Source organism: Lissotriton helveticus, chromosome 4_1 (genome assembly GCF_964261635.1).
Source record: "Lissotriton helveticus chromosome 4_1, aLisHel1.1, whole genome shotgun sequence".
NCBI classification, from domain to species: Eukaryota; Metazoa; Chordata; class Amphibia; order Caudata; family Salamandridae; genus Lissotriton; species Lissotriton helveticus.
This window is the reverse complement of record NC_136063.1, coordinates 599783241-599927419: the sequence shown is the minus strand read 5'-3', so window position 1 is coordinate 599927419 and position 144179 is coordinate 599783241.

Genomic DNA, 144179 nt, shown 5'->3' with positions numbered 1-144179 from the left:
CTGATAGACAGAGAACTACAGTTTCGAAAAGAGATCAAGACATGGCTGTTCAAACAATAGCTCTAAGTCATGGGCAACCTACTCGGTTTTTGATCTTTGATTTTTGATCTTGCAGCTCTTGGAAGCCTCAGGGCAGCCATGAGCTTTACAAACCCCCCTAATAATAATAACTTCCAAGTGGCTCTCAATAAATATCACATATGCCTGAAAAATGCCAAAAAAGAAGCCCTAGCCACCCAACTGGAAGCTAGCTCCAACCATACTAAGGAACTCTTCAGCATCATCAAACAGTAGCAACCGAGAACACCGTAACCCACTCTCAGGAGCTCTGAAGCACCCTCTCAGACTTCCTCAACAAAATCACCAAGATCTAAGAACACCTTAATCCGCAACCAATCTGCCACAACTTCAATGATCTCCTCAACAGCAGCAGCTCCACCTCAAACACTATAATCACTATGTAGTATCAATTAACCATACAAACCACCACTACCATCACAAGCTCCATCCACTTAGGAGCAACCAGAGACCCCTGCCCCCACCACATGTTCAACCTGGGAGCAACTCCATCAGTAAGGAACTTACCGCCATCCTCAACTCATCAATCACCTCTGCCTTCTTCCCAGAAGGATGGAAACATGCAAATGTAAAACCTCTGCCAAAAAAAACTACAGCTGACCCAGAAGAACTCAAGAACTACCTGCCCATCTACCTACTCCAGTGCCAGGCTAAAGAACGGGAGAAAGCAATAAACAGCCCACTCTCCAAACACCTAGAGATCAAAAGCCTCCGTGATCATCCCAATCGGGAATCCTTACTAATCACAGGACAGAAACCACCCTAATCACAGCAACAGATGACATCTGATCTCTCCTAGACCAGGGAGAGACCGAAACCCTGATCAATTGTCGAACTCTCCGTAGCTTTCAACACAGTGCTCTACCATATGCGTATCCAAGAAATGCCCTTAAATGGATCGTTTCCTTCCTCACCTGAAGAACCCAGAGCATCAGCTTCCTGCCTTTCACCTAAGGCCCAAAGAATATCATCTGTGGTATTCCCCAAGGGTCCTCACTGAGTCCAACCCTGTTCAACACATACATGGTCCCCCTGGCCAAGCTGTTCAAATCCTATGGTATGAACATCATATCATACACTGACTCGTCTCCCTATCCTCAAACCCCACTAACACCAAAAGCAATTTCCACAGGTGCATGACCTGCTTACCCAGCTGGAAGCAAAACAATTACCTCAAACTGAACACCAACAAAACGGACATACTCATCTTTGGCAGCAACGCCTACCTATGGGAAGACTCCTGGTGGCCAGCTGAACTGGGCCCCTGGCCCACTCTCACAGACCACATCAGATACCTCTGCAATATACTCGACAACAAGTTCACCATGAGGAAGCAGATAAACATGGTCTCCTCGGCCTGCTTCCTCACCCTCCGCATTCTACAGAAAATATTAAAATGGCTCCCCATCAGCACCAGAAGAACCGTCACCCAAGACCTCATCACCAGCAGCCTGGACTATGAAAGCTCCCTCTATACAGGCATTACCTAAAAAATACGGAGCAAACTGCAAACCATTCAAAATGCTGGAGCCAGGCTCATCCTCAACCTCCCAAGAGGAGCCACATTACCCCCACCTCAGAGCACTCCTCTGATTCCCCATCCAAAAAAGGTGCCAGTTCAAACTGCTGAACTATGCCTACAAGGCAGTGCACAACAAAGGACCAGTCTACCTCAACCACAGACCACTCTGCTCCAGACTGCACTTCACCTACAGAAGTTCAAAGATGGCCTAAAAACCTGTATGTTCAACTTACAACTTCCAGCAGCAGCTCCCGCCCAGTGCTTGGATACCCTCACGGGTGATAAGCAGTGCTCTACAAATCACTAATTGATCGAATCATTGATTGATTAAGCTGCACAGCAGTCCTTCTGACAGAGGTTCAGTTCACGACCCAGAAGTGTCTGATCTTAGAGGGTCAGAGATCCAGGACATTATATCCAAAAGTGCCTTTGATGTAGAGGATGACTTAATCACTAAATCAGTGCTGTGTGTGGGGACAGGACACTATCTATTGAAGTGTCAGTTGCTCCTATTCCTCCCTGCCCAAGAAGATCCATCAGAATGCAGATGAATGCAGATGAGCCTCACCTTCCTGTGTTTGTGGCTGTCTGGAGGGGATGCACAAAGTGTAGATGTCACCCAACCCAGACATGTATTAGAGACAGGCTGCAAAGCACAGAGTTATAAGCACAGAGAAACGTCCACTTTCTAAATGTGTCTTTTCTAAAACAGCAATGTTAAATCCAATTTCACCATTAAGGAGGATTTGTCATTACTATTCCAAATATATGAAACATGAAAACACAACTCCTCTCTGATCAGGAATTACAGCTTAAAAGTGTATTCAGGAATTCCCAATGCTAACCTCTTAGAGGAGTAGGCCTCATAGGAGCAAAAAGCAAAATAGAGTGTTTGTAACACGACATGCAAAACATAAAAGTACATGTCCTAACTTTCATGTACACAGTCCCCTGCCCCTAGGGCTACATATGCCCCACCTTAGAGGTGACTTAGGTGTAATAAAAGGAGAGTTTCAAGCTTGGCAAGTCATTTTAAATGCCAAGTCAAAGTGGCAATAAACTGCACACAGAGGCTCTGCAGTGGCAGGCCTGAGACGGGAAACATTGTTAACATCGCAGTCAGTACACCGCGATGCTGTTACATCGAGGTCATTACAACGACTGCGATGTTACCACGCTATGCCATTACAACGCAAATCTTTACACCGACTTGCGCTAGATGTCATGCTAACATTACAAATAGTGTAGTTTACTATCCCAACACCTTCCCTACTGTTAAGTGGACTGGAGTTGGAATAGTAAAATTACACTTTTCTAATGTTAGCAAGCCATCTAGCGCAAGTCGAGCTTAGGGGGAAACGCAGGGCTGCATCTTATTGTTGTAATATGGTGCAGTCCTGCATTTCTGAAGTGGCGGAGCGCTGCGTTAAGCGAAGGAGGCTAATGCCGCGCTCTATCACTTTGTTGTAAATATGCCCCCCAAGTCTAGAACCAAGGTATTTTATTTGCCCGTGAAGCATGAAGCCCAATCTTTTAGCTCTTGCAGATAAACATATTTAACATCCTTATCAACCAAGGCTATCAATCTTTAATTTGCTGGATCACTCCTACTCCTTTTTTTATGAATGGGGACAGTGTACGACCTCTGTCACGATGGAGGATCCAGACTTTAATGATAATCTTTTCTAAGTCTCAGGACTTGATCCTGGTGGGACTGTGGCATGACAGTGGCTCCAAAGGCTGGATCAAAAGCAGCATTATTGAAGTGTTCTTAAATGGAGCAGGTGAACCTTCTGAACCCCAGTCTGATTCTATACAAACCGGCAATTTAAGTTTCTCATGTGAGACTATCCAGTTGGTTTTGTCTCTGAGGGTTTGTTGAAACAGTGAGCAAATCCACCCACTTCCAATGTTTGAATATTAGCAGATGTGGCAGCTAATTTGTTCATTCACAGCTTGCTAAGTTTCCCAAACTTGCTTTATTATGCTTCCACAGATGGAAAAATTCAGCCTTATGTCAGTTTGGATACCTTCCTCTTTTCTTTGTCCAAACTCTTTGTATACCATGATGTCACACCTTTTAATGGAGCCACTAAATGGTTACAGAGTTCTCACAGTATTAATATTTTAACCTGTACTATGTTTTCTACTTAGGACAGCTAGGCCTGACACAGTGAAAATAGCTTTTTGGGCCTTGTCACTGTAGGGTCGTGGTAATAATAATTTTCTACTTGTCACACTTTTAAATACCATGCACCCTGCCTTGTGGGCTACAAGGCCTACACAGTGGTGACTTAATGATATTTACTTTACCTGTAAAAATGGTTATTTTGACAGGTATCACTGCAACTTTTACACTGCAGCAATCACGCTACACAGGGTAAGCCTATAGCCATATTTGCTCTGCCACTGTAGCAGGTGACACAAGAGGTGGCCCTTTGGTGGAATTTATATACAATATGCTAGGAACTTACAGGCAAATTAAAGATGCCAATCAGGAATAAGCAAGATTAGCCATGTTTACATGGTGAGCACATCCACTTTACTCCTGATTAGCAGGCGTAAAATGAACAGAGTTCTAAAGACAGCAAAGAAGATAGGGGAAAAATCTGGGGAGATGTAAGGCAAAGATGGTAATTTCCTACAATACGCACACGCAGGCAAGTTTTCATTGAACATTATCAATTCTACATCATCTTAACTTCAGGATACATTATTGTTGGAGAAATATTGGTCCTATTCCTTGGAGCACTTGGAGTGCTGTATATATCCACAGTGCACAGTGCTTTGAACAGGAGAAAGTAAAGTGGTCCCAGGACAACAGGTTTTGCAGTAGCCTGGCTGGTGAGTTTTGCATCACTTGTAATTTCTTTACGAAAATGTGTTGGTCCCTTAGGAATAGACTGTTGGCATAACCCAGACAAGATAGCACAACTACAGCTGTGGCTTAAGTCAAAGTGTGGTTAGGTGAATCCTTATTTTAGGATTCTGAGTATATAGGGGAATAATCATTTTAGTATTCCCAGTATATTGGTATTTCAGAGATTGGGCAAGATCTGTGGTACTGATTGAGAAAGATGTTTGTCCTAAGTCTCGTTTTCAGAATGGGTTCTTGAGTGCTGGTGTTCAATGTCGAAATATGAGTTTTTTGGTTTTGGAAGGGTTGAGTTTAAGACAGTTGGCAGTAATTTAGTTGTTCAGGTTGAGCTAGCATGATGCCAACTCTATTCCACACAGCGATTGAGGCTCTTGAATATGAGAATGGTATTGGTGCCATGTACATAGTTGAAGCTTAACAGACTGAAGGCTTGAATCATTCTTGGCAGAATACATATTGAATATATGATTTTAGTGTTCTTCATGCCTATTGATCGACAATGGATTGACTTTACTGTTGTGGTCTCAACCAACATATGCAAAAAACTTCACAAAGGGAAACCATTTTTTCCTCAATTGTTATGATACAGTATTATCAATGTGCATACAGATTGATATCTGGACCTTTCCAGACAATCACATAGGTGGGTGTGCACACCATATGTGCATCAGTAATGCAAAAGTGGCATGTGTGCAAGTTGTGAGAACCGTCTGCCCAGTCTTTGAGAAATCAATGGTTTATGAGTAGTGTTTGTAGTGTGCCTTGCTATTTGCAATTGATGTCATAAAGCTTCAAATACAACTTTACATTGATTGATAACCATCTATGTCTATTTCATTCTTTCCTTTCCTCGGGTAGGTAGGTCAAATGGTCAGGGCTTATTTCAGAAGGGGATAGAAAGTTTATAACTTCAATACAGTTGTCATTGATAATTTCAGAAATTCCAATCAGAACCATCTGCATAGCTAGGTAAAGTAGGGTACGGAAAATATAGAGCCAAAATATGTAGGACTTAAAGTCCCTAATGAACCAGATATACTACAAATTAGAAAATATTGAAAAAATGGTTTTATGTAACACCGTCATCACAGTTCTAAAGTTCAATATTCTCAGAATCAGAAATCTTTATTTCGGCTGCTTTAGCCATAAAAGATACATACATAAAAACACAGAGCCATGTCGTTTTACACATACAAGTCTAAAAACAGTTAAACACGTATCCATTAGTTACAGAAGTCATAATAATCGTCCTCAATAAGAAATACGTACATAAGTGCATTAAAAACACAGAGCTTCATGGCAGTTAACATCTAAGGTCTGGATATATACCATAATTGGAGGGAGAATCATACACCATCATCATATAAAAGCAACTATAACGTTATAAACCAACAAAAGTTTAACGGCTCAAAGTAATTGACCAATCTTCCTGCGAGCAATATACACAGAATAAAGGAATCTACTAATGCTGAATACAATAGATTGGGATGTGTTTGTTTTAATAATTCTATATGCCATGATACAAGATCTTATTCCTAGAAGGTTGCACAAGGGTTTGATCCACCTTTTTCTTGCTTTGGTATATGCTTGGCAAAAGAACAGTATGTGGACCTCATCCTCCTTGTGAAAACCTGAGCACATGATACACTTCCCCTGTGTAGCGTTGGGCCCTTCCGATTTTCTCTTGGACCAACGTTCCAGGTTAGAGTTTATCATGAGATTCCCATACCTGAACTTCAAAAATAAGGACTTCGCAAGGGGAGGCTCTATCTGATCTAGAAATACCTCAAAAAAGGGTTTGTCTTTGAAGCCTAGAAAATTATAAGTTAGAGACCCAGTTCTATTTCCATTTACTAACTGATTAGTTATGAAGGACCAGAAGGCTCGTTTCACCATAGATTTTGCATAGTGCGGTTGCCTTTCCGGACTCTCCCATAACTGTGGCAGGCCCAAGATTGAGAACCATTTTTTAATGTGTTTGAGCCAGAAAATAGAATTAAGAGAATCTAAACCCAATATTTCCTGAAGACCTTTCCTGTAATCAATCAGTTCTGGAGTAGACCATATTCTCATCCAGAACATTAATGGTCTAATGATTGTATGATTGTCAGTTCTTTTGAGATTCTATCATGTGGTACCAAAAGGACTATGCTAACCTGAATCGGTTACTACTCGGTTAACTGGCTGTGACCAGTTAAACATTTGCCATGATACATCAGAAAAGATGTCTCTGCCACAGCTGCATTTTAAGTTGTGGTGAGTTCGTTCAGTGGACCGAAGAACAAATGCTGCAAGGCTGAAGACCTAAAATTAAAAGTGAAAGAGTTGCCAACCTACAATTATAAGGATACTATTGTTTGCCACAAAGTAAACACAGCAGATCTAGGTCTTTGAAAGCTGTTCATAAGTCAGGGTGGATGGAGACAGAGCAATTCACTGGCAGACAAGTCTTAGTTCAAACCAGGTCAAGCATCAGTGTTCCAGGGGGCTGCTGGTACTGGAAGATGGATTAGTCCCCTCAGAGGGCTCTCAAGGATTATTACAAATTTATGGACTACATCTCATTAGCTGTCTATCATTAATAGTTTACAGAGATGGGACATCCCACTCCACTTGAGGGCCATACTAGAACGGCTGGCTCCCACCTGGAATCAGACAAATAGTGCCAGTTTCACAAGAGTAAAGGTTTGACAGGAAGTTTACTCTGGATATCTCTAAAAGTAAACTTTTTGGGACAATGGTTATAGCAGTTCCAGAATCAAAGTGATCACCTCTGTCCAAGGGAAGCCACCTAAAATCCCAAGGCTGGAAGTGTCAAACTCTTGTGTTCCTCTAAGGGGTAGAAATAAAAAGATATGGGTCCCCACCCAAAAAATGAGATATGTGAATGGGCAGTGCAGGTTTACGAAAGGATGAGTTCTTAGATGGTCCTAGCATGTACTAGGTACTCAGGTGGAGCAAGTTATTGTCAATTTGTGAGTACACTACTGGTATGCAGATCCTTGGAGCTCCAGGACAGGCTGTCTTCTTCCAGTCATCCACCACAGAAGTCTTGATGTGCTGCCAAGCAGCTCCTCTGTTCATAGGCATTAAACTAGATCAATTTCCAGACACCAGGCAGGGCACTGCAACAGGTTTTTTCTATTTGCCTCCAATAGGTCCTAGTATTCAGTGGGACTACAATATGATGTGTTCCTTGAACATAAGATGCCTTGAAAAGAACAAGAGACAAGGGTCATTTGGCAAAACAGGTCAGTCCATCTGATTCAACAGTGAGGCTGGGAGAACAGTTACAGGCATAGGGTCTGAGGACTATCTTAATTTACAATTGGTCTAACATAGACTTTTATATATATCTATACTAATATAATAAAGAGAGAGCCCAAACATTTGAGGCGGGTAATCTCAGGAACCACAGCACCAATCACAACACCCAATACAGCGTTGGAAAGGGCAGTTGCAGCAGAAGGACATAGGCTATGCAGACGCCCACCATATACATTTAAAAGGTAAAAGAACCGGGCCAGGAAAGTAGTCCCTTGTGGGTGTGTCTGCGTTGTGCTGTGGGCGTGTGCTGGGGGCGTGACAAACACTGGGGGTGTGTGGTACGTTCCGCCCTTCATGCCATGTCTCATATCGTGGGCTAATCCCACCCTCCTCCTTTTAAATACCCCTGCCCCCCATAATCATAACCCACCCTTACTCCTTAAAATACCCCAACACCCTAAAACACTAACCCATCCTAACCCTATAAATATACCCAGTACCCCAAAACCCAAACCTATCCCTAAACCCTAAAAATACCCCTGTACCCCAAAACCCAAATCTAGACCTGAACCCTATAAATACCCCTGTACCTCAAAACCCAAACCTACCCCATAACCATAAAAATACCCCTGTACCCCAAAACCCGAACCTAGCCCTGAACCCTAAAAATACCACTGTACCCCAAAACCCAAACCTAGCCCTGAACCCTAAAAATAACACTGTACCCCATAACCCAAACCTAGCACTGAACCCTTAAAATACCCCTGTACCCCAAAACCCAAACCTACCCCATAACCCTAAAAATACCCCTGTACCCCAAAACCCAAACCTAGCCCTGAACCCTAAAAGTAACACTGTACCCCATAACCCAACCCTACCCCTGAACCCTAAAATACCCCTGTACTCCAAAACCCAAACCTAGCCCAAAACCCTAAAAATACCCCTGTACCTCAAAACCCAAACCTAGCACTGAACCCTTAAAATACCCCTGTACCATAAAACCCAAACCTACCCCTGAACCCTAAAAATACCCCTATACGCCAAAACCCAAACCTGTCCCTGAACCCTAAAAATACCCCTGTACCCCCAAACCCATACCTATCCGTAAACCCTAAAACTACCCCTGTACCCCATAACCCAAAACTATATCTGAACCCTAAAAATACCCAAACACCCCAAAACATATACCTCAGTACCCCAAAACATATACCCCTATACCCATACTTACCTTATCCAAACATTAAAAAAAACATGCTTTTACCATTCATGCATTTACAACGAATTTCGTTGTAAATGTATGCGTGGTAAAAGCACATAAAATGTAATGCCATGCGTTATAATGGCATTGCAGAGTCATGGTACTTTCGTAATGAAAGTATGCGGAGTGATGCTACGCGGAAAGAAAGTTGCGGAATAATGGGCGTTTACCCTCCCCCGGTAAGTACATTGGTGGCACGGCGGTCCACATCTCCAGCAACATACTCATATTTTTTCACCACCCATTTGAAAAATGCACAGGTCTCTCTCATTGATGGCCAGCACCGATATACACTTTTAGACACACCTCCGGCAACAAGTTCTAGAATTGCGAACTTTAGAGTTGGGGAGATACGTTTGAATCTCGGCATCAGCTCAACATCCTGTGATTCCAGGCAAATCGCTTTGTCTCCCCGTGCCTACCACAAATGAATGTGTTCTTCTGTAATGTAAATTGTGCTCATGCCATGTTGTCGAGTTTGTGCTATATAATATTGCAAGGAAAAATAAAGTAGGGAAACTCGAGTTCACACACTACTGAACGCGCACTCTTAAGTGCATCAGCAGTGCACTGTGAATCGGAATGTTTCACAGGCCTGTCACAGATAAGAAATGCTATCACAACGAAATCCTACAAAACAATATACTACTGGCCGGCAGCAGTTCATACCCGTACAACGACGGGACGGGCTGCTAGTTTGTCAATAAAGATGCAATTATGTTTATGTACATAAATTTATCATTATTCACATTGACATCGACTTTTTCAATATTAACAGAATCCCTGGTCCTGAGAGGTTGCCTTTCCAAGCTGAAACTTTGGCGTTGCCTCAGAAGTTCAGACTAATAAAATGGGAATTGCTCTGGAGATCAGTAGCTATCCAGTTCTGGTAGTCCAAGTTGGCCAGCCAATCAATACAAGGCACATCTTCTTAGGTACTTCCATATAGAAGAAGAAAAGGAAGCATAACATTGTAAAATGTATACACGTTTTAGGGGCTTCTGTTGGACATTCTGTGCAGGGTGTCTCCTGTTAGACACCACCCATCACAAAGGGGTGGGGGGGGGGCACGCTGACAATCACAGGAATGTGCACTGGAGCTAGCCAGAGCACATAGAGAGCAGGTATGAACTATCGATGAGTACACCTGGGGAGAGGACAGCCCAGGCAGTGAGAAGTCTTTTGTTCCGAGCATATCACCATGCCTGGAGGAATTGTCATTTGGAATTCTCTTGGGAATTCTCTGAGCTCTCCTACATGGCTACAGGGTGACATAATGGAATCGCATGCGGATTGTCTCTAGGGAAACGAATACCTAAGGGAGACCCAAAGATCAATCTTAAAGTTTTTTGATGGGAAAGAAAAATCAAAATGTGATGCACACTGAGTGGATTCAAATATCATGTTCTCTGGGTTAAAATGTCCAGAGCAGCCAAAAATGGAAAACGGACAGAGGGCGCACCTTTATAGGGCACATGGCTTGTTGTGTGTGCCATTTGCCTGCTTGCTGTTCCTAGGGAGATCCTGGACCTCGTACCGTTCTTTTATTCCCCCCACTAGACGTGCAGCAGTGCACACATTCAGCTTCCGTGTCTGGGTGTTTGTGTCTGTGTACTCTAGCTTCTCCATGTTTGGTCAGTGTGTGTGTGTCGTTGCTTCTGCGCATGGCTGACGCTGTGACGATGGTACATAGGTGTCCTGATAATACTCTATACATAGGAGCGCTTTGCTTGTCGTGTTATTGTTGGGGTGAACTCTGTTGGCCAAGATTTTCTTGGGGTTGAGTTTAACTGCATGCCTATAAGCCACGTCCATTCTTGTTCTGCTCCACTGTCTCACCCCAATACTTACTTTTCAGCATCAAATATTCTATATTTTTATCAATTTTCCAACTTTTGATTAATGTTCATGTATGCGAATATGACGTCATGTTACAGACTCTTTACCATTTTGCTCGATTGCATAATATTTATGTATTGAACAAATACCATATACAAATCTTTGATTAACGCAGTGTTTGTGGTTGCAATCGTTTCCTTTCCTGGATTTTCATATTTATAAAGAGCATAATAAGGCTTGTTAATGTGCCTAGAGTTTTTCAGGCTTTGTGCTCTCAGTGACTAATATTCATATCCTTTGGAGCATCCCGAGCAGCCACGTTTCATAGAAAAGTTCTGTACACCCTCTAATGCACAGTCTAAGTGACGGCTGAAACCTCGGCAAGGTAAACTTCACACATTACTAAAGGTCGGCCCGCCTTAATGTAGAGAAATTAAAAGATAATAAGAATATAAAAGATGTCACAGCTCACATGTGTGTTATATGAAAAAATGCTGATAAATTGGAGTCTGACTAAAGTAAATTGTGGCTAATAAACCGCACAGTCGTAGTTTCTGAAGCGTTTAGCTCTTTTCTACTCTTCACCACGACCAACTTTTTTGAGCTCAAATAAGCAGCTTAGTGCAAAATGATCATCCGACGATTAAGAGAACCCTCATAATTGTCTGGCTGGCAGGCTAAATATGTTTCACAATTTTGCAAATCAATGCCATTTATTGCACAGAGTTCATATTGATGTGCGGATTTACGTTGACTGGGAGGTTTTCTTCAGTGAGATGGATTCACTCTAATTGTGTTGCCTGTTTCCCTCTCTGTTTTGAAAGGAGGAGTGCCAAGACAGATGGTCGAACTGACCTATAGGGCAATCAGGCTGTAGTGGCCTGTCCTTAATGGCGGAAGGGCACCGCACCCCCACCTTTTGCAGACATGAATATTATCTGTCAGGCAGTGCAAAGGTCAGACCAACAGACACTTTTCAGGTTCAGTTCAGGCAGCCAGGCGCTATACATGCGTTAAATGCCCAGGCGCCTGGTTGTGCCAGGCTGAAAATGTCACCACCTTGTGGGCGTGACCTTCTCTTCACCGTAAAGCACTTGTGGGTTCCTCTCCCTAATGACAAGGGCGAGCACCACTCGTAGACTCGGACCTAGGTGCTTCAGTTTTAAACCCTGAAGTGCAGAGGGCGGATTGTCTATCAGTGATGCTTATAACAGAGTGGGGTGGGGTCAGCAGTCTCACTGACCTCATCTCATTGGCTGACATATAACAAGGTCAGCCAGTGAGAGGAGGCGGCAGCCCAATGCTCCAGGAACCAGAGAGACTTTCCTCCACAACCCCAGATCGTCGGAATGGGTTTGTGTAAGCATTAATGCACGTGTATTTCTGCATATGTGTGCTGTGAATGGCCTTGTGAATGGTGGGTGTATGTGTGCATTCTTGTGAAGGCATTGGTGTGAGTGAGTTTGCATGTAGATGGGCGAGTGTGGTGCGAGTGTGACCCCCCTGCCCCCTGCTAGAATTACCAGCAGCCACTGCAATCAGTATGTTTGTGGGCCTGTTTTATGGTCTGCTGGGTCCGTTTTTACTGTTAATTTTCCTGATAATGAAAAAAACATAGTCTAAAGCAAGCTCAGTTTCATGTAGTCTTCTATTGCTCCAAAATACTTTTACAGCGTGTCTTTAGTTCAAAATTTCCCTGATTTGCAAATACCGGTCACTTTTCTAGCTACCTAATTCACTAACACCTATATTTTGGTTCCCAGCTTTATTATCTGTCCCAGTCCAACCCTATATGATTAATATGGCATTGACCTAAGTTCGGATGTTGCTTTGGCTATCATGAGCAGTACACCCTGGCAGCTCAATCACTCACTTACAAGTGTCAACTAACCTTTGCTGCACTTCACTGTCCACACCAGCACTACTGATCATACTCCTACTTTGTTGGCACTGCTATTATAATGAAATGTTGCAGGTTTCAGCACAACAACTAAAAAATGTTGCCTTTGAGACTTTGGGGCCAATTCACAAAGGTGTTCATGAGTATGTAAATTAGTACCCTTCAAGTACTAACAAAGTAGTACTTGTGTAGTACTACCTCACATACTCATAAATGTCTTTATGAATTGGCACTGTAAATTGGAATATAGACACATAAGAAAAATGTTTTTTTATGAGTGCCTAGAGAGGGATTGTTGGACCCGGGACTTTGTGGCTGGTTCACCCCTGAACTTTTTGCTTTTGATGGCGACCTGGCGTTCATGATTTCTGGCTTGGCGCACTTTTTCCCTGGGTCCCAGGGTAAAGTGCGTGCGTGGAGTAAGGTTGGCCGGCTCTCCCATAGGAATGCATGGGGAATGTGTGTGTCCATGTTAATTCCTGATGTGTGGGGAGTGCAGGCTCGAGTTTGATATGTGCGAACTCGTGAGATTGAATGCTGTGCAATGATATATGCGGCGTGTATGTGTCTAGTGTGGAAGTGCCACTTCTAGACATTGGTGTGTGTGTGCAGTGAGGGTGCTGGCGTGTGATTGGCTGGAGCTGGCTGGCAAGCCTGGCTCCAGGAAGTCTGGATGGGTCTTCCCAGTGGTGAGTGGAGAGATTAGCATGAGTGATGTTAGGGAGGGCTGCACCTGGTTCCTGAATAGGGCTGGACTTTCCCCACACAATGCTGGCTCCTCCCCCTGTGGTGCGTCTAACGACCCTAGCCTCCCTAGTGAATGAAAAGGGTGGTTGAGCACATCAAGGGTGCTCCAAAACCAGCTGCGACTGGTTTCTCCCCCACCCTGCACCTACAGACAAAGGGTTTTACAGTATAAGAAGGGGCTGTGTCCCCATGAATGTGGTTCTCTTCCAGGGTCCTGTCTGAGGGGGGGCTGTTGCTGCTGCTGGGCCAGGAGGACCGCCACTTGGACTGCCTACCTGCCTGGAGGTCCAGTGAGTTGCCTCTGGGCCCAGCCTTGCCCCCCCCTGCCTGCTGTAATTCTTGGAGGACTTTTGCTGTACTTGAGGGCCTCTAAGCGCCTGGGAGCACTTTATTTGCTATTCTAGCGCCTGGGAGCGCTTTTCTTTGCACCTATAGTGCCTGGAAGCGCTGCCTCATCTCTAAGCGCCTGGGAGTGCTTTCCCCTCGCAGCCGGTGCCCACCCGGCATTTTTTTCCCCGCAAGTTGTTGGTCTGTGTTAAGCGGCGCGGGTGCCACCCCGCTCATTGCTGCACTTTTCACAGCCGGTGCCCACCCGGCATTGCCCCAGAGATTGCCACGCCCTGAACGGGTGCTCAGCCCGCTTTATTTTGCCCATTTATTGAGGGTGCCGACCCCTCATTTGCCCGAGGATTTCACCGCGGCCGGCCAGGACACCCCGGTGACGTCACTCCCCGGGCCGTGCTGTGATTGGCTGCCGGCCCGAGGAGATCCGGAAGCCCCACAGCCGCGGGACGAAGAGAAAGCCCAGAGGAAGCAGGAAGTGTCTGGTGAGAGACAGCACGGGAGGCTACCCCGCCTCCCTGGATGTCCCGGCAGCAAGAAGAGTATCCACGGTGAGGCTCTCACGAGGGAGAGCCCCACAGCCCAGGAGAAGCGCCGCCCCCGGAAGCAGCTGGAGAGGAGGAGCAGCCCCTGTCCCAGCAGCCGGTGAGTGTTGCCGGGGGTCCGTTCCCTGAGAGGAGGGCATTGGGGCACATTGCCAGTACCCGCCCCTCCCCTCTAACGCGTGGGGCGCTGGTGGTCACAGAGGTCCCGGGAGGGCCCGGGCAGAGTCCTTGAGCGGCCCCGAGAGACAGCGGGCCGCTCCCCCAGCGAGGCTGCATTCTTGTTTGGCCCACGAGGGCACTGGGGGCACTTTTGTTGGTTTCCGAGCCCTGAGGGGCTCAGTGGCATTTCTTTAAGCCCACGAGGCTTCCGGGCCCATTTCTTGAGAGCCCACGAGGCTCAGGGGCATTTCAGGCACAGAGGAGGCGCGAGCGGCCCCAGTTAGCATCGGGCCGCTCCCCCCTCACACAGGAGCACTTCTTTCTTTCGAGCCCTGCGAGGCTCCCAGCCCACAGTTGTTGTTGAGCCCCAGAGAGACTCTGGAGTGCCATTCTATTTGTTTAGAGCCACAAGGCGAAGCTCCAGCATTGGCCCATCATTGTCTACACAGCTGCCCAGCACTTCGTGGGCAGCTGCCACGTTTAGGCCCCCCTGACATTGGGACACAGGGCATCCTAGCCCCAACAAGGCCAGAGGGCCTAGGGACTGCCACAGGTTGTGGCTCATGTGAGTTTTGCGCAATTGCTGGTTCTTAAACCTCTGAATGTGTTTTGATGCATCATGTGTGTTCCTTCCCTACACCTCTGAATGATAATGCATCATGTGTAATGTTCCTATGCTTATACCCCTAAAAGTTGGTGATACTTAGGTGGTTGTTTTTCTCCTAGTACAGGTGTTGCTAGTGAGGTCTTGGTTACCTGTGCAATATTTTCCTACGGTGGTTAGGGTTGCGTAGGAGGTACTTACCCTTTACCAGTAATCACTGGTTGTGTGCTACATTTTCTATTTTGTTCTACAAGTGTTCTAAGTGCTAATTCTACAAGTACTATTTCTAAAAGTGCATATTCCTGACAGTGGTCCAGGTGGCCCTGTCTTATACATATCCCCTGTAAATTCTGCCCGTGCCTGTTGGCACATTGTAAAATGTGTGTTTTTATCTAATGTGTTTTGGTATAATACAAAGGCTATTTTTATATAACCTTGTGTGGAGTTTCCTTTGTGGTGGGCCTTGGGTGTTGTTGATGGATGCGCGCGCAAACACTTAACCTACATAGCCTCCAAGTTTAGCCTGGCTGCACGCGTCACGTTACCTAGAGGGTGAGCAGGGGTTATCTTGGTGTGTGACTCCCTTGCCCTGACGTGGAAGTGGTGGTCTCTGACTGACTTTGGCGCAAGCCTTGGCCAGCCAGAGATCCCGTTTCTAACATTGGTGGCAGGCGGTGAGAATCCGGATTTGTGTTTGCGTTGTACCCCAGTGGCAACAGGCCACACTATAAAACTCTGCATTACATGTTGGGGATTATTGTTCTTTAAAGTTCTAGTATTTCTTTTCCAAAGAGTGTCCAGTACATTTGTCCCCCGCCCTGCTCTTAAAGTTTGGTACCTGTGTCACATGTGGTCAGGTTGAGAAATCAGGGGTGGTAAAAACTGCCTTGCCGGTCCGAGGGGGGGGGTGTGTGTGGATGAATGTTGTGTTGCCTGGACAAATGAGTGTGAGTTCTCTGGGGTAGGGAGCTTGCTGAAATACTTTGAACTGTGTACTCTTGCTTCAGCTCAGCCTGTTAGGTCCCCTGTGTTGCACGTGTCTGTGAGCATCCTGCCAAGATGGAATCTCCTTTTAACCTCTGTGGTCTGTTTAGGTACAGTATGCATGAGCTGGTACAGTTTTGTGAGGAGAGAGACATCACAGTGAATGAGTCAGACACCCAGTCCAAGCTTAGGGATAACCTGATCATATGGCAGAAGGATGACTGTGAGAAAGATAGGGCTCGGGCCGCACTCCATGAGGGTGGTGGGTCTGAGGGGAGCCCTGAAGAGTCTGAAGAGGAGGATGAAGATGACAGTGAATGAGCACCAGCAGATAGTTCGGACCCCATAGATAGGGAGTCCCTTGCTGGGTCCAGTGTCAGATGCAGCACCCCATTCTTTTCCCTGTCCCCAGATGAGTGGTTGGATAGGAGGGAAGAGAGGGAGCACCAGCTGGCTATGGAGAAGCTCAGGTTAGAGCATGCCAGAGAGATAGCGCAGCTGGGTGTGCAGGAGAGGATTGCAGAGGCTGAGAGGGCCTTGGCCAGGGAGAATTTAGCCCTAGAGGGTAGGTTATCCCCTGACCGCAGTCATAGTTTTCTGGATTCCCCAGGGAGGGTTGGATCCAGTGGTGGCAGCAATAGAGAGTTCAGTGCAGGAGGTCCCAGTCCCCTTCTCCAAAGCATAGTACCTTGTTCCCGAGAGGACACGTACAGGTTGAAATTCAGGGGCAGTAGGAGACTGCCTCACCAGGATTGGGAGGATTATGTGGATGATTGCCATGATGCACTGATTGATTGGATAGAGGTTCATGGGGAACCTGATTTTGATGGACTGCTCAACCTGGTTATCAGAGAGCAGCTGCTCAATTGTTTTGTGCCAAGGTTGCGCCAACACCTGTCAAGGGATGACTACGTTAGTCCTTGGGACATTGCGAGGGAAGCAGACCGCTGGGAAGGTGCCGGAGGTTCTGACACGTCATGGGTGAGTGAACCCGAGAGTAGTGGGTCAGGTATCTTCCAGCCCAGTGTGGTGGAAGAGGCTCAGAGTAGCCCAGCTAGGTCCCAGTGTAGGGAGAGGGGTGTAGGGGCTCACGTCTTGTCTCAGTGGAGTAAGAGTGAGAGGGGGACTGAGTGTTCCCAGGTGCCCGAAACCCAGTCTCAGAACCTGGATGGTTTCTTGAGGGAACACCAGGTTGGGGACCTAGGCTGTCCTGTTAGACCCCTTGAGGGGGATCTCCTAGTGTCTAGAGAACCTTGAGTGTCCTTAAATAGTGTTCCAGTGGTTCTAGTGTCCGGCCGTCCCACTCCAGTTGGGAGGGCACAGAAGTCCGAAGTGAGGAGTGAATGGGGGATGTGTTCCCCAGTGGGAGAACCAGTGGGCCAGGGACTAGCCAGTTGGGCTACGTTCCCTTGGACTGACCATGGTGACACCACTTCTGTTCTGGGGGATCCTCCCGCACTGTCAGGTGGACAGGGGATGGAAGATCTGCGCCAGACAGACAGTCACACAGCACATGAGTCATGTGTTAGCCTATGGGGGACGGTGTGTGAGTCCCCAGAAGTCCTGGAGTGCCAGGCAATTATCCCACCTAGGGTTTTAGACTGAAGGTTGAGAGGCCAGGTTCAGGATCGGCCTGACCTGAAGGGTGTGACGTCTGTAACCAGAGTTCTGGCCAGTGCTTCTTCCAGGGGTACCTCTCCAGTTGGGAGGGTGCAGAACTCTGGAAGGGGTTGCAGAGGGTGGGAGAGCCCACCTGTGACCCCAGTGCAGCCTGAGGGGTTAAACCCTAGGTTGGGGGAATGGCATTCTAAGGGTATCCCTCGCAGGAGTTGGAGGAACCCTAGAAGAAGAGGTAGGGGGAAGAGAGCCTTCCCTGAGACTCCTGGTCCGCCTGAGGGTGTAGACCCTAGGCTGGAGAACCAGTGGCAATCTAGCCCTGTCTTACAGACAGGAAGAGTGGAGAATGGCTACTATGTGCCAAGGGTTACTACCCCCCACCCTGTGGATAGGCAAGGACCGGTGGCACCTGGGTGGCCCAGGGCCTGGTCCTGGCCGCGGACAGCTTGGGAGTACCAGTGGAGTAGCCCAGTTGTTCCAGATGGTGGTTTTAGAAGGAATCCCAGGGGTTCACAGTGGCGTAGAACAGGAGGGTGTCCCGGCAGTGGCGGGCCCATGTCCGTGTTCTATCGCCCAAAGCAGGAAAGCCCATCACAGTTGTGATCGATTTACCCTGCGTTTTGGCTGGAAGGGGGTTGTGTTGGACGCAGGCCTTTGTGGCTGATTCACCCATGAACTTTTTGCTTTTGATGGCAACCTGGCGTTCATGATTTCTGGCTTGGCGCACTTTTTCCCTGGGTCCCAGGGTAAAGTGCATGCGTGGAGTAAGGTTGGCCTGCCCTCCCATAGGAATGCATGGGGAATGTGTGTGTCCATGTTAATTCCTGATGTGTGGGGAGTGCAGGCTCGAGTTTGGTATGTGCGTACTCGTGGGATTGAATGCTGTGCAATGATATATGCGGCGTGTATGTGTCTAGTGTGGAAGTGCCACTTCTAGACATTGATGTGTGTGTGCAGTGAGGGTGCTGGCGTGTGATTGGCCGGAGCTGGCTGGCAAGCCTGGCTCCAGGAAGTCTGGATGGGTCTGCCCAGTGGTGAGTGGAGAGATTAGCATGAGTTATGTGAGGGAGGGCTGCACCTGGTTCCTGAATAAGGCTGGACTTTCACCACACAATGCTGGCTCCGCCCCCTGTGGTGCGTCTAACGACCCTAGCCTCCCTAGTGAATGAAAAGGGTGGTTGAGCACATCAAGGGTGCTCCAAAACCAGCTGCGACTGGTTTCTCCCCCACCCTGCACCTACAGACAAAGGGTTTTACTGTATAAGAAGGGGCTGTGTCCCCATGAATGTTGTTCTCTTCCAGGGTCCTGTCTGAGGGGGGGCTGTTGCTGCTGCTGGGCCAGGAGGACCGCCACTTGGACTGCCTCCCTGCCTGGAGGTCCAGTGAGCTGGCTCTGGGCCCAGCCTTGCCCCCCCCTGCCTGCTGTAATTCTTGGAGGACTTTTGCTGTACTTGTGGGCCTCTAAGGGCCTGGGAGTGCTTTATTTGCTATTCTAGCGACTGGGAGGGCTTTTCTTTGCTCCTATAGTGCCTGGAAGCGCTGCCTCGTCCCTAAGCGCCTGGGAGCACTTTCCCCTCGCAGCCGGTGCCCACCCGGCATGTTTTTTCCCCGCAAATTGGTCTGTGCCAAGCGGCGTGTGTGCCACCTGCTCATTGCCGCACTTTTCACAGCCGGTGCCCACCCAGCATTGCCCCAGAGATTGCCGCGCCCTGAACGGGTGCTCAGCCTGCTTTATTTTGCCCATTTAAGAGGGTGCCGACCCCTCATTTGCCCGAGGATTTCACCGCCGCCGGCCGGGACACCCCGGTGACGCCACTCCCCGGGCTGCGCTGTGATTGGCTGCCGGCCCGAGGAGATCCGGAAGCCCCACAGCCGCGGGACAAAGAGAAAGCCCGGAGGAAGCAGGAAGTGTCCGGTGAGAGGGAGCACGGGAGGCTACCCCGCCTCCCTGGACGTCCCGGCAGCAAGAAGAGTATCCGCAGCGAGGCACTCACGAGGGAGAGCCCCGCAGCCCAGGAGAAGCGCCGCACCGGGAAGCAGCTGGAGAGGAGGAGCAGCCCCGTCCCAGCAGCCGGTGAGTGTTGCCGGGAGTCTGTTCCCCGAGAGGAGGGCATCGGGGCACATTGCCGGTGCCCGCCCCTCCCCTCTAACGCGTGGGGCGCTGGTGGTCGCAGAGGTCCCGGAAGGACCCGGGCAGAGTCCTTGAGCGGCCCCGAGAGACAGCGGGCCGCTCCCACGGTGTCTCCGCTCCCCCAGCGAGGCCGCATTCTTGTTTAGCCCACGAGGGCCCCGGGGGCACTTTTGTTGGTTTCCGAGCCCTGAGGGGCTCAGTGGCATTTCTTTAAGCCCACGAGGCTTCCGGGCACATTTCTTGAGAGCCCACGAGGCTCAGGGCATTTAAGGCACAGAGGAGGCGCGAGCGGCCCCAGTTGGCATCGGGCCACTCCCCCCTCACACGGGAGCACTTCTTTATTTTGAGCCCTGCGAGGCTCCCAGCCCACGGTTGTTGTAGAGCCCCAGAGAGGCTCTGGAGTGCCATTCTATTTGTTTAGAGCCACAAGGCTCTTGGGGGACAGTGCTTTTGGCCAGAGCCTGCGAGGCTCCAGCATTGGCCCATCATTGTCTTCACAGCTGCCCAGCACTTCGTGGACAGATGCCACGTTTAGGCCCCCCTGACATTGGGACACAGGGCATCCTAGCCCCAACAAGGCCAGAGGGCCTAGGGACTGCCACAGGATGTGGCTCATGTGAGTTTTGCGCAATTGCTGGTTCTTACACCTCTGAATGTGTTTTGATGCATCATGTGTGTTCCTTCCCTACACCTCTGAATGTTAATGTATCATGTGTAATGTTCCTATGCTTATACCCCTAAACCCTAAAAGTTGGTGATACTTAGGTGGTTGTTTTTCTCCTAGTAAAGGTGTTGCTAGTGAGGTATTGGTTCCCTGCGCGATATTTTCCTAAGGTGGCTAGGGTTGCGTAGGAGGTACTTACCCTTTACCAGTAATCACTGGTTGTGTGCTACATTTTCTATTTTGTTCTACAAGTGTTCTAAGTGCTAATTCTACAAGTACTATTTCTAAAAGTGCATATTCCTGACAGTAGTCCAGGTGGCCCTGTCTTGTACATATCCCCTGTAAATTCTGCCCGTGCCTGTTGGCACATTGTAAAATGTGTGTTCTTATCTAATGTGTTTTGGTATAATACAAAGGCTATTTTTATATAACCTTGTGTGGAGTTTCCTATGTGGTGGGCCTTGGGTGTAATTGCTGGGTGCGCGCGCAAACACTTAACCTACATAGCCTCCAAGTTTAGCCTGGCTGCTCGCGTCACGTTACCTAGAGGGTGAGCAGCGGTTATCTTGGTGTGTGACTCCCTTGCCCTGACATGGAAGTGGTGGTCTCTGACTGACTTTGGCGCAAGCCTTGGCCAGCCAGAGATCCCGTTTCTAACAGGGATCATTAAAAAGGAAGCCACCAAAAACGGAGCATGAATTTAGGGTTAGCTTTAAGTTTATTCTACCCAGATAGGACATCATAAATGTCTTTTGGAATTACCTTTGTCTTAATGATTTAGGGCTCAATTTTAATGTTGGATGTAAGCATGCTCTGTCGCAATGGCAATGATGTATGCTTACTGCCAACACAATTGCCCATCCACCAAAGTTAGAGGCGGGTGGATCTTTGGTTTAATCATGGTGAATACTACCCCATGTCTGCCATCATTGAATCGCTCCTAAGGCCCTGTGCAGTAAGGGCCATCAGAAGCAGAACTCTAATTCTGTCCACTTAATTTAGATGGGCAGATTTCGAGGTCCGTTTTCACTGTCTGTCAATGACAGAGAAACCATGGCAGTAAGGGGCAGTGGAAACTGCTTAATGCTCACCTCTCCATGGAAAAGTACTCTCATGGCAAGGAGAGGATTTCCGTTTTATTTTTCAGAAATAAAATCCGGCTTTGGGATTTTCTTTTTGAAAATAAAAAAGTAAAAAGTTTAATATAGGGCTGCTTATAGTTGATGGAGCACTGCACAAAACTGCAAAGACCATTGACAAGAGCTACTGTAATGATTTCCAGGCAGGTTCCGCAGGAGCGTCAGGAATCCGAAGATAATTCCTCAGCCTTCCCCTACGGCCTTCCGACTCTATCAAACACTAGAGTAACGAGAGGCTCGCCAGGGGAAAACAGGGAGACAAAACAAGGAAAGGTTGGGGAAGAAAATAGCTTGACTGTAATCTTCTGTGTGAAGTAGCTTCAACACTGTAAGGACTTCTGGTGGACGTGGGGCTGAAAGAAATATACAAGCTTTCTAATCACAGTTTTAATTCACATGGAAATGTAACTTATTCTCTGTACACAATCTCTACATACCATGAATGATTTAGGCTAATCCGCAGAACTGACGTGTAGTAGTTGTAGGTTTCGGCTCGAGCTAATGCTGGAGAACAACACAACAATAGTAACTATCCTGATATATCTATGAGCATGTGTAATAATGTCCTAAAATGCAAATCTCTCACTTCGAATCCTGTAGAAGGCTCCTAGACGCTTGTCTAAATCAAATGGACTGGACCATAATCCGACGCTAACTCCACTGTCTTGCCTGGAAGCCTATGATACAAAACATATATCTTTAGGACTCAATGTATATATATCACAATCAAAACCATGTGTGTAGCGCACAGCGAAGTTACTGTGATTCTTGGTTGGGAAGTAAAAGGTCTGCGCCCCACTCGAGTCCACGCAAGTATCCCCAAACACACCTTTGAGGCTGGCCAGGAACAAAAAACGTGAGGGGCCAGCTGATTACAGCCAAGTGAGAAAATGCGGGAAAATGTAATAGGGACACCACCGGATGGCGGAGACAAAGCCCGGCCGCCGGGTGGTCTGCTCAGGAAACAAAAACCTAAATACCTAAAAGGGTCACCCTGTGCCAGGCCGGACGGCGGAGACCAAGCCCGGCCGTCGGGCGGAGCAAGTGAGCAAAGGGATAGAGGCTGGGAACGGTAACTCGGCCGGACGGCGGAGAACAAGCCCGGCCGTCGAGCGGAGCCAGTAAGTGAAGGAATAGAGGTTGGGAAAGGTAGCCCGGCCGGACGGCGGAGAACAAGCCCGGCCGGACGGCGGAGCCAGTACTTTGATAAATGTGCAGTACAGAGCACAAGTAACAGGGCAAAAATTGGGAGCAGAGAAGAATGCCGAAGAAACGAAGGACGGAGGACTTCCGACTTCAATCGAAAACCGGAAAGACCAACAGGAAGTCAGGCACACTGGAACAAGACGGAACAGTGACACTACGGAGCTAGACGCAAGAACGTAAAGCATCACTCCAAGGGCTCTGGGGAATTTTATAGTGTTTTCTCTAAAAGGGACAGTACGTCTGGAATCTCGTGGCATGACAGTACACTCCCCCCACAATTCCCCTCTCCTGGTTTGGGTTTGTCAGGATGTTTTTGATGAAACATACGTTTCAGACGAGGGCATGTATATTTGACACTGGTTCCCATGTACACTCTTCTATTCCATAACCCTTCCAGTGGATCATATACTGAAGGTTCTTTCCAACTCTACGGGAATCAAGTATTGCCTCCACCTCATACTCTTCGGAATCTTGAAGGGTTACAGGAGCAGGTCTTTGGGGCAATCTAGTACCCGGTTCAACCGGTTTCAACAGCGAAACATGGAACACAGGATGTATTTTGAATGAGGGGGGAAGTTCCAGTTTCATGGCCACCGGATTTATCATCTTCACCACTTTATATGGGCCAATGTTTTTGGGGTTGAACTTGCGTGGACCCCCTAGCGCTATATATCTCGTGGAGAGCCAAACTTCATCCCCTGGTGTGTAAATGGGTTCTAAACTTCTGTGTAAGTTTGCCCCTTCTGTGTATCTCACTTTTGCCATCTCAAGACAGTCTAGTGCATTCTTATGTACCTGTTGTAGTTTCTCTACTCTGTCCGTGGCAGCTGGAGTGGAACCATCGGTAGGGATTCCTGAAGGCAACAACTTGGGGTGATACCCATAGGAACAAAAGAATGGGGTAGTATTGATAGAGGAGTGTGGACTGTTATTGTAGGAGATCTCGGCTAGCCATACAAGCTCATCCCAATCCCTCAGAGAATGTAATACTTGATTTCGTATGTATTGTTCAAAGCACTGATTAACCCTTTCCGTCTGTCCGTCCGTCTGTGGATGGTGACTTGAGGACAATCGGACCTCGATCTGGAGCAAAGAACATAAACACTTCCAGAAACGTGATACGAATTGGGCACCTCTGTCAGAAACCAGGACGGAAGGGACCCCATGGAGTCTGGTTATCTGTTGCATGAATACGGAAGCCAATTCTCCTGCTGTTGGTAACCCCTGTAAAGGTAGGAAATGGGCCATCTTCGTGAATAAATCTACCACTACTAACAATGTGTTGTTTTTTTCTTAGTAAGTGATAACTCCACTATGAAATCAAGAGACACTGTATGCCAAGGGCCAGGAGGGGAAGCTAACGGCATGAGTAGGCCCACTGGATTAAGATGAGATACCTTGGTTTGAGCACAAACATGGCATGTTTTAACAAAGGATTCTATATCTTTGATCATTCCAGGCCACCAAAACCGATCACTTAAGGCCTTGGTAGTCTTCTTGATTCTTGGGTGGCCTGCTACGGGATGAGAATGGTACCATTTCATCGCATGTTCCTGTAACTCTGTAGTGGGTAGAACAACTCCCCCCTGGACACATGCCAATCCCCCTCTTGAGGAAACATATCGGGAACCCACCAAGGTTGTCACGTCCATTGCAGCCTGACTGCTCTGAACTTGTGCTACAAAATCATCTTCAGTCGACATCCCTCCTATTATACTTGTCCTGGGGATGATGTATGGTTGTTCTACTACATCTGTAGGAGATGCAAACCCTAACCTTGACAGGGCATCAGCATTGCCGTTTCGTCTCCCGGGTCTATATTGGACGGTGAAGTCGTATTCACTGAAGAATTGGGACCATCGCAGTTGTCTCATGGAAAGGGCCTTGGCGGATTTAATGTATTGTAGGTTGCGGTGATCCGTATACACCACCGCGGGATACCTGGCACCCAGTAGATACTGCCTCCATTCTTCCAATGCCTTTTTAATGCCCAGAAGTTCTTTATCTCCCACTGCGTAGTTGTATTCAGCAGGGGTGAACTTATGTGAGAAGTAGGCTACTGGATGACACTCACCAGAATCTGTATCTATTTGGGACAATACTCCTCCCACTGCCACTTGAGAAGCATCCACCTCCACCACAAAAGGGAAGGCTGGATCCGGATGACGTAAAACAGGGGCGCTGGTGAAGGCCGTCTTCAGGAGATGGAAAGAGTTGGCAGCATCTGGGGACCACACAAAAGGAACACCTTTCCTCAACAGAGCGGTAATGGGCGCCACAAGAGTAGAGAAATTTTGAATGAACCTTCTGTAGAAATTGGCCAAACCCAAAAAACTTTGAATTTCCTTCACAGTACGAGGTGCTGGCCATGCCAATACCGCGTCCACCTTGGTGGAATCCATGCGAAGACCCAAGGAGAGACGATATACCCCAAAAAGGGGACTTCCTGTGTGTGAAAGGTGCACTTCTCCAACTTGCAATATAGGCGATTATCCATTAATCGTTCTAACACATTGCGTACATGCTGTACATGTTCCACCATAGAAGGAGAGAAAATCAGAAGGTTGTCTATATATGCAATAGCATATAGGTCAAGTATGTCTTTTAAGACTTCGTTTATGAAAAACTGAAATGCTGCAAGAGCATTGCATAGCCCAAAGGGCATCACGAGATACTCGAAAAGACCAAATTTGGTACAGAAAGCGGTCTTCCATTCATCCCCCTCCTTGACTCTCACAAGATGGTATGCGCCACGCAAGTCTAGCTTAGTGAAAATTTGGGCGTTGCGGATTCGGTCAAGGAGAGAGGTGATCAGGGGTAGTGGATATCGGTTCTTGATAGTGACGTCATTTAGCTTTATGTAGTCAATACAACAACGAAGACCCCCTTCCCTCTTAGGGATAAAAAATAGAGATGATGAGGCCGGGGAACGGGAAGGTCTAATAAAGCCCTTTTCAAGCATGGTGTCCAAATATTCACGTAAATACGCATTCTCCTTTTCTGCGAGAGCGTATACTCTGCTGCATGGAATCTTTGCCCCTGTCTCTAGGTCAATGCGGCAGTCATAGACCCTATGTGGAGGGAGGATCTCGGCTTCTTTTGCATCAAAGACTGATCGTAGATCTTGATAGCAGGATGGTAGTTCTGAATTACCCTCATTACTAATGGGTACCTTGTCAACGGAGGCTCCTACTGCTTGTGCCCCAGATGCTGGCGGAAAAGTTATCGTAGAGGTTTCCCAATTTATATCGGGGTTTTGGGCTCTGAGCCAGGGAATACCCAGGAGCACCGGGAATTGTGGAGAACATATGAGATCAAACCTTATATCTTCATGATGCTCAGGTTCTATGGTCATGTGTAGTAATGTAGTATGATGTGTTACTGGGCCCGAAACAAGTGAGCTGCCGTCTATGGTGGTAACATGACTGGCTATCTCTTTTTTCGTGCAGGGTATCATGTTTTCTCTGGCCCACTCTACATCCATGTAATTCCCTGATGCACCAGAATCAACCATTACCAAAACATGTAAGCTATGCACTCCATGGGACAGAAATGCCAACACATAAAGATGATTTGTAGGGGTGCTGTTATATTCAGAGGAAGAGACTGTTTACCCAGACCTACCTGGAATCCTTGTCTCACAGGATTCCAGGCTTCCTAGTTTCCCGAATACTTGGATTGGGCGGGTTTCACAGGGCAATCTCTCAAGAAGTGACCCGCCTTCCCGCAATACATACAAAGTCTAAGTGTTCGTCTTTTCTGTCTTTCTTCTTGTGTGAGGGGGCCCCCTTACTATGCCTATCTGCATGGGCTCACTCTCATCACTGGTCTTATCTACCGTACCCTTCTTCTCTCTCAGAGGCATATATCTTGCTTCATGTTTACCCCTCTCCTTCTTTCTTTCTTGGATACGATGATCTATCTTTACCACCAAGTCAATAAGATCAGTACAGGCTGTCGGTAGATCTACAATCTGTGAGAGAGCATCCTTTAGATCGTCTCTTAATCCCCTGTAAAACATGGTACTACGTTTCTCCTCTGGCCAATTGGATTCAACTACTAGTCTGCGAAAGGAAGTGATGTAAGCAACAAGATCTTGATTACCCTGCTTCAGACTCAATAATTCTGTATCCGAGGAATGGGTATAGACATGTCTGTCGAAAAGTTTACGAAACTCCCTCCTGAATGCGGTGTAACTATGCAACAGTGGGTCATCTCGGTCGACTAACGGTATGGCCCAATCTGCAGCCGCCCCACTGAGGTATGATATCACAAAGGCCACCTTTGCCTGCTCAGATGGGAAACAATTAGCCTTACAGGAAAAATGCAGTTGACATTGGCTAAGGAAAGCGGCACATCGTACTGCGTCTCCTGCATACCTTTCAGGGGGTGCTAAAGGTAGGGAAGGAGGTGTGGTGACCTGAACCACTGATGTGCCTCCCCCAGTAGCTCCTGCTGCATGTTGTCTCTGTAATGTGTCCACCCTAGAAATCAATGCTTGGGTCTCGACCTGCAGGTTCCCCAACATGCTAGCTACATCCGATAGGGAGACAGCTTCAAGATCCATGACGCTCGGGCAGAACAAACCACGTGGGCTTTACGTTCTGTAATGATTTCCAGGCAGGTTCCGCAGGAGCGTCAGGAATCCGAAGATAATTCCTCAGCCTTCCCCTACGGCCTTCCGACTCTATCAAACACTAGAGTAACGAGAGGCTCGCCAGGGGAAAACAGGGAGACAAAACAAGGAAAGGTTGGGGAAGAAAATAGCTTGACTGTAATCTTCTGTGTGAAGTAGCTTCAACACTGTAAGGACTTCTGGTGGATGTGGGGCTGAAAGAAATATACAAGCTTTCTAATCACAGTTTTCATACACATGGAAATGTAACTTATTCTCTGTACACAATCTCTACATACCATGAATGATTTAGGCTAATCCGCAGAACTGACGTGTAGTAGTTGTAGGTTTCGGCTCGAGCTAATGCTGGAGAACAACACAACAATAGTAACTATCCTATTATATCTATGAGCATGTGTAATAATGTCCTAAAATGCAAAGCTCTCACTTAGAATCCTGTAGAAGGCTCCTAGACGCTTGTCTAAATCAAATGGACTGGACCATAATCCGACGCTAACTCCACTGTCTTGCCTGGAAGCCTATGATACAAAACATATATCTTTAGGACTCAATGTATATATATCACAATCAAAAACATGTGTGTAGCGCACAGCGCTGTTACCGTGATTCTTGGTTGGGAAGTAGAAGGTCTGCGCCCCACTCGAGTCCACGCAAGTGTCCCCAAACACACCTTTGAGGCTGGCCAGGAACAAAAAACGTGAGGGGCCAGCTGATTACAGCCAAGTGAGAAAAGGCGGGAAAATGTAATAGGGACACCACCGGATGGCGGAGACAAAGCCCGGCCGCCGGGTGGTCTGCTCAGGAAACAAAAACCTAAATACCTAAAAAGGGTCACCCTGTGCCCGGCCGGACGGCGGAGACCAAGCCCGGCCGTCGGGCGGAGCAAGTGAGCAAAGGGATAGAGGCTGGGAACGGTAACTCGGCCGGACGGCGGAGAACAAGCCCGGCCGTCGGGCGGAGCCAGTAAGTGAAGGAATAGAGGTTGGGAAAGGTAGCCCGGCCGGACGGCGGAGAACAAGCCCGGCCGTCGGGCGGAGCCAGTACTTTGATAAATGTGCAGTACAGAGCACAAGTAACGGGGCAAAAATTGGGAGCAGAGAAGAATGCCGAAGAAACGAAGGACGGAGGACTTCCGACTTCAATCGAAAACCGGAAAGACCAACAGGAAGTCAGGCACACTGGAACAAGACGGAACAGTGACACTACGGAGCTAGACGCAAGAACGTAAAGCGTCGCTCCAAGGGCTCTGGGGAATTTTATAGTGTTTTCTCTAAAAGGGACAGTACGTCTGGAATCTCGGGGCATGACAGCTACCATGACAGAGGTTTCTGGAAATCTTTTGAAAAATGACCACCTGCTTGGTGGTCACTTCTTAATTTGGTGGACATGGTTTCCATCAAGGCCATGGAGCAATTTGCTCCACCTACCTGGCTAAGAAACAGGCCATTCACCAGATTATAATTCACATGTTCTGTTAAGTAGATTTGTAAAGCATGCTAACCACCTGTGAGGGTATCCAGGTGTATTGCAGGTGGTTAGGCAGCTGTCCCCTTGGAGGAATTATTTGGATGTATGACGGTACAACGCGTACCATTACCACGCAGGTTTTACAACGCAAGTCGTTACAACGACTTGCGTTGGGGTGCGCAGGATAGTGAATAGTTTAATTTACTATTCAAACTCCAGTCCCCATGGATAGTAGGGAAGGAGTTAGATAGTAAATTAAACTATTCCCTATCCTACAGCGCCCTCCAGCGCAAATCGTTGTAACGACTTGCGTTGTAAAACCTGCGTGGTAATGGTACCACGTTGTAAAAGTTTCGTGGTAAAGGATGTTTCCCAATTATTTGAAGAGACAGGTCTTCAGCTTCTTGCAAAATTAGAGAAACGTTGAGGAAGATATGATGTGATGCGGGAGGCAATTCCACTCTGTGGGAAATGTACGAGAAGGCATAGCCTCCTGTTTTGTTTTGTGAATGCTGATTACCTGTGCTAGTGAGAGTCTAGCTGAGTGGAGATACATGGGAGAGAAGGGAAGGTGAACCTGTCTGTTGAAGAAGGCAGGGTCAGTACTGTGAAGCGCCTTGTATGTGTGTGTGAGGAGTTTGAATTGTGTTCATGGGGAGCCAGTGAAGTTTCCCGAGGTATGGAGGGATTTGTGTGTGGCAAAGTAGGTTGAGGATGAATCTTGCTGAGGCATTTTCTATGATTTGGAACCTGTTCAGAGCTTCTTGGTAATTCATTGCCTCAGTCAAGTCTGTTGATGAACAGGTTCTGTGTGACAGTTTTCCTACTGTTCTCTGGTAGCCACTTAAAGTTCTTTCATAGCATCTTCAGAATGTAGAGACATGAGGAGGTCACTGCATTTACTTGGGCTGTCATGCCGAGTTTGCCGTCCAAGATGATCCCTACATTTCTGGCATTGCGGGAAAGGGGTCTGCTGGTTACCAGGTGGAATCCCAAGCGGAGGTTCTCCTTCCAAAGATCACCACTTCTCGTTTGTCTGTGTTGAGTTTCAGGCAGTTGGATTTCTTCCAGGGTGCTACTGGGGTCAAGCAGGTGGCAAAGTTGTTCTATGTTATTGGGGACTTGTCCGAGGGGTGTGGCTAGCAGGGTCAAGATGGTGGACACATCCTAGGGAAGCTCCTCTTTGCTGACCCTTTACCCGACAATAATCATGGATACCACTATCCATCCGCACCAATTAAGCCTGCTACTTTGTCACCAGGATCGCCCTCCATATGCTGCTGTCTCCACTGAGCCATTTAGTGGTGGCGAGTGGAGTATCATTGAGGGTATGGCCTAGGCCTATCGCCATGAGGTAGTTGTTCTGGAGCAGCCACTGGGATGGAGCCGACTAGAGACATATGAGCACCGGCTGGCACCGTGTTTGGCTGTGGAGACATCTGCTTACTGGAGCTGAGGAGCGGTGAGTGGAAGGTACAATGGTGGGGTGCTCCACCGCAACTCCAGTGCTGGGTAGGCCCCCACCCACTGATATACACAAAATGGGTGGGCAGTGGAATGACTGTAGGGAATTCCAGCTGCACATATTGTCTCTTCAGTGAAAACACTTCGAATGGGAAGGGGAAGCCGCGGAGCCGCAATATCATTGCCCCTCGTCCCTCCCCTTTTAAATATAATAACCTCGGGGGATTTGGAGATCTTTACGGAGCTGTAGTGCTAGAATCAGTGGCCTAGAAATGAGCGGAACTATGAGATATGTGAGGCAGTCATGGGTACTTGCAACGGTCCTGGAACCCTGATGGGGGTTTGTGCAGGAGCAAGAAGCTGCTGTGCAGCATGACTGAACATTTTACTATAACATGTGTTCCGGCTCTGTTGAGGATTTACACAAGGAACTGGAATGACGGGTGGGGCCTGGTGATCTGATCGGACCTAGGCCCCATTTCTGTGCTGCCATGGGCCTTGACATGCCCCCCGGGAGGACGGCTGCCTGGAGACATGAGAATAGATCTGCAGTAGATGGGCACGGTGTGTGGTAGTGGCTAGGCCTGCGACCTCTGTGGGCTGATACCTACTTTTAGTGAGTGCTCCATTAGCCTTCCTGGCCAGCCTGCTAAGTCTGGTGCTGTGCCTTGTGGTCGTGCTTCCCCAACATTTTTCTCCTAAGCCTGCATCCTCCTGGGTACTCCGAGAGGCATAACAGCCTGCGTCCCTTCTTCTTTGCCATGATGTGTGGACCCCTCACAGTGACTGGCCAGTGCAGTGTTTGCATCCCGGCTGAGACACCAGATGCTCTAGTGGAAAATGGCACTAGCCACATGATCTCTGCTGTGTTGGGCCTGACACACCAGAGGGCATGTACTTTTATTTCTCCTCCTGCCAACCTGGGGGCCATTGTCCAGCCTCTGAGACCTTGCTAGTCTGTAAAGTGGTGGCAACAGCTACTCAGCCACCTGTCTACTTGCCATCCAGGCAACAGCACAGTGGAACATAGTGGCAGTGGACCTTAAACATTGCTGGGCTGCTCCTGCTGTAACACGCCAATATATTTTTAGGTGTTAACAAGCAGGCCCAAGTAGGAGACACTGTAGAGACTATGTTGAGGTATCAACAGACACACATATTTGTTCCTGAGTCCTTGCCCTCTAGACACAGTTGACCACGTGGCAATGCTGCTCGTGCTGGGATGCCATTACCCTCCAACTGGAGCACCCAAGCAGGCTCCATATTTTGCAGCTCCTTCTGAGGTCTTCAGTGCATATGCGTCCCTGGTACCTCCCTGGGCTGTTCCTGCTGTGGCACCCTAAGGCGCATGCAAGCTGGCCCTATCTGGTGGTGCTGCCACTGATACTCCAAAGCCCCCCATTGGTCTCTGAAGTACAGCACATCATACCACTGGCACCCCTCCTGGTATCTGTGTCATGAGTGGGGGAAAGGGGAATGCCAGGTGTACATCAGCGACCTGGGCACTTTGATGCTGAACGTGTGTCAGTTGGCCATGGGTCACCTACTCTCAGGTACCCAGCCTGCGACACCACGACAGATGTCAGCTATGGAGACCTAGTGACAACTGGACCACCTGACTCAACTGTGTCCCTTAGCACTAAACTGGACACTGTGCTACAGGCCGTGGAATAGATTAGAGCAAATCTTGAGCAGACATGAACGTCACTTGAAAGCAGAATTGATGCAGTGATGCCGGACTTCACTCTATTACATGCAGACCACCGCAAGTTGGAGGAGAAGGTACATAGTGTTGAGCACATGCTGGCTGGACTCCAACCAATAGCAGGCGAATCAACATCCGAGGTGCAGGCCTTGATAGACCATGTACACACACTTGAATGCAGGGCGAAGGATGCAGAGCGCAGCTCTCGGAGGAATAACATATGTGTAGTTGGACTTCCAGAAGGGATGGAGGGACTAGACACTGACATATTCTGAGACCTGGATCTGTACCCTGCTCCCTGTCATGACACTCTCCCCATTCCTCTCTGTTGAATAAGCTCACCATGCACTAGCCCACTGCCCCCAACACCACCCAGAGCCAACCCTATGCCTTTTCTGTTCTGTCTGCTTACTTCCAGGGATTGTCACTCCATCCTATTTGAAGCATGTAAGTTGCAAGAGATAAAAGTGGATAATACCTCTGTCATGTCTTTCCTGACTATATTATGGTGGATCAGCATCAGAGGAGCTCCATTCTAGCCACCAAGCGGCGTCTTTGAGGACTGAACATACAATACTCGCTCCTGTTCCCTGTCTGGCTCTGCATGATGGCAGACAGGACTGTACACTTCTTTGATTCCACTGGGGAGACATGGGACTGGCTGGAGTCCACTGGACTTGCAGCTGTGTACTCTCTGCTCACTGAAGCGATGCGATTTCGGAGCATGGCAGGAGGCTTCAGCCACAGATGCTGTAGGCGGCAATGATGCCCTTCACCACCTGGCTCTGCTCCAAACCTAGAGCAAGTAATCTTAGAGAGGCACAGGCCTTACAGATGGCATCCTTGGTGAGAGACCACACTCAGAGCCGAGACCCAGACACAAGCTCTATGAAGTCCTTCAGTAAAGATGGCCCCTCTTAACACATGGCCTTCCAGAGCAGACCTGCTGGTCCCATCTGACGTGACTCCTCAGACTGATGAGAATATATGATTCACAGAAAACTGTCACTCCTGTAGGCCTGACTGCAACCTTGTTAGCTGTTTTATTCTTGCATTGTATTATACATGTGCTAACCTCTCTTATATTGCAGCAGATGGTGGCCCAGTCCTCATGGGCGTCCTGTCAATTTGGCATGGAAGTAGTCTATACTGTATAGTATAATGCACTTGCATGTAAACTCATCACTATGGTTGGTATCTATGAATCCTGCACATGCAGGGTGATGCATCTTTGGCTTTTTGCACAGTCCCCCATGCTTCATTTAACTAGCCTGTAAGGCCGGTACTTGCCACCAGTAGTTTGGCAGTTTGGGCGTATACCTGTTGTTTCTCCACTCTGATGATGTTACATGTTCTGCTTTTCCTTCCTTCCCCAGTTATGACTGATTGCCTGGAAAAAATCAGTCCCCTGATTTCCCATATCCATTAGTACCACTGAATACTGCAGGGACCCCTTCCCCAGGTGAGGTTGCCCCATTTGGGGCATTAACACATTTCCTGCATGACCCACACTAACATCATCACCTGGAATGTGAGGTGCATTCATACGCCCTTGCGCATTTACACTGTATATTCCTACCTCAAATGCAGATCCACTCTCATAGCGCTATTGCAGGAGACACACTTGACACTAGCTGAATTGCGCAGACTTCAGCTGTGGTGGCGAGGCCCAGTATTTGCTTCTGACTACTACATCAGAGGAGTACTGGCATGGGATAAGCCAGGGATTCCTTTTGTAGGAGATGAGGTTATGGTAGACACTGACGGTCAGTATGAGTTAATACAAGGTCGCTAAGATGGCCATCAACTCTTGTTGGGGGCAAAGTATGCCCCTAACACTGACCAGACCTCATTCCTGCACACACTATCTGACAAAATGTCCTGTTGAAGTGGCATCCCGTGGTTCCTAGGGGGTGACTTCAACTCTGTCATTGATAAAGCTCTGGACCACTTTTCCCCCTTACAACACACGTTAGCCACATCTAATGCTCAAGCGCTAGGCTACTGGCTCCTGCACTGGTAGACATATAACGTATCTGCAACCCTAACATACATGTGTACACTTTTACTCCTAGCCACATAACTTACATGTTAGACTCGACTGAATTGTAGTGTCGGCCAGCCTCCTTCCAACGATCCTGAAAATGGGCTACTTAGGGCGCACAGACTCGGACCATCCTCGATTCCTACAAGTCACATGAGAAGATAGCATACCTGCTATACCCACATGTCACCTTTAACCTGCAGCACTAGAAGACCCATCCTTTCGCACATCTCTCGGCATTGCCACAGCAGACTACTCTGAGTTTACATGGCCAGTTATAGATTGATTGACTGGGATGCCTTTAAGGTGACCATGAGAGGGCACTGCTTGGGGTTGAACTGGAACATTTGCAAACAACTAGATGGCAACAATATGCACATTGACTTAATGCTCCTGCGACTTAAGACACGTTCTGTAACTGATCCAGCATACACCCAATGGCTAGCAGAGGCGCAACACGAATATACATCTCTGTTGGAATGGCTGCGATGTCTGAACTATACTGCACACTCATCTCACACCCAAGCAATGTCAGCTCGTGCAGGCAGACTTCTGGCATGGCTGATACACCAGGATCAGCCTAGGCAACCTATTTTCTTGCTGAATCCCTCCGTGGGGCACCTTCTGCACATCAAACACGAAATACATGCAGAACTGATGTGTCACTACACCTCTCTCTACACATGAACCACAGAAACTGGTCCACATCACTTTGAGGCATTCTTCTCCACACTCTGCCTGTCCACCATCACGCCTGAACAGCTTGCAGAATTATACGAGCCCATTGCACTCTCTGAAATGCGAGAGGCCATTAGGGCTCAAGCGACAGACAAGCCCCTGGGGCCAGATCTCCTAGCGACTGAATACTACAAAACCTATGTCCCTGTACTGGCCTCTCAACTACTTGCCCTATACAAAGCTGCCCTCCTAGTTTCCTGCCTCCCTGAGTCATTGCGTGAGACCAGGCTCATCTCCTTACCTAAACCTGACAGAGATCCCACTTCCCTAGGTTTTTACTGACCCCTGGCTTTACTCAATACTGACTAAACGATTTTGGCCAAAGTCCTAGCAGACTGCCTGACACCCTTAGCTCCATCTCTGGTGCACACTGATAAATTTCAATTTATCATACAGTTAATTAAAACCGTGACGTACAAACTTCATATTAATACTTAATAACATTTAAAAGATTAAAAATTGTATACACATTTATAAAATCTAGCAGTACAAAAAATGTCAATTCCAAAAGCAGCATTTCAGGTTGATGTCAATATATCCCAATTAGCCGATTAGTCCATAAGGGGGAGTATATAGTGTGAGAGACAATAACAAAATGTCACAATGCTTATTACTGGTAGTTAATTTTCATTAACATTCGTTTGTGCTTGTCTTCTCTTAGTACTGGGCATTATGTAGAGCAGTTAAAATAATGTTAACAAACTTCCCAGCCCTTGATAGAACTTGGGCTGAATTATTACTGAAGCACAAATCAGATGATTCCCTGCTATGTCTCACTGATCAAAATGGGTTTGTTTCAGCCCACAACACCTATATATGTAAATCTGCAACACTTTTTCCGGGTCCCAAAGTATTCCATGCATCACTGGCCACACTCTGGGTGTCTGGCACTAGACCTCGAGAAGGCCTTTTATTCATTGGAATGGGGTTTTCTGTTTGACACCTTGCCTCGCGACGGAGTTGGGAGTCGCTTACTTCGCCTGATCAAACTACTTTACACCTCACAGTTGACCAGAGTCAAGATGGGCTCCTCTATATCAGGCCAAATCAGATCGGGAGAGGTACCCGCCAAGGATGCCCGCTGTCCCCGCTACTTTTCTCTTTAGCTCTGGAACCTTTTGCCATGACTATTTGGACCCCAAGTGCAGATTGGGGTATTCAACTGGGAGATGAAACCCATGCAATCTCTCTATATGCTGACGGCCTTCTCCTGAACATTCTGGAAGTGCTATTGGAGCCTGATACACTAGCCCAGACACTCAATTAATTTGCAGTTTTTTCTGGTCTGAGGGCTAACTGGGCAAAGTCATGTTTGTTTCTGTTTCCCGCTTTGTACCCCGATCATACCTTTGTCTTTAGTGGTGTTCCAGTGTTGTGGTGTACCTTCAGCCAACTGATTTGTTAGAAGGTAGCCTTGTGAAAGTGATAACTACCATCAGATCCCAGATGCCATTCTGACACACACTTACCCTGACTGTCATGGGTTGCATAGCTCTACTCAAAAAGGTGGTCCTACCTTGGCTACTCTATTTTTCACTAACCTGCCCTTGTATGTCACACCTTCCTTCTTCCACTCTCTTAAGGGAACCATGAGAGTTCATCTAGAACAAGTCCCACTGTACAGTCACACTATCGAACTTGTATTTATCTACAGATCAAGGCAGGCTTGCAGTACCTAAAGTGGAACAGTACTATCTTGCCTCGCTGCTCTAATGGGTGGTTAAGTCGGTCGCAGGGTTGCAGCTTCCAGACACTACCACATTATCAACAGCTTGGACCTTCTTTGCACAACACCAACTTTTTGACCTCTGTACTTGCGGAAAACCACTGGAGTCACTGCTTCTCGAGGTCGTGTATTAGTGTTACCATTGATGCCTGTACCTCACACGATCCACTATCCCATATGCACCAGCGCTAACCCAGCCAGGCAAACAATGGGGTTGTAACACCACCTCACCCGCCGGATTCTCCACTTGGCTAGGGACTGGCCTGTACACCCTATGGGACCTCTACTGAGATGGTGCATTAGTACCCTGTGCCACATTAGTGGAAGAGGAGGGACTACCTCCATGCCATTTTCTTCTGCACACTTCATACCTTGCGGCACTGGGTGTCAAATGGGGACACATGTCGAGGAAACATCAAACAGACCTTACTGTCCAATATCTTCACATTGTGGGGACAGGCAGGCATCTCATGAGGTGGTTTAAAGCTTCACTGCAGAAACACAATGCAGCACCACTCATATCTCTGAAGCGACACTGGGAGAAAGATCTGGCCCATCCATGTACAGATAAAGAGTGGGCTGCCATATTGGAGAGCCCAGTCCGTGTCCCTTGGAATACTTAATTCTGCCTCATCCAATACGACATTATCCAAAGTGCTTTCATTACTACTGCTAAGGTAAACCAATACTGTCACCGTGCTGATGTCCCTTGCCCCAGATGTCACATACTAGTTACCGACTCCCTTCATACGTTATGAGCTTGTCAACTTCTCACTACTTACTGGCGAAATGTTATGACCCAATTGACCGCCTGCACAGGACACACAGTACTGCACACGTGAGAGACGTGCATCTTAGGTCTCCTTCGCAGAAGCAAGAGGCAGAATGTCAATTCCCACTTTTTTGATCGGGGATTGCTGGTGGCTAAGCGCTGGAAGATACCTGAGTCTCCTCCTTTGGTGGGCTGGAGACAATTTCTTCTGGTGTGGGCCCAGGCTGAGAGTACTGCGTTGCACAAAGAGGACACTTTAGGGTAACGTAAGATCACTATAGCTGTCAACTGGGGCACTATGTTACCTGACTTCCAAAGCAAGCTGCATTGAGATACACACCACCCAAATGCTATAGAAAGAGATGGAGAAGCAGATGTAGAGTCCTAGCCTAACAAATTGCATAAGACACATGAGACTATCCGCTATATGTATCAACAAACCATTTTGCATTTCCTAAATAGCGAATTTTAAGGAATCGCTATTTAGGAAATGCAACACGGTATGTATGTACAAAATCGCTTTCCAATAGCGATTCCTTAGCATTCCTAATTTGAGATTAGCAAATTGTCATTCGCAAATTACCCCTTCATTTCCATGGGCCAAGAGGCCCATAGGAATGAAAGTGCAATTTGCGATTAGCAATTTGCTGATCGCAAATTAGGGATTTTTCAAAGGGTGCAGGGGTGTCTCAAGAACACCCTGCTGCACCCCTGAAAAAGACATTTGGGGGCATATGGCGCACATACATGCCCTAAGGGCATGTATGGGCGTCATGTGGCACCTTTGGTTTTTTTCAAAAAAGCTTTTTGATAAGAATTCGCAAATTACCACCAACTAGAAGTTGGTGGTAATTTGCTAATCCTTAATGGCATTTTTTCCATAATATTTGTTTGATACATTGCATTTAAGGAATTGCAAAATTTGCAATTCCTTAAGTGCAATCGCAAAATAAGGATTAGCAAATTTTGCTAATCCTTATTTTGCATCAAACTTGTTTGATACATTCCATTTGTCTATTTAGCATTCGCAAAGGCCGAAATTCGCAGAATTTCGGCCTTTGCGAATGCTAAATAGCTTGATACATATAGCGGTACATCACCATGCTTGCCCTTCATCCAAATTAGGGTTTGAGGTAACCCTGGGCGAAGCACTACGCTACACTCGCGTAGTTTGCGAAGATTGCGCAACTTCGCACTACGCGAGCTGCACGTAGCACAGTGCGAACACGCGTAGCGCAGCGTAGCGTAGTGCAACGGTTATTTTTTGCTTGTTCACGGTCCTCAACGTCATGTTCGTAACCGCGAGCAAGCAAAATGACATCCCGGCGAGACTTTCAACGTTGGGAGATCAGGCTTCTCATTGTTTACGATGAGAAACTACCAGTTCGCGCTGAGAAAGCTGCCGCTCGAGTAAAAATCTACTTGAGCGGCAGAAAACTACAGCTCGCACTGTGCAAGATGCCGTTTTCAATGATTGCACAGTGCCGGATGCTTTTTCGCACTCTGCAATCATTGAAAATGCATCTTGCACAGTGCGAAAATGCAAGTACGCAGCTCGCGTAGTGCTACGTGAAGTTCGCGTAGTGCGAAGTGCACTTCGCGTAGCTTCACGTAGCGCTACTTCACGAACTATGCCCACCCCTAGTTTGATGGTTTCGCTGCTTAGAAATGTGTGCATTATTGATTCATTTGTGAGATTAGGAGGGATAGGAGAGGGCTGGAGAGACCTAAGTTGGTGCCGATTTGTCCTTTTGTTTTTTTCCCCTTATCCAATTCTCCTTGATGTTTTCTTTTGTTGATAATTTTGTAAATGATTGTGCCTAGGTCAACATTGCATGTTGTAAACCCTGCATTATGAAACCCATGACCGCTCAGTAATGACCCCTGTGCATCAAGAAATTCTTCAGCCCTTTACATGCAGACCTATGCCTGTTCATTGCTGCATGTGACATTTGTATTTGCAATGAACTCTGTGCTCTTATGTTGCCACCATATGATGCTGATATGCATAGCAAAGTAACTGGTCTTGATACGTTGACCCCTTAACCATCTTTATGCTTTTAAAAAATAATAAAACAGATAAAAAAAAATGTGGGATGTGTCTGACAGGGATAGTATTAGTTGGGGATAATCGGCTTAGGAAAGTATGTTGATGCCGTGTGTTCTGATGATGTCTTGCAATGTTCAACACTCCGTCCATTGGTTTCGCTGTGTTCGCCCTAAGTTGGCAGGGTATGCCCAGACGTGGGACCCTTGCTCACTTTGCCTGGTTGATGACGGATGATTAGCCAGAAACTGGTCCCATGATGCTGGTTTCCGGTTCAGGGAAGACATGGCTTGGCAGTTCGGGCTGGACTGTTCCCGTGAGGCACAGGGTCAGACTGATTTGCATATGGCCATGTCTGAACTGGGGTGCGGAGTGAGCTAAAGAATGATGATGGATTAAACCCAGATCAGTTGACTGGGGGTGAGTGCTTGCAATGTTCAACACTCCATCCATCATTCCTTTTGGTTTTGCTTTGTTCGCCCTAAGTTGGCATGGTATGCCCAGACGTGGGTCCCTTGCTCACTCTGCCACTGGATTCAAGCTAGCCTGGCTGATTATGGCTGATTAGCCAGAAACCGGTGCCAGGATGCTTGTTTCCGGTCCAGGGAAGACATGGCTTGGCGGTTCGGGCTGGACTGTTCACATGAGGCACAGGGTCAGACTGATTTGCATATGGCAATGTCTGAACTGGGATGGCAGAGTGAGCTAAAGAATGATGATGGGTTAAACCCGTCGGTTGACTTGGGATGAGTGCTTGCAATGTTCAACACTCCGTCCATCATCCCCTTTGGTTTTGATCTGATGACGTCTGCCAGTGGTGTCATGTAGATGTTAAATAGGGTTGGGCTGAGGGAGGAGTCTTGGGGGGGCTCTGCAGATGATAATCTTGTCTTCCAACGCGTCAGGTGGTAGGCTGATATTTTTGGATTCCTGTTTCATGTAATCTTTTGATCAGGGTGGAGAAGGAGACAGTATTGAGGCAGCAGAGGGGTTAAGCAATATGATGGCTGGTGTTTCTCCCCAATCGAGGACCAACCATATGCTATCTGCAGCTGCAATAAGGGTGGTCTCTGTGTGATAGTCAGGCTAGAAACCCAATTGAAACGTGTCTGAGGGATTCTTTATCAGTGCGTTGACCATTACTTGTTTCCAGGCATTCAGGAATATTGCAGTTGTGATGGAGGTGTTCAGAATGTGGCTGAGAACTCCGTTGATGGGGAGGCACCCAGATTGTATATGTGGTGGGAGCCGGGGTCCGTTGATACCCTTGAGTGGATGGTGTTCCTGATGTTCACTGTTTCTTCCATGGTGATTGTTCGCCTGTTAGTCAGGGAGTTTTCATGGTTGTTTTGGGGTAGGCTGGAGAGGAGTGTGCATTTGTTTAGTTGACGGTTGAAGTCGTAGTTGGTTTTGATTGTGTTGCTGAAGAATTGAGATAGGTTATTGCAAAGTTCTTGTACAAGGGTGATTCTGTTAGTGGTGGAATCTGGTGTGGTGAAGTCGTTAATGATTGTGAAGAGTTCTGTGCAGCTGTTGAAGCTGTTGTCTATGTGGTCTGCTAGGGTCTTCCTTTTGGTATCTCTGACATGGGCGGCTCCTCCACTAAGGCTAAGCGCCCAGATGATCTCTGTGCAGGAAAAATAAAATGAGAATAATGTTGTTATTATCATTTTATTTTCATAGATCTGGGGCTTGGTTAGAGCAGAGCAGGGCTGGTGTCCCAGGGGGAGTAGTGGTTTGCACACTCCAAGTGCGCATGGCGGTTTTGCCAGCCCTATTGGGCTGGCCAAACAGTCATGCACACTTTACATGTTCCCACCAGGATGTAATGCACAGCCTGGTGGGGAACATGCACCGGCTCCCTGTCACCGCATGAGTACTGAACCACAGTGCTCAGATCAATCATTGCTTGCAGCTTTGTGATTGGCTTAGGGGAACTAATTACAATGCTGCATTGCAGCGTTGTGATGGGCTTAGGGGAGCCTGTGCTCTTCCTGGACTTGCCGGAGAAGTGTAAGGAGAGGCGTGGCCGGTGGAAGAGGTTAGTGGTATTTTTTTTATTTTGTCCTCCTTCATCCCCTTGACCCTCCACCCCTATTCATAGCCAGTCGCTACTGATCTCTGATAATCTGCTCATAGTGTCTCAGGTCTGCTTTGTAGGTATCCTTGACATTTTCACAGTGGTTTCTTCTTTCCAATTATTTGCAATTTTGTTTTGTTGCATGGAGTTTCTCAGTGTACCAGCAAGCCTGCTTCCAGATTTCTGTCAGTGAATTGTGTTTACAGGGTGCCAGGGAATCAGCAGATTTTATGGTCCCCTTGTTGAGTTGTTTGACTTCGCTGTTTAATTTGTTATATGTGGGTATGGGCTGGTTTTGGCGCAGGGTGTCGGGACAGTTTGATTCTGAGATGCCTCTCCAACTGAGATTGGAAAGGTTTGAGGTGGCAGGTTTTGTTTGTCAAGGAATACAGATTTGGAATTGGATGATGGCATGATCAGTACAGGTGAGAGGCATGGGTGCGGACATTTTGATATCATTGAATGTTAGAGAAGATTGGGTTGAGGGTGTGTCCGGCTGAGTGTGTGGTGTCAGTCTTAGGTTTTCTAGGCTTTCAAGGAGTCTGATAGAGCCGATGTTGGCCTTGTCTTCCAGGTGGAAGTTAAACTCTCCTAGTAGGATGTTGCTCTTGCAGTCATTGATGAGGTGAGAGATGAAGTCTGTGATGCTGGCGGTGAAAGTAGCTGTGGTCCCTGTGGTCCGAAGACAAGGGCTTTGGTCAGGGGGTACATTGCTGAAATTAGAAGTTTGAAATGTAGGTGCTCCATGTAGGGTGTTGAGTTCTCTTGGCTGTTGTGCAGTTTGCGCATTCCTTAAATATCATAGCGATTCCTCTTCCTGGTTTATGCTGGTGGGGAGGCTTTGTAAGTTTCTATCCTGCCAGATTGGCTGTGGAGAAGTATGGTGATGATTCAGAGGTCAGCCATGTTGCTGTAAGAAAGAGGAGGTCTGGGTTGTTGCCATCAAAGATGTCCCAGATTTCTGTGGCAAGCTTTATGAGTGAAAAGGATTTGAGAAGCATGCATGATAGTTTGTCTTGGAGTGCAGGTTTATAGGTAGGAGCGGCAGTGTGCTGTGTGTAGTTTGGGATGAGGGTGTTGTCATGGTGGGTGGCATGCTGCACGTGAAGTAACAGTGGGGGAAGGTGAAAGATATTTCTCTGTTGTGCTCTGCAGCAGCATCAATAGGCCGGGCATCCCAGGTTACGAGATCAGAGGAATGCTGCAGCATAGCATGGTGGGTGGAAAGACCAGAATGTGTGGCACTGGGCACGGTCCAAAAGTGGACAGATGTAGATGGGTTTGCCTTTGGCCCTTAGTCTTTTTGAATTATTCAGAAAGGTTTACGTTTTCAACTGCAGACTTTAACACCAAGATGGTTACACAAGATGAAAATAATGACAATACATAGTATATTCCTGCATTACTTCCCTAAACAGCTCCCTTGGCCCAAGAGGCAATATGTAGCAATATGCGACCTCACTTGTATTGCAAATATGTGCCTAATCACACTTCGAACGCAAAAACAACAATTGATGGACAGACTGCAGTACAATGTCATGCATTCACCCCAGTACAGAGATCTGGGCCTAAATCCATTGCTTGCTGCTCCCCATGTCATTCCGGTTTAAACCCAGCCATATGCTAATCAGTCTTGACCCTTCGCCCAATGGGGACAGTCCAGCCCGTACTGCCAGGCCAGGTTCTCCCTGGACTGGAAACAAGCATCCTAGGACCGGTTTCAGGGTTTCCCCCCTTCATTAGCCAGGATAGCTTGACTCCAGTGACATGGAGAGCACGGGACCCACGTCTTGGCATTCCCATCCCACTCGGGGTGACAAATGCAAAAACAACAATTGATGGACAGAATGCAGAACAATGTCATACATTCACCCCAGTACAGAGATTTGAGCCTAAATACATCGCTGTTTTGCTCCCCATGCCATTCCAGTTTGAACCCAGCCATATGGAACTCAGTCTTGACCCTTTGCCCAATGGGAACAGCCCAGCCCGAACTGCCAGGCCTCACCATATCTTTCAGCCAGATACATTAGAATTGGTGGCTTATTTCTTTGATATTAGACTCTTACACTTTGTTTGACTGTTTCAATATTTGCTAGTTTTTATAGATATTTAGGTGGTCTCTATGTGATTGGTTTCCATAGAAATTACCCCGGAATTTGAAAGTATGCCAATTCTGTCTGCAAACATTGCTTTAGACCTTTCCATTGTGGAAGGCCAAATAAAATGCCTGCTAATAGAAAATGAACTGTGGAGTCTCTAATCAGTTGCTTCAGTACACATTCCTAAAGAAGGCACAATAGTAATGACTCCCTCCAACATCAGACAGTGCACTATTTAATCTGCAATTGTAGGCCGAATTGACCAAAGATTTCTTGATTTGAAAAAAAGAAAGTAGATTTAGACAAGCAATGCTTAAAAAGAGGAGGAGGGTATATGGGAATCTCTGTTAGTTTTCTTATATAAACACAAACATGTATGTGGCTATCCTGGTGATAGTCATGTAAATTATGAAAAAGTTGAGAAACAGAAAAATAGACAGAATATTGAGAACCTGTGCACTAATAGTAAAAACTATGGAAACACTTTGGAATCATAACTGGTTCCTTCCTGCTTTGCTTGTCCACAAACACTGTCTCAGGAAGAAGGAATACAGCATGCAAAAAATCTACAGACGCTTTCTGCTTTCAACAAAATGAATACCCCACTATATATAGTGGGCTCTAAATCAGGAGTCATTACATCGCAGGCCCTACATCATGAGTAGACGTGTGTAAAATTCATGTAACGAGCTTTTATGTAATTTCATGGCATTTCAGTGAAATTAGGAATAATTATGCAAAATGCAAATCTATCACGTTGTGCTATACTTTACAGCAAATCATGTCCTTGCATCAATTTTTGATGTGAGGACACGCTTTGTACTAAAAAGTAGTGCAAAAAAAAATATATAGCGAACAAAAGCCACTTACTTTGTGCCTGTATATTCACTATAAATTTTTACTGTGAATGGCAAGTAAGTAAGCGATGTGATGTAATTTCAGGAATTTTGCGCAATTAGTGTAATGCAAAATCTATGTAAATACGCAAATTACAACAGTGTAATTTAAATTTCACATAGGCCTAATCGGGAGACAATGCATCATGGGTATGTTTTTCTAGAGTTACATCGAGAGCCACTATATCGCAAATTACCTCATAGGTAGGTTAAAGTAAGTGATATGATTTTAAACAAATTCATGTTATTAACTTTTTACCATGAAAAACTTATACATGTACGTACATGTAAAAAACAAACGTTAGTGTGAAGTTATGGTTACCTCTGTTCACAACACCTCAACAAGTGTTTTAAAAAACCTCAGAATTAACTTAAAATAATACAGTTAAAGTGTAATTATGGTTATGAATTGATATAACAAACCACTGAAATTCACCAGTTCTGGTTAGGATTCCAATTCACAATTCACACTGCAATCAGGTAAGGATTGCAATGATTTGTGCAACAAATTCAGAAACTATTTGAATGTGGAGAAATACATTTGTAGGAACCAATCAAACCTCTGCAATGATTGATAAGGACTGATGGGATTGAATCCTGGGACCAGGCGCCCAACAGGCTAAACATGTAGAAATATTGAATTGCAGCACTACTGGTATGAGTATAAAATTGTCTTAGGTGAGACCTTCAGTCAAATATATAAACCCCAAAATGTTTTCTTAACAAACACAACTTTAAAAATATTCAGTGTTCACAGAACACATTTTGGGGTTTGTGGTACTCAGAAAAGAAGTACTATGACCGCAATGGCTTGAGAGCAGAGGATCCAGAAAAGTACTCACTGCCCCAAAGCCAAAGAGTCCATCCTTCGTAGGACTCTACTTTTCCTTTCTCCCCGGAGACTGAGCGAGACAGGCTTCTGATGTGACCAAAATATCTGCACAGTAAACTACACAGACCCAGCAAAAAACAGGATCAAGGCAAGGGCGGTCATATGCTATGGTACAGCAAGACGATGAGGTTTGGGAAGCTACAACAAAGGAACAAAGAGCAGATCATTGTGGACAAGAAGCCCAAGAGTGCAAATTGTTAACACGTCCCAGAGCAGAGTAGAAAATAAACACATAGAAAGTGTCATAATTTGAGCAGCCTGGTACTGCACTGCAGACATCCCTGGATATATTCCATTGACACAAGTGGAAAGACAAAACACTACAAGTCATGCACCCTAACGAGTACACCCACACTGACATGAAAAGGCAGTCACAGGATGAAAGGAAGGAGAAAACAGTTCCACTGGAAGTACTTCAAGGTTCCAACGACTGCCTCAAAAGAAAAATGTGTGTTAGACCTGACAGCCTTAGGGTGGTCTTCCCGTCAACTTTTTGCTTTCCTCCTCCACTCTTCTGACCTAATTTTTTCTGGTACTAGGACTCTGCGCACTTTACAACTGCTAACAAGTGCTAAAGTGCTTGTACTCTCACTCCTTAACATAATAATATTGATTCAGTTCCAATCGGCAGGTTTAATTGCTCTATAAGTCCCTAGTACAGTGGTGATACATGTACCCAGGGCCTGTAAATTGAATGCTGCTGGTGGGCCTACATGTATTATGCAAAAATGCCACCCCACCTTACTTTTGAACTCTTACTGATAAGCAACACATAAATCTTAGTTAGACATGTGCGGTATATTTATTTACCTCTTTTTTAAATGTTTTTGGAAGACAATCTTTAGTCATATGTCAGAGTAAAAAACACAACATATATAATATATATACACGACAATTCGACAATTAAACAAAAGAAAAAATCACTAGTACATAAACAGTGCAAATTACTATATGCAATCACTATACACAACAACACATATAATTCTGTTACCACTCGTTCAAAAAGGCAAGTGACAATCCATTGCCTAAATAGCCATAAATGAATAGAATTGAATGGAACAATAGTGGAAAAACACAGTTAGAAGGAGATATCAAGCCTTATTATTTCTGGGATTCACTAATTATTAGTAAAGGATTTTTAGACTCCTTCTTTGCCGACGCGTTTCGAACTCCATACAGCTGTTATGGGTTCTCTTCAGGGCCTTGTCACTTCTATCTGTATGTGTGTAAGACAAAAGAACACTCTTTTAGTGTCTATTTCTATAGCCTCATGTTAGCATTCCGCTTTAGCCTTCTTAAAGGTCCATATTACCTTCACTGTAGCCAGTTTGGATGTTCCTATCTCTGGGGTTTAATTTTGCGCGCTGCAATCTAGGGGACATGTAAAGATCACATTTAGTCTCAAGCCCCACTAGTCAGCCCACAGTTACTTTCAACAATAGCACTGCAAGACATACCTTCAATATCGTTTATGGGTCCGGACCCGGACGTCTCCCTATGGTGCGGGGTTGTTTAGACCTGCGGAGGACGCAAGATCCAGTTAACACTAGGGGCATGGGTAGGGTGGTCACTCATAATCGTTATCCCTTATTCCTTTCTCAAGTTAGTACCTTAAGGCGCACCCCGCTTGCTTCGGGGACGGTTTCAATCTCCGCCTTGCTGGAGATGTCTGTCACCGTGCGTTCAACGCACTTAAGTCTGTGTGGTGACTCCGAAAGTAATTCTGCCCCCCTCGCTCGTGGTCTTAATCACGCGCTCTGATTCCAGGTGCTGTCCGGGGAAGAATTAAACAAAAGCGAATTTTAGTTATCTTGCATATAAGTCCGGCGGTGAAAGCGTCTCAGCGCCCCCATCCCAGCTTACCCTCTTTGGCAGCAACCTTCGCTCGTCAGTCTGTCTAGTGTCTCTAGTAGCAGTTCTGTCCCCGCTCGTGGTCCTAATCTCGCGCTCTGACTCCGGGCGCTGTTCGGGGAAGAGTTAGACAAAAGCCGGTTTTAGTCGTTCTGCATGCAAGTCCGGCAGTAAACGCGCCTCTGCGCCCCCGCCCCAACTTACCCTGTTTGGCAGCAACCTCCGCTCGTCAGTCCTCCCGTAACTGTGGAGGATGACGGCTGGTATGTCAGATGGTTTTAAACGGTCACATGATACTTTGTCTTCTGGGATTTGTAGTTTTTGAGTACAGGACATGAAGAAATGCTTTGATAGAGCCTCTTCTTCTTACAGTGCCAAGCTGGTGGGCCTACAGCACTGGTTTTACCACACACTTAAGCAGCCCATATCTCAGGCCTGCCACTGTAGAGCCTGTGTCTGCAGTAAACCCGCCATGTCGACCTGGCGAAAAAAACTTTTGCCAGGCCCAAATCTTCAATTTTGTTTTACACATAACTCACCCCTAAGAACCAATAACTACAGCTTAACTGTCATTCCTTCCATCTCTAAATATAGATAACATTGGAACTATCTTAACATCCATAAAATCTGGCTTTCCATTAGATCGAGCTCCTCCTGATGTCCTACTTAAAGCTGGCAACATTATTCTACCAACTCTTATGAAGATGTTTAACAATTCTCTGGTATTTAGCACTGTTCCTCCTGCATGGATGCATGTCATAATCAAACCTCTGCTGAGGAAGACATATGTAGACCCCTTGATGGTTGGTAATTACAGACCAAACTCTTTGCTTCCATTTACCAGTATGATTTTAGAGACGTTTGTTAATACACATCTCTCTAATTTTCTGGAAAACTACTCTATCCTTCATAGTACTCAAACAGGGTTTAGACAAGGAAACAGCACTGAGACCATACTGAGACTATATTATTAGTGGCTACTGAAGAGATCTGGGCCATCCTGGATCGAGGTGACTCAGCGGCCATGGGCATACTGGATCTCCGCATTGCTTTTGATACTGTCTCCCACTGTATTCTGGTCCAAAGAATGGAAAACGATGGCATCATAGGTTCCGATCTTAAGTGGTTCAAGGCTTTCCTAAACAACAGAAGCTTTCAGGTTTGCAATGAACCATTTCTCTCAGCTACCTATCCCATTGAATAGGGAGTCCCACAGGGCTCCCTTTTAAGCCCAAGTCTTTCCAATGACTATGTTCTTACACTGGCAAGAATTGTGCAGGCACACGGCTTAGACCTCATCACACAGCAAGAAATATCCTTCAGAAAATTTCTAAAGACCCATCTTTTCTAAATTCAGCATGACTTGCCTAGGTCTTGCAGCTGTCTTAGCGCCTGGAGGCCTTTTAGGGCAACTGTGCACTATATATAAAACCTTAAATAGAGTAAAGTAGAATAGAATAGGGTAGTCTCTGGACAACCCAGAGGGCAGAGTACCATGTATTTAAAAGGCAGGATAAGTACTTTTAAGTTTTACATGTCCTGGTAGCAAAAAATGTGTACATTCATTTTTCACTACAGCAAGGCTTATTTCTCCTATCGGATAATATTGAGATTACCTTACTACATTTTATAAGAGTAATTTCCAAATAGGAAGACATCACTGAATTAATGTTGATGTCTCTGCAATCCCAATTTAAAATCCTAATCTATGGTGAAGTCAGATTTTAAATTGCAATTCTGCAAATGGCACTTTTAGAAAGTTTGCATTTTCTTGCTTTAGCCCTTTGGTGCCTGTAGCCTGTTTCCGGTCACATGACTGGATATAGTTATCAGTTGGGCTTGGTGTATTTTACCTGGACAACCACAAACAATGGGAGCTTAGATGTGTCTCAATGGGCCTTCTCTGGCAAGATGAGTGGGAGGATCCTGATGCAGCCTCACTTACAGCTGAATATGCGGTGTCCTGTCCACATGCAAAGGGCTTAAAATCTCTCTGTAGTGAGTCTGGAGCCAGGGCATGAAGGGAGGACATCTGTGCATGTTAAACGCACCACTGGATATAAGTACTGCTCCTCAGACAACACCACTCCAGTGCACTTCCGGACCTGTGGATACTCTGCCAGGAAGAAGGAATTCTCTGCTGCTGAAAGACTGCCACTCTGCTGAGCTGCTCTCTGCAGGACTCCTGCTTTGCTGTGCTGATATGCAGGCTTCTGTCCTCTTGCCTGGGTGAGAAGGACTGGAACTGCATCACTTGACCCCCAAACCCAGAGTGACTCCAAGGGCTAGTTAGCTGGCCTCCTGACCTGAAGCCTCAAGAACATAACAGAGTTCCAATGCAAGCAACAAGCATCTGGCATCTGTGAGTCTATCCTGCTAGGTGGTGCCACCCCAGTCCTGGAACCTGGGAAGTGGGCCTTAGGTGCTTGTCAGCATAATTGATGCATCTTCTCTGTTTAGTGACACATCCCAAGCAGAACTGATGCTTCATCATCAGCTGAGATGCGCACCCTGAGTAGAACTAACGCACCTCCCCTGCTGCGTGGATTAGACGTTCTGCAAAAGATTCGAATTGGGACCAACAAATTACCTTTAGAACTGCCATTGAATGCGGTTTTCCTGGCGCATCTCCAGAGCCTCAACAACGATGCCAAATTTCCACATCGCAGCCTCCCCGCTCATCAGAATCTAGTCATTACTTCTGCTGCACCATGCATCCTCGACACCGGACTTTATATTGCAAGACCCCTCAACAGGATCCTCGACGTCAACACAACAGGACCTTGCACCACAACCTCTTTGTATCTTGGAAATTATACATTTCTTCTGCTGTGCGATGCAGTTTTGGCGCAGATCCATGCAATACTCCCCAACCAGGATATAAGGTACTTTGTTCAGTGGGCCTAACTGGGGCCCTGTTCCCGGCCTGTGCTCCATGCCGGTTGGCTTGAGCTTGTGACGTTATCCCAGTCCATTGTAACCAGATTAGTGCCAGGTGACCTCTGTTTGAGGTAGCTGTTGCACTTTATAAAATGTATTATTATTATTATTATTACTATTATTATTATCATTATTATTATTATTAGTATATCCCTAATAGCCCTTTTATGCTTTTTGGCGCTCTTTTTCACTATACACTTTAAAAATCAGTTTCTTCATTTCTGCTAATTGGATTTTTTGTTTTTTTGGGCTTGCTTTATTTGTTATAGTCAGATCTATTTTTATTACCTTGTGTAGGATCTTTTTGTATGGTGTTTTCACTGTTTTACTCTTTGAAGTGTTGCACAAATACTTTACAAACAGTTTCTCAGCTAAGCCGCACTAATCTGTGCCAAGCTACCAGAGGATGAGAACAGGTTAATTTGAGGTTTGCCCGCCTCTTACTCTGAGGAGGATTGTAGTTGCTGCTTGACCAGGGCTCATACCTAAGTTACCCAGTAACTTCATTTCTAACAGTGGGCTTCTGCTTCTGCCCTCTCCATGTACTGGCCAGAGCACAACAGCAACATGCCAAAAGTCATCAACAAACTCAACCACTAGATCACCGCATTCTTTAACACTTTGGCTCCCCTCAAACGCAACCCGATGCAAGAGCCCAACCACAGGCCAGCTGGTACACAGAGGAAGTCATGCTAAAAAAAAGCCACTGCACACAACTGGAGCACACATGGAGAATAAGTCATGACACCACAGATAAATATTCAAAGTCACTAAGGCGCTTCCACCAACAAATATGGTACACCGAGTACAGAGCTCTAGCAGATCATATTGACGCTGCACTAACAGCAGTAAGGAAACCTTCACCATCATCAAAGCTTTCACCATGCTTCCCGCTATCCCCAGCAACATCACCCCTTGTCAAGACCTTTGCAACAAGCTCTCTATATAAAATTTGAACCTCAGCTGGACCCTATCGCCATTGCAACTCAATTTTCCATTTTGTCAAAAGTACAAACCCTGAACTTGTGCCCCCCTCTTCACCATCAAAACTGCTGCTAAAAAGAGGACCGTCCACACAGGGTCCCATCTCACCATTTCCTTCACTATGCCTTCACAAAAGGACTCCAACCCATCAGCGAATCACTAAAACCCATCCTCAATGCCTCCATTGACTCAGTCACAGCACCGGATACATAGAGATATGCCATCGCCAAGTCCCTGTTCAAGAAACCATCCACAAACTGAGCAATGCTTTCCAATTACTGACCCAACTCCGCCTACTTTACAGAGCAAAGGTCATAGGGAAAATAATCTACTGATGCCCCACCAACCACTTCAGCAACCACCAGCTCCTCAATGCCACACAGTCATGATTCAGACTAAACCAAAGTACACAAATACCACTAGTCACTGCCTTAGATGTCATCCGCATGACACTTGCTAGAGGAAACACTGCAGCTCTAATTTTCATAGATCTCTCTGCAGCATTTGACCTGGCATCACACACCCTTCTCATCAGGTAACTACATAATATTGGCATCCAAGGATCCACTCTCCTCTGGATCTGATAGATAGAACACAAGCAGTCAGTTTGGCACGTTACTCCTTGAAGCCCGCAAACTCATCTGCGGAGTGCCTCAAGATTTATTGCTCAGTCCCACCTTCTTCAATACATACATGATCCCACTGCCCAATGTCATCTGCACATACAACATCAACATCCTTTCAATATCTAATTCGTAAGTCACTGCTGCTGGATAAGACCCCCAAAACAAGAAACAAGTTCACCACCTGCTTGACTGAAGTTGCGAACTGGATAAAAGCCAATTCTCACAAGCTCAACATCGTCAAGATAGAAGTAGTAATCTTTGGCAATAATACATCGGCATACATCAACATGAGATGCCAATTGGTTGCCAATTGGACACCAATTACACGCGCCTGCTAACATCAACCAGGACTGCAGCTGGGCCTTCTCCGTCCCTATTCTAATGAAACAAAACATTTTGTCTACCGCGAGATTTTAAAATAAATTGCCCTTGCCAAATACACTCATTACACCCATTCTATTTCATACCCGGACATCGTCGGGACGGGCTGCTAGTGGCATATATAGTGACCTGTCATTTGCACCACTTTTAAAGGCATTTGGGCAAAACATCCCTCCTCTGCACTTTACATGTCTGAAATATTATGTATAAATAAAAGCCTAAATAATAGACCCATTGGAAAATGGATATATGAAACAAGTTTTAAATCTCCCAAAGGGGCCTATGATGCAGAGTATTAGATGTGAAGTAAAGTTGATCTCCCGGGTATATGTGACAAAAACATGTATTTCCAGTATATGTGACAAAAATGTATTTTTAAGTTTGTAAATAATTTCACTCGGTTGGATAACCTTGAAAGGATAGCACAGGTATTTTTGATTAAAGCCCAATGGAATGAGTAATAGGAGCTCAGTCTCTCAAGAGAAGTGTCTAAAAATGAAAAATCATATTTTAAGAGGCTTTTGATAGTTGGGAGCCCTTCCCCCATAAGAAGTTACTTTGTGAGGCTGCCTGGATTCTATCTTATCAGTAACATAAAGAGTATTTGTCTCAGAAACCCTCAATCGAGTCTTCTCTGTGTAGTTAGGATATGTATCCAAATCGCTATTATTTGCAGGATCCTTTATTTCATTTAGAAATAAATAAAATAAAAAAATAGGCCTTAATCCTTTCAAGGCTAGACCCAGTTTGGCTGAAAAAAGTTGAGAAGATAGGGAATACTGTGCATGCACTTAACAAAGCAAATGTACTATTATTCATTTACTAATTGATTGCCCTCTTCTTTTATCTAAGCATTAGACATTTTTAAGAACATTGCAGCATATTTACAAGCCTCTATCGCCACAGGATCGTCACTTTTTCTGACAATCCTGTGGCAATAGGGGCTTCGGCGTATTCACAAGGCGGTGTTACGTGATTTAACATGGATTAATGCCACCTTGTGAATAAGGCCCCATTTGCGCTACACTTATCGTAAAAGGGATGAGCAATGGGTATTGCGGTGGGCGATTCCCTGCAACACCCGTTGATTTTGATGCTGCCCATATTTACAAGGTTGTTGTATATATGGGGCGGCGAAAACCTGGTCTCAACATGGTGAAACAAGGAGAAATGCTTTATTTTTTCTTGTATTTACTGTTTCTATGTGGGCTGCATTGTGTAGCACACATAGAAACAGCAAAACACAATTGATTGTTTATGTACAGGAAGGGATTCTTTCCTGCACATAACCAATCATTAAAAATGCCGAGTTGCAACTTCTATGTGTGATGCCTTATGCAGCACACATAGAAGTTATAAAACGCCATAACTGATTGTTCATGCGCAGGAAAGGAAACCTTCCTGCACATAAACAATCATTCCCTGAAACGCAGGCACTTTTGCACAATGGTGCAAGAGGGCTGCTAGGCAGCTACTTTTAGCACCAGTGCTAAATAAAAGGCAGGAGTGCACCATATTATTGTAAAAATGGAGCATCCTTGCATTTGGAAACTGTTGGAGCACTGTGTTAGCCTTCTTGGTGTAACGCCATGCTCCAACAATTACCTAGTAAATATGCCCCATTAGTTTTTAAATATGGTGCATTGTCTTGTCTTCGTGAAATTGATTTTTTTAATGAGTATCTGACTTTCAAATTGTAATTGTGGGCCTAGGAAACTTTTTTCTGTCTCTAAAAAGAATGTACTCTCATGAATTCATATTTTAAATAATGTTTATGTATTTGATTCGTGGTTTTAGAATGCTTTTTATGTTTTATGAGAAATATGGACAATCATGGATTAAATCCCACAAAAAGGTTTATGGATATTTTATTATAGGCGGATAAAGAATGTGGTGTTGATTTGATTCGGTTTTATGAAGGGGTGGGTGGTAAACAGTTTGCAGGAGCTTGCCCACTCCCCACTCTTCCTGGAGCGAGGAGTTCGGCAAAAAATCTACCAACCCCTGCTTGGCAGAGTTTTACTTGCACATGGCTCGTCAGCCAATGTTAAGTTGGTGAGCAAACAAAAATGGATGCCAGACAGCCTCTTGACGAGATTTCTCAATGCGGGCAGTTGCTGTAAGTCGTTACTGCTCGCATTGAGAAGTTGTTGCATGCATTGTGAAAGCTGTTCCCCAAGTAGAATAACTACTGCAGTGGCAGAAAGAAGCAGCGGCCTCTGGTGTGCTGCGTTGTGCCATTCGTGTTGAATTTAAATCACAGGACAAGTTCCCACAAGCTAAAAATCAGCACGAGCAGCGCAACGGACCAGAATTCTGCCACTAGCGGAACTCGTAGATGATCGCTGAGTTTTTAGGTAACTTTGCGCAATATCATGGAGTAAAACACCAGTAGTTATGCCCATGCCTAGTTTTAAGGACTTCAGTCCAAATAAACTTATATTTAACCTAAAAACCTAACCTCACACACAGAACATGTCTGGTGTGTATTGTCTCACTTCAGGTTTCATTTGCACACACAAAACTCCACGGCCAGCAGCCGTGTCATTTCTTTCAAAGAGAACAGGCAAAGTACAGGTAGCATGGGATGTAAAAGTTGTTCTCATATACACACAGATCAGGTACAGCATTGGCAGTTGCAGTTCAACCTTGATTACACACATGACAGATAGAGCATGGCCCAAAGTAATACAAGCTTCCCGCACAGACTAGTTCCACCATATAAAGGCATTGGCTGACCTTTTATCTCTTTACTGTGGGAGCTATATCTTCATTCCAGTTACATCACCTACTCAACAGCCAAATATCAACAGTGCACATGGATCACTTGGGCCCAAATAATGCTGTGGATTGGGCTATACTTTGGTATCTACATCAAGGGTTCAATAATGATAGGTGAATCAGTTACTTGGTGGCGGAACTGTAATCACTGTTGCTTGGGGTATCAGAACTATAACATACAAAACTGCTTTGCTACTAATTAGTTTTAAATTGCAAAATAATTATAAATGACACATTATTAATCTCTGTCAACTATTATATATATAGTACATCTATCGATTGAAACTTCACCTGAGCTTGTCAATTGTATTTCATTGGCATTCTAACTATGTAGGGCGAGATGTACTAGCATTCCATTCCAAAAAGTAATAATAAATTGTGCACCAACATTTTGTGAATGGCATAGAATTTTGTGAACTGACCTATGTACCAATAAGTCAGTTCACAAAATTCTGAATCAAAGAAGGTCACATAGTGACCTGCCTAATTAAACGGCCACAATTTATGACATCCTGGGATTAGCTGCAATCACAGGGATAGGGCCTTCAAATTATAGCAGACCACCATCCACACGATTCCATTTCAAAAAGGAAATCTTTATTTTTAAAGTAGCCCATATTCTTTAAAGGAACCAGTAATACTTTTTTTTTACAAAAAAGGGTTAACGTTTTGTAAAACTTTAGGGGGAGTAGATAGAGGTCCCCTGGGCCACTTCCTTCTTCAACTAAGGTTACTAACACAATTCCAAAAGGGGAAGGGTTAAACCTTTTTGAATCACTAACCCCCCAACTTGGAGATAGGTAACTCATCAATAGGTTGCAATCACAATTGTGCCTGTATACCATGATTAATTCCTTTCTGAACTAGAGTCTCCTCCTATTTGGGATTCGGTAACAACCTCCAATGTCCTTTTACAAATTGAAGAGCATTTTCTGGTCTGTAAAATGGTTTTTGTACATAAAGAATGCTCTTTTATGGATGCAAAACCCTTTGATTTAGCAAATCTCAGAATAGAGATCACAAAAGTGTTTTATTCATTATGCCCTAAGTCCTGATTGCTTTTGATTTATTTATGTCAGAAATGTATTCTTTGGCTCTCCCAGTTTGAATTCAATTTTCCGACTGGTTGACTTGCTGACATTTGACTCCTTTCCCCTCTCTCTTCCTCCCTCCTTTAATTTTACCTAATAAAGAGGTCGGGACTCAAAAACTTGTGGTAACTTTGTATTGCAGTGCAGAGAAAATGAACGTCAATGCATTTTGGCTTTTACTAAAATGCATTGACATATTTTTCAGCACTCAATCCTGGCCCCTAGGTTAATTTTTGTCAGAATTTCCAAAGGGATAAGTAATAAGACAATGCCACTTCTACCTCAGTATTGCTGTAATTGGATTCAATTATATTTCATATCATCATTCATTTGAATATTACCTATTTTTCTTATTTGATTCCTTTCTATATTTATTCCTCCATGTACTCACTGATGGAGCAGGATTTCCCAAAAAGAAACCTGCTCGGATGAACAACCCCATAATACGTACTAACAGTAAGTAGTAATAAAAAATTTACATACACATTACATAAACACGAGGGAAACTGCTTTGCGCATGTATGCACTAATGTGAGATAATGCATAAAAGAACTAAAACCGTATTTACATTGTGCTTTGAAAGAAACGAGAAATAATGCATGACTAGGCCGCATGTGCATTTCCTAGCTTGCACATTGCATCATACTTTGAAATAATAGATAATGCCGCTTTTGCTTAAGCTTATGCTAGGAAAACATTTAACAGGGAATAGTGCAAAGGTAGGTGGAAACAGTGAAAAGTGCATTATCACATAATTAATTAATGTTTTATGTTCTATTTACCATAGTGAGCCGAAAGGTCTTCCATTTTTCCTTAAGTTGGCCGGATAGAGGAGGGGTTGGAGAAAAGAGTGAAACTGTCCTGTCTGAACAGACAGAAGCGATGAGCACAGCAGATGAGTCACAGACGTTCAAGACCGATACGCTGAAATATAATATTGAGTGACTGCCAAAGGGATGTGATTGACCGTGAGACCTAAAACCTCTTTCGCGGACATAGCCGAAAGACTTATGAGAATGTAATTCAAACCGCAACATGTATTAAATGTATGAACGAGTCAGAACTGAGGTAATGGGAAGAGAATTAAAACAATAGCCTATAATAGGCCTGAGTAGGAACCTGATGGTGTGACGCACCACCTCCTAAATCTACAAATCAACTGCTGAGATTCGTAAAATATTTTAACTGATGTGGGATGGACATGTACGTTTTAGGGTATAACTGGGGTCTTTAGTAGTTTGGTTTAGTGTTGAGGGGGGGAAGAAGAAGGGTAAATGCATTACTGTTCATCTGTTTGCAGAGAGGCCTAGTTGTTTCTGTTCCTGTCCTGCTCTTGGGTCCTGAAGTCTTTGTTCCCTGGTTCTATTTAATGGGACCCCCACCATCACCTTGGCTAGGGGGGTGGTATTTCATGGATCCTTTGGGTTTGTATTATTCTGACTCGTTCTTGCTAAATTAATTGCAAACGTGCTTTGTCTCTGAAACTTTTGTCTCTTTGTCTATCCACTCCGTCACACGAATATTGTTTCGCATTTTACTGAAACAGATGTCTCTTAATCTAGCCCCTCCTTCATGAGCATTTTGTGTATTGTATGAAAAGTTTGATACTGTTTGCAATTGTTAATATTATTTTCTATTGTGAATTTCCTTGTTTGCATTTGTAACCGTATGCAATGAGTATTTTCAATCATTTTCTTGGGATAAAACTTTATTAACCTTACCAAGAGTTTGTTATTATTTAGCTGACTTGATAGTTATTTAGATAGTATTATCATTACCATCAACTATTCAACTAATTCGTTCATCGACCAAGTAGAAGGAAGGTTGATGTGTAAGTTAGATATGTGTTTTATGATGTCACACATGGATTTCTGAAAGAAAGAATTGAACATCTTTAAAACTTTACCCCCAGCACATCAGGGATTTGGGTGAACGTGTATGGGCCACTGTATTGTGATGTTATTGAGTATTGATTCCCTGATCAGGTATTGGCATGTGTTGGATCAACACCATTTGTAATATTGTAATATATTTACTTTTGTTGCAATCCTAAAAATAGAGAACTATCACTTGGAACTCCCATCAGAGGGGCCTATTCACAAACTCCTTTTTGTAGTATGTTTAGTATACTACAATAATACTACTAAAGTACTACTATATACTATTCAAGCCTACAAGTATAAGTACCAATCTCCACCTCTTCTATCTTTTCTAAGGGGCGATCCACGCAAATGTAAGTTGACTACATTGCAGTAAACATGAAGGGGCCAGGTGGAGGGTCTACCAAATGAGAGGGGTTTAGAGAGGAGAAAGGAGGGGTTTAGGTAGGGTTAGGAAGGGGTTTAAGGAAGGATATTCACCAACCCATAAAAGAGTAAGCTCATTGTTTGTCACAAATTGCATTTCTAAAGTTACTACAGCGCAAATGGGTCCCAAGACAGTAGAAAATGAGTCAAGCTCAGTGCTTGCGTAAGTATGGCATCAAAACATGACCAGTCACTAGTATTAGAACACCCGTACTATGTAAAATAATTAAAGTAGTGACTTAAAATAAAGCCCTTTAGGAAATAATGTTAAATCTGACAAGTTCACTGCTGCGAGGTAAATCTGACCAGTGTCAAACCCTTGTGTAAGCACCCAATCTAGGACATAACCTCTTTCATGGGTTGTTTGAACGTTGGATATCACTTTAGCTTTGACGTAATCAAGAGGGTTTTGGGACCACAATTTAAAGTCACCAAAAATTACTAACTTAGCATTTGAAGTAGTTAGAAGAATGCATACCTGTAGCAAAGTATTTCCAAAGCCATATGGAGACATAGCAGGTCAGATTTTGTGTCAGTTTTAGATTCTGCATCAGCAAGGTACAAAATAACATTCAAGTGTTAAAAAACGATATGAGGAGTTGAATGGTGTGTTTGTATTTGTAGTTTTTTAATTGGGAAAAACTCCTGGACCTCCACCTGCCCCCAGGATACAGCCCATTTTGATCACACTACGGACATTTGACATGGTTAACAAGAAATCTCTCACTGTTGTTTCTCCTGGCCAAGAATCTGTAACCAAGCAAAACCAAAGGAATGATGGACGGAGTGTTAAACATTGCAAGCACTCACCCCCAGTCAACTGATCTGGGTTTGATCCATCATCATTCTTTAGCTCACTCCACCAACCCAGTTCAGACATGGCCATATGCAAATTAGTCAGACCCTGTGCCTCATAGGAACAGTCCAGCCCTAACTGCCAAGCCATGTCTTCCCCGGACAGGTAACAAGCATCCTGGGACCGGTTTCTGGCTAATCAGCTGTCATCAGCCAGGCAAGCTTGAATCCAGTGCCAAAGTGTGCAAGGGACCCATGTCTGGGCATACCCTGCCAACTTAGGGAGAACAAAGCAAAACCAAAGGGGATGATGGATTACACCCAGATCAGTTGACTGGGGGTGAGTGATTGCAATGTTCAACACTCCGTCAATCATCCCCTTTAGTTTTGCTCCAAGATTCTGTAACCAGCAGTGCAACTAAATGGTTGTGATCTATGGTATTGTGCAATCCGTGCAGTGTGTGGCTACTCACTGAGTATTTAATAGCCTTTAACATTTGAATTAGTCTACACATCCCTCAGTGGTTCAAGTCTAGGCATATCAGTGCCTTCCCAGGCTTAGTGATTGGGGTAATTATTTCAAACCTGTAAATTAGAGGGTTCAGGTGGTCTATACCTAGTTTTCATACATCCGTTGACCCAAAACCTAATACTACAATAGATCCCCCTATTTTATTGCCTCATTTAATGTCTCCATATTTTTTTATAAAGCAGCAATACCACATTTTCTCTGCCCTAAATCCAAGCCACCTTCAGTGCAGGCAAAGGATGCTACAGCTTCTGCTGAGCCTGTTCAATCACTATCTCCATGTGCAGACAGAAACAAAAGTATAAACTCATTATCGACTGCAGGTGAACTAATCACCTGTGTTCCCTTTTCAAAACACCATCAGTGATAATCACCATGCACAGTAATGTGTGAATTAAACATCTCTACCTTTGCATTTTGTAATAGCCTTGCTGATGGCTGCTTGTATTTGTGTAGCCGCAAATAGACTGCTCATAGGAATGTATTGACCACATGGCTCTGTTGCATTAGAAGCTGCAAGATATTTGCTAATAAGAGGACTCATATTGCCAATCCTCCACTCATTTCATGTTCTGTTTTTTCCCCAGCTACACCATTTGAGGTATTACCCTGGTGATATTCCAACTTAAGACATCTAGTATTTTGGCAATTTTAGCACCTTCCTTAATTACCAATTTGTCTACTGCAAGATTTTCCATGTTGTATAGATGACCAAGTTGATAACCTGATTAAGAGTGATCACAAGCCTTAATGCTTTACATTAATTTCAAGCTAGCAGGCATCATGTATTTAAAGAAGCAGATACTATTGAAATGATGAAACAACAATAAGAAAACCTAATCCAATTATCAAAATGCAAAACCAGACTTAAGATTGCTTTTATGAGATGCTGGGGATAATTGTGAGCAGGAGAGAGGAATGATTGTGGCACCTGCCCTAGAGAAGCTCTCCTAATTCTGCAATGAGTCTAGCCAATGTACAATCTCTATAATCTAGCCTTCTGGCTTTGAGAAGGCCCTTATAAATGAGAATTGTTATCTTAAGGGCATCAAGCAACACACTGCTTCTGACTATAACAGTTAATATTTTGCTGTGGTCAGGCCTATATAGTCAAAGGAAACCTTCTAAGTACATATAGTAGAAAATGAGAATTGAGGAGGGAGATCTGTGGCCAGTGCTCAGAATGCTTGTCTCTGTTACTACAAATTCATCATTGAATTTTAATGTTAAGCCGGACTTTTTTATATCCTAAAACTTCATCATAAAAGGTTCAAAAAGAAAATGCACATTAATGAATATGATTTGGGTTGTCCATAGTTTTCAAAATTCAAGTTTAGTATTATTCATTAGTGAACATAAAAGAGGTTATGCATTTATTATAAATGCCAATACACATTTCATAATTGAATATCATTGCATTATCAAGGCATAATCAACTAACACACATATAGTGACCCGACAATCAAAACAAAAGGGGAACCAATATTTAGCTCTTGACACAAGAGGTGCACCCTAATGATGAGAACCTTTTTGCCTTGATTACGAGTCTGGCAGTCACTGACTGCCAGACCTGTGGAGGCACGGCAGTGGCGGTCTCCCGGCGACCCTTTTCCAAATAGGGCCATCAGAATGCCATTGCCCCACCGCAGCCACGTGGGAACCTCCGGTCCCTGGCGTCTTGGTGTAGAGACAGTAATAGGATTGGCAGGACTGTCACTGTCCCGCCAAGCATATTACAAGTTTATTCTCCACCACAGTTTTTATGGCTGTTCCACTGCCATGAAAACAGTGGCTTAGAGGAAACAGGCCCCCTGGTGCGTCTGCACCCTGGGTTGCACACAGGAGGACCCAACATGTGTACCCTGTTGTGCAGGCATGCCAGTTCCTACACAGCACAGACTTTTCAGTCCATGCAGTGCAGGAATTGTTTTTGGGGTCCAATGGCAGTGCCCATTTTCAGGGCACCACTGTGGGAACGTCAAAAACAAAGCCTGTCCGAGAGGAGGAACCTCTTAATCTGGTGGGCAGCTTGACCACGGCTTTAGCGGTGCGGAAGTGGGGTGCACCCAGTGCAGCAATGCCAAAGTCGTAATCAGGCCCTTAGTGGTTTATAGTATATATCAGAATTTATAAAACATGCAGCATGTGAGTCAGACATTATTAATGTAGTGAAAGGAGCTGTAAATTGTGTAGAATCAAACATTTTGATTTAAAAAACTGTAAAGACTATGCAAATCAAATGCTTAATGTAAGAAATGTTGGTCACAATAGTGCACATTTAGGACCAAATTAATGTAACATATATTGATGAATAAAGTTAAAAAACATTTACTTGGAATGCCTATTAATTTCCGTTTTAAAATTATAGGCATGTGATCCCAATGGGATAGAAAAGTACCTTTGGGAAATCAACAGCAGGAAAGAAAGATGGGTATATTAGTTCATCCAGTTTATAATTCAATGTGATAAAAGTGGTCAAATGGCACAAGCCATATATAATACCTGCCATCTTGGAAGCATTGACATGAACATTGACATTCTTTCCTTTTGTAGTGTCCAACTATATATTGAAAAACATTACAGGAAGGCATCTCTGGTGGACAAGCTGTTGCATTAGCCAAATCCATGGGTGCCTTACAAGTAGACTAATGTATATTAAATAGGAAAACCCATGCATAGTACTCATAAAATGAGGGGAAGCCATTAAATATACACAATATTGACATTGTAAAGGGCTTATTTGGTGAGGATGTCATATAAAAAATTAAATTCAAAAAACAGAAGTTAACAAAAGTAAGAAAAAGGGTCGAATTCATTGAGGGAAACTGATCACAGAGAAAAATCATTGCGTACCCTCTCACCAAATCCACTGAGCTAAATCAGCTGAAAGGTTTGATGTCAAAATATTGGAAGTTATGACTCGAAATCCCGATAATGAGAAATATCACAAAATAAAGAAAAGTACAACAAACAATGATGATAGTACAAAGAGTACTTAATTATGAAAATGATTATGTAATAGAAATGTAGTAAAAACCAAATTGAACAAAACAGGGGATTCTTAATATGAATGTCCACAAGCTATCAACTAAATTACTCTAAATATAAACAATAACGTGTAAGTGTCAGTGCACATGACAGGGAGCACGGTGTCTTAGACTTCATACACACCACATCTCCTATCCATACCTCACCCCCAATATGTACGGTGTTGTTATCCATGATGTGAGTGATGTTATCAATGATGTCACAGAACATACTATGAGTTATGTAATATGTAGGATTATTAGCAGTGCTTGAGGCACGAGTTATACTTGCTTTAGGAAATGAGTTACAGTTACTTGAGATAACTATAACTAGTATATTTCTGTGGTTTTGTTCATTTAAGTGTTACCCAACTATAACATCCCTTTAACATTTATTTCATTGGATTTCAAAGTTCAAATTAATATATAACTATAACTCTCATTTTAGTCAATTCAGTGAATTACTAGGGGTTTTTCAATTTAAGGTTTTGTCAATAAATGTTTTAATATTGTGTTTAAAATTTTCCAAAAAATTAAACATGTCAGTCTTTTATTTTTAGACTCTTCAGGCCACATAATCCAGCCGTAAAAACCTAACACAAGGATTGACTACATTCCTAAGTTGACGAGCAAAAACTCAAGCTCTGGGAAATGTTTAAAAATATCAATAAATTTCCTCTGGTCATATTTTATACACACCAAGAAAGAAAGGGTTAATTTATTTTTAATCATTTTGGTGGGGGGGCTGCTTCACTCCCTGCAGCCCCTCACAATTCTTATAATACATGCCGGTGGTACGTTTTCCCAGATTGGGGGCACCACTAGCAGTAAAATACATGTAAATAAGCCCATGCATGGGTGTTATGAGGTGCTCCTTGCTAGAATGAATGAAAAAAAGTATTCATTTCTTTTTTTCATTTTTATGGGTGTCCCAGTCCCACTTAGGACACCCACAGATTTAATTTTCATTGGGGGCTGCACGGAGAACCCCAGTGCTCCTGGGCCTCACAATCTTTCAACAAGAGGCCTCATTCTACCGGTTTGATGCTTATTTTTTGTAAATGGTGTATCTTTGTGCCCACCTTGGAAACCTCATAGCATTATTTTTGTTGGGGTCCCAGGCTACCTACACGCAACCCCATGGACTGTGCAGGAGCCGACAACAATTGCTTTATTTTACAGTAGGATGCCCTTGTGCCCACCAGGAGCACCCAACAGCATTTTAAATGATGGGTGTCACAGGGGGAACCCCAAGACCACAATAAACCTGCCAGTTTCCCTGCCTTAATCCATCCGTGTGTCTGCAGCCTGGATTGCTCCCACCCCACTGAAGCAGTTTTTCTTTTGATCCTGCTAGGCTGGAGCAATTCTGTGTTTTCCTGCCCGTGAGAGCATGAGCAGGGATAAACATTTGTGCTCCCACCTGGTGGGAGCAGCTGTCTGCATGCCTCTTCCCCAAGACAGCCTTTTGCCATGAGGATACCATCCACATGGGCACGCTCAGTGTCAAGAGGGCAGGCAGAGAAGTGTAATGAGTTCCCATCTGTCAGAAGCAAAAAGGTTCTTCTGCCGTGTTGGAGCTCAAATGTTTCTCCCTGCCCAAGCTCTTTTGACATAAAAAGCTGCTCCCCTGGGGTGTAATCAATGCTGGCTCCTGCTAACCCCATGGATGGGTGCTTTCAGGGGAGCCAATTAGGCTATGGTGGTATTAGGGCTCCAACACAAGCCCCGATCTTGAAAATTCTGTATGTATGACCTGGGTAGGCACCAGGGCACCTTGCTATTTAAATAGAAATAAAAATGGAGCCAGCTGCTCTTTGGGTTGACGGGAGCCGTTGGGGACAAGAGGGATCTGGAGCTCCCTGTGGGGCCCAAAAAGGTAAAATCATGATGTGGGGTGTCCCATGTCGGCATTTGGGAAGGCCAGTTTTTATTTTCATTTGTTTTTATTAGCATTTATGAAAAACCATAGGGCAGTTCTCAGTATTACAATTGACCATGCATCGCAAAGTTATACAATATAGGTCTAATCTGGAGCCTGTGACTATCATACAAGATCTAGCGCTGTCGTCTGAACAGTTTCATCAGGATGGCTTCCGGGACATTTCCTGTGATAACAGACAATGATACTAGTAAAGAACAGTACCACACAGTTGAATCTCATGTGCGTGCTTCGTGGAACCACTGTGGCCAGGTGACAGTCTGTCTAGGCACAGGGCTGAGTTTTACCTCATGAACGCCTGGTCTCAAGGACAGTCGTTCTAGATCTGTATGTAGGTATTGCAAGCAGAGCTGAGAACCGTATATCGATACTAAAAACCAATAAAGTGAGAAAGGGAGAGGTAAAGAAAGAGTAGGGGGAGGAGAGAAGAGAGTGGGAGGTGTGGCGGGGTGAGGAGGATGGGATGCTGCATGGGCCGTGTGTAGTCTCCAGTGGCATGTGGGAGAGAATCAGCGGCAATGTCAGGGGCTTTGGGCTCCAGGACTTGATGAACATCTAGGGGTGCAGTTTAAGTTAATCAATCTGTGGGTTTCCAGAGACTGTATGAGTCTGGGGATAATCAGCATCCTCAAAAAGGTGTAGGGCCCGCAATCTCAGTGGTTGCAGTCTACCATGCTCCAGTCGGCTTAAGTAGTCCACCAGTGGTTTCCACAATTTAGTGTATTTGGTGTCCTGGAGCTCTAGGCGAGCAGTGAGCAGCTCCACTGCCACTGTGTGCCACAAGTGGGTGAACCATTCCTTAATCGAAGGCGTTTCTGCCTTTTTCTAATAGAGAGCAATGGTCTGTTTAGCATCACCGAGCATGCGGAGAATGAGATGCCGATCATGGCATGCAGGTTCACCGGCCGGAGGCCCAGGACAATCGTGAGTAGGTTTTCAGGTAGTGGGTAGCCTAGTGCCAGCTTAATATGAGAACTTCCTTCCAATAAGTGGTCAAGAGTGGGCATGTCCACCAAATGTGTATGAAATCTCCCAGGGCGCTAGTACAGTGCCAACAAAGGGCAACAAAGGGTTTATGTAGCATGTGAGGGGTATAGTACCATTGCGTCATTACCTTGTAGGCGGACTCCTGTTGGGGAATGCTATGGAAGGTCTTCGGGATGTCGTGCCAGAGGCATTCCCATTGAGCGGGTGCAATATCAGTGCCAAGGATTGACTGCCATCACTGCTGATAAAGGAGGGGGTTAGAGCGATGTGAATGCTGGAGAACTTGTTATATGCGAGATAATAATCCCCTAAAGTTGTCGAATGTATGGACCAGCCATTCAAACAACATGAAAGGTCTAGTGGCTGCATGCGATAGGGAGGAAGCCTGTACCCAATAACAAATTTGGATACACTGGAACCTTGCCCCCTCCGACAGCTGGAAGTCCCGCTTGCATTGTTCAAAAGTTTGAATAGTGTCCCCTGCAAAGAGGTCCGGAATTGGCCTACATCCCACCTCTGTCCACTCTGAGAAGTAGGGCGGGTGGAGAGCCGGCGGGAAGTGAGGGTTGCGGGCGATTGCAGTGTGAGGAGATGGAAATGAAATGAGGCCTTTGCGTATAGCCAATTTGTCCCATATCTCGAACATGGTCTTGGTAGGGACCGCGATGTAGGCACTGCGAGTGCGTGTTTCGCGAAAGAGCCACGCGAGGTCCCAAATAGGGTCACTGCCCTGTCCATATGAAATCATACTTTCTCACTCTCCCATGCCATCCACTCCGAAATGAAGCAGAGATACAATGCCAAGTAATACTCCAGCAGATTAGGGCAAGCGAGCCCTCTCCTATCTCGTGGTAGCATAAGAATTTTGCTAGAGAAACGCGGTCTTTTCCCTCCCCATATAGACACGATGAGCTCACGTTGGAGGCCCTGGATGTGATGCTCTGGGATGGGCTTGGGCAGAGTCTGGAAAAAGTAAAGTATGTTTGAGAGGATCGACATTTTAACTGTGTTCAAGCACCCCAGCCAGGAAAGTGGTAGGGGCTTCCATGCCTTCAAGTCTGCTAACACAGCAGTTTTACACTCCTGCCAATTCGCTTGGCACCAGGTGGCCAGGTTAGGGGTCACATTAAGTCCTAGGTACCTATTGTAGCGAAATGCCGAATGCCATTGATAGGGAACAAGAGATTGAAGAGCAGTAACTTTTTTTTGCCTGGATCGTAAGTTTGAGAGCCCATGATTTTGCATGGTTGATATTAAGCCCCGAGACCCATTCATATGATTGGAGCAAGGTGTGTACGGCTGGCAGCAAGGAGCATGGGTTTGACAGCATGAGAAGGAGGTTGTCCAAAAGGAGAGCTCTCTTGTGATCCATGCCCCAAAGGCTAAGGCCATGAATATCAGGCAATTTGCAGATCATGATGGCAAGTGACTCCACTACAAGAGCAAATAGAAGAGGGGATAGGGGGCACCCTTGTCTGGTACCCCTGAGAATAGAAATGGGTTGCATGAGTTGGCCATTGACCCTCACCCTGGCAATTGGAGAGAGGTAAGGGGCCATAATGCGAGCTATCATCTGTGGGCCTATCCCTATTTTTTGCAAGACAGCTTGGAGAAATACCCAATCTACTCAGTCAAATTGCTCCTCAGCATCGAGTGATAGCAAGCAGGAGGGTATCTTCCAATGGTGAGCCTTCCCAACCAAGTGGGCAACCCGGCGTACGTTGACTGCCCCTTAGCGTTAGTGGACAAAGCCCACCTGGTCTGACTCGATAAGGCTGGGGAGGTGAATGCTGAGACGTTTAGCTAGAATTTTAGTATACATTTTAAGATCAGTGTTTAATAGGGCAATGGGACAGAAGGAGGAGCAGAGCGTAGGGTCTTTTCCCGGCTTAGGGATTAGGGCAATTTCAGCCATAGCCATATCCGTGGAGGGTCCAATTTCGTCCGAGAAAGAATTAAAGAGGTGGAGCATTGGTGATTGAAGCTGTGGCAAAAAAGCATGGTAAAATGAGACTGGTAGCCCGTCTGGGCCCGGTGTTTTGCGGAGTGGGAGATCTTGTAGAGCAGCGGCTAACTCCTCTAGAGTGATAGGTTCCTCTAATAGTTGAGAATGGTAGTGGCTAATCGGGGACCACTAACAGGCTTCCAAGGTAGCCGATACCTGATCCAGGTGAGGTGTTTCCTGTGCATAGAGAGATGCATAATAATTTTGGAATGCTTTAAGTTTAGCAGTTTCGGTAGTGGCCCAAGTCCGGTCTCCTAGCAATGTGTGCTTTAGCTGTCCACGTTCGTAGGTAGCGCGCCAGAATCCTGCCCACCTTAGCTCCCCATCTTAATATCACTGTTGCAGTGCAAGGAGAGCGTCCTCGGCCTTGTTGGTTCTATGTGCCCGGAGTTGACCTCAAAGTATAGCTAGGCGCCTCTTATGTGTCGCCAAGAGCTGCTCCTGGTCAAACCTCTTGAGTGTCATTATGTTGCACGTAAGTTTGTCTTCTAACAGGCGGGCCTCCCGGGCCCGAGCAATAGCGATAGATGTCAGGGTTCCGTGGATCGTAGCCTTGAATGCGTCCCAGAGTACAGGGAGCAGGGTTTCCAGGAGATCATTGATCTCAAAGTAGGACGTAATGGCAGTTCGAAGTTCTGCCTCATCCACAGGATTTCTGGGAATATACAGGGGAAAATCCACTGAGTAGGCCGCTTGGGGCAAGAGAAGCTGTTGTGTAGAAGGAGCTCCACATGGGTGTGGTCGGAGACCAAGATATCGGACATAGATGCTGAGAGAGTGTCCCTGGCCAGGGAGTGTGAGAAAAAAAGGTAGTCAATGCTTTAATAGGAGCGGTGTGTGAGAAGTTGGCCTGGTATATGATGTTCACTATTCTAGTGAACACCTTGCACCAGTCCAAACAACCCTTATGGTGATGGTTGTAAGTCAAACTTATAGACCAGCTATCCTAGTGGTAGCGTGGACTGAACAGTCTTAGGCTAAAAGACTCGTGAGGGCGTGTAAAGCCAGCTGTTTTACCATATGTAACCCCTTGAATACCAAATGAAAGGACATCACACAGGATATATATAAAATATATATGTATTTATTTACTAACACACTCCTCTGAACTCTTTATGAGATCAAAGGCCAAGGCACATAACAAGTTACTTAATCAGAATACGTTAAGTTGCACAAAATACAGTATGGCCTTAGGGGCGAAGCAAACATATACTAAGAAAGTGGTATGAGTACCACATCACGAGAAAAGGAAAGGCCTAGGGCCTAGAGAATCGCTGGGGCTACACTATCTGACCCTTAGGTTAGGAGTAGGAGGCCCACAGGCGGCGCGTGCAGTGTCTTTACACACACGCGAGAGTCAATGTTAAGTCAATGGGAACTTAGAGTTTAGAAAAAGAAGGATTTAGGACACTTCTGGTCTAGCTAGAAGGAAACAACTAAAAACCTAGACACTTGGATAGTTAATACCCTTGGGAGCACCGAAGTACTCGTGTTACCTCACCCACAGGAAGCGGGTTCATAGGTGTGAAGATGTGTCGGGTTTCACCGTTGAAGTCTATGGAGCCGGTGAAGAAAGATGCTGCAGGCGACCAGGAAGAAGAAGTCCGGATGGATCCAAGGGTGGATCGAGGATGAAGAAGACCTGAAAGCAGAGGGGACAGAGTCTGGGTCACTAGCCAGTGACCGGGTGGAACCAGGAAGGCACCAGACGACGTCGAGGAGCAATCAGGTGCTGTCGTGAAGCTTGTCTCTTCAGCCATGCGGACCAGAGGCGTCGAGGATGACCAGATGCTGGAGAGGAGCTGTCCCACGAAGGTTCTCGCAGATGGAGGGGTTGACTGCCGGATTGGAGTCAACAAGCTTTGGCAAAGGCAACCCACACAGGATTCAAAGAAGGCTTCTGATGCAGACCAGCAAGGTCTGAGGTGCCTCACCTTTGCAGGGAGGCAGGGGCCAGTTGGAGCAACCAGACCAGCGAGTTGGTTCAAAAGGATTGTCGTCACAGAGGCCACTAGCAAACGGGCCAGCAACCGGACAACGCGTCGGGCAGAACACAAGCAGAAGGGCCCCAGGCAGAACTCGTGGAGTGTGGAGGGCTGATCTTCGGTGCAGGTGGAGCTCGGATTCGGGGCTTCTCAATCCCCAGTGCACAGCTTCGAGGATTCCTCAGGAGCTGCACAGTTAGCAAGTCTTGGACTTTTCAAGATGGCCAGTCCCACGTGTCTCGTCACCTCCACGGATCTCAGCTATGCTGCAGAGGTGAAGAGAGGGTCAGATAGGTCTGGAAGTCTGGGTCTTGTCAGGCTCTGTGCTTGGGTTCCGGCGGGAAACGTCAACAAAGCAAGCCGTTGATTTGCTGGATGGTGCCTGGTTGCCCAGGGTGGTTACTCCTTGGCCACAAGGGAGATTCTTTAGTCTTCAACTTCAGCAGAACATCGAAGGGTCCAGAGTTTCATTTCAAGTTTCAGTTCAGGATCAAATCTAAAGTCTCAGGACTCAGCTCCTACCTTTATACAACTAAAAGGGGCTGGATTACTTTCTAGGTCCCTCCTATGGGTGGGACCAGGAAGGGGGGCGGTTACACCCCCTCTCCTTTGTCCAGTTTCGTGCCAGAGCTGGAGCTGGAGTGCCCCAGCAACTGGTTTGAACTGGTGTATGCATGGAGCACCTAGTGTGCCCCAGGCATGTCTCAATCTATTGAGCCCTCCCTGTCCCAATACACAAAGTCCTGTCTGGAGTGGTGCTCGCACCTCTCCAGGCAGGAAGCCTATTGTCCAAACCTCCGTGACTGGAAGGACTCCCAGCAGCAGGAGGTCAGACTTGTGTCTGTGGCAGCAGCGTCCATTTTGTGACGCTGGGGCTCTGGTTAACTTTAACCGGGATAGTCAGCAACTACATGTCTTCTCCCTCTAGAAGGGTGGAATGCTACCCTGTCGCCAGAATTGGCGAGGGGGTAGTATTCCAAAGCGTATGACACCTTACACAACATGTTTGGATAAAGCCAAACCAAAGTTAGCATTTAACTGCGAGGATCATAATGAACTTAAGAGTAGATGGTATGGCAATATCATAGAACAGCTATAAGGACATGGTTCCGAAAGCTGCAGACAGGCTCAGCTCATGCTAGAGCACCATCTCACACATAACCAAGCACTCTGCCTCCAGGATTGTTACGGTCTGCCATAGGAGTGACTTATAGGTTACTGCGTGTCTATATATAAGGGTAGGTATAGGAATACTATACCTAAGCAAGGGGTGATTACACGACCTTGCCCCAGCTGAGTGATCAGCTAGTGGTGTCAGTTTGAGTGGCCAGCCAGAGGTGGCATAATACATGCTGCAGTCCATAGTAGGCCTTGGTTACACCTATGCCCTGAGTACCTACGGTACACTTCTACAGGGGCTGACAAGGTGAACCAATTCCCAATTGTGTATATACCTAGAGTACATGGTTTGAATTTAAAGAGAGTGCATCTGGGCTGTGGGTCTGATTAGCAAGCTCACAGCCACATCTAAGTCGAAAACCAGTAAAGCAAAAGCAAAAAGTGGGGGTGACCATAGGAAGCAGACCCTACTCTCCTATCCCCCCCCAAAACTTAGGGACATTAAACTAACCTTGACCAGTTGAGTCTTCATGTTCTAAGTGGAAATATTGGGAGAGTCCATCTGCATTGGCATGGTCAGTTTCAGGTCTATGTTCCACTGTAAAGTCCATCCCCTGTAGGGAAATGAACCACCTAAGAAGTTTGGGATTTTCGCCCTTCATCCTATTTAACCAAAGGAGGGGCTTGTGGTCTGTCTGAATCTTGAAGAGAGCGCCAAACAAGTATGGCCTCAGCTTCTTCAGGGCCCAAACCACAGCAAAGGCCTCCCTCTCTATAGCTGCCCAACGTTTCTCTCTAGGGGTCAGCCTTCTGCTTATGAAAGCAAAGGGCGGGTCTTGACCATCTATATTCAGTTGTGAAAGTACAGCTCCCACACCCAACTCAGAAGCATCTGTTTGGACTATGAACTCTTTGGAGTAATCTGGACTTTTCAGAATAGGTGTAGTACACATGGCCTGCTTCAGGTCATCAAATGCCTTTTGACAGCTAACTGTACACTGAACTTTCTTTGGCATCTTTTTGGAAGTTAAATCATTCAGTGGTGTCACAATGGACCCATAGTTTTTCACAAACTTCCTGTAGGACCCAGACAGGCCCAAGAAAGCTCTGACCTGTGCCTGGGTGATTGGAGGAGTCCAGTCTCTGATGGTCTGGATCTTGCTCCCCAGTGGTTGAACCTGACCCCCACCTACTAGGTGGCCCATGAAATGAAATTAAATGAAATTAAAAAGGAACTTGGTTAAGCGCACTGTGACCAAGCGGCTTCCTGGCGCTGGGGACTTGACTAAGCTCACAGAGGGGACCCCGGGAGGCAAACAGGGAAATGCCTGGGTAAACAGAAAAGTTTTGAGGGCTTTACGAAAATGGGTGTAGATAGGAATAGATCGAATGGAAAGAAGAAGACTGTTCCAAAACCGTGGGGCCAGCACCGAAAGACGGGTGCCCCCAGTTCTGGATTTGCGGAAGCGGGGAACGTGCAGAAGGGAAAGAGAAGAGGAGCGGAGAGTACGACTGGGAGCATAAGGGGTGATAAGAGATGTGATGAAAAGGGGAGCTGAACGGGTGTGGGCCCGAAAGGCCAAGCAGGCCAATTTGAAAAAAAATCTGAGGTGCACGGGGAACCAATGGAGGGACTTAAGTGCAGGGGTAATGTGGGAGGATTTGGGGAGACGAAGAATGAGGCGGGCTGCCTGATTTTGAATGGCCTGAAGGCGGCGGGTTTCATAGGCAGGTATGCCCACGTACAGGCCGTTCCCGTAGTCAAGGCGGGAAATGATAAGAGCCATGACGATGGTTTTGAGGGCATCCGACGAGAAGAACCGGGAAATTTTCCGGATGAGACGGAGGGACAGAAAACAAGAGGATACGACGGAGCTAATTTGGGCATGCATGGACAGATCATGACTGACCTTGATGCCCAAGGTTCGGACAGAGGGAACAGGTGAGGGGGGGGAACCGAAGGAAGAGGGCCAGTGAAGAGGGGACCAAGGGTTAGAGGGACCACCAGTGAGGACAAGCTCCGTCTTGTCAGGATTAAGCTTCAAATGATTGATGCTCATCCATTCAGATATAAAAACTAAAGTGGAGCAGAACTTAGGAAGGGAATCAGAAGGGGAGGAAAGATCAAAAACGAGCTGGAGGTCATCCGTTTAGTTATACACGGAGACCCCCAGCTCGAGAAGAGAAATGATAAGAGGGTAGATGTAAAGATTGAAGAGAAGGGGGGAAAGAGAAGAGCCTTGGAGAACCCCACATGTAACCGAGCGAGGGGAAGCAGAGAAGCCTGAGAGGTGAACCGCTTGGGACCTGCCATAAAGAAAGGACGCAAGCCAAGAGAGGGCAGTGCCCCGTATGCCCGCTGCGCTGACACGGTCGAGAAGGATGGAATGATCGACCGTGTCAAGCGCAGCGGACAGATCGAGGAGAACCAAGGCTTGGGGGAGATTGATGTCAGCTTTCCCCTTAAGTTCGTCCAGGACCGCGAGGACCACGGTCTCCGTGGAATGACCTGGGCGAAATCCCGCCTGATGGGAGGCCAGGAGGTGGTTCTCCTCGATATAGGTGGACAGACAGGATGTAACGTGGCTTTCAAGGATTTTGCCAAGAAAAGGGAGTAAAGAGATAGGCCTGAAATTGGGGAGAAGTGAGGTATCAAGGCCAGTTTTTTTAAGGATAGGAAGAACTATAGCCGATTTAAAAAGTGAAGGAACAGAACCCAGGGCCAGCGAAGCGTTAAGAAGGGCAAGTGGAGGGGCAGGACAGACAGTGAAAAGAGTTCTAAGGATCCGTGCAGGAGCACAGTCCGCCGGGGAGCCAGACTTAAGTTTTATAAGCAGGTTGAGAAAACGGTCCAAGGTAATAGATGGAAAATGATCCAAAGAAGAAGAGGACGATGGAAGAGAGCAGGAAAATCCGGGTTGAGGCACAGTAGGGATATTAGCCTTTATGTTGGCGATCTTGTCAATAAAATAGTCATTGAGTGAAGAGCAGAGGATCTGAGATGGAACAAGGCTAGTGCTGGTGCGATCAGAGGTAGCGAGAGTGTGAACTAAGGAAAAGATTTCTCGAGATTTATTAGCAGAGAGGGCAACTCTCTCGGAAAAATATTTAGTTTTAGCTGCAAGGATCGCTCGTTTATTGTCGTTGAGAAGGAGTCTATATTTAACACGGAGAGTGGGACAATAGTTACGTCTCCAGTGGCGTTCCGACCTCCTAAGATTGAGTTTGAGAGCTTTGAGCTCAGCGGTAAACCATTTGTGCGCGTCGTAGGGGCGGACAGCTTTGACCTTCTTGAGCGGGGCGACCTGGTTGCACGACGAAGAGAGCCAAGTGCTAATGGCGTCTGCCTGAGAATCCAAGGAAAGATCGGTAAGATCAGGAACTGAGGAGGCCAGGGAGAGTGAGAGAGAATTGAGGTCGGTCTGGTTCCAACTACGAGCCATAATATTTTTGGGTAGCGGAAGCTTGCCGGCCAAACCCAAGAGGATAGAGAAGGATATCATAGAGTGGTCTGACCAGACGCAGGGGAGTACAGAGGGGGATGAAACGTTGCAGCGTGACGACCAGATTTGGTCCAGGGTATGACCCTGGGCATGGGTGGGGGCCGAGACATGGGATGAAAAGTTCAAAGACTGAAGGTATACAGCCTTGCTCTGCCCTATCTGGTACTTAGTGGCCTTGATAGTGAGGCCTGCTTTTTGCAGGGCCTCTAAAACATTCCTCAGGTGGACCAGGTGATCCTCCCATGTGGAGCTAAAGACAGCAATATCATCTAGATAAGCTGCACAATAGTCATCCAGTCCTGTGAGAACTTGATTCACCAGCCTTTGGAAAGTGGCAGGTGCATTCTTCAAACCAAAGGGCATTACCACAAATTGATAATGCCCTCCTGGGGTCGAAAATGCTGTCTTGGCTTTTGCATCCTCAGCTAATCTGATTTGCCAGTAGTCTGCTGTCAGGTCAAATGTGCTCAAGAATTTGGCAGAAGCCAAACTATCAATGAGCTCATCTGCCCTGGGGATGGGGTGGGCATCTGTCCTAGTGACAGCATTGAGACCTGTGTAGTCCACACAAAACCTCGTCTCTCTCTTACCATCTAGGGTGTGAGGTTTTGACACCAGGACTACTAGACTCTGTTGGACCTCTGTCCTAATGCAGTCCCTGACATGGTCAGGTTGCCTGTAGATTTTACTCTTGACAGGCAGACTGTCACCAGTGTCTACCTCATGGGTGCACCAGCATGTCTGACTTGGGGTCAGGGAAAACAGATGGCCGAAGGACTGAAGATCTTGTCTGCAGTCCTGTTGCTGATGTTCAGAGAGGCTGTCTGCAAAGACTACACCATCTACTGACCCATCATCAGGGTTCTGAGTGAGCAGGTCTGGGAGAGGGTCACTCTCTTCCTCCTGCCCCTCATCTGTAGCCATGAGCAAGCCCATGTCTGCCTTGTCGACAAATGCTTTAAGTCTGTTGAGATGAAGCACCCTGTGGGGGCTTCTCGGAGTCCCAAGGTCCACCAAGTAGGTGACATCTCCCTTCTGTTCAACTATTGTAGGGGGTCCAGACCATTTGTCCTGGAGTGCTGCTGGGGCCACTGGCTCCAACACCCACACTTTCTGTCCTGGCCGGTACACAGTCAGCACAGCCTTTTGGTCATGCCAAGCTTTCTGAATATCTTGGCTGGCCTCAATGTTTTTAGACGCTTTCTCCATAAACTCAGCCATCCTGGAGCGGAGACCAAGTACGTAGTCCACTATGTCAAGTTTAGGCTTTTTGAGAGGTAACTCCCATCCTTCCTTCACAAGACATAGGGGTCCTCTTACAGGATGCCCAAACAAAAGTTCAAAAGGGCTGTATCCAACCCCTTTTGTGGGACCTCTCTGTAAGCAAACAGAAGGCAGGGTAAAAGGATGTCCTATCTTCGTTTCAGCTTTTCAGGTAACCCTTTTATCATCCCTTTGAGGGTCTTGTTGAATCTGTCCACAAGCCCATTACACTGTGGGTGATAGGGGGTGGTGAACTTATAGTTGACACCACACTCCTTCCACATTGCAGTTAAATATCCTGACATGACGTTTGCACCTCTGTCAGAGACAACCTCCTTTGGAAACCCCACTCTGGAGAAAACTCCAAGTAGGGCCCTAGCCACAACAGGAGCTGTTGTGGTCCTCAGGGAAATAGCTTCTGGATACCTGGTGGCATGATTCACTACCACCAGTATAAATCTGTGCCCAGATGCTGTTTGGGGGTCCATTGGTCCTACAATGTCTATCCCCACTCTTTCAAAGGGTACCCCCACCACAGGTAGTGGTATGAGGGGGGCCTTTGTGGTGCCACCTGATTTGCCACTGGCTTGGCAGGTAACACAGGAGCGACAAAACTCCTTGGTATCTTCTGACATATGGGGCCAGTGAAAGTGAGGGACATGTCTGTCCCAAGTCTTGTTCTGGCCCAGGTGTCCTGCTAAGGGAATATCATGGACCAAGGTAAGAAGGAAGCCCCTAAATTGCAGAGGTATAACTAACCTCCTGGAAGCACCAGGCTTGGGGTCTCTAGCCTCTGAATAAAGGAGCCCATCATCCCAATACACTTTATGGGTACCTTGAGCATTCCCAGCAGCATCAGCAGCAGCCTGCTGTCTGAGGGGTTCAAGAGAGGACCAGTCTAACTGTGCCTGCCTCAGATCTGCCCTGGAGGGTCCCCTGTCCCAAGAAACTCAACCTGATCAGGCTCAAGCTCTTCTAGGACAGTTCCCTCTTGGATCTCAGAATCATCCTCCTGCGAGGGCGGATCCTCAACCTGAGGCAGGGGGGAAGGCACTGCCTGAACCCTCAAGCTCTTTCTCTTGGGTAGTGTCTGGTCTGTTGGTCCAAGATCCAGCACTTGTTCAGGTAAGCACTTTTTGGCCTGTGACCTGGTCACAGCAAGGACATGTGCTGATATTCCCAGCATTTCTGCATGGGTCCTATACTCCACCTCAGACCAAACTGAGGTTTCAAGATCATTACCTAACAGACACTCTACTGGAAGGTCTGAACTCACAACAACTCTTTTGAGGCCAGTTACCCCTCCCCAGGAGAAGTTAACAACTGCCATACTATGGGAGGTAGTGGCATTGCTAGCGTTGGTCACTAGGTAGGTCTCACCTAGTATGATCTGATCAGGGTTCACAAAGTTTGGTGTCACCATGGTGACACTGGCACATGTGTCCCTGTAGGCCTGAGACATCTTGTCATTAATAAAAGGTGTCTGTCTTTACTTGCTCAGATTACTGGGACTTACACTAGAGGACATTGCTATGTCCCCATCACAGACAAGAACAGCCTGAGTTGGCACTTTGACTAGGCCAGAGTCCACCTCAGTTCCCAGGGTCAACCCTTCTACACCCTTTTGCTGGGAACCACCATTAACAGATGGACTAGGGGGAACAGTTGCCTTAGGGGCAATGGTGGTGTGCCCTTCTTGGTGCACTCACTAAACCAGTGAGAGACTGATTTACAGTATCCACACCAGGGCTTCTTTGGACCTTCTTATTTTTGTTTGTTCTTTTTGGAGCCACCCTCCCCCTGTGCCTTTTGGGGGCCTGGTGAAGACTTCTGGTCTTTTTGTTTCTGCTCATTACCCTTCCGGTCTGCCTTTTTCTGATCACCCCCTTGGTTCTGGTTTTTCTGCTTAATCCTGGTTCTGACCCATTTGTCTGCCTTCTTTCCCAATTCTTGGGGAGAGGTCAGATCAGAGTCAATCAGGTACTGATGCAATAGCTGGTTTTGACAGTTGCTAATGATTTGCTCTCTCATGATCAAATTATACAAACCTGTATAGTCCCTAACTTGACTTCCCCATAACCAGCCTTCCAGAGCCTTAGTGGCACAATCAACAAAATCAGTCCAGTCCTGAGTCTGTGTCTTCTGGGTATCTCTGAACATCAACCTATACTGTTCAGTGGTTAGGCCAAACCCATCAATCAGAGCACTCTTCAGGACAGAGTAGTTGTTAGCATCCCCATCACTAACTGTGAGGAGCTTATCTCTACCTTTTTCAGAAAAGGAGAGCCATACGATTGCTGCCCACTGACTTTGGGGTACCTGCTGTACTTTGCAGGCTCTCTCCAAAGCAGTAATCCATTTGTGAATGTCATCCCCTTCTTTATAAGGGGCACAATCTTGCTTAGGTGTCTATTTTCATAGGATCTATCTTTATCCTTAGGGATATTGCTGCCACTAGTGGGTACTAACCCACTCTCTCTATGCTCTCTAGCACGAGCAAGCTTCTCTTTGGCCAGGGCAACCTCAAGTTCCCACCTCTCAATCCTAAGAGCAGCCTCTCTCATCTTTGCCTCATTTTCCCTTCTCTGAGGGGAAGTCATCCCTCTCTGAGCAGGGCCATGAGAGCTGTTTGAAGCATGAGAGTGGAGAGATTCCCTGGAGTGTGATCTTCCTCTTCTCTGCCTCTGGTTAAGCCCACTTGGGGGTCTGTATGAGGGCTGCCCATACTGACTCCCATGTATGCTTAAGTTAGCCTGGCTAAGTCTTCTGACTGGGACCTGGCTGTTTGCCTCTAGATCAGAATTCTCCTCCTCTACTCCCTCCTCGTCTTCTTCCTCTGGTACAATAGTATCAGCATTATCATCTGAGGAGGGAAGGACTTCATCTGCACTACCTGAAGCACCTGTGGTAGGTGTCTTTTGAGCATCATACTCTTCTAAGAGCTCAACCATGAATCTGAGGGTAGGGTTTGAACCCTGTTTTAGCCTTCTAGAAGTACACAATTGTCTCAATTATTGAAAGGCTAAGGCTTCATGTCTTAAAAGAAGTCCCCAAGGGATCTACTTCTGAAGGCAGAGAACCACTGGGGTTCACTGTCTGAGACATGGTTTCTAGTGAGGTGTGGTATTGCACATACCTACACTATTTGTTTTCCTACAGAACCTTTCTAGGAGTTGTAGTCAGGGTGTACTAGGCCCAGGCTCTACAACAGCTAAGTTCAGTAGTACTTAAGTATACTAAGACTTGTTTTTATATGTACCTATAGGTACCTATGTGATCTTTCAAATGATATCTCAAGATTACAAGTGGTAAAACAACAGCAAGCTCTAATCCCAACCACTGCACAAAAATGTGAGAAGTTGGCCTGGTATATGATGTTCACTATTCTAGGGAACACCTTGCACCAGTCCAAACAACCCTTATGGTGATGGTTGTAAGTCAACCTTATAGACCAGCTATCATAGTGGTAGTGTGGACAGAACAATCTTAGGCTAAAAGACTTGTGAGGGCGTGTAAAGCCAGCTGTTTTCCCATATGTAACCCCTTGAATACCAAATGAAAGGACACCACACAGGATATATATAAAATATATATGTATTTATTTACTAACACACTCTTCTGAACTCTTTATGAGATCAGAGGCCAAAACACATAACAAGTTACTTAATCAGAATACGTTAAGTTGCACAAAATACAGTTATGCCCTAGGGGCGAAGCAAACCATATACTAAGAAAGTGGTATAAGTACCACGTCACGAGAAAAGGAAAGGCCTAGGGCCTAGAGAATCACTGGGGCTACACGATCTGACCCTTAGGTTAGGAGTAGGAGGCCCACAGGCGGCATGTGCAGTGTCTTTACACACACGCGAGAGTCAATGTTAAGTCAATGGGAACTTAGAGTTTAGAAAAAGAATTATTTAGGACACTTCCGGTCTAGCTAGAAGGAAACAACTAAAAACCTAGACACTTGGATAGTCAATACCCTTGGGAGCACCGAAGTACTCGCGTTACCTCACCCACAGGAAGCGGGTGCATAGGTGTGAAGATGTGTCGGGTTTCGCCGTTGAAGTCTATGGAGCCTGTGAAGAAAGATGCTGCAGGCGACCAGGAAGAAGATGACTGGGTGGATCCAAGGGTGGATCGAGGATGAAGAAGACCTGAAAGCAGAGGGGACAGAGTCTGGGTCACTAGCCAGTGACCGGGTGGAACCAGGAAGGAACCAGACGACGTCAAGGAGCAATCAGGTGCTGTCGTGAAGCTTGTTTCTTCAGCCACGCGGACCAGGAGGAGTCGAGGACAACCAGATGCTGGAGAGGAGCTGTCCCATGAAGGTTCTCGCAGATGGAGGGGTCGACTGCCGGATTGGAGTCAACAAGCCTTAGCAAAGGCAACCCACGTAGGATTCAAAGAAGGCTTCTGATGCAGACCAGCAAGGTCTGAGGTGCCTCACCTTTGCAGGGAGGCAAGTCTGGATCAACCAGACCAGCGAGTTGGTTCAAAAGGATTGTCGTCACAGAGGCCACTAGCCAACAGGCCAGCAACCGGACAACACGTCGAGCAGAACACAAGCAGAAGGGCCCCACGCAGAACTCGTGGAGTGTGGAGGGCTGATCTTCGGTGCAGGCGGAGCTCGGATTCGGGGCTTCTCAATCCCCAATGCACAGCTTCGAGGATTCCTCAGGAGCTGCACAGTTAGCAAGTTGTGGACTTTTCAAGATGGCCGGTCCCACGTGTCTCGTCGCTTCCACGGATCTCAGCTATCATGCAGACTTGAAGAGAGGTTCAGAGAGGTCTGGAAGTCTGGGTCTTGTCAGGCTCTGTGCTCGGGTTACGGTAGGAAACATCGACAAAGCAAGCCGTTGATTTGCTGGATGGTGCCTGGTTGCCCAGGGTGGTTACTCCTTGGCCACAAGGGAGATTCTTCAGTCTTCAGCCTCAGCAGAACGTTGAAAGGTCCAGAGTTTTGTTTCAAGTTTCAGTTCAGGATCAAATCTAAAGTCTCAGGACTAAGCTCCTACCTTTATACAACTAAAAGGGGCTGGATTACTTTCTAGGTCCCTCCTCTGAGTGGGACCAGGAAGGGGGTGATTACACCCCCTCTCCTTTGTCCAGTTTCGCGTCAGAGCTGGGGCTGGATTGCCCCAGCAACCGGTTTGAACTGGTGTATGCATGGAGCACCTAGTGTGCCCCAGGCATGTCTTAATCTATTCAGCCCTCCCTGTCCCAATACGCAAAGTCCTGTCTGGGGTGGTGCTCACACCTCTCCAGGCAGGAAACCTATTGTCCAAACCTCCGTGACTGGAAGGACTCGCAGCTGCAGGAGGTCAGACTTGTGTCTGTGGCAGCAGCGTCCATTTTGTGACGCTGGGGCTCTGGTTAACTTTAACCGGGATAGTCAGAAACTACATGTCTTCTCCCTCTAGAAGGGTGGAATGCTAACCCCCGTCGCCAGAATTGGCGAGGGGGTAGTATTCCAAAGTGTATGACACCTTACACAACATGTTTGGATAAAGCCAAACAAAAGTTAGCATTTAACCTCGAGATTCATAATGCACTTAAGGGTATATGGTATGGCAATATCATAGAACAGCTATAAGGACATGGTTCCGAAAGCTGCAGACAGGCTCAGCTCATGCTAGAGCACCATCTCGCACATAACCAAGCTCTCTGCCTCCAGGATTGTTAAGGCCTGCCATAGGAGTGACTTATAAGTTACTGTGTGTCTATATATAAGGGTAGGTATAGGAATACTATACCTAAGCAAGGGGTGATTACACGACCTTGCCCCAGCTGAGTGATCAGCCAGTTGTGGCAGTTTGAGTGGCCAGCCAGGGGTGGCATAATACATGCTGCAGCCCCTGGTAGGCCTTGGTTACACCTATGCCCTGAGTACCTAAGGTACACTTCTACAGGGGCTGACAAGGTGAACCAATTCCCAATTGTGTATGTACCTAGAGTACATTGTTTGAATTTAGATAGAGTGCATCTGGGCTTTGGGTCTGATTAGCAGCCCACAGCCACATCTAAATCGAAAACCAGTAAAGCAAAAGCAAAAAGTGGGGGTGACCATAGGAAGCAGACCCTACTCTCCTACACGGTGTACATTGGAATAGTAAGAGTAATCACGTACATCCGAGGAGTGATAGCACCAGATATCAATATCTACAAGACCTAGTGCAGTAAGTTGTTTTTTCAATGCTGCTGACATGTCACCCGTCCCGTGAAATGAGCCCTCTCTGCAGTTGAGTCCCGCCTCCCACACCAAAGTGAAGTCCCCCCCAGTATGAGGTCGGAGTCAACGTGTGTTATGTGCTCCCATAGCAACCTCCACAGGAATGAGTCTTGGCCTTGATTCGGTGTGTAAGTGTTGCAAAGGGTGAGAGTGCGATGCCCAATCTTGACCACTACTTTGAGAAATCTGCCATCCGTCATACAAACTATTTTAGAGTCTCCCTGGTGGATATCTGCCCGACAGAGGATAGCTACTCCTGCTGTCCTAGTGGTTGCTGAGGCCCAGAATTGAAGAGGAAATCGAGGGTGTGTCATGCGAGAAACGTCATCTCGGAGTAGGTGAGTTTCCTGCCGGTAGACGATATCTGGATTTTGCAAGAGGAGTTATCGCCATGTCTGGGGCCACTTATTGTGGGGGTTGAGACCCTTCACATTAAGGGAGAGGAGTTTCAGGCAAGGTACAGAGGTCATGGTCTCGCAGTGTCAGGGGCCAATGCTGACCTAAGCAGGAGAATGGAAGTGGTGTGCAGGGCGGGCGCTCCGAAATCCAGTGAGAGACTGGAGACCCCCAGGGCCATTGCGTTCACTGCAAGATAGTGGAGGAAGGAAGGGCAGCTCATCCAAGGAAAATCCCCCGCATTTTCTGAGGTGTCACCCCACTAGGTGTGTGGATAGGGGAGGAGGAGAGAAAGAGAGGAACAGGGGAAATCACAACATATCGAGCATAACAGTGGCCAATGTGGCCAACAGAGTCTATTCCAGTCCAGGGAGAGGCCAGGCGCAAGGGCACAGGCCATCCCGGAGATGTCACACTCCAAGGAATAGGATTGGGGGCAGGTCCTCATCTCATAGATCAATTACTCTCTTCAAGAGCGCGGACTGGGGCCGCCGTCGGAACATGGGTCAGGCACTGGATAGTAGTGTCCACTGAGTGTCTGAGAGGGGGATGAAGTAGTAATCCCATTTCTGAAATGGACCCACTCAGGGGATATAGAAAGAAGACAGCAGCGAGTCAGCGGATGTAGTGTCTAGCTATTTATCAGATGTTTGGGAACCCGGGGGTGTCTGGCCACCTTCTAGGGAGCGTATGTATTTTATAATGTCCTGATTTTCTTGAGATGAATTGCACACTCCCTGGGTGGATGGATGTCTTGCGCGATGTACCGTGGTCCATTGGGGCTTTGCGGGGACGCGGTCCTTGGAAGGTATGCGTCGCAGGTGGAGTGTCAGGAATCTGGAGTAGCTGGACTGCTTCTCGATAGGATTGTAGCACACAGTGCTTGGACTCCCAGTGGAATGTGAGAGGAGAGCAAAGGGGTGCCCCCATTGGTAGCGGATGATCAATTCCTGAAGTTTATCTGTGATAGACCGGAAATCCCTGAGGTGGCGGAGTGATGTGGGCGCCAGGTCATGAAACAATTGGATGGGCGTGCCCTTGAAAGTGAGCTCTGGTTTGTCTCGAGCAGCTTTGAGGATGGCCTCTTTCTCAGTGAAGAAATGGACCAGGGCAAAGATATCGGGGACAAGGCCGGGCCTCCCAGGAGGGCCAGACACTCAATGTGCACGATCCAAGGCTGGTGGGGAGGCATCCTCATCTCTCCTGATGTCGTGAGGCAGATCAGCCACAAAAGTCATGATGTTGGGGCCTTCTGCTCCAGTCGGAATCCTCCTCAAGAATAAGTTGTTCCGGCACCCCCTATTTTCCAGGTCTGCAGCTCAATATGCTGCTCTTCAAGGGTGGCCAGACGCTGCTATAGGTGTTCCTGATCCTCCGTGCGGGTATCTAATGTCTTCTCAAGGTTGTTTACCTGCCCTCCCAGCTCCACCATTTCTCGCCGGAGTTCCTTGACTCCGTACAAAGAGATCCTATTTCAGACTTAAGTTTGTGCATGAAGGTGGTCATGAAGGATTGCGTGACAGGTTCAGAGGGTCCTCCGCCTTCTGATGCCGTGTCTGTTGTTGGGGCAGATCCCGGCTTGTTCCACATAGCCATAACTGTGTTGTCTTTAGGGGCTGCCGGAGGCTCCTATCTGGTCTTCGAGCGGGTCATGACCTCCGAGCAGAGATGTCTCGAGCAGAAGATTCCAAGTGAGGAGGCACCGTTTCAGCAGCTGCCTGGTCTGGACGGGGTGCGTGGTCCCAACCACGGAGGCCTGAGGGCTTTGAGAAGGTCCACAGTGTGAGAAGGGAGACCCGAAGGCAAACCAGGTGCTGCCCTTCAGGATCTCAGGATGCAGTCCTTGTGACCACTGAGGAGATGCAGAGTCTGGATGAGACTGTACCGTGGGAAGGGCAAAGGCCAGGCTAATCAAGCTGCAGGATCGCCTCCCCACTAACACAGCAGCAGGGGAGGGCTGTCCACATTGACCAGGTGATGGCCGCCAAAGCGATGGTCACTCTTGGGGGTATCGTGAGGGATCAGTTAAAGTCAAGGAGAGCATTGGTGGTGCTGTGTGGCAATGTGTTAACTTCCCCTGCGATGCAAGCAGGTGGCCATAGACAGTGCAGGCTCAACGGGATGGGTCGACACAGCCTCCTACCACAGCAGGAGAGCAGGATAGGGCCTCGGGTCTCACAGTCCAGTGACCAGTGGCCATGGAGGTGGTAGTAACGGCGCAGGTATGTGTTATCCTTGGGGTTCATGGGAGACACCTGTAATCTTGGGCGATATTCCAGGGAACTATGTGGTTGTTAGTGTCCCAAGTATTTGTGGGGGCCACTGAGTGGGGCCAAAAGCCAGTGAGTCCTCCCCCAGAGCTCAGACGGGCCCCAAGTGGTCAGCGTCCCGCTCTCAATTAAGCTGTAAACCAGAGGTGCTTCGCGCCCCGCCGCAAACCTGCCCAGGCACTCAACAGAGTCAGCTGGATGTTTCAAGGGATGTCCCAGGGACACAGCCACATCAAGGGAGGTCCACACGGGGCAGCAGCAAACAATGCCGCTTTCGGGCAAATGCCCAGGCCGGCACCACCTCAATGGTCCATATTGTGGCTTCTGATGTTCCCAATGGTATTAGCAGGGGTGGCACACCAAGTGGATCTAGGGGGAGGGCAGCAGTGACCGAAGGTGGCCAGAAACCCACGCCCGGGTCTGGAGTAATGTCCTCGCAGTCCGCAGCCTATCCGCTGCCACTTGGAGTGAGTGTTGCAGCTGGTGTATAGGCAAAGCCTCGTGGGGGTGGTGAGTTACAGAGGCCTAGGCGTAAGATGGTGGCCAGCTGAGTCCCAGTCCCTCAAAGTGCTCCCCGATCAGTGGTGCCAGCATCCTCCAGCCCCGTACCTGAATGGTCCAAGCAATCCTGGCATCTCGTGTAGTCTCCTGTGGGGAGCCGCCAACCCCAGCTGGTGCGTGCTCTGGAGCGCCACTGACTGGGCTCTGTGAAATGGCAGGCTTGCTCCCGATATGCTCCACCTGCTCCTCAGGGCTCTGGCATTTGGAATAAGAGAGCGGCAGAACCCACTCCCCCCGCTCTCAATCACACCCCAGGGACTGTTTTGTCAATGAGGTCCTGTTCTGGAACATAGGCTCACACCGGGGGTAACCATCCTGGGAGCACGCAGGGTCAGGATGCACAAAAAGGCGTGCGCACCGCCGAAGGCCGGAAGCACTCACCCTTCTCTGCTTTTCTCCCCACTGCTTGTCGAGCTGGGAGGTCACCAGGTCCCTAGAAAGTCGTCGGGGCCCTTCTGCCAGTTAGTTGCCCCCAGCCAGGGCACCTCTGAAGCCGCTGCACTGCTTAAGGTTGCTGATTATACCCAGAGCTCGAATGGCATGCCTCTCACTTCATCTGTAGCAAGATCACACCCCCGCCAGTTTTTTTTTTAACTGTTTTCAGATCCTGCCTGACCTATAGGGCCATGTGCGGGGGTGTGGGGGGTCATGGGAGCCCTGGGAGTCTCCTGTAGCCCCCTACTAAAATTAAACATGTGGGTGTTCTGAGTGAGCACCAGGATAGCCAATATTTTTTTTTTAATGAATTATGAATAAGAGACAAGAGTCACTCATTTATTATTCACTGCTCCTTGCAAGAATCACCCCATAATTCCTTGTGAGGATTTAAAAAAAAACTTTTTGGAGCCTGGTGGGATGGGGCAGCACCAAGCACTTTTTTTAATGTGGGTGGCTAAAGTGAATGCAGCCGCCTGCTGCAACATTAAAAAGAAAATCAGTAAGTCTCCTAGGTCTTTAAGTCCATGAACCCACAAGAGCTTACCATATTTGTAACAAGCATTGGCATAGCCAATAGGTCTCCCCTTTGGGACCTTATAAGTATTTGATTATGCAGCCCAATATCATTGGTGCAACATCAACTGTTGCATGGCTAAACACATAAAGTCCCAAAGGCGTGACCTATTTGCTGTGCCATTGCTTGTTTTATATATATGGTGGCCCTGTGCTGCAGATCATATTGTTGAGTAAAAGGCAACACAAGGTGCAGGTGGGACTAACAGTTCTATTTTTATTGAGGAATGTTACTTCAACGCTTGTCCACTGACTCTTACTTTCGGAATTCTCTGGTTGCAGCCTGGGGAGGCTCTAAGAGGTTCCACGTTGGCTAGATCAACATCCCTCTTTCATTCACATATTCTTGCGCTAGGGTCCTGGCACTCGTGGAGTATTTTCCCTTCTCAGCTCAATTCATCGGCTCTTTACTCTGGATTGCATTCACACTTTTGCTTCCTCGTTCCCTGAGATGCCCCGTACCTATCTACCCAAATTGGTTTGTCCTGCTGACAATCTTGAGTTGTTTAATAAGTACAGCAATGGATAAACATGACCAGACTTCACACGATTTTAAGAATTTAAATGAATTAATGCTTTCTGTCCTAATTGACGGAGTGAGCGCTAGGCCGTTTTCCACCCCAGTTTCCCTTGTAACCGTGTCCTTTACTGCTGGTGGCTCGAGTCTTCATGTGGCGTACATTCCAGCTCTGGTTCCTAAATTATATTTTTAAAGACTTATTTTATTCTTTCCAATAACGCAAACCGGCATCAACAGTTAACAAGAAATGAGATGATGCAACAACTGGGCAACGTATGTCAACGCATGGAGGCGTGCAGTAATTATTTCCAAATACTCTCTCTCAAACACTGATAGATTTGAACCGCACACCGCTGTCACCTTGCAAGAGAACTGTAGGGCCCTGGCTTCCCTCGCTCTTGCAGGACCGCAGGCTGGTGTGAAACGAAAGCATGCCCTTGAGACGCTCATGTGAGTGAAGGCACGCTTATTTCATCACAAATCGGCGTGAAAAAGAAACTCCGTTTATACTAGGTCACTGGGGTTTGTGTAGCGCACACACAGCCCTTCAAAGTCACTCAAATGATTCTCAAGGAATGTAGCGCATAAGCATGAGTGTGGCTGTTGTTTTAGTGAATGCACCTGTATAATAAATGAGAGAGCAAGTTAGACCTTTTAGTCTAGACACTAAAACACACGAGACTTTAGAGACCTGATTTTTTTTTTTATTTGAAAAGAACGATGTGCTTGGCTTCATGGTGACAGGCTTGAATCCTAGAGGGTCCACTTGACCATTTATCCTTCAGAGGTCTGACAAACTTAGTGCATTGAGTTGGGTATTTTACACCTTTATTTAAGGAGCTATATCTCACAACCTCAGTCCTGGATTCCGGGAAAGGCTGCATTTTCCAAACTATATTCAAAAGTGGAAACCCATCCGTACCAATAAGCTATAGACTTATAGCATTAATTGACGTGGCGGCGAAGCTTTATGCAATCACTTTACTTCAGTATCTCAAAATCTGGCTGGAAATCATTAACCTTTTACCCCAGTTAAAAACAACAGGGTTCAGGGCAGGTATGGGGATTCTAACAATCCTAACAACCCTGACATTATTAGCAGAAAAGACAAAACCAGGAAAACGCAGCTCTTCACCTGCTTTGTAGACCTCAAGTCTGCCTTTGATTGAGTTCCCGGGGAGGGCCTGTGGAAAAAATGGCCACATGGGGTGCACCAAACAGCCTACTGAAGGCGATAAATGAGCTCTAAATAGGAACCTGGGCCCAGGTCAAAATAAGGGATGGCAAGAATGTAACAAACAAAGTATTTACAAATAAAGGATTAAAACAGGGGTGCGTACTTGCTCCATTCTTATTCAACATATATCTAGCAGACCTGGCACAAGCCGTACTGATAGTCAACTTGCATCTACCCATGCTGGCTCAAGAAGAGATAGTATATTTACAGTATGCAGATGATATTGTCTTATTAAGCCAAACTCCAATTGGACTTCAACGAAGCGTGCACGCCTTAAAAACCTACATGGATATCCATGGGTTAGAATTTAACTTGAAGAAAACCAAGGTGGTCCGCTTGGTAGACCCCACAAAAAAGAATCATTTGTGGTACTTGGAAAGGAAAAATAAGTTGAGGAAGTCAAGTCTTACAAATGTTTAGGATTTAAGGTGGAGTATCAAATGAAAGGCAAACAACACATAGAGGCGATGCAGATAAAAGCACAATATTTGGACTACGGCTTTAAACTTTTAAGAACAAAACTATGCTGTCCCTCATTCAGACATCTGTTGACTGTGATGAGTGCTCAATTAATGCCAACAGTGACTAATCGAATGGAAATGCTGAAAGGACAAGAAGAAGGCATTTTAAATAAAATCCAATCTAGAGTTTGTTAATGGGTGTTTGGTCTAACGAAAACGGCATCCCCAGCACAGGTGTGCCTAGAGTTTGGATTGTTGAATCAAAAATATTAATGCAAAGGAGCCTTTATAAAACTATGTAGGAGACTACGCTCGTCTGAAAGAGGGGCAATCAACTACATGTGCTGGCAGGAAATAGAGCAAATACAGAAAAACAAAAAAGATTCCTAGGGGCTACACTTAAAACAGGCTATAGAGGAACTGGGACTACAAGAAGTCTGGAGCGCAAGGCCTTTTATTAGGCAATAAAAGTTACAAATACGCATTTCTCCTATTTAACAGATAAGACCAACTTGGCACTCAGAAGACATTCCTGGACAGTGATTAATTCCTACAAAAAATTACAGCCCCAGGAATACCTTGCAGCACACTTCTCACTTAAAGTAAAACATCAGTTCATGCAGTACTGCTTTGGAAAATAGGAGACAAAAGATCTAAGGCCATCTTGAAAGGAACAGTCATCAAATAAGGAATGCCGCCCATGAAAATATAATGAAGAAAGTATAGCTCATTTTTTTGCATTTGCCCAAGGTATCTGAATGAAAGGAAACAAATGTTAAAAGCAATTTTTAGAGAGCTAGAAATAGGTTCATATAGGCAAGCTGAAACGTTTTGGCTAGGCGGCATGTCCATACCACTTAAATGTCGGGTAGTAAAACTTGTAAAGTTGAATATGAATGCAATTGAACTATTAACATAAGTTACCTGCACTACAAGAAACGAATCACTAATGAAAAGCATCAAAGGAAAACTAATTTTGCACAAAGCTTCAGCACTTTAACTCAGTGTCTACGAAACGTACAAAAATCTCCCGGGACAAAAAAATTGAAGATCCGTCATCTGAACAGAAACGCATTGCAGCATAATAAATCCGCATATTTTAATTGACAACTCAATCTAGTTTTAAGATTATGTTTTAATACGGACTTGTAAGATTTTATCGTTTTAAGGCAATGTCAGGCAATGACCAAATTGCTCAAAGTTACTGTAATTTAAAATAAGGTGTAAATATTACGAACAACGGAAAATGGCAATTAGGTGAGTTAAGGACTTGCAAAAACGTTTTAAGTAGATAGCACCTTTTACGATGTAAAAAAAGGAATGTACTTTGTGCAATGATTTTTATTGATTATATACCTTAATAGATAAGTACAGAAATGCAAAATACAAATATAAGATTTCTCCTTCTTTGTGTCCACTTAAAAAGGCAATATTTCACTAAACAGAGTCTAGGATGGCTTAGTAGATTGAGTTTTGCCCCAAAATTGCGAATGCTTATGGTGAGCCCCTCATGTTCTACCCAAGTTACATCCTCTTAATGTAAAGTGACACAAAGCAGCACTAAGTACTGATAGAGCGCACAGGTCACCCGATCATAATTTTACCAATACGCACACTTGGGCCTATAAATTCAATTCATCATACTAATTTAATCGGGTAACCTACACTCTACTATCAGTAATTAGTACCTAACTAATTCCTATACCTTGGACTTACCAATTCTTGTCCTTTGGCGTCTATGATCACTATGGATCAGGGAGCTAGCTGAAAAGATAAGCAATCTAAAATAACATTCATAACATTTACACCCTTTATAATAACCACAGACTCAGGAAGTTTTGAAAACCTTTATCTAGTCTTCCTCAAGGTAAGTAAGCATGAGGTTTACAGTAATCAATAATCAAAATCATGAAAATCGTATAACCATGTAAAAGATAAATGATACCAATCATTTAGAAGTCTAAAGGGCAGGTAAGAACAGGAACATACTGAAAAATCAAATTTGAAATAGTTTATCTAAAGGACGGGAAAAATAAGGAACATGCTAAATCACAAATTAATCAATAATTAAAGGGAAATGAAAAGGAACTCAATTTATTACGATAGTACTGTATTAACCATGAGGCTAAGGGAAAAGGTAAGAAAAAAGAACCCGCTAATAATTCAGAGCAACCACTCTAATTCAGCTAAAGGAGGGTAAAAGAAAAGGAACATCGATATTTCATGAACAGTTCTTTATCTTCAATTCTAAAGGATGGGAAAAAATGGGTCATGCAGAAATAGCAAGAATCACGATTTTATTAATTATCAGAAACGAAGGAGAAGAAAAAAGAACATATGCAAATTACGACTCTAGCAGTTTTGGGGAAGGTAAGAAAAGGACACAAATATTTTACTTATTTCCCACACAGATTTATATTTCCCTAGAACAGAGCAAAGACTAACCCTGGCCACGGGTCTGTCGAAAGGACAGGAGAAAACCCCAAGGAATGCAGTTGCCAGTAGGCCAGCAGGTGCTGTATGGAAAACAGGACAGGAAAACCAGATTTTGGATCAGAACCGGACCACCAAAGTTGAGACCAGCACCCGCAGTTCAGTTGCAACGCCTGCGCTACACCCTCTCGGCAGCTATCAGTCTAAACCCCGATTGGGTTATCGAATTCCCCAGCAAAGTGCTTCGCCAGCACTTTAAGGTTCTCAAAGCCCCGATTGGGTCTGTGAGTCTCTCTGACAGAGTGCTCCGCAGCACCTCTGTTTCTCCATCAGCTATTGAGTACGTTGGGTCAGTGACAGGTCAGCTATTCGGACAAGTCAGACGAATTCTCTATTTAAACTAGACTAGTTATACTCTTTTCCAGGTCAGTGTGCCGACCCCCCAATTTTGCAAGTGTAAGGATCCCCAATTTCGATTGGACAAGGGAGGAGGACAGGTCATCACACCACCTAGGATTTGTGCTTTCTCAAGCCCCTCATTTGAATTTTCATACCCGCCCATCGAATTAGGGTTCACATGACAGAAGCTTTATACATAACAATGGTGAATTTAACATTGTATACAAAGTTAAAACTTTAGTACAAGTCGGCTCCTTCGACTAGGTGAGGGTGCTCGTTCCCATGGCACATCTTGGCTGAAGCTGCCAGTTGGCCAGGTTTTCGAAGGTCATTGCTGTAGAGACTCGCAGACACGCGCAGACTCAGTTTCACTCAAGATGGAACGCAGCAAGGGACAGTGGGCCATATTTAGTAAAGTACCATGACATGAAAAAGAAACAGTTTTAGAACACAAAAAAAATGAATACACTGTATACCATGAATCTCTACTCTATACCCATTACTTTATAATAACTATAGCATTAGGATTAATATAGAACGGACAGTATAGCAAAAGCAGCAATGCAAGCTTTGGCATGTGAGAACACAGAGCAGCCATCTTAGCTCTAGTGCGCAAGTGCAAACAGTTTTTCCACCAGAACTGCGAGTACGTCACATCACATGGGTATAACCGACGCATGTGCAGAAGAAATTCCCGCGTAGCAGCTGCCATTTTAGTTTTGCAAGTGTATTAGGATTAGTAAACACATAGGCAAGCTTCACTCGGACACCCCGAAATATCTGCAAAAGGGCAAATTAGTAAGACAGACATATTGATTAGTTTAATTAAGGTTATTTGAGGTTCATGAATTCAAGCAAGGCGCTTTACGTGTGAATCCTTGCTCCATCAGTACATTTTGTGAAAAGAGAAGGGCAAATCTCTAGTGCAAAATACATTTTGCATTGGAAAGTAAATACTGTTGCAAGGCTTTGCACCACTTTGTGTCACTTTGCATGACTTTTCACTGCTGCAAATCCATTGTAAATCAGACTCTGCGTGTGGGAACTTTCATTAGCATGGGTTAATTGTCTATAATAGAACTTTACAAAATCACATCAGCACAGCTTTAAGGTCCTAATTTGGCTGACAGAGGTAAATTGGTCGGTATGGCGGAGTACTTTACTTCCACCATACTGAGGGTTCTCCGCCCACCACATTTAGAGAGGTCCACCAGCCCTCTGGACAGCTCTTAACATTGGCAGGAACCACTGTGATGGTGAATCTTCAAAAGTTGGCAGATGATACATTCAAAATGACAATACCCTCGATCAAACTTTTAACATTATTTTGTATGTTCAAAAACAAACTCTCAAAGCGGGATTTTGTTTTAGAAAATTCGAAAACGAATGATATCACACTATGAGTTTTGTCTCCGGGGCACACCGTTGGAGTTGTCTCTCATGGTGTAGAGGCCATTTTGCATTTTCCACTGCCCTTCACAAACACAGTAATGGGCAATAAAACTGGCAATTTGATCACCCACTCTAAATTGGGTGGGTGGAAGATTCGGCAAACCTCAATGGCTGTCATAGGAAAATGTTGGCGAAGGAGATAAAGCAGTCTCTGTCACTGACATACTTAAGGTATGCCTGCCTATAAATCAGGTGAGTGGACCTTCAATTTAGCGGAGAGGGCACTCCATTATGATTTTGACAGAGTACTCCCTCTACCAAACTCTAAATCAGTACAATAGTCTTTAAACTTCATAAATGAATTCCTCAGAAACTTACATGTGCCAAATCTTTCTTGATATTGTTTATAAAAAATATATTTAGATAGTTAATGCACCTGTTGCTGTTTTGCTCACTACTACGGGTTAACAGTAGTCAACAATACAGCTTTTACTATGAAATAAAAGGTTTTAGTTTTCCTTTACTTACTTTTCCTATTTTTTTCTTCTTAACTTGTCACATAATGATCTTTAATCTAAATAATACCTCACATATCCCAAACACGACCTCAAACTACAGATTCTCTACCCCTTGCAGAAAGGTTTGTGAAATTCCAGTGAAAACCTGGATAAGAACTTTTATCCATTCTGAGAACTGAACTCTACTTTATTACAGATTGCTACCCGTATAACATAAACATAACGTGTATTTGTAAAGCCCAAGTTCACCCAAGGATATCTTGGTGCTGCATAACAGATGTGTATTGTTATCCAGCTCAATAGTACTAATGGAACCACCAGGATTTAAAACTGTGAACATGAAGTCGAACACAAGCTCCTATAGTGAACAAATTAGTACACTAAGCCACCAGACCCTGAATCTCCAGGGTATTACTGCAACATCTCTTTGGAGTAAAGACTTTTATTAAATTATTTGATGCACACATGTGCTTTGGTTGCACTTGGTATAACGTTAATACCTTTACCCAATTATAAAATGTGTCTTTCTAGTACACCAGTTTCCAAGGTTACCAAATCAGAGCGGGTTCTTAGATTCTACTCATGTCAATGGTCTTTAGTAAACTGAAACTTTAAAATAATGGTAGTCCTTGGTATCAACCTATGTGTTTAAACCAATCATTGCACAGGCCAGCATTGCACTGCACGGTGTTGGGTTACATTGCCTAGGAATTGAAGCTGGTCTTTGTTTCTGGAAGAGAGAGCTACAATCTTTTGACTACCTCTAGCTACACTTTTTTTGTAACCTAACATTTTGTTCTATATCACAGACAGGATTCAATACCAATGCATTCACTTTAAAGAAAACATTTTGTTCTGTTCATATTATTGATTCTTGGAGACTTCATATTCTGCATCTCATTCACTGAGGTTCACAAGGACACCGGCAGAATGATTTTTATCTGGATAGTTAGTCACTCCTTCAACCACTGGATTGTGAGAATGCTAGATCTTGCTCCATTGAGAAGGATAAGGGATTGCTTTATGTGGACATTGCACAGATTATCATTACATTTGGTGGGAAGCATTTTGGAATGTGAGGAACCAGTTGTAATTATTGTACAATTTTGAGTGAAGGATTTAGGCACAGTTACTGGCATTGCTTTATCATTTGAAATGAAAAAAACCTTTGGAAAGTTAATGCATCTTGTTAGACCTGGCATCATTGGTGTGGGTTTCCCTGTATTTTTGCCTTTGCCTCCTGTTATTTTGCTGTATTTTGGACTTCGTTTTTGCTGGTGTAGATGCTGTGAGCACTGTGCCACTGCTGCTCAGTGCCAAAGTGCAAGTGCACCGTGGCGCCAGTTCTGTCGTATCATTTTGGGACGCAGTAAGAAACCGACGCATCTCCTCCCCCTTCACAGTAAGAAACCAGCATATCACCTCCTCTCTGGTAAGAAACCAATGCATCACCTACCCTGCACAGCAGTAAAGAACCAACACATCACCTTCCCTGAGTGTAAGGAACCAACACATAACCTTCCCTGCAACCCTTTTTGTTTATGTGCACGACCCATCCATGGTACTTTGTGTGAAAAGTGATGCATCTGCAATTTACTTTGAACAGAACAATTTTAACCATTTAAAAGTCATATTTTTATCACTGTGTCGTGGATATTTGTTGTTTTGGTCTTGTTTGGTTTAGATAAAGATTACTTATTTTCCTAAACTGATGTGGTGTCCATTTGTAGTGCTTTCACTGTATTACTGTATGTGTTCACAAATACTTTACACACTGCCTCTGAGATAAGCCTATCTGCTCATGCCAAAACTTTGAAGGGGTGACCAGGGGTTACTATAGAAGTGTACACCCCTTACCATGACAGGAAAGAGGGGTCCCTACTTGGACAACGGTGCAAACCATTGCCAACTGGAGACCCCCATTTCTAACATGTCTCATTTCCCACATGAAAAAATGTCAACAACATTTTTTCTTTATAACTCCTGGACTATGGATTGGATCAATCTACAACATTACCATTCAGAAAATGAAAAGGGGGTGTTAATTTGTCACAGGGTATGGAGTGGCGCTTGCCAAGAGGCGTTGAGTTAGCACAAATGAGGACAATGAATGCAGAGCTACAGGTGAGGGAAAAACCCCTAAACCCTCAATTCTGGACAAAGATTCGTCTATAAACAACAATAAGTCCTGGGCACACGCATATGAGTGGATAACCAATACAGAAAAGTTATTGTTAACAAGGATGAAGACAAACGTGTTCTTTCTTGGAGTGTTGATTTTTAATGGTGCATTGATTCACGAGCCAGCCAATTCATGTTTCGTCAATCGGGTGTGAAACCCTTGACTACTTCAGGGCTGTAACGGAGTGGATTGCATCGTGGACCTTACAACTGGTGATAATTCGGACCCAGTGGGTCCTAACATTTGTCTGCAATGAAGAAATCTCTTCTCTATCAGATGGTCTGTGTATCTTATAAGGTAATGTAATTTAAATCTCACGGTGATACGGAGTATCTGGTGAAACGCGGTCCCTGATTCATGAGAGAAACAGGGCCTACTCGCCAAAGCTTCTTTTTACTGCGAATGGTGCCGTATTAACTTGGTTTTGACCTCACAAGGTGTATTGAAACTCAAAAAGGATAGAAATGTGGCTTATAATACCAGGAGAGAGACTGACCGTCTCTCTTCACCGCATGGGACTTGTTGTTGTTAACATTAACATTCAGGTCATCATGCCTGGAATTTTCCAAAAAGAAGGCGTACATTTGACAGCAGAAGGAAATAGGATCTTCCACAGCCATCCAAGGAACATATCCAATTTTATATTTTAGTCTGCTCAGAATGCATCATGAGCACAAAGACTCTTTTCAGAGCCACTTTTACTTTATAAATGTTTTATTAATAAAAAGCTTTTTTTGCAAATAATAGAAACGTGGATCTTACGAGGTTTCAAGGAAAGATAAATACTACCTGGTTTCTCACTTTCTACCTTAATGGATTCACAGAAATAGCCAAAACATGTATTGTGTCTTAATTCCATTAGCAGCAAGGGCTGGGCACGGGGCCTTGTCCCCGACCAGGACCTTCGGCTCCCCCTCTCCATATGCATCTGACTGTGTCTGTGTGCAGCAGGGGTTGGCCACAGGGCCTGGCCTCCAGCCACATATTGTGCCACACCCTCTGTGGGTGTTTGATTCCCACTGCGTATGGCCCAAAGCTGTGCACTGAGAATTAAGAAAACTGGACTTGGCCTTTTGCCAGGCCCCAAAACCCACCCTCTGCAAATGGCTGACTTCTCCTGCGAGTTGCAGAAGGTGTGGCTCAGTGCCTGGCCTCTGACCATGCTCCACATTTCATAGTACATCGGTGTCTGACCTTCATTACTCATAACCTTTGCTTGTGCACCAGGACATCGTTTGTGGGTGTCCAATTTCCACTGCACATTACCTTTGGCCATATGCAGCATGGGCTGGCCATAAGCTCCAAAGGATGCACCCTATGGCAAGCAATAAGGACCTCTGCTGGATCCGAGACTCTGGAAACAGACCACAGATTATAACATTGCCCAAAAAAGGGTCCATGAAGCTTGCCCCAATTTGCTGTACCAGATACATGAAGAATGCTGGTACTGCAGGCCCAAGACTGGTTCCTTGGCTCTCGAGGGTTGCTCCAGGACGTGAATAGAATCTATAAATCCCACAACAAAATATTGTTTTCAAATTAGACTTTAGAGGGGCCTTATGGGAAAAGCCTTCAACCACATAACCCCACCCCCCTGTTATGAGCTCACCCTGGCCCTTATATACCCTTTCTTTTTAACTTGCAGCATGGAGTGACCAAGTCCTCATGCCCTGTAATGGTGGCTGTAACATTTTCTCTCAATGTTGCAGCCAGTAAAAAGATGTATTTCAGATGTGTGCTTCCATATTGCCAGTTGCAAAAACAACAGTTGATGGACAGAATACAGAACAATGTCATATATTCAACTCAGTACAGAGACCTGGGCCTAAATCCATCATGTTTTTGCTCACCATGCTATTCCAGTTTGGACACACCCATATGTAAATCAGTCTTGACCCTGTGCCCAACGGGAACAGTCCAGCCTGAACTGCCAGGCCAGGTCCTCCCTGGACTGGAAACAAGCATCCTAGGACCGGGTTCAGGCTTTCAGCCCTCATCAGACAGGATAGCTTGACTCCAGTGGCATGGAGAGTCCTCCCTGGACTGGAAACAAGAATCCTAAAACCGGTTTCAGGCTTTCAGCCCTCATCAGACAGGATAGCTTGACTCCAGTGGCATGGAGAGCACGAGACCCACGTCTGGGCATACCCGTCCCAGTCGGGGTGACAAATGCAACAACAACAGTTGATGGACAGAATGCAGAATGCTCACTTTGCCACTGGATCCAAGCTAGCCTGGCTGATGATGGGTAACAAAAAACCAGTCCCAGAATGCTTGTTTCCGGTCCAGAGAGGACCTGGCTTGGCAGTGTAGTCTAGACTGTTCCCATGAGGCACAGGGTCAAGCCTGATTTGCCTATGGCTGGGTCTAAACTGGGGTGGGATGGTGAGCAAAAGAATGATGGATTTATCCCAGATCTCTTGACTGGGGGTGAATGTATGATTTATTCAGCATTCCGTCCATGATTTGTTTGCAGAGTACTCCATATTGCCAGTGGCAGAACTGAAACAGCCGACAGAAAAAAAAGATCCCTTGGCAAGTCAAATACAAATAATGTTTAATTTTGGACCTGCAGATGTCTGCAATACCATCGCATTGGATCCTCCATGTATTAACCACATCGATGCTATGCATTTTCCCGCTGTGTGCTGGAATCAACAAAAACACATGTTACATGACGAGCTGGGCTCGTCATGAGCGTAGCAGGAGGCTACCTCATGACGAGCCCAGCTGGTCATGAGTGTGGAAGGGGTTAAGAGTTCAGATATCTCTAAAATGTAACCTCTTCATGCTGTACCGGAGTTCTTTTTAAAATGTTAATATCTTTAAAACTAAACTGCTTTAGGTCAAACCAAGTTAAGCACATTACTTGAGTAAAATCTACCATATTGCCAAATTTGGTGCAGTTATTTTAGCCCTTATTTTCTGTATCAAACAGCAAAGAATCATATGAAAACAGCAATGGAAAATTGCCCTTTGGTGACCTCTCCGACCTATTTTTCTTTGCCCCTGATTGACTGATCTGGACAAATTTTGCCATGAAGGACCCAAAGTGGATGTACTTTGTTAAAAAAAAGTTTAGCTTAAATTTGTCAAACAGAGCTAAAGCTGTTAAGAAAACATAAAAGTGTTTTTTCTTTGGAAACTTTGACATCCATAACTACACTGGAACTATCACAATTCACTAGCTCACATACAGAGACTTTGTGTCCACCTCTGTTATATTTTCTAAACAGCGATTATTTTTAAATAATTCTATGCACAACGTAAAATTTTTTTTAATACATAACACAAATTAAAAATGTATGAGTGGGATTTGCAATGCATTATTCTTGAATATTATAAATGTATATAGTAAAATGTAATTATATCATGCACATTTAAGTGACTGTGCTGAAAAATCTTATGACTAATTCTAGATTAAAAAACAAATCATATTAATATTCTATAAAAAAAGATGTTTATTGTTTTGTAAAGTTGAATTACCTGTAATAAATGTTACTACACTTTAGCAGAGTGAGAGCTTCACCCAGGTGCCATAGACCTCCACCTATGTGTGAAAAGTTATGAGTAGTAACGTTATACTCGTAAATCGTATTCTAAGCCTTTGCATCAGGGAGTGGATACATGTAAGTCTGCACTTAGAAGAAACTTAACACTCGGAAATGGTTAAAAGCAAACATGTGTACCACTAGGTGTAGTAGTAGATTTACACTTGAGTACATTTTCATGTGTAAGTGTACCACTGTGAATAGGCCTCATTGTATGTCTGCCTGCAAGAGCAAAAGTTGTGGTTTCGTCCTTATTATCATATAGGTCCAATCGAAAATTCAAGCTTGCACTTGGTCTCAAGCAACAGGTTCAATATGGACTTGATTTTATTTATCTAATTGAAGTAGCAGCAGCAAGAAATGCTGTGTTCGCTCTACCATGTTTGAACATAGACCTAGAGGGTGGACTAAACCCACAGAGCAAACTTACTAGCAGACAAGCAGCAGCAAAAGACACAAAACTCTTCAGAGGTACACTATGGCTGACTGAAGGCCACTATATGTTATCCATGTTATCTGTGAAACCTTGACGTACTCCTAAATAATTAAATCAAATTGCCATTCACAGTTAACCAATGTTAACATTTCAGAGTGTACTCTAAAATACACCTAAAATAAATTGTTATGAAGTTACTATTCTGTCTGAGAGTTTTTTGTCGAAACCTTTTTTTTGTGAGCCTAAATTGGGAACACAGGCCAAGCTTGGTGTGGTGCTCGAAGCAAGCCTGCTCTCACGTACACCAACAACAACTGGGACAGTTGTTTTTACGTGATAGTGCGGAGGTACTTAGATAAGGATGATTGATTAAGTCGAGGTTAGTTTGCTCCATCTAGACCAGATGGGAAGCATATTTTTAAAGGCTCCATTAATCACTCTTATTGGAGAATTACAACCACTGCTGCTAATGTCCTAATGTGCTGTGGACTCTGCTCCTTGTCCATCGATCTCAATATTTCAAAGCCCACAAATCACGGGGAGCTCCGCTGTAAAATCATCCCCTCTTTTAACAAGGCAATAACTACGACCAGTCTGACCAATATTAAGAAGAAACGTCTTTTAGCACACCCAAGTGCAACTGGCTCAAAGCACCAGCAACGAAAAACACAATTGTTGCAACAGGATGTCAAGTGGTTAAAGAAAACAATCAGACTGTGCTATTTACTTTATGATTTTTTGAGTCGAGAGTGTTATTAATTAATGTGATTTCTATTTTTGAAATGTATCCTCCATGAAGCTCGGGTGATATTCCGAAGCTCTCAAATGATCGACATCACACTACTGTTGGTACTAATATAATTTTGTATTGAAAGCTAGTGCTCATTATTAAAATCTTAAAATTGTCGCCTACTTAAGTTGAACGGTACTTTACTAATTTTTTGAGTGGTGCAATTATGCATTTTAAAAAACAAGAAATGGAAGAAAGCACCGACTTGTGTATTCTTGGAGAGAGATGTGTTTCTTCATGGCAGTAAAAACATGTTTATTATGGGGAAGATGATTTGTATCACAATGATGCATTCAAAGTTTCCTACCTGGTGGTAATTCTGCTTTGATACATTTTATGCATTCGACTAGGAGTTTAGATTTCCTGTAGTTCTCCTGGGATGCCCTGTGCACCCTGAAGACCAATATCTGCTCCAATTGTAAAAGTCACCCCACGCATGCCAGCATATTTCAGCTATCCGATACTATAGATTCTGTGTGGGGGTGGGGGGGGGGTGCGGGCAGCAACAAACGAAGCTGCTAAACATTTCATCTCCGTCTTAGTTCCATTTAGTGGCCAAACCAATCATAAAGTGGGCAGGGCGCAGCCCATATGATTCATTTTGGGGGCAAAGATGGAGGCGGGGACCTCGGCTCCCTTCAGAAGGAGGTAGACTTGCCTCTGCTCGTACACAGATACGGCTGATAAACTTTGGCATGGTGGGGGGGGGGGGAGCATGGGCTTCCGTAGACATTTTTCCAGGGGGGGGCAAAATGTTAACATCATCACCATCCTCCGACATGATGTGTGCCAGGTGGGGCACAAGAAACACTGGTGCGCAGAACTGGGATAGACTTCATTAAATATCAGGAATCCAGGACATGTGACTGGCCCTGCCACAGGCCAACAAACACCACCTGTAGGGAAAACGCTAAACTTTCTGACAAGGTGCTTTATCTCTGTCTGCTAGGTGTGCAGACTTCCGGGTCCTCGATCCAACACCAATCAAGGCTGTCTTCAGCACGATTCAATTATTATCAGAATACTTTAAAACAGCGTATGATTAAAGTACCAGATTGAATATACTGTATGCACAGTGTATGTTAGGGATTATTTGTAGCACACATATTTACCAATATTGGCTTCTTGGTGCTAGAATTCATGATAACTCAAACATATCAAAAGTTAATATAAAATGTGACTTGTGTTGCTGCGGAGTGGATGGCCTATTGTAAAGGTTGACTGGTCACCTTTCTCACTTCTGCGTTTGTATGTCACACTGGTACTAATAAGGCAAAATCTTTCCAGAGACTGTTAGCATGTGTACACACGTCAAAATAATAAAATATCTGAAAATATACTGCATTACGCTGCAGCCTTTTTTTTATGCATAATTTAGTCAACACTACGGCATAATGTTGTCATCCTTTGCTGCATAATTAATTCCAGTGGCCCCACAGCAGGCAGCACATGTTAAAAGTGCTTGTGAAGGAAGCCGGGTGACTGTAAGTTTGCAAACTTAGTTTGGTGTGCGTGCAAGTCCTGCATTGCCAATCCCTTGTGAATTGCAGCTACTACTGCTGAAACAAGGCCAATGGAGGTACCTATGGGTGAGGCAGACTGGCCTCAAGGGCAGGGCCAGCCATAGTACTGGTGGTGTCTTGTGCATTAATGTTTGTTAGTGCCCCCCCAATGACCACCTCCTCCATGGATTCCCCCACTACCACCCTTTAACTGTGCCCCCCAAGTTTCCATAACCACTCTCTCTCAGATGCATTTAATTTGGTTTACAGCGCCACCCATACCATTGTAGGGTGTCAGAGCACTTTACATCACACACATTACACAGAGACAATTAATATGTGTGTAAATCACTGTATAGAAAATGTTACATAAGACTAAGGACTACAAGGTGTAGGAGTCACATGACAACCATTCTAGTAGCCCGTATAGTTTTATACTGATTGGTCTGGAGAAACACAATACCCGGAATTTAAAAACGTAATACCATGGTTGGGGGTTCTCCTTAATAATCAAAATTGATTTCTGTCCAAAAGAACACTTTTTGGGACATTAGGATAATCAAAGACTGGGGTGGGGGGCTAGGAGGGAGTGGAACATAACGCTCTAATTTATACCTTGCAGTTTGTATGCAGCTCTTAGATGACAGTTAATAGCTCACTGTTCTAAGTTAGGATTTTAACTTATAAACTGCAAGTAACAAAAGGATCTCTCTGACAAAAGCAGTAGCCCACTGACCTATTTACATTATGTGCACTTTGTGATCTGCATGGCGCATGTTCTTTGCAGCCGGTACATTAACCCTCTGAGCTACCTTTCCATGAGTCAAAACTTCCACTAGACAAAATTCTGATCTCTCTCTAGGAAGCACATTAATCACCAGAATCATTATGACATTTTTATTGTTGCCGAAAATTGCTGGAGGCCAGGAAGGAGGCAGCACGCGTTTTTAAAACCATAATATATTTCCAAACATGATGCCTCCACCTAAAGTCAGCACCCGGTGCGGTCACACTGGTTGCACCGCCCTAGAGCTGGCCCTACTCAAGGGTCCTGTGACCTTAGTGACTGTTGTTCTAGGGCGTGCTGCTTCATAGGCCTGCCTGCAAGACTGGAGGTGAACTTCAGTATGGATAGTGGTGGACAAGCCTTGAAGGTTAACCTACACTTGTCATGCTAGGATCCACCTGCTGGTGCGAAGACACCAGGACTTCTAAGGTGTTGCAAAGCCTTTTAAGGTCTAGCATGTGATTGAGCTCTCGCAGGAGAGTGGTCTGGTGGACTGATTATTAAGGCTGAAGCTGGTTCCCAGTTCCCAATGCAGCAGCTCTGACCATAGTGCCACATCCTCTCCCCCACTGAACACCGTACTGCTCCACTGAGAAAAACTCCCACTGTCTTCAACTACAACCCAATTGTTGCCCGCTATAAACACCTGGATGCGGTTCAATTTAAATTACGCACTAGACAAGAGCAATATGCGGCCTACAAAAAAAAAATTTACAACATCCTGAAAAAAGCAAACACTTATAGGGAATGCAAAATTTAGCAAACCATGGGAAATGTAAGCAGGAACAACATGGTTACCTTAATGCTTTTACACTCACTATTCAGAAATCAGTGAGTGTTTTTGCCTGAAAACTTAAGGACACGACTACAGGGCCCTGAATGGACCCATTTCAATATCCATTGCTTATAGTTATACCCTTACAAAAGGTAAGAAGTATGGTAAAAAGACCACATCCCTGGACGCAGAGCCACAGCACACATTTTGTTTTCCAATCCACACATTGCAGTACCTCCAGGATTGGTGCACTAGTTCCAAGTCCAGAGAAAACAAAGACAAGAAAACAAAAATAGCGCTTCAATGGCAAACTCTGTAAAAGTGGCACAAATGTGTTTCAGTGTGAATAAAATCAGTTTGGCCAGTTTGCTACCACTCTGTCTTACTTTATTTAGTTATTTATCTATTTTTCATATTTTTAGCCTTTTATTCCCAATGCTGCACTTTGGAATTAAAATGTCAGAAAAATATGACATTTCCAGCAAAAGCGTCTTTCTTTTTTGGATCCATTTCACAGGGAAGCAAATAAAAGAAAGGAGAGCAAAGAGAGTGAGAACCCAGTCTTGAAGTCACGGTTTTCATGGGAGTCCGCAGGGGGGGCAAGGAGGGTCGCTCCAGGGGGGGGCAAGCGCCCCTCCTTGCCCCCCTGCGGATGCCCATGGGGGGGAGGGCTCCGCGTCTCCCTCAGGGGCCAGTGGGGTCGCCTACTTAAAAACACAGCGACAGTTTAAGGAACGTTGTAAGGACGCCAGCATTGCTCGTTTTGTGCTAATCAGGGTATTGCCGTGCTTTGGCCCAGATGCAGCCATGGATGGTGCACCCTGACACACACACAGCATCTTTAATCCTGGCCCAGACGTGCCCTCCAGTCACACCATCTTTCTCAGTCTCCGCTGCACCAGGGTGCCTACGTGAGTGACTTCAGGCTTGATAAATAAATGAAAACATAACTATTCATTCTGTGACTGCACAATCACTGGTTGTGGATATTCTTCCTAAATAGTGTGATTTGGAAGGGTCAGAGGAAGTGACACCTAATACTGTAGTTTTGCGCTCTAGGGTTCTATGTTGCGTGATGACAAAGAACGCTAGGAGCGCGGCGGCCATTGCGATATAATTGCCCAGACGAATTTCGAGCCGGAGCTTTTCCCTGCACTCTTCAGTATAAATTAAATACTTTAAACTGCGCTACGGGTCCGCCTCATGTGTACCCCCAATTGCCTCTCTACAAATTGGCGACAAAGCTGGGGAGGCGATACACCCATTGTCCAGCCACAACGCGGAGATGGACTGGAGAGCATGGCAGGGGGGCCGCTACAGACTGGCCGATTGACGGGGGAGCCTCGCCGCGGGGCGGAAGCGGAGCGCAGCACCGGCGGTGTACAGTGCAGCCGGCTATGCCCCCTACTGACAGTGAGCAAGCGGAGCAGCACAGTAAGTACACGGCGCCCCTCGCAGCAGAGACATAGCAGCGCAGCTGCAGTGTAAAGAGAGCAAAGTTCCCAAGCTCCAGGGGCAGGAAGAAGACACAGTACAGGGCACAGCAGAGCCCCTTCCCCACAGAGCAGGAGCCAACAGCTTAAACCAGCCCACACCCTAGGAGGAGTACAGGGCACAGTGGAGCCCCTTACCCATAGAGCAGGAGGCAACAGCACAAATGAGCCCACACCCTAGGAGGAGTACAAGGCACAGCAGCACAGGGCACAGTGGAGCCCCTTCCCCACAGAGAAGGAGGCAACAGCACAAACCAGCCTACACCCTGGGAGAAGTAGTGGGAACACAGCAGCGCAGCAGTGCCTCTCCCCTGCTGAGGGGGCAAGAACAGTGCACCAGGCTGCAAGTGGTGGGCACGGAAACCGCCACAGGCTAAGGAGTGCGGTGGGGACCCAGAAGGCGCTACCTTGCTGGCCACAAGCAGCCAAACAAAACCACGTAAGGGTGGCAGAGGCTGAATAGTGAGAGCTGTGCCCCCGCAGCTGTGGTGATCACGACTCTAGTCAGAAAGGAGCGGTGACCAGCACAAGCATCGGGGCAGCGGAGGGGAACCAGCTAAGCACCACCCCAATAGCGGCCAAACCGGGTACCCCACGAACCAGGAGCCAAAAGTTCGCCAAGCAGCTGTTAGACACCCACCCTGGCGCACAGAGGACAAGGCGGAGCGGGTGAGTACCTTGTGGCTCAGGAAGAGGCAGGGGGCCCACAAGAACAAAGCATGCCAGGGACCCCCCCACACAGAGCGGACAACGCACCACCAAGAAGGCAAGCAGCCATGCATGCCCAAACCTTCTCCCTCACAAACCCAGTCCCCTTTCTAACGAAACCGGGAGAACCGACCATGAAATGGGAAGATTGGAAGGTGTACTTCCTGAACTATCTGTCGGCATTGCAAGATGAAGGGGGCAAAGTCTTACAGAGCAAGCGGAAAAAGAAGATCCTACTGCACAACTTAGGTCCAGAAGGCATAAGAGTCTACACAAACTTGGTAAAAAAGACCAGACCTCAGGAGGATGAAGACATGTTCCAACACACCATAAAGGACCTGGACGGCCATTATCAGCCAGTGGTGTCCATCGTGATAGACCGCTTCAACTTATTTCAATGGAAACAGATCAAGGGTGAATCAGTGGATGACTACGTAGCAGCGTTAAAGAGATTGGTGGTCACATGCAAATTCGGAGTACTCCACGATGACTTCATAAGGGACCAAATCATCATGCATACAGTGAACACGTCCATTCAAGAGAAGTTATGGGTCAGCAGATAAGCCCCTCTCAAGGAGATAGTGGCCATAGTCAAAAAGTCGGAATTCTCAAAGCGATGCGCGGAAGCCGCCAGAAAGGACACTACCAATAAAGCCACAGTGAGCAAGATCACAGAAGCCACCCCCCAGGAGCGGAAGCAGCCATTTGCAGCAAGCTCTCGGCAGCCCTAGAAATATACACCTAAGACGGCCGCAAACCAGAAGCCCCAAGGAGAGGACAGGAACAATTGCTACAGGTGTGGAAATAGGACACACGCAGCCACTGACAAAAGATGCCCAGCCTTCAGAGCCAAGTGCCTATACTGTGGGATCATGGAACACTTCGAGAAAGTTTGTAGGCGCAAACCCAAGAAAACGCCAGTCAGACATGTGGGGCAAGGATCAGAGACAGAAGAGGGAGGTGGCAAAGATGATGATGAAAGTGTGCTGTGCATAGACGACCAAGTCTTAGGCATAGACTGCTCCTGCACACGTAAACTCACCATAGGGGAAGTCCAAGTAGCAATGGTCGCCGACTCAGGTTCACCATACACTATCATACAACGTAGCATTTGGGACAGAGACTTCACACGGACCATTGGCACACATATTCTGGCCCCGGACATCCATCCAGTTACCTTCACAGGAGAGCCTATTCCTATGGTGGCCGTTACAATTTGAATTCAAAGACCGCACAGCGGAAGAGAAGCTCTACGTGGTGGAGAAAGGACCCTCAGTCATAGGATGAGTGGATCAAGGAGAACTCGGAATTCAACAAAACCCAGGAGGAGCAACGCAAGTCCTAATGATGAGCCCCACACAGGCATACGAAGCGGATCGGTGGAAGACTGCCTTCCCGACAGTCTTTAGAGGCACCATCGGAAAATTGACGAAATTCACCCACAAAATATGCCTCAAGGAGGGGGCCAAGCCAGTGAGCCACAAAGTACGGAACGTTCCCTTTCAGAGTAGGGAAGCAGTGCAGCAAGAGTTGCAATGCTTAGAAGACAACGGAGTGATTGAGCCGATCGAGAGCGCAGAGTGGCTGGCGCCCCTGGTTGTAGCCAGGAAACCCAATGGAAAGGTGCGCCTTTGCATTGACTTGCGAGAACTCAAAAAAAACATCTTGGTAAACAAGTTCCCATTGCCCAGGATCAATGAAATGTTAGCCCTGACTAAGGGCATCAAATGGTTCTCCACCATAAACCTAACCTCTGCTTACCACCAGATCGCACTACACCCGATGTGCAAGAAATTGACCTTGTTTATTACGCCGTTTGGGTGCTATCAGTTTCGGCAGATGCCATTTGGTCTCGCATCGGCCGCAGCGGTCTTCCTGAAAATAATGCATACGTTTTTCAGAGACACAGAAGGGGTGCAGTATTTCCAAGACGACATCCTAGTCATGGGGAGAACCAAAGCAGATCATGACGCCAAGCTCTCCACTGAGCTGAGCATACTAAGGCAAAATGGCCTCACCGCAAAGTGGGACAAGTGCAAGTTCGAAGGATCATCGGTCACATACCTGGGCCACGAAATAAGCGACGAAGGAATCGCACCTAAACAGGCAAATGGGAAGGCCATTAAGGACGCACCCACTCCCAGGAACAAGGACGACGTCCGTTCCTTCCTACGAATGGCAAAATCAGCTCCTAAAAGAGAAAACCGCTTTCACTTGGTCAGAGGCATCTCAGGAAGAATTTCAACGAATCAAGGAAGACATCTGTGGGGCTGTACCTCTTCACGGATTTGACCAACGGGCGTTATCCATTCTCACCACTGATGCGAGTGACAGAGGGTTAGGGGCTGTTCTGATGCAGAAGTCCGATGAGGGTGAAGTGACAACCGTCAGCTTTGCGTATCGATCCCTGGTTCCGAATGAAGAGAAATTCAGTGTAGTGGAGGAGATGCTGGCAGCAATTTGGGCAATGGAAAGATTCCGCCAATTCCTGTGGGGCTCCAGATTCCTGCTCAGGATGGACCACAAGCCCTTAGTAAAAGTACTCACATCCAGCGGACATGCGACTGCCACGCCCCGCATAGCGAAAATAACCCTGCGGCTACTGGATTATGTGTATGATGTTGAATACATTCCAGGCACCAAGAACAAGGTTAACGACTTTCTCAGCAGGGCAGCGGCAATGTTAAATGCACCTACACCAACGGAAGAAGACGATTACACCATAGCATTCATGGAAGACCAAGAGGCAGTCATAAGCGCACAAGAGTGGAAAACTGCATTCGGAGAGGACGCAAGTCTCGTAGCAGTCAAGCGGTTCATAGTAGCAGGATGGCCAGAGAAAAAACACTTGGACACAGAACAGCAGAAATTTTACTAAGGTCAGGAAAAGCTGTCAGTAGAGGACAATGAGATATTCGTACTGAGAGGGGACAAAGCAGTGCCCCCAGGCCGATTGGTTAAACGGTTTCTCACCATACTGCACGAAGGACATCTAGGCATAGTGAAAACAAAACAGAGAGTTAAACAAACATACTGGTGGCTTGCACACGACAGCCAGGTGGAGAGACACATCAGAGAATGTGCACAGTGCAGCAATGCTGACAAGACACAGACCACGATGCAACCCCCGTCTGGGAAATTCACCAACCCTGTAAATCCATGAGATGAGTTATCTGTGGACATATTGGGGTCCATTTTAGACACGCACAGTGTATCCAAGTATGCCATTGTGCTCGTCGACCGGTATTACAAGTGGCCGGAAATTGAGATATGTGAGACAGTGGACACAGACGCACAACTGGCTTTCCTCACTTCCACGTTTCTGAGAGAAGGGATTCCACGAATCATTACATGTGACAATGGACCTCAATTTAAGTCTGACAAATGGAATGCATTCATGGAACGGAATGAAATAATGATTAAACGCACCCCTGTATATCACCCTGCTTGGAACGGCCTAGCAGAAAGATTCAATAGGGTTATCATGGGGTCGATTCAGGCTGCCATCAACGCAGGAAAGAACTGGGAGAAAGAACTCAAGTGCACAATATGGGCTTACCGAATCACTGCCACCAAGACCGGTTATGTCCCATTCAAGAATTTTGAGGAGCCGAGACCCATTTACTAAGGACAGTGTGGCATGGAAACAACACACAGTACAGAGCAAATGGTCACCGGCAATGGTACGCAGTAACCTGGAAAAAGCACAGAAGATCTACACGGACCACTACAACAGAAGGTACAAGGTCAAAGAAACGTAGCTGGAAAATGGAGAATGGGTCAGAGTGAAGCTCGCTCAGCTGAGGAGGAAGTGCAACAGCAAGTACAGTGCTCCCCTGCAGGTACGAGAAATTTACACCAGGTCTGCCCTGTTAAGTGACGGCAAGGTATGGTCGCAAGACAGAATGTCCACGTGTAACAAAATGATGAAGTGGGCAGAGACAGGAGCTACGCAACCGGAAGAGAGCAATCATGGGAACTTGGAGGAGGAAGACAATAACGGGGACACAGAAACACCAAGTGGTGACACAACGGGCATCAGCGCAGAAGAGGCGATCACCACCAGAACACAGAAGAATTCAGAAGACACTGAGCGGCAGCCACAGCAAGAAGAACAAGGTGCATGTGGTCGGGACACCAGGGACTACCTACAGGAGACACCTAATGATGTCCCACTCAGTGGTAGCAGAGACGCATGGAACACATACACCATTGAGACACACTAGCACAGAGAGGACCGTGGTACTGCCAAAAAAGTATTGTGAGTTTGACATGAAAACTTAACATTCTATCATCGTGGACTATAACATTTTCAGCACCATGTTATTGTTATAATTCTTTGCAGTGTTGCTAAAGGGGGGAGATATGTAGTGTTGCGCTCTAGGGTTCTATGTTGCGTGATGACGTAGAACGCTAGGAGTGCGGCGGCCATTGCGATATAATTGCCCAGCCGCAGTTCGAGACGGAGCTTTTCCCTGGCCCTCTTCAGTATAATTTAAATACTTTAAACTACGCTACGTGTCCGCCTCATGTGTACCCCGAATAGCCTTTCTACAAATACTAGTTATCAGCTGTAGGGAGTTACATGACCAGTACGCGTCTTGTCTTCTTTTAGTGTGGCGAATAAGAAACTGCCTAGTGTCACAAAACTAGAAGAGGTATGGTCCGCAAAATATGATATAGCCCAATTTAAAGACAATGCTACAAGGTGAATAAAAGAGTTTGTTGTTTCCAAATTAAAAAGTGAGCTTTCAGCCTTAGGGATGTGGGCATACAGTAACAGAAGCAGCCCTGAAAGCCCCGGCACGCATTATCATGCCTGTCGGTCCTTGCGCAGCTTTCTGCTTTACCAGGGAACACCGGAGCGTTCTTCATGGCGTCCTGCACTTTCCTCTCGTTTTCCGCCTTCTGATTTGCTGTCCCGCACATGCTCTCAATCTTCTTCCTGGCCTCTGGCAAATGATCGCAGCACCTCATTGGAGCTCTGCAATGGCTGTGCACGCGCACAAACAACTAGAGAGTGGGAAGTAGAGTGTAGAGGTTTTCATTGGTGTAAGCTTGAAATACCCTGCCTCAAAGTGCCAGTTGTCACATCTCCATCATTTTTATTTGCCTCCAGGATCTCTGATATTTACCCCTTTGTAAGATGAGTTTAAGGGGGGTGCTAAATCCGAAATTTGGAAACTCGTAACAGCCAAGGCCACACTTTCTGTGCCCTTTGACAAAAGAGACCATAAAGTCGTTTACCGTTTCTAATATTGGGACCAGTGCTAATAGAAGACTCTGAACACATTGTGTGTATGACATTAGGGTCATAGCAAATTATTACAAATACTTTTCTGTAGTGAAAGCTAAATGTAGAATGGAGAATATTTGTTCCCCCCGGGAGAAACAGAAGACTGTGACCAGGACAGTTTATAGCAGACCTTTTAAGCACAGGATTAGCAACGTTTCATCCACACCAAGCAAGAAAAGTGGTAAAGACTAATGTCGTTTTTGCAACAAAGCCTTTAAGAATAGAATTACCTACTGCTATCCATGCCAAGCTGAAAAATGACAAAGGCATTTTACCACTCAGGCACTGTGTTACAGCTGTGGATTGGTAAAATAGACAACATGGAATGAATCAAGGCAGCCGGTATCAGTGGTGTTGGACAGTGCTCCATATAAAAGAGCTACTCTCCACCTAGTATTTGGGAACTGCCCAGCTTCTTTTTTTTCATAATTTATGTGGCAAATAGTGTGGCAGCACAAAGTTTTCCAAAGTAAGTAATGTCCAAGCCTCTCCCAGACCTTTTTTTACTTCATGTGTAACAGAGCAGAGTTCATGTTTGGGTGCAGTTGGGAGGGGGTCAGAATCAGGAACAAAATGGCAATCTTCTTTCATTGTGATCCGGCTGGTTAAGGGATGTGTGGCTCATCATAACCTTTATTGTTAGGCAGCAGGGGAGGCTCCTCTTTTGGAGCGGAGGACTGTCGCACCACTTAAATGCCCCTGAGATGAAAAATAAAATGGTCATTCATAATCACTTTATTTTTCATCGTCCCGTCTTGAACCAAGCGTCAGGACAGGGCGGGGCCTACTGAGTGACAGCAGGGAGGAGTGGTGAGCAGAGGGCTCTTTGCACTATTTAAAGTGTGCATGTCTCTTTGGCCAGCCATCTTGGGACAGCCAGCCAGACATGCACAATTTAAACCTCTGAGCCACGCTATCTTGAGACAGTGGGTTGAGAGGCAGTGTAGGACTCATGTGCGCTGTAGAGGAATGCATGACGGTACTTAGCATGCCATTAGTACGCATGCTTTTAGTGCGATGTTTTTACATCGCAAATTACATTAGTACGCATAATATTACTTCGGTAACCATTACATCGCAAAAGCATTCAAAATATAGCAAATGTATTTTAATGCGCAGACCATTACTTCACAAACCACTAGTATGCGTACATGCCCCTACACTACACATACAAGTCAACACTACACTGAAACCTTTAACACTAAACACCACTACTCTACCCAAAACCCTAACTCACTACCCCAGCACAACACCATACACTACAAAAACACACTACCCTGAACACTAACACTACTCCCAGCACGACCCCTACACTACAAAAAGACATTACCCTGATCCCTAATACACTACTCCCAGCACGACCCCTACTCTACCCTAAACCCTAACTCACTACCCCTGCACAACCCCCTACACTACAAAAACACAACACTACCCTGAACCCTAACACTACTCCCAGCACAACCCCCTACACTAGAAAAACACAACACTACCCTGAACCCTAATATGTCTCCCAGAACACCCCCTACACAACAAAAACACAACACTACCCTGAACACTAACACTACTCCCAGAACGACCCCTAGACTACAAAAACACATCCCTACCCTGATTCCTAATACACTACTCCCAGCACGACCCCCACTCTACCCTAAACCTTAACTCACTACCCCCTGCACAACCCCCTATACTACAAAAACACAACACTACCCTGAAACCTAACACTACTCCCAGCACAACCCCCTACACTACAAAAACACAACACTATCCTGAACCCTAACACTACTCCCAGCATGACCCCTACACTACAAAAACACACTACCCTGATCCCTAATACACTACTCCCCGCACAACCCCTACACTATGCTAAACTCTAACTCACTACCCCCGGCACAACCCCCTACACTACAAAAACACAACACTACTCTGAACCCTAACACTACTCCCAGCACAACCCCCTACACTACAGAAACACAACACTACCCTTAACCCTAACACTACTACCAGCACAACCCCCTACACTACAAAAACAGAACACTACCCTGAACCCTAACACTACTCCCAGCACGACCCCTACCCTACAAAAATACAACACTACCCTGATCCCTAATACACTACTCCCAGCACGACCCCTACACTACCCTAGACCCTAAACAAGTACCCCCTGCACAACCCCTACACTACAAAAACACACTACTACCCTGAACCCTAACACTACTCCCAGCACGACCCCTACACTACAAAAACACAACACTACCCTGAGCCCTAACACACACTACTCCCAGCACAAACCTCTACACTACAAAAACACAACACTTACCTCAATCTCCTTGTGGTTCCTCTCTCCTCCTGGAACCTTCCTCACGTCGTCTCCGATGGGCGGTGCACGTCGTTGTGAGGAAACAACCTCAGTTTCTTTACAACGACGTGGATTGTTTTCGATTCAAGCATACCATTACTTCGCATGCGTAGTAACAACGCTTGCGATGTAACAACTTGCATACTAATGGTATGCGTTGTTACATCGCAAGCGTAGTAACGCTTGCGAAGTAATGGTATGCGCAGTAGCAGCCGCGCACTAAAGGCTGTTTCCGCTGTGGAGCACTGAGTGAGGCCGCTCCCTCGAATCAAGGCACTGCAGCAGTGCCAGGAGTGGGCAAAGAACTTTGCTATTGCCTACAGCCCTGCACTCCAGAAAAAAAGAGGTTTGAAACACAGGACATGAAAGCTGTTTCTTTTTTAAAAAAAATTATTTGCCTGTGCCAGCTCTCCCCCAGCGCGCCCAGATCCCCTCCCCATAGATGCCAGCCACCACTGTAGGTAAGAGGGAGTTTTCACAACCACCACTTAAATGAAGCCTGGTCCTTAATGATGGTGCAATACCTGAATGAGGTGGGAGCAGGGGAACCTTACAGGCAAGACTGTGTTTGTGAATGAGGGAGGTAGAAATAGTACTTTGTGTTTGTAGTTGAACTAAATCAATACATTTTAATCTTGCTGAAAGTAGGCAAAGTCCGAGGGCTTCACCTGAACTGCTCAGGCAAATTTAAAGTCTCAGTCTAAGTTTAATGACAATTTTCTGCCCCAGGGTACCTAAAGATTTGGGAATTCTGGACAAGAAAACTGAGGCTACCTTTAATCATTTCAGTGATCATGGAGGAGACTGCAAAGATAATAATAAGGAAGAGTATAGGTAGGCTTTCCTGTTTTCAGTTTATATTTTGTTTTCAAGTGATTTCAATACCTTAAAAAACAGTGGTTATCAGTGGTTACACATTTTTGAACCATTAAAAACAACAGAAACAGTGTTTTTCAGGTGTTTATGGAATGTTTTGTTTTTATTATTGTGTGCTTTCTGCACTGATAGCGCATTGTATATAGACAGTGTACGCATAGTGTATGTGAGGTCCAAATAGATTTTTGCAAATTAAACCTATTGTAGTACACCATACGATACTTCTTCAGTGAGTCTTTGGTCATGTGTGCTCGCTCTTTTCTTCCCATGTACACTTCTGTGAAAAGACCCTCTCAACATTGGCACTTGAGACGGGCATCGCCAAAACAGCCAGTACACAATTTGTTATCTCTGGTCACTGACATAGCTTTCCATGCCAATACTGGTGCACTTGAAGATTGTGATTCTCTGGGCAGGTTCTGCAACATTTGTGTTGAACTGGGCGCTTATGCCCTCAGAATTATTGAAGTGGTCAAAAATGAAGAAGCACTTTTGAAACTAAGGAGGAAATTCCCCTTTACAGAATGGATCGAGAACTTGTACTGAGTACCACAGTGAGGTTTCATTGACTTCAAATGCCATGGTGTAGTGTAGTTCCTATATTCCCAATAGCCTCTGCGCATTGGAATAATATATACTGCAGCTTAGACGTAGGACTGAGGTCAACTAGGTCTCTGCCGAATATATTAGACTTAATTATGTGTGTGCCAGCTAGCTCAGAGGTCACTAGAAACGTTCTCGAAAGTACAAGAAGGGATTAGTTTCTGACAACCATATAACATGACAACTTTGTTTCCCAAGAATAAGAAATCAATCTTCTGAGTCGTGGAAACAATAGATAACTATTTTACTCAGTCAATCGTTTATACTTAGTTTCACCAGGGTTGCTGAGAAGTTAGAGAGAGGGGCGTTTTCAAAAAAAGGTATTTGTTGAACAGTCTTCTATCTCAAGCATGAGAAATGTACTGCTACAATAGTTATGCTGGTTATAAAGTACAATATTTTATAAAACAGTGGTCCCTATTTTAGAAACGAAATAGTCTGTGAGAACAGACAAAACAATTTTTATACACTTGATAGGTGAAATGACTTTTGTCCAGCCGGACAAGAATTTTTATTTTTATTTGATTTAGAACGATAATTATGAAAATGGAAGAACCATTTAGTATCAAGTGGGCACAGCCGTGACCCATACAATACAAGACAAGACAAGACAACAAAACAATAGTGGCCAAGAGGGCAAAGCAAAAATTGCATCTGTATACTATTAATCAGTTGTTACAGATTTTAAATTTCATTATAACACTCCACTGCAAATGATAATATTTCAGTCATATATTGCATTTGGGGGTTCAGAGGTCGACGACGTTTCGATGCTGTATTTTAATCTAGGGCATCATCATCAGGACAGGAAATGACAGTTGTTGTCTTAACCATTATATTTAAACTAAGCCTTTAGTCACAATACTGTACATAAAACATTTACATTTATAAATGGGAAGAAAAGGGAAAAAGAAATATAAAGAGTATTTTGTCAGTTTTAGGCATGTTAAATTACTATACAAATCTCATAACCATTGTGAGGATAAAAAGGGACAGCGTGTGCACTGTGAAAACGCTAATAGCATGCAACATGGTTTGGTGGAAAGTGATGGTCCAGGCTTGTTGAAAGTTATATTTCTCTCATAGCGAGAGTGCTTATGCCAATTCTTATAAGGTCGTCAACCGAGACTCCAATGGCATGCTTTATGAACAAATCGCTTTTGATCATGCCTTGAGGATGTAAAACAAAACGACGGCGATTGATTTGCATGCTGTGGCTTATTATCATACTACGGGCGTGTGAAAACGTGTGGGCAGATTGAGCGGCGCGTGCGAAGCATGCTGCGGGTGGGCAGGTTACCTAGGTGGAGGCTTAATGTGGCCGTATTCCGTGACGAGGTCGGTCAAACTGTTTTTTGGGAATCTCTGAAGAGAAAAACAATTTTTGGTGTGAGCTTGGTGAGCATAACGTTTTTTAGCCGCAGTGAGAGAAGCATGAGAATATTTAACGGGTAGCAAGGCACACTGTTGCCCCTGCCAGGATAGGGAGGAGAGCCCAATGGCTCGAATAAAGGTCTGCTCAATGGCGTCTAGAAGGAAAATAATAGCAATATGGAATCAATAAAATTAGAGCGTCTGGGTTCCTGACACTAGCATAGGGGATGGGGATGAGGAGGAGACACTTACTTGTTCACCTTTCAGACCAAGCAGCAATGGCAATCAATCGGTGAGTGACTGGCCTGCACGGAAGGCTAATAAGCCACATGGTCCGTGGAAATGGAGAAGGGACTACCCATAGTGCAGAGTTGTATCGAGTGCTGGTAACCATGGCGGCCATTTTGTAATGGCTAAAGTGGTGAATCTTAGTGCAGGTGCTCGTGGTGACATTTCAAAGGAAGGCGCAAGTGATACCATTGGGGCACAAATTGCAGATCAGCGATCATGAATTAAAACATTAGTACTGGATTGAGAGCGACGCGTAATCTTCAGATCATAAAATAAAACAATGTAATTAAGCATTACAATAAAGAAGTCCAGTCTTCCTGACGGTTGAGCCCATTTCTAATGCTATCACATTTCAAAATCCAACGAAGTTCCTCTTTGTTGAGCAAATTTGCAATGTCTGCCCCTCTAGGGGGTGGTTTAATGATTGTCACTACTGTCCAGAGAATGTCCTTTTCAGTGTGACCCATTTCGGCAAAATATTCAACCAAGGGTGCATTTGGTGTTTGACATCGGATCCTGCTGCGGTGTTGTCCTATTCTCAGTTTCACCTTTTGGCTTGTTTGGCCTATATAGATAAGCATGCAGGGGCATAAGATAGCATACACCAGATTGGTAGAATTACAGTTTGAAAAACATTTCCGTGCATATTTTATGGTCTTATATTCAAAAAGCTGGCCTTCAATTGTACAATCACAGCAGACACAGTTCCCACATTTTTTGTGTCCTGTAAGTGGGGGAAGGTTCCATGCATCATTTAGAGTTGTTTTCAATTGTTGGGGAGGAAGAGCTGCCCTCACCAAATGATCTTTAATATTTTTTGCCCTTTTAAAGGCGAACATGGGGCGCTCTATTGTTAATGTGCCGGCATTCAGCACCGACCAATGTTTAAGCACACTCTTTCTGATTTGATTAGACATTGGCGAGAAAGTGGTGACGCAAATTAATTTTTCTTCGTCTGTTTTTTGTCTGGGCTCTAGGAGGGTTTCTCTTGGGCAGTACCAGGCTCTTTTCAAGGAACGGCGCACTAGTTTGCGCGGGTAGCCTCTGCGTCTAAGTTTGTTACTGAGTATCTTTGCCTCAGTAAAGTAGTCTTCCTTAAAATAACAGTTGCGTCTAATGCGCAGACACTGCGAGAATGGTAAGGAGTCTCGCAGCGCTCGTGGGTGATTGCTGTTGTAGTCTAGCAAAGTTTGCTAGACTACAACAGCAATTGTAGTCTAGCAAAGTTTGCTAGACTACAACAGCAATCACCCACGAGCGCTGCGAGACTCCTTACCATTCTCGCAGTTTCTGCGCATTAGACGCAACTGTTATTTTAAGAAAGACTACTTTACTGAGGCAAAGATACTCAGTAACAAACTTAGAAGCAGAGGCTACCCGCGCAAACTAGTGCGCCGTTCCTTGAAAAGAGCCTGGTACTGCCCAAGAGAAACCCTCCTAGAGCCCAGACAAAAAACAGACGAAGAAAAATTAATTTGCGTCACCACTTTCTCGCCAATGTCTAATCAAATCAGAAAGAGTGTGCTTAAACATTGGTCGGTGCTGAATGCCGGCACATTAACAATAGAGCGCCCCATGTTCGCCTTTAAAAGGGCAAAAAATATTAAAGATCATTTGGTGAGGGCAGCTCTTCCTCACCAACAATTGAAAACAACTCTAAATGATGCATGGAACCTTCCCCCACTTACAGGACACATAAAATGTGGGAACTGTGTCTGCTGTGATTGTACAATTGAAGGCCAGCTTTTTGAATATAAGACCATAAAATATGCACGGAAATGTTTTTCAAACTGTAATTCTACCAATCTGGTGTATGATATCTTATGCCCCTGCATGCTTATCTATATAGGCCAAACAAGCCAAAAGGTGAAACTGAGAATAGGACAACACCGCAGCAGGATCCGATGTCAAACACCAAATGCACCCTTGGTTGAATATTTTGCCGAAATGGGCCACACTGAAAAGGACATTCTCTGGACAGTAGTGACAATCATTAAACCACCCCCTAGAGGGGCAGACATTGCAAATTTGCTCAACAAAGAGGAACTTCGCTGGATTTTGAAATGTGATAGCATTAGAAATGGGCTCAACCATCAGGAAGACTGGACTTCTTTATTGTAATGCTTAATTACATTGTTTTATTTTATGATCTGAAGATTACGCGTCGCTCTCAATCCAGTACTAATGTTTTAATTCATGATCGCTGATCTGCAATTTGTGCCCCAATGGTATCACTTGCGCCTTCCTTTGAAATGTCACCACGAGCACCTGCACTAAGATTCACCACTTTAGCCATTACAAAATGGCCGCCATGGTTACCAGCACTCGATACACCTCTGCACTATGGGTAGTCCCTTCTCCATTTCCACGGACCATGTGGCCTATTAGCCTTCAGTGCAGACCAGTCACTCACCGATTGATTGCCATTGCTGCTTGGTCTGAAAGGTGAACAAGTAAGTGTCTCCTCCTCATCCCCATCCCCTATGCTAGTGTCAGGAACCCAGACGCTCTAATTTTATTGATCCCATATTGCTATTATTTTCCTTCTAGACGCCATTGAGCAGACCTTTATTCGAGCCATTGGGCTCTCCTCCCTATCCTGGCAGGGGCAACAGTGTGCCTTGCTACCCGGTAAATATTCTCATGCTTCTCTCACTGCGGCTAAAAAACGTTATGCTCACCAAGCTCACACCAAAAATTGTTTTTCTCTTCAGAGATTCCAAAAAAACAGTTTGACCGACCTCGTCACGGAATACGGCCACATTAAGCCTCCACCTAGGTAACCTGCCCACCCGCAGCATGCTTCGCACGCGCCGCTCAATCTGCCCATACGTTTTCACACGCCCGTAGTATGATAATAAGCCACAGCATGCAAATCAATCGCCGTCGTTTTGTTTTACATCCTCAAGGCATGATCAAAAGCGATTTGTTCAAAAAGCATGCCATTGGAGTCTTGGTTGACGACCTTATAAGAATTGGCATAAGCACTCTCGCTATGAGAGAAATATAACTTTCAACAAGCCTGGACCATCACTTTCCACCAAACCATGTTGCATGCTATTAGCCTTTTCACAGTGCACCAGCCGTCCCTTTTTATCCTCACAATGGTTATGAGATTTGTATAGTAATTTAACATGCCTAAAACTGACAAAATACTCTTTATATTTCTTTTTCCCTTTTCTTCCCATTTATAAATGTAAATGTTTTATGTACAGTAGTGTGACTAAAGGCTTAGTTTAAATATAATGGTTAAGACAACAACTGTCATTTCCTGTCCTGATGATGATGCCCTAGATTAAAATACGGCATCGAAACGTCGTCGACCTCTGAACCCCCAAATGCAATATATGACTGAAATATTATCATTTGCAGTGGAGTGTTATAATGAAATTTAAAATCTGTAACAACTGATTAATAGTATACAGATGCAATTTTTGCTTTGCCCTCTTGGCCACTATTGTTTTGTTGTCTTGTCTTGTCTTGTATTGTATGGGTCACGGCTGTGCCCACTTGATACTAAATGGTTCTTCCATTTTCATAATTATCGTTCTAAATCAAATAAAAATAAAAATTCTTGTCCGGCTGGACAAAAGTCATTTCACCTATCAAGTGTATGAAAATTGTTTTGTCTGTCCTCACAGACTATTTCGTTTCTAAAATAGGGACCACTGTTTTATAAAATATGCTACTGCCCAAGGTCCCTATACTATACCTTCTGGGTTCCCTTGTTTATGTGTAAAAAAGGTTATAAAGTACAAGGCATATAATACAAAGAGTATTATAAAGTAGTACTGTAAAGGCATGATATGGTTTCTAAGCCATAAGTTGCTTTAAATAGATAAAATGCATAAAATACATACAATGATAAAATAGATGGCTAAAAGTACTCAACTGGTGCTTCTAAAATACGCCTTCCCCGATGTACCTGATCTAAGCCTAGCACAAGGGAAGAAATAAGTTTAGGAGTAGTTTTAAGTTTAGTATTCTTTGTCTAGAATCTGCCAAGAGTCTAATCAAGAATTCTCTAAGGGTCTAATTAGCTCTGTACCTTGGTTTAGAATGAAGGAGGTCTTGTATCTCTCTCTCGGGACTCGATCTCCCAGATACCCGCAAGGGAAAGCTGGAAACACTGGAGCTGGATTTCTCGGCAAGAGAAGAAACAGCGTCTCTCAGTGCGTCTGCTGGAGGGTCAGCTTCCTTCGGCACTTGCTGCTGCAGGGCGTCGGGCAAGTAGTTAGTCGATCTGCTCCAAGAACCACTGTGTGTTAGTTCGGGCAAATGTAGGCATATGTATACCATGAAGATGCAGAGTTTGACGCATGATTGTACTTAATAACGTCACTCAAAGGTTCAATTCCCAGAAAACTCCAGGATTTCTTGGATAACTTAATAGTCAAGCAGGGGGAAGATCCTAGCTGCTGAAGGCGGGTTTTTCCAAGAAATCGTTGTGAATTCTCGGAACTTAGTGGAAGTAGCCTTGCCGTATTTGGGCTGTAAGGTTCAGGCCAAATATGGTAATGATTTCTATGCCTATATAAGGATAGGGTAAAGTATACCTATATAAGGGCATGAATCGGGAAAAGTTACACTAGGGTCCTAGATTCGTTTACAACAGTGGTTGGTAAGGGGACTGTTCTATGCATCATTGTAAGCCATTTCTCATACATTGTAGAATAAAAGTTCTTGATTTGCTCTTCAACATTGCTTTGCTTACCAAGTGGCAAGCACTCTAACATGGATCATGTTGCAGTGCCAAAGTCACTAAAGATGTCACCCGGCCTACTCTCAAGGAGATGTTTCACATCTACACCAATTATGCGGAACAATTGGCAGACAAGGGTGTTAGCAGACTAGCTTTTTATTATGTCCACTACAGCAGTTATGTTTTCCTGTAAAAATCTAAGAATGCAGAAGAGTGTTCTTTTTACACATCACTATCAATATGCAACCAACGATCCTCACATTTCTTGCCTGTGGCATCCTCACTCCTCAGCATCAATTCTGTAAATGGTTGCCACATGTATAATATAACATTCATAGCCCCTTGGACTGAGAACCATCAGCTAATGGACACATTTGGATGACTCTTTCTTTGATGCCACACAAAGCACAACATTAGAAATATTTGCATTTTAGTTCCTGTACATAACAAACAGTGCACCAGAATGGACTAAAACGTCAATATCATTTCTCATTAACTCTCAAGATTGTAAAGATGCTTTCAGCACACCATTTAGCAAGTTGCAAGATCTCTTATAGGGAAGCACTTCAGCTCAGGTATCCATTTTGACTGGCCATCACACAGCATTTTCAAAGCCATAGCTGAATCACTGCAAATACAAACAATGTCACTCCAATCATTGTTGAACTGGGAACAAACCTTTTTTGCAGAGCATTCCAAGTGACACTGCGTTTTATGTTTTCCAAATGTCTGGGATCATGTTTTAACCACTATCCCAGATGCTTGGTGATAGCCCTCTTTTCACATATACTTGTCACTATACCCTGCATTGAATGTTTAAGGCCTGGGGTGTTGTCAATTCACCTACTATCAATACTGACTCACTAGAAACTGGGGGCTGATGTATTAAGGGTTTTTACCCATTCTCTGTGGGTAAATGTGATGACACATATTAGGAAAGATTCTTATGAAACCAGCCTATCAGTGAAAGAATCAAACACAGCCAAAATATCAAATATGATTTTGATATTTCCTGATTCTCAACAGTTTATAAAATAATCAAACAAGACATAAAACATACTTCCAAACCATGTATCTTTAGTCCGAAGACCACAAAACTGAAAAAAGCAAAAGGAAGAAAAAACAATATTTTAGTGGCATTCCAAAACAACATAACTCAAGCAAAATAATGTTAACCCAGTCTTTCTTACTGCTAGCTTGTATAATGAAGTTACATTGTATTGGCCCCTTCTGGAAGAAATTAAAAATGACTCTTTCACTCCCTTTTTCCTTTCCTTGAATGCCATTTAGTCTGTGATTGTGCAGGTGCTTTTTCAGTGTTTATATGTTTTTCCTGGTGAGGGCTAATTCTCTTTCAGTGGGGTTTTATCAGTAATCATAGGTTTAAACCTAAAACCAGACAGCCTAAGTATAGGGAAAAGGGGCTGAGGAAGGCTGAGCAGTAAAGGTGAATGTAGCCATGTAGATTTCTGGGGCAGACAAGCAACCATGGCTGTCGGGGGCTAGATGCAGCTCTGGACTGGTCAGTGATGGGCTGGAGCTCAGAGCTCAGCTCATGGCTAGGCCAGAAGAAATAATGGCAGGAAAACCTCAGTGGAGTCTCAGCACTCTACTGTGGAAGGCAGCCTGAAAGAGTGCATGGTGACGGTTGCTATTTGGCATGAGCCCAGTCCTTGACACTTGCAGCCCCTAACATCAGCAACAAAACTTCCCGCTGTTGCAGAGGATCATTGAAGGGTGATTTTTCCTTCTATTCAATTTGGCAAGATTCATAATATGCAAAGTTTGTCAAGTTTGGAAAAAAAGGGCTCAGTTGCGACTGTGATATGTGTGATTTAGCCAAATCTGCGCACTATTTTATTAATCCACAGTCGCATTTGACAATCCACATAAAGCCAGCCTTTTCTACCCATTTCTATCACTTTCTCTGAATCGAGCCTTTTGTCTTCTACAAATGTTTCTAAAATTTTTTACATTTAACCCTTGCCGGGCTTAACAGGTGAAAAGAGAATTGAACAGTCACACTTTCAAACATGGACCTTGAGAAGGAATTTCCACAAACGCCTCAGGTTCAGTTTCTCTAGCATTTATAATTGCTCTTGTTGGTAATGAATTAAGCAATGGCGAGATTATAAAAACACGTGCAATGCGCATTCATGCATCAGCATGGTCACTGCATTTTAGGGGCAACCAATGCATTTAGAGCTCATTTTATCAGAGGGTCGGTGTGCAACATCGTTCATAAAATGGCATCTACTTTTCTTGCACTTATTTGTAGCTGAATGTATTTGAAATTAAAGTAAAGGGGTGAAATGCGAGACAATTTAAGAATGAAACTCCTTTCACATCATGATCCTTGAGAACTGGTTAAATTAAATATCAGAACCATGATGCCAGAAAACAGGCTGCATCTTCTCTAGAGGGGCTTTGCTTCAGCTTTAACTGTGTGATCAAATACAGCAGAAACCAAATTCTTAAAAAGAAGATTCCACCACAAATGATAGCCATAAGCAGCACGCTCACATGTAAATCAAGTCGGTCGAGTTCAAAAAAAGGTTTAAGTTTTTTCAATAAATTACATTTTATAATGACAATAAAAGTTATGTAGTACTGCCGCGGGCGGATACTTTAGTGTACTGGGATTGCTGCAGGATGTACTTGCTGGAATATATATGCGGCAATCAGACATCTGAATGCGCTCTAAACCATCACCAGGCAGCAGATTAAACTATGATACTTGTAAAGTGAGATAAGGAAATCTATATTTCTCAGCCAGGATGATATACTTTAAACATGCCTAGAAAACCCTAAAACAAGGCAGTTACTATACAAGCAGTAATTCTATTTATATTGCATCTACACATAAGGCCCAGGCTTCCAGTAACTTGATGGCGACTCCATCACTGAACACCTTTACTGAACTTAAACATTCCCCATTCATCTTTCTAGATTTGATACCATTGCTGAACTCTCACAAGAGCTGATGCATTCACTGAGCTGAAATGAAATGAATAAAGGCGTGGACAGTGATAGCAGTGCAGGTAATTGCATACTGGATTTTAGCTACTTTTTAATCCTGGAGAGGTTGTAGAATTCCAAGCATTTAAATTAAGACGAACCGCACTTGAAGTGTTTCCAGAGTGACATAAATGACTCACCTTTACAACATCCGTTTGACCTTTACAGGGACGAGATAGAGTTGGTGTTTAAAAATTATGTTTAAACCAGAACGACTGGGAGAAGTAAGCGAGAGTTTTAAACGCTCAAGGTAGTGTTTCGACTTCAGAAATTCTTTGCAGGAGCTAATCGTGAAGTGTGTGACATGTTCAGATTAGGAGCTGCAGCGGTGGAAATATTATTTAACTACCTATGCGTTTAAACACACACACACACACACACACAGACACACCATTCTCAGTAGCATAGAAACACAGACACACCATTCTCAGTAGCATAGAAAATGCGTATGTTTCTTGAAAACAAAAAAGATACATATTGAGCTGCCCCTACCCATAATGTAATTTGGCAACAACTGATTTTTTTATGTTGCTTGGAAGCACAGTAGTGTACATTTATTAGAACTGCCCTTCTGCATCCTGGATTAAAAAAGATTGTGCAAAAATATGCAATGCTGTCCTCATGAAAAGGCAGGCTTACATGTCATCACTCTATATGATACCACGTGTGCCTCTTTTATTCTGTTTATACCAGGTATGTTTTAAAACGTCTTCTTTGTTTCCAGATCAGCCTTTGTACACAATATTAAGCTTCTGGAAACATATTTCCAATAAGTAACAATCTCGCTCAACAGTACGGTACACTTAAAATGTAATATCCACATATTTCATAAGAAGGTGCTTTCAGATTTGAAACATCTGACCTCAAACGGAACAGCAACTAATTTTGAATTCATTTAAAATCTGAATACCTTTTGAAATAACTCATGCTTTGTGAAAGTTCCTGTGATGTAAACATGAAAATACATTGGAACAAAATATTTTCATGACAAAAAGGGCATCATTTTAACTTTGTTCAATCAAACCTGCCACAGATAAAAAACAAAAAGTCCCTTACCAGACCATGAACTGAGGATGTTAAGATCAGTTTGGCAAACCTATAACTTCTGTAAATTTCTGAAGACAGCCACTGACAGATGATAAATACATTTTTGCAAAGTAACAAACAGGTTCTGATTCGCCCTCTTCTTCAACGTTTGAGACAATGTTTGGTTGGTTTGCGCTAAATACGCATTTTTGTTACACTTATCAAATTATGCACCAGATGGTGAAATATGTGTGAGCTGAGGAAAATCGATCATTTTGCTAATAACTCAGTGGCCACAAAAACGTGTAATTCCTGTTTCCCTCATCATGGCTGACGAGTGTATGTTTTCTGCTGGATATAAGCATCGCTCGCATTCCTATTACTTTGATAAATTGGCTTTGCTCTCACAGTTTGTTGTAGGGACCTATACTTTCACCCTCACAACCTATTAAAAACATTAATTTGAAGTCCTTATTCATACAGAAAACATGAATTGGTAAATGTATTAGGTTTCCCCTATGTGATCATAATAAACTTTTGTTGTTGTAAGTTACAGCTTTGTAAGCAGTTGTGCAATGTAAGTTATTGAAAATTTGTTAACGTGTTATGACTTACAATTCCAAAAGCCTAATGGAAATAATAGGCAGCGAACAGTCTGCCATACATACTTACATACTTAGAACATGACTACCCTGATCCCGCAAGGAAATCAGGGTAACAGATCTAGAACCCTTTCGTTTGGACTCTCATGCATACCAAGAGAAATACACAAGAAATACTCAGATTGGCATTTCAATATTTATTGAAACACTGTAATTCTTGTGTAAAATACATGTGTTGTGATCATCAATAAAATGAAGCAGAGTAGCATAGTTAACATTACAAAAATAGTGAAAAAGATTAACAATTCCACTATGTGCTAATAGAGTGAAGATATGTGGGCATATAAGTACTGTGTATAGTGTACTGCTACCTAGTGCTCCCTAACCTAGACTTGCCTAGGGTGGGTTATCCACCATCGCCTTGCCCGGTTGTCTAATGCCCTATTACCTGCAAGTAAGTGTAATCAGGCTATTCATTTTGGTGTAGAGCTGGCTACTCCTTGTATTGATAAATAAGAATCAGCTGAGGGGGAATTCTGGCATGTAGAGAACCTTGCAGTGTCAGCTGAGGGATCTTCTGCCTTCAACAAAGAAGTGGTTCTGTGTATAGATAGTAAACAGCACCCATGTGCCATGTCAAGCTCCCAATCATGCCTTAATTATTCATTATAGTTTGATACCTTCCTCACCTACTGGGCAAGAACAACAATGACTTTTATGCAGCAAACTTTATTCCTTGTACTGAATGTTCAAGGTGTTGTGATAGTGTGCAGGATAGTGTGCAGACGAAGTGGAAATGTAAGCAATGTCCATTCAGAGAATGTTATCCACCAATGACATTCATGCAAATGTATGTCAAAAGTTATTGTGTGTAAGAAAGAGAAGGAGACTTAAGAAACATGAGCATGTAAATGGTGTTGTTTCTTACCAGCCATATCCTAACCACAGGGCACCTACTCCTTGGATGGGAGTCGGTAAAAAGCTATACCTAGATAAATGCTCAAATTTAAGGGACAAAAAGTATAAAAACCCTTCTACAATCTAAAAGCTATACCTAGATAAAAGCTCAAATTTAAGGGACAAAAAGTATAAAAACCCTTCTACAATCTAAAAAACATCACACTTCTTTAATAGCAAAGAACATACAGAAAGCCGTTAAAAATGAGTTAAAATATAAGTCACATTAAAACAAATTTTAAAAAGCAATTTTGCATTTAAAAGAAAGCCAAATTATATAAGTCCTATGACTTGAAGCTGCTAGATTCTTTATGTGTTCCAAGAGGTAGACAAAACATTGCTGTTTCCGGCAACTCCAGAGGCACCCATCTGATCAGATCCATGGAGCAAATATGTCCGCAATCATCCCCCTCAGCAGCTGCCGAAGGAGGAGCAGGCTGCACGGGATCCGCAGAAGCCAAGATCCAGATCACTAAGAGTGTAGGGCGAGAGGCACTCTTGTGGTCTGACACCACTTGATGACCTTTGACTACCATCATTTTATCCTATCCTGAATGTACGACGTTTTGCATATGTCTTGTTTCTTTTGAAGATTTCTTCTTGTAGTTTTGAAGTGGGAGCTGTCACAGTAGAACAGCTTGCCAAGAACAAAATGTTTGGGATGTGCATTTGAAAGTATGAGAGAGAGAGAGGTGTTGAATGTACTTTTTTGGTCTCAAGGTGCAGTGTTATGAGCAGTGGTGCACAAATATGCACTGTGTTGTACATTTAGAGATTGAGTTTGCGATGCTATAAGCAGTGGTGCACAATTGTGCATTATGTTGCACATTGAGAGATCAAGTATGTGATGCTATAATCAGTGGTGCACGAATGTGCATTGTGTTGTACATTGGGAAGTTTTATGAAGTTCTTACTATTGGCTTTGACATCGCCTTGTGTCATCCGGAATTCTGACTCTGCCTTGGTTGAGCTTTTCTGCACGCACAGACAGGCCCCCAGAGTGTTTGTAAGTTGCTTGAATTAATCACTTTCAATGTTTGTTTTGTGAGAGATTGTTTAATGTACCCTGGAAGGCTTTCATAAGCTTCATCAAGATAAAGGTTGGAACATGTGAGAATGTAGAGGGAATGTGGGTACTCCTTCTTGCTGTGCAATGCTTCCCTTGAACCTGGCCAGTTCCAGTAAGTTTCCTTAGTGCAGAGGGGAAGACTCTCGAACCTTCTAGTGTATTTTGAGACTATAAGGTCAAGGAATCTTGGCACGGAGCCTAGGAGCTCATTTGTGGGACAGACATGCAACCACAAAACGAATATAACCTGAGCCACGGTCGAGAGTCAATTGCCTGGCTGTAACGCGCTCCTCCAGCTTGAGTTGGCAAGGATGTTGAGTGAACAATTGGATGAGGTGAGTTGCTTCTGACTAGTGCCATTGTGATGCGTGGTTCCAGTGGCCGTGGTCATTTGAGGTGTTTTCTTTGTGATGTCTTAGTGACTCAGAGTGCACATCCAAAGTGATCATTTGATGTATTTAGTGTATATACATCTTTCTGATCTCTTGCAGGACGTCCCATATAATTTGCTTGAGTTTAATCTCGTATTATTTGCTGCTTGTATTTCATATTATTATCCATACATTTATCTGTTGCATTTACCAAGTGTGTTATTATTGCTTACATATAAATAAATATATATCTCTATATACATTTGAATGTTTCTCATTTGACATTCGGGAAAACCTCTCTGTTAGAGAGCATTGCATAAATAAAACTCCAAGACTTTTTCTAAAAAGAGACTCTTTGCATTTTGTAAAGTGAACCCCTTTTCTAGGTGTAAACAAATTATCCACCAAGCACTCGTTTTCAAATTAAAGTCTAATTCATCCGATGTTCATGCGTTTTTATTCCATCTTCACGTCATTTGATTCCATCATCCAATGTATTTCACAAAATCAGCCAACACGTGTTTCGTCTAGTCAGTCTATGACAAAACAGACTTCTTCAGGGCCAAAACTTCAATTTCAATGCTGCAAATTAATAGTTGGCAAGTAACCAATAACATCCTTGCTCTCACTGGATTTTTTGTCAAGAGTTTTTGACCTCTTGAGTTTCTTTGCTCTAATCACGGCATTTTTGACCACTTTGCTCTGATAGCCACGTTTAAGAAACCTCTGTGATAGATCTGTAAGATTATGTTCAAAGTCATTATCTGTAGAGCAATTCCGTCTAGCCCTTACCATCTCACCATAAGGGATCGCATTTATTTGACTCACAGGGTGACAACTTCGGGCATGTAAAACAGCATTACAGCTGGTAGGTTTGCGAAACATGCGACTGCAAATTTTACCATCTTCGATAAACAGTTCAATATCCAGGAAACTGACGCTATTTCTGTCATAATGAGTAGTAAATGCCAGGTTCAGTGCATTGTCATTTAAGTATTCGAAAAAACCCTTAAGTTCATCAACTGAACCAGTCCAAATGAGAAGGCAATCATCTATATATCGCCCCCAATAGTGTATATACTGTATCCATTTCTTACCGGATGGGCCCCAGATTCTCTCCGCCTCGAAGAACCCCATGAAGAGGTTCGCAAAGGACGGAGCAAATCTAGAACCCATCGCGGTTCCAAGGCGCTGTCTAAACCATTTACCATCAAAGAGGAATACGTTATTTTGAAGCACCATTTTCGTCATCTTCAGAATCATCTGATTATGATCATAGTATTCCGCACTTCTATTGCTCAGAAAGAAGTCAATGGCACAAATACCTTGTTCATGATCGATATTGGTATAAAGTGATACCACATCTAGTGTGACCAATATCATCCTATCATCCCAAATCAAATCATTCATTATATTGAGTACATGCTTTGAGTCCTCAATAAAAGAAGGTAAGTTTTTAACATAGAGCTGTAAAAAGGTATCAACGTATTGGGAAAGGCGTTCAGTTGGCCCCCCAATACCTGAAATTATTGGTCTACCTGGTGGTTTCACCCTTGACTTGTGAATTTTAGGCAGTGTGTACATGCATGGTGCACGTGGTGTAGTAACCTGTAAATAAAGAAATTCATTGTAATCGATAAGCATTTGATCATACCAAATTTTAAGTTGATCATTGATAATCTTTGACAAAGGTAGAAGAGGATTATTCTGTAGTTTCTCATAGTACAAAGTGTTATTCAATTGGAAATAAACTTCCTCATTGTAATCTGTTGTATTCAAAATTACTACGTTCCCACCCTTGTCTGCTTTGCGTATAGTAATGTCAGGGTTATTCATAAGTTCTTTAAGTGCCAACCTCTCCCCAGGCAATAGGTTATCTTTATATTTCTTCATTCTTTCTGAGCATTTTGCGTCCGTAATTCTATCAATGTCTTGATTGACCGCTTTAAAGAAGGCTTCAATTGTACTACCAGATGCCACCTGAGGTGTCCATTTTGATCTTACTTTTAACCCACTTCCCTCACTCAAAAATCTTTCAATCTCCAAATCATCCAATAACTTCAATAAGGTCACAGGATCTTCCTCTCTCTCAGTGAGGGACAATAATAATTGGGTTTCTTTAAGTTCTTGAATCGTAATGTTACTCAAAGGTTTTATTCTTGCATGTTTAGCTTTTTCTGGTACATTAACAAAATACTTTTTCAGTTTAAGCCTCCTAACAAACTTAAATACGTCAATTTTAGTCAAATACCAATCAGACATAGTCATAGGGCAGAATCCCATTCCTTTTTTAAGTAAACTGATCATATTCTCAGACAACTCAATTGAAGACAAATTCACAATTTCAATATCACCAACTTCATTAGCATCATTTTCAGTTATGGTTTCCATGATCTCAGTCGCATTCCTACCCTTCCCCCTTGTCCTCCTGCCGCCTCTACCACCTCTCCTGGTTTTTTTGCAATTGCCGCACGATTCCTCTCTATGTCCCTGTTCCCACGGCGTAACCAGCGCACTTCTACTAAAAAATTATTCTCAACTGATGGGAGGGAAGAAGAATCAGGAATTTCCTCATTGTCACTACTGGATATATTACTAGTGCCAGGATCACTATCACTAGCAGATGGAGTGCCGCTCCTCTGTTTTACAGTCACAGGTTTAGTCATCAAGTAATCAAATTTTCTTGCAAAGGTATAAACACGACCTGAACGGTAGTCCCTTTCGTTGCGCTTAATCTTTCTTGCCTTCCTTTGCTTAATGTCATTTTGTAGATCATTTAATATTTCATCTAAGATAGTATAATTTTTAATGGTTGATTCAGGGAGATTCATCTCTTTAATTTCGTCTTCCACCTTCTGTATCTCAACCAATAATTTTGCTATTTTCCTCTCAGCATTCTCAATAAGGATGTTAATTAGGTTCTTAGAGCTAGTATTAAGTTCCTTCTCCCAAGTTAAATAAAGATCAGGCTCCAGATCTTCATATGTCGGTATAATCTGGGACCTAAGACCACGTGGGATCCTATTAAGTTTTAGATATTGTCTTAGAGTCGCGGCATCCCACCACTTGTTTAACTCAGTACGTTTAAGGGATTCAAGCTTAACAAACTTGGCTCTTAGGCCTTCCTTCTTAGTTTCTTTTGATGGTCCCATGGCAGCTCCTATTAATCCTCCTGCCACTAACTTGTCAAATAATAGTTCTGCCTCCTTATCTCTATTCATCTTAACTTATGCGGCTGCTCCCAAAACACAATATACAACAATATGGGGGTAACAGTTATACTGGAGCGCACTGCGTGTATAAGTATATATGTATACAGTTTAAAGTCCAATTGGTGCTCTAAGTGGAAAGAGTAGGTTACCACTACTCTTATTAAAGTCAACAAGTGACTAAACATAAACAAATTATCCACCAAGCACTCGTTTTCAAATTAAAGTCTAATTCATCCGATGTTCATGCGTTTTTATTCCATCTTCACGTCATTTGATTCCATCATCCAATGTATTTCACAAAATCAGCCAACACGTGTTTCGTCTAGTCAGTCTATGACAAAACAGACTTCTTCAGGGCCAAAACTTCAATTTCAATGCTGCATATTAATAGTTGGCAAGTAACCAATAACATCCTTGCTCTCACTGGATTTTTTGTCAAGAGTTTTTGACCTCTTGAGTTTCTTTGCTCTAATCACGGCATTTTCGACCACTTTGCTCTGATAGCCACGTTTAAGAAACCTCTGTGATAGATCTGTAAGATTATGTTCAAAGTCATTATCTGTAGAGCAATTCCGTCTAGCCCTTACCATCTCACCATAAGGGATCGCATTTATTTGACTCACAGGGTGACAACTTCGGGCATGTAAAACAGCATTACAGCTGGTAGGTATGCGAAACATGCGACTGCAAATTTTACCATCTTCGATAAACAGTTCAATATCCAGGAAACTGATGCTATTTCTGTCATAATGAGTAGTAAATGCCAGGTTCAGTGCATTGTCATTTAAGTAGTCAAAAAAAAACTTAAGTTCATCAACTGAACCAGTCCAAATGAGAAGGCAATCATCTATATATCGCCCCCAATAGTGTATATACTGTATCCATTTCTTACCGGATGGGCCCCAGATTCTCTCCGCCTCGAAGAACCCCATGAAGAGGTTCGCAAAGGACGGAGAAAATCTAGAACCCATCGCGGTTCCAAAGCGCTGTCTAAACCATTTACCATCAAAGAGGAATACGTTATTTTGAAGCACCATTTTCGTCATCTTCAGAATCATCTGATTATGATCATAGTATTCCGCACTTCTATTGCTCAGAAAGAAGTCAATGGCACGAATACCTTGTTCATGATCGATATTGGTATAAAGTGATACCACATCTAGTGTGACCAATATCATCCTATCATCCCAAATCAAATCATTCATTATATTGAGTACATGCTTTGAGTCCTCAATAAAAGAAGGTAAGTTTTTAACATAGAGCTGTAAAAAGGTATCAACGTATTGGGAAAGGCGTTCAGTTGGCCCCCCAATACCTGAAATTATTGGTCTACCTGGTGGTTTCACCCTTGACTTGTGAATTTTAGGCAGTGTGTACATGCATGGTGCACGTGGTGTAGTAACCTGTAAATAAAGAAATTCATTGTAATCGATAAGCATTTGATCATACCAAATTTTAAGTTGATCATTGATCATCTTTGACAAAGGTAGAAGAGGATTATTCTGTAGTTTCTCATAGTACAAAGTGTTATTCAATTGGAAATAAACTTCCTCATTGTAATCTGTTGTATTCAAAATTACTACGTTCCCACCCTTGTCTGCTTTGCGTATAGTAATGTCAGGGTTATTCATAAGTTCTTTAAGTGCCAACCTCTCCCCAGGCAATAGGTTATCTTTATATTTCTTCATTCTTTCTGAGCATTTTGCGTCCGTAATTCTATCAATGTCTTGATTGACCGCTTTAAAGAAGGCTTCAATTGTACTACCAGATGCCACCTGAGGTGTCCATTTTGATCTTACTTTTAACCCACTTCCCTCACTCAAAAATCTTTCAATCTCCAAATCATCCAATAACTTCAATAAGGTCACAGGATCTTCCTCTCTCTCAGTGAGGGACAATAATAATTGGGTTTCTTTAAGTTCTTGAATCGTAATGTTACTCAAAGGTTTTATTCTTGCATGTTTAGCTTTTTCTGGTACATTAACAAAATACTTTTTCAGTTTAAGCCTCCTAACAAACTTAAATACGTCAATTTTAGTCAAATACCAATCAGACATAGTCATAGGGCAGAATCCCATTCCTTTTTTAAGTAAACTGATCATATTCTCAGACAACTCAATTGAAGACAAATTCACAATTTCAATATCACCAACTTCATTAGCATCATTTTCAGTTATGGTTTCCATGATCTCAGTCGCATTCCTACCCTTCCCCCTGTCCTCCTGCCGCCTCTACCACCTCTCCTGTTTTTTTTGCAATTGCCGCACAATTCCTCTCTATGTCCCTGTTCCCACGGCGTAACCTGCGCACTTCTACTAAAAAATTATTCTCAACTGATGGGAGGGAAGAAGAATCAGGAATTTCCTCATTGTCACTACTGGATATATTACTAGTGCCAGGATCACTATCACTAGCAGATGGAGTGCCGCTCCTCTGTTTTCCAGTCACAGGTTTAGTCATCAAGTAATCAAATTTTCTTGCAAAGGTATAAACACAACCTGAACGGTAGTCCCTTTCGTCGCGCTTAATCTTTCTTGCCTTCCTTTGCTTAATGTCATTTTGTAGATCATTTAATATTTCATCTAAGATAGTATAATTTTAATGGTTGATTCAGGGATATTCATCTCTTTAATTTCGTCTTCCACCTTCTGTATCTCAACCAATAATTTTGCTATTTTCCTCTCAGCATTCTCATTAAGGATGTTAATTAGGTTCTTAGAGCTAGTATTAAGTTCCTTCTCCCAAGTTAAATAAAGATCAGGCTCCAGATCTTCATATGTCGGTATAATCTGGGACCTAAGACCACGTGGGATCCTATTAAGTTTTAGATATTGTGTTAGAGTCGCGGCATCCCACCACTTGTTTAACTCAGTACGTTTAAGGGATTCAAGCTTAACAAACTTGGCTCTAAGGCCTTCCTTCTTAGTTTCTTTTGATGGTCCCATGGCAGCTCCTATTGATCCTCCTGCCACTAACTTGTCAAATAATAGTTCTGCCTCCTTATCTCTATTCATCTTAACTTATGCGGCTGCTCCCAAAACACAATATACAACAATATGGGGGTAACAGTTATACTGGAGCGCACTGCGTGTATAAGTATATATGTATACAGTTTAAAGTCAAATTGGTGCTCTAAGTGGAAAGAGTAGGTTACCACTACTCTTATTAAAGTCAACAAGTGACTAAACATAAACAAATTATCCACCAAGCACTCGTTTTCAAATTAAAGTCTAATTCATCCGATGTTCATGCGTTTTTATTCCATCTTCACGTCATTTAATTCCATCATCCAATGTATTTCACAAAATCAGCCAACACGTGTTTCGTCTAGTCAGTCTATGACAAAACAGACTTCTTCAGGGCCAAAACTACAATTTCAATGCTGCAAATTAATAGTTGGCAAGTAACCAATAACATCCTTGCTCTCACTGGATTTTTTGTCAAGAGTTTTTGACCTCTTGAGTTTCTTTGCTCTAATCACGGCATTTTCGACCACTTTGCTCTGATAGCCACGTTTAAGAAACCTCTGTGATAGATCTGTAAGATTATGTTCAAAGTCATTATCTGTAGAGCAATTCCGTCTAGCCCTTACCATCTCACCATAAGGGATCGCATTTATTTGACTCACAGGGTGACAACTTCGGGCATGTAAAACAGCATTACAGCTGGTAGGTATGCGAAACATGCGACTGCAAATTTTACCATCTTCGATAAACAGTTCAATATCCAGGAAACTGATGCTATTTCTGTCATAATGAGTAGTAAATGCCAGGTTCAGTGCATTGTCATTTAAGTAGTCAAAAAAAAACTTAAGTTCATCAACTGAACCAGTCCAAATGAGAAGGCAATCATCTATATATCGCCCCCAATAGTGTATATACTGTATCCATTTCTTACCGGATGGGCCCCAGATTCTCTCCGCCTCGAAGAACCCCATGAAGAGGTTCGCAAAGGACGGAGAAAATCTAGAACCCATCGCGGTTCCAAAGCGCTGTCTAAACCATTTACCATCAAAGAGGAATACGTTATTTTGAAGCACCATTTTCGTCATCTTCAGAATCATCTGATTATGATCATAGTATTCCGCACTTCTATTGCTCAGAAAGAAGTCAATGGCACGAATACCTTGTTCATGATCGATATTGGTATAAAGTGATACCACATCTAGTGTGACCAATATCATCCTATCATCCCAAATCAAATCATTCATTATATTGAGTACATGCTTTGAGTCCTCAATAAAAGAAGGTAAGTTTTTAACATAGAGCTGTAAAAAGGTATCAACGTATTGGGAAAGGCGTTCAGTTGGCCCCCCAATACCTGAAATTATTGGTCTACCTGGTGGTTTCACCCTTGACTTGTGAATTTTAGGCAGTGTGTACATGCATGGTGCACGTGGTGTAGTAACCTGTAAATAAAGAAATTCATTGTAATCGATAAGCATTTGATCATACCAAATTTTAAGTTGATCATTGATAATCTTTGACAAAGGTAGAAGAGGATTATTCTGTAGTTTCTCATAGTACAAAGTGTTATTCAATTGGAAATAAACTTCCTCATTGTAATCTGTTGTATTCAAAATTACTACGTTCCCACCCTTGTCTGCTTTGCGTATAGTAATGTCAGGGTTATTCATAAGTTCTTTAAGTGCCAACCTCTCCCCAGGCAATAGGTTATCTTTATATTTCTTCATTCTTTCTGAGCATTTTGCGTCCGTAATTCTATCAATGTCTTGATTGACCGCTTTAAAGAAGGCTTCAATTGTACTACCAGATGCCACCTGAGGTGTCCATTTTGATCTTACTTTTAACCCACTTCCCTCACTCAAAAATCTTTCAATCTCCAAATCATCCAATAACTTCAATAAGGTCACAGGATCTTCCTCTCTCTCAGTGAGGGACAATAATAATTGGGTTTCTTTAAGTTCTTGAATCGTAATGTTACTCAAAGGTTTTATTCTTGCATGTTTAGCTTTTTCTGGTACATTAACAAAATACTTTTTCAGTTTAAGCCTCCTAACAAACTTAAATACGTCAATTTTAGTCAAATACCAATCAGACATAGTCATAGGGCAGAATCCCATTCCTTTTTTAAGTAAACTGATCATATTCTCAGACAACTCAATTGAAGACAAATTCACAATTTCAATATCACCAACTTCATTAGCATCATTTTCAGTTATGGTTTCCATGATCTCAGTCGCATTCCTACCCTTCCCCCTTGTCCTCCTGCCGCCTCTACCACCTCTCCTGTTTTTTTTGCAATTGCCGCACAATTCCTCTCTATGTCCCTGTTCCCACGGCGTAACCTGCGCACTTCTACTAAAAAATTATTCTCAACTGATGGGAGGGAAGAAGAATCAGGAATTTCCTCATTGTCACTACTGGATATATTACTAGTGCCAGGATCACTATCACTAGCAGATGGAGTGCCGCTCCTCTGTTTTCCAGTCACAGGTTTAGTCATCAAGTAATCAAATTTTCTTGCAAAGGTATAAACACGACCTGAACGGTAGTCCCTTTCGTCGCGCTTAATCTTTCTTGCCTTCCTTTGCTTAATGTCATTTTGTAGATCATTTAATATTTCATCTAAGATAGTATAATTTTAATGGTTGATTCAGGGATATTCATCTCTTTAATTTCGTCTTCCACCTTCTGTATCTCAACCAATAATTTTGCTATTTTCCTCTCAGCATTCTCATTAAGGATGTTAATTAGGTTCTTAGAGCTAGTATTAAGTTCCTTCTCCCAAGTTAAATAAAGATCAGGCTCCAGATCTTCATATGTCGGTATAATCTGGGACCTAAGACCACGTGGGATCCTATTAAGTTTTAGATATTGTCTTAGAGTCGCGGCATCCCACCACTTGTTTAACTCAGTACGTTTAAGGGATTCAAGCTTAACAAACTTGGCTCTAAGGCCTTCCTTCTTAGTTTCTTTTGATGGTCCCATGGCAGCTCCTATTGATCCTCCTGCCACTAACTTGTCAAATAATAGTTCTGCCTCCTTATCTCTATTCATCTTAACTTATGCGGCTGCTCCCAAAACACAATATACAACAATATGGGGGTAACAGTTATACTGGAGCGCACTGCGTGTATAAGTATATATGTATACAGTTTAAAGTCAAATTGGTGCTCTAAGTGGAAAGAGTAGGTTACCACTACTCTTATTAAAGTCAACAAGTGACTAAACATAAACAAATTATCCACCAAGCACTCGTTTTCAAATTAAAGTCTAATTCATCCGATGTTCATGCGTTTTTATTCCATCTTCACGTCATTTAATTCCATCATCCAATGTATTTCACAAAATCAGCCAACACGTGTTTCGTCTAGTCAGTCTATGACAAAACAGACTTCTTCAGGGCCAAAACTACAATTTCAATGCTGCAAATTAATAGTTGGCAAGTAACCAATAACATCCTTGCTCTCACTGGATTTTTTGTCAAGAGTTTTTGACCTCTTGAGTTTCTTTGCTCTAATCACGGCATTTTCGACCACTTTGCTCTGATAGCCACGTTTAAGAAACCTCTGTGATAGATCTGTAAGATTATGTTCAAAGTCATTATCTGTAGAGCAATTCCGTCTAGCCCTTACCATCTCACCATAAGGGATCGCATTTATTTGACTCACAGGGTGACAACTTCGCGCATGTAAAACAGCATTACAGCTGGTAGGTTTGCGAAACATGCGACTGCAAATTTTACCATCTTCGATAAACAGTTCAATATCCAGGAAACTGATGCTATTTCTGTCATAATGAGTAGTAAATGCCAGGTTCAGTGCATTGTCATTTAAGTAGTGGAAAAACCCTTAAGTTCATCAACTGAACCAGTCCAAATGAGAAGGCAATCATCTATATATCGCCCCCAATAGTGTATATACTGTATCCATTTCTTACCGGATGGGCCCCAGATTCTCTCCGCCTCGAAGAACCCCATGAAGAGGTTCGCAAAGGACGGAGCAAATCTAGAACCCATCGCGGTTCCAAGGCGCTGTCTAAACCATTTACCATCAAAGAGGAATACGTTATTTTGAAGCACCATTTTCGTCATCTTCAGAATCATCTGATTATGATCATAGTATTCCGCACTTCTATTGCTCAGAAAGAAGTCAATGGCACGAATACCTTGTTCATGATCGATATTGGTATAAAGTGATACCACATCTAGTGTGACCAATATCATCCTATCATCCCAAATCAAATCATTCATTATATTGAGTACATGCTTTTAGTCCTCAATAAAAGAAGGTAAGTTTTTAACATAGAGCTGTAAAAAGGTATCAACGTATTGGGAAAGGCGTTCAGTTGGCCCCCCAATACCTGAAATTATTGGTCTACCTGGTGGTTTCACCCTTGACTTGTGAATTTTAGGCAGTGTGTACATGCATGGTGCACGTGGTGTAATAACCTGTAAATAAAGAAATTCATTGTAATCGATAAGCATTTGATCATACCAAATTTTAAGTTGATCATTGATAATCTTTGACAAAGGTAGAAGAGGATTATTCTGTAGTTTCTCATAGTACAAAGTGTTATTCAATTGGAAATAAACTTCCTCATTGTAATCTGTTGTATTCAAAATTACTACGTTCCCACCCTTGTCTGCTTTGCGTATAGTAATGTCAGGGTTATTCATAAGTTCTTTAAGTGCCAACCTCTCCCCAGGCAATAGGTTATCTTTATATTTCTTCATTCTTTCTGAGCATTTTGCGTCCGTAATTCTATCAATGTCTTGATTGACCGCTTTAAAGAAGGCTTCAATTGTACTACCAGATGCCACCTGAGGTGTCCATTTTGATCTTACTTTTAACCCACTTCCCTCACTCAAAAATCTTTCAATCTCCAAATCATCCAATAACTTCAATAAGGTCACAGGATCTTCCTCTCTCTCAGTGAGGGACAATAATAATTGGGTTTCTTTAAGTTCTTGAATCGTAATGTTACTCAAAGGTTTTATTCTTGCATGTTTAGCTTTTTCTGGTACATTAACAAAATACTTTTTCAGTTTAAGCCTCCTAACAAACTTAAATACGTCAATTTTAGTCAAATACCAATCAGACATAGTCATAGGGCAGAATCCCATTCCTTTTTTAAGTAAACTGATCATATTGCCGCACGATTCCTCTCTATGTCCCTGTTCCCACGGCGTAACCTGCGCACTTCTACTAAAAAAGTACTAGACATGTTAATAACGTGATGCACAAGTTTCCCAAAATGTTGATGGGAAATTAGGGCAGAGAAGTGACTATATCCCATAAGAATAACTTGCAACTATAAGATCAAACATCTCCTTAGCAGATGTCAAGGCTACATCCTTCTGGAACAATAAGGCTTTCAGTCTGCTCGAAGTATCAAGGTGTATGTTCGAAAGATTATCGAAGGCCAACACTTTGCCTCCCTAACTGTGCAGGCAGGTGGAAACAGTACTTGGGTGCAACATCAAATAACTACCATTCAAGAATAATCAGAAAGCCGGATGGATCAACGCTGTTGGAGAACCCTTCAAATAGCAGGACAAATTTGCCATGGACACATTACATGCACCTTGAAGCAAAACCTCCCTGCATACCAAGGAATGTCTTAAAGTATTCTCATAGTCAGTCCAGCTAAGAAAAACGTCAGTCTTGTGATTCCTACAGCAATATCTAAAAGGTAAGATCCATGACTTGTGCACATGTCCTTCTCCTGCCACTTTGTATCTACCTAGGTGATGGTGTTGTAAACAGCACTGAAGGTGAAATGTCTAAATTGGTAGAGAAATAAATGTGTGGATTATCCAATCTGCAGTAAGTATTTCTGCAATAGTGAATGGTATTTTCTCCAACTTTTCTATGTGTAACATGGTACACGTTGCATCCTTTCGTGACATGATGGTTTGTTGTTTCATTAGATGGTAAGGTAAAAAAACTAGCGGCACTAAGGTGTCACCATGTTGCACAACTGAACAAAGTTTCTGAAGAGTTCAGCTCAGTAACAAAATCAATCTAAGCTGTGACTGCCCATGTTGTAAAGAGGAGAGGTCATTCTGTATTATGTCTATTGCGGATGACATTATGTTACCCTGAGAGTATAACCTAGTGGACAATGTAGGCATACCATTATCAACTTCATCTAGAGCCCTTTCTACTTTTCCCCTTTCAATTTCACGCAGTCTCTCTGCAGCCTCCTGCTGGGAAACTTTCCACACTTCATTGTATATTGCATAGAAGAAATACTTTTGACTTGGTTTTCGAGGACCTAATAAAAAAGCCTGTAGTCCCATGTCATCAAAAAGAGGGGATACATGTTGTTTCACCTAGGGCAATGTTGAGGTTTTAAGCGAAACAAGGAACAAATTCCCAACACTGTAAGTTGTTACTACTACGGAGTGTTGTGTCGGCACGTAATGTTGGTCGGGCCTGTTGATCTTAAACCCTTTTTTGTCACCTAGGAAACATGCATGACATCCGTTAGTATCTAACAGCCACATTAACCATCCCCACTGCTTGGTCACTGAAGAATTGTATGAGCCATTGTTTAATGTTTTCTCCATGTAATTTGTGAACCGTCGTCAGTTTGCAAAAGTGAAAATGTGGAATTTTGGTGTATTTAAATCTTTTATCTTAGCCCCGACATGATGTTTGCTATACAAGTTTGTTCAGGAAAATTTTGTATCTGGCATGCTCTAAATAGTGCCTCGCTCTCCTGAATCTGTCAATCTTTTGTTCCCCAAATAGATTTTATATAAACGGTGTTTCTCCAAAAGTCAAACCCTTGTGTGGACAACTGAATATCAGGAAAACTCTATTGGTGCGGCAGAATACATTTTTAAGGTCCCTAATAGGCCTCCCCCAATACACTCCCTTAGTATTTCTTCTTCTGGATTTGGGATGCCATACAGTGAGAGATGTGGCACATTACCGGCTTTTAGGCTATTGGAGGAGGCTTTGGGTGACTCCAGAGCTCACACATTACGCTCAGGCCCTGATAGAAGTGAGGGATTCGGATGTCAACCGCAAAATTGGGTGGTTTAGTTGTGTTAAAAACGTATTATGTGTGCTGGGTATGGCTCATTTATGGACCGCCCCAGCCGGAAGTTCATTCCCTAGCAAATTGGAGCTAAAGGCAGCTTACTGGAATTTAATTAATATGAAACGTTTTGCATCTTGTTCCAGTCGTCTCCTGTCCAAAGCGCTCATTGAAATAAAACGTGAGCCCAAGTATGAGGGGTACTGGGACCTGATCACGTCAGCACGTGATAGGAAATAATTCCACCAGTTTAGGGCGGGAGCTTTGCCTACACATTCTTTTATCTCCAAATGGAGTAATACAAATAGTAGAACATGTCCTTTCTGTCCAGATATGACTGAAAAATTGCCTCGTATTCTTTTTGTATGTTAAGCATACACCAAACCAAGACAGATTTGGTTGAAACCTGTTTGCTCTAGTCTGGGCACCAGGTCCAGTCGCGAGGCCTTCCTGAATATTAAAAACCTCAGTGGAAGGCCCGACTGTGGTTGCAACAGCAAAGTTTCTGGGCTGGGTGTGGTGATTAGATGGAATAAAACAAGACGTTCTAACTGATCATGTGCTTCATATCTATGAAACTTGATTATAATATTTTGTATTTTTTTTCTTGTACAGTGTTTTCACTCCCCTAGTTAATCAATTTTGAATGCAAATAACTTTTTAAAATAGGATTTTTTAAATTATGGATTTGTTCTAAAACTTTTAATTGTATTTATAACTGTTTTATGTAGGACATCCAGGGTGCTAGTGTTACACTTGAGAAGTCTCTTATTTAAGAATTATGTTGCATTGTTTATTTGGCCTCCATGTTCATGCTGCTTCAACTTTTATGATTTTTTTAACAAATCAAAATAAAGTTTACAAACTGAAACTGAAACTGAATATCAGCTTTATATCAGTGAGTATATATTTTTTGCTGGTGATGATGGGAGTTCATAATAATAAGACATTGTGTCAGCTGGATTGTGACCAGAGAAATATGTAAACTTCTGTGTAAATTTTTGTGAGCTCCCCTGTGGTGTTGTAGGGCAGTGTTCCCATTGTGTCTAATTACATTCTGCACGTGGAGTACTTGCTTTATGCAAAAAGTGGTGACCATAATGTTGAAAATAGAACATTTCATCATAATTAGTTGTGTCATCATACACATCAGCAGAGTTAAAAACCGCTCAATACTCTATATGCACTGATGCACTGTGTCAATGTCCCAATCATTGGAGCTAGTACTAGGGGTGATAATGTCATTTAAAAAATGAATAATACATATGGTATTTGGAAAGTTCAGTTGGACCAAATATATCATACGATCACCTATCCCAAACAATACTATCAGAAAAATAACACAGCAGAAATGTTCACCAGGGAAAGGTCTTTTTGCACTTTGTGTGATGAAGAATTGGGTGTTAAAACCAAGTTCACTAATTGCTTGGCAGAGTGTTCTGGGAGATAGTGTCCATTCAGAAGCTGGAAGAAGACTGTCGCAAAACCAGTCCAATAGACAAAAAAAGTAACAAAATTATAATCCACAGGTATAGCCATGGAGGGGTATAGCAAGTCTTCTTCAGCCAAAAATAGAATACCCGCAATCTACCTTGGAGAGGTGGAGGTGGCTCAGACGAATCTGAAGAGAAGTCATAAAAGTTGATAAAGTAGCTAAGGCTGTTCGATCCATTTTTGGCAGCTCAGGGCGCTGTGTAGAACTTGGAGTTGACTCTAATTGTAGTACATTGACATAGATACCAGTAGTGTCGGGTTGCCAAATAGAAATCTGTGTTTCTGTACAAGATGTTTTTATAATTGTTGTTGATGTAGCAGGTGCTCTGTAATATGGGCAAAATTCTTTCTTATCCACTATTTTCTCCCGGACCCGCTAACCAATCTTGGGACTCAAACCAGGAGTTGCTGGTGATTCTTTCACTTCACCAGTGGTGGTGCATTTTAAATGAAAATTGCTTTGTGCATCCCAGAACTGCTCAGTTCCTGTAAAACAGCCAAACATTAATTGATGTTAAAGGGTGTTTCTGCCACCATTATGCTGGTACTGTTGAGGTCAGGTACTCACATCTTAACCTCAAACAGGATCTCATAGAGAATCTGACAACCCGGTGAGTTTCTTAACAGATTGTTGAGGGCTCTCTGGGCCACACACAAGTGATGGACACAACTGAAACCTGAGCCTAATATCCTCGCTGTTAAAGTCTTGGTTCTTCCTCTCCACTACTGAATTTCCCTAAGGATGATAGGGGTGGAGTACCGCACGGTCACACTCAATTTTCCCATCATGTCTTTGTAAGCCTTGGAGGTGAATGCCAGCCCCTGGTCCAAATGGAATGTGCCAACTGCGTAGGTCCCGATAAAGACTTGCAGATCTTTGGCAACAGTTTGGACATCAGTCAGTCACTGTGGCCAGACCCATAGGAATCAGGAGCAGGAATCCACTGCAATCAAGATGTGTTTGTACGCCCCAACTGATTGTAAGGGGCCACAGTGGCCCAGATAAACACAACCTAGTGGATTGTTTGATATTAATAGAGGTGGCTGTGGTGGGTGAACTACTTCATCAGCTGGCAGATTGCGCACTTAAGGACAAAGTCCCTAGTCTGTTTATAAAGACCTGCCCACCGATACCATTGCTGCAGTAGGGGGATTGTAGCAGCCACCCCTGCGTGTGCAGTTGTTAGGCCCTCATTTGCTGCTAGGATTAACCTTAGGCTTAAAACACCACTCCGCTCATGGAGTTTTCAGACTTTTAGCAACTCCACTTTCCGCGCATAACGCGGAGTTTCCGAAAAACTCTGCATTCCGCAAAGGAGCTGAGTTTTTTTATTTGTGTTTGCGCACTTGTAATGCGTTTTTGTGCATGCGGGAGAACTAACCTGGTGCTTGCGTTTGCCGACGAGATTTTGCGAGCCGTTGGCAAGAGCCACAAGATTTGCAGTCACCTATACGTCATTTGAGTGCGCCAGCGGAATTCCGGCTGGGGTTTTATGAAGAACGCGATCTCGAACATGCAGAATCTATCACAACTGTAATCTAGAGAAGGTTCTCTACATGAGTAGCATCAAATCATTCTTGAAATAAAGATTTGGAGCAGCATCAATCCTTCTGAAAACAATGATTTGGAGTAAAAAATCTCTTCAAATTGACATTTGGCTATACTTTTTTCTGCAAGAAGTCTTTTTCAAGAGAAATGAAG